We start from the raw sequence: 141,189 nt of genomic DNA, 5'->3' as shown, positions 1-141,189 counted from the left end.
TGTTGCCCACCTGCACTCCTCGCCTTCCAGCAGCTTCCTGTAGGTGGCGATCTCCACGTCCAGGGCCAGCTTGGTGTTCATCAGTTCCTGGTATTCGCGCAGCAGCCGGGCCATATCCTGCTTGGCCTTCTGCAGGGCGTCCTCCAGCTCGGCCAGCTTGTTCCTGGCGTCCTTCAGGGCTAACTCCCCACGCTGCTCAGCATCAGCAATGGCGTTCTGCAGGTTGGCGCACTACAGAGGGAAAGGAAGAAAAGTCAGGACAGTTTAGTAGTGAGCTGGGCCTGCAGTATCTCTTTCTGAGTTTCCAGAGAGAAGCTAGAACATTTGTTCTGGTCACTATGGATGGGAAAGCATTGAAATGCTGGTACTTGTTTCAGCTTTGTATGTGTGTGTGCCTGTTTAGAAGAAGTGAAACAAAGTAGGTCTCCCTTTCAGAGCTCAGCCCCCTCCTACTCAGCCCCCATCCCCTGCCGCCTTCTGATTTCTCCTTACCTGCTTCTTGACATTGTCGATCTCTGCTCTCAGCCTCTGGATCATCCGGTTCATCTCAGAGATCTCATGCTTGGTGTTGCGAAGATCATCACCATGCCGACCAGCTGTCTGTTGCAGCTCCTCGTACTGAGGCCAGCAGGAAAGAGGAAGGGTTCCATTTATATGATGGTGGAAACACTTTCCCAACATTCACAGGCCAGAGCTACCAAGAGGTGGCAAGTAGTATAGTTATCTGAGGCCTGGGGCTGGTTTAGACTTTATCAGTGTGGACCTGATCTTAGATAATTTCCTGTTTAGTACTTTTGCTGTCCTGGAGACACTGACATGATATTCAGGGTGAGATTCTTCTTAAGGTTCCTAAATTTATGTGGCAAAAGCACATGTGAATGTTCTCATAACTCAACCAAAGAGGCTTCCACAGGTTTCATTAGCCCCATCATTAGCATTTTGTTATGGCCTGGAATCCTAGACACGTGCCCAACCCCTTACTTGGGACACCGCAGCACCCACCTTGGTCTGGTACCAGGACTCGGCTTCCGTCCGGCTGCGGTTGGCAATGTCCTCATACTGGGCCTTGACCTCAGCGATGATGCTGTCCAGGTCCAGGCTGCGGTTGTTGTCCATAGAGAGGACCACAGAGGTGTCGGAGATGTGTGTGTGCATCTGGGACAGCTCCTGCAGGGAAACCGGAAGTCAGTCATCTGATTCTGTGCTATCCTATGTCAGGGCCACTCCAATATTCTGCTCATTGTGGTGTGTCAACTTGAGAAAAATAACAGCCACCTACATCAAATGGTTAATAAATAATCAAAACCATTATTAAATCTATTTTTAAAAACTTTAAAAACACTGAACCTCCATGAAATCTCTATTATGTAACCTCTCAGATGTGACTCTTGGGTCGTAACTTATTTCAAGAGAACCCAGTGGACTGCTCTGCCATGCTGGGATGAAACAGAGGGGTAGGGGGGGCGGTGTTCGGGAAAGGTGTACTGTGTCTCAGATAACTCACTCTAAACCTCACTCAGCAAAATGACCATTGAAGTCTTCTGCTTTAAATCTGACTTTGTTTTTTTAAGGATTGACTTTGTAAGTAATGAAGTGTGAGTAGTACTAAAGGGATAGGAAAGACAATGATGTATCCACAGCTTAGGAGCCAGTGGAAGTCACTTCATCCTGGATACCCTAATCCCTGGTGGTATCCCAGTGACCATCTCTCTGGGACCTGAACAGGGGGCATTTCTTACCGCCTCAAAGAACATCTTCAAGAAGTTGATCTCATCCATCAGTGCATCGACCTTGGCCTCTAACTCCACTTTGCTCATGTAGGCGGCGTCCACATCCTAGAGAAACAGGGATGGTTGGCTCTGTACCCAATTTCCATCCTGACGTAAATGAAGGACACCTTAAGAGAGCATAGCCATAGGCAACAGGCTCTCTTCTACCCACGCACCTTTTTCAGCATCACAAACTCATTCTCAGCAGTGGTACGCTTGTTGATTTCATCTTCATACCTGGGGTAAAAGGCATGGCAAGTGCATATTAGAAGATGAGGGACAGGTGAGGCCTGGGGTATTTATTGCATAAAATCAACTGCGAGCCTACTTTCTCACTGGGAAGGGGCTCCTCTTCTCACCCATGAAGGCAGAGAGAGGGAGGGGGCACTGGTGGTGTGAGCCCCTGGGCAAGGTCCTCACTCACTAGGATACTGTGTTCTCTTTAACTGCCCACCAGATAATCATTCTGTTATTGCTGTAATTCAGTTGCTTGAAGAATAGTCCTATAAAAAACCTGTGCTATTCCTTCCCAACTGCACATCTAGTCTATTTCTTCAATGCTCTTTTTTTTTTTTAGCTTTCACAGCCCTTAAAAAAGGAAAAAAGAAAAAGAAAAACCAGCAACCTAGCTGCTGGTTCTTAAGGACTAGCGGAATTATTTGAGCCACCGAGCTGAGTTAATGTCATCAGTTCCCACTTCAGAGGGAATCCATCAAAAAGCCCATGCTGTGTACTCAGTGCACTGGGGAGGAAAGTCCCAAAGAGCAGGGATTACACTGCTTAGCGATTTCCCCAGCTGGTACCAGAGGCATCAAGCTTGTTGCTCTGGCTGGTGGCTAAGCGCCTTGCACAGGGGCTGAGCTTGGGGATGGAACTTTCTAAATATAAACCTGGATTTTATTTTAGCACTTCAGGTGTCCATGGGAGGCATATGTGTCTAGCCCGTGGGGAAAGCATAAGTAGTAGTCTGGTTATAAAGTACATCTGGTGCCAAGAATATCGCCAGCCTCTTTCTCCACTCCACCCCAACTCACTTGTTCTTGAAGTCCTCCACCAGGTCCTGCATGTTCCTCAGCTCCGAGTCCAGGCGGCCTCTCTCCCCGAGGACGCTGTCCAGCTGTCTCCTGAGGTTGTTGATGTACTGCTCGAACAGGGGCTCTAGGTTCTGCCTCACGGTCTTGGTTCCCTGCTCCTGGAGCAGGGTCCACTTGGTGTCCAGGACCTTGTTCTGCTGTTCCAGGAAGCGCACCTGGAAGGGACAGAATTTAAAGATAGGGAAACCTAGATATCATGTTTTGATGATCCTCACCAGTTTTTCTCCCTTCTCATGCTGTCCCCCTAAAACTTTCCCATGTGCAGTGCCTGGCCCTGGGCCTGGAGGGGAGGTACAGAGTGAAACACCTAACCTCTCTCTTCTGGGGAGATGGCACTTATCCAGGGCACAGATGGCACTGGGCTCGGCTGGGTGGAGTGTGGCCCAGTGTAGTGGTGGCTGTGAAGCCACTCAGGCTACTGCCCGATGAACTCATCCACCTTTCTATGCTCTCGGCCCCAACACATGAAGCACAGAATTCATCTCTTTGCCCAACAGTAATCAAGGAGCCCTTATGGGGTAATCTCTGAATGGGAAGAACTAAGATCTTGTCTTCCAAGCTGCCATTCTAATTAGGAAAGCAACCACAAATCTGGGACAGAAACAAATAGAAAAACATTTATTGCAAACTATGATGGTATTTGCACAAAGTCAGGAAATGTTCCTCTTCCTACCTTTTTTGTTATTTGTTCCACACTCACTGTAGTTTTTCACAAAGGATCACGGCTCACCTTGTCGATGAAGGAGGCAAACTTGTTGTTGAGGCTCTTGATCTGCTCCCGCTCCTCAGTCCGCACTCGCTGGATGGCGGGGTCGATTTGCAGGTTGAGGGGAGTCAGGAGACTCTGGTTGACAGTAACCTCTTGGATGCCTCCAGGAGGACAGACGGGGAAGCCAGGGCCCCCAAAGCCACCTCCAAAGCCACCACCTCCACCACCAAGTCCAAATCCAGCACCTCCACTAAGCCCAAAGCCACCACCTCCACCGAGCCCAAAGCCACTACCAGCTCCACCACCTGAGCCAAATCCGTACCCGGCTACACCTCCAAAGCCATAGGAACCACCGGCACCACCGGCACCAAATCGGTTTCTGTAGCTGCCACCACCAGTGCTGATGGAGATCCTCTTGGAGCCCCCCAGGTTGTAGAGGCTCCGGCTGCCATAGCCGCCTCCTCCACCAGCACCCCCAAGGCTGATCCTGCCAAAGCCGCCACCACCACCCCCAGCTCGGGACACAGAGGTGAAACTGGTGCGAGAGACAGATGGGGTGATGGCAGAGGCAGCGCTGAAGCTACGGCCTCCCCCACTCCGGAAGGACACACTCGACTGGCGAGACATGATGGCTTGTTCCTGGTGGAGCAAGGCGATTGGGAGGTGCTGGAAAGAACAGAGCTCAGCAGGATGCAGAAGGTGGCTCTGTTACCCGGGGCCTGCAGTCCCCCCTTTTATCCTCTAGAACAGGGCTGGGCGGGATCGTTGCCGAACTGTGAAATGATTAAGTGGGCTGGGCATGCCTGGGGGGCAGCTGTGAGCTCACCCGTCACACCTGCACAGTAGTGTGGAGTGCAAACACTTTCTTCCTGGCAGGCTCTGATCAGTTAGGAATAACCTTGCCTTGCAGCACTGATGCCTTGGCAGCAATTTGCACTTCCCCATAGGGGCCCAGGGTTGTGAGCAGCCCAAGAAGGATGTCAGGGAGCAAGGGGGCATTTGGCCAATGTCCCGAGGGGTCCTTATAGGACCAGGGATGTTATCAACCATCCCATCACAGTGCACACTGTCCGTGAGTGGAAGACAAAGTGAGTCCCTGCAGGTGGTGATCTGCCCTTCTCACTCTTCTAGACAGGCGGTTGCTGCAAGGATTTTGAGTTCTTGGAAGGTAACTATGGCTTGATATCTCAGTTATGAACCAGAGGGGAAAATAGACCAATCCTTTACTGCAGAACTTCCTTTCTTGGGGGAGGCACAGTTATCCCCGAAACCAGGGGAAGATTCTCCTACGAGGTTTGGGCTGGAAAGGCTCTCTAATTCCCAAGCTCCAGAAACAGAGAAAATGAGCACACACAGCCCCTGATCTATACCACTCTGCTCTCTGCAGGGGCAGACCTATCCCTCCACAGCTTCTCCTCACTCGGCATTTTCTGTGATGTTTGACCTTTTCTCCTTGCACTGGGCCTGGGCAGGACACTGTAGGGATGAGCGAGTCCAGGGGTCCCCGCAATTCCTCACAAAAGTCCTGAGACTCAACCTGGCAGCCCTGTCCCTCTTCAGGGGGAGTTTCTCTGCCCATCCCCCGGCCCCCAGGTGTGTTCCAGCAAGCCCTTGGTTATTTCACTAGACAAGAAATGAGTCATTGTGTATCTGTTGATACAGGCTGAGGGCTGCCACAAACACATACCTGCAGGAGCTTCTAATCTCATCAGGAACGTGTTGAGAATCCACTGGCCTGTTATAACGGAGAACCGCCCGCTCCAAGCAGCGGGAACTGCTGTGTTTTCTCTGGGCTCTGGCCCAAAGTCTCCTTCAGGGCCAGGGGAATGGAAAACCGAATTCTAAGTCTATGGATTGTCCTGCCAGCAAGACTAGACAGAGCAGGTTAGGGAGACTGGGGAGCTGGTATAACAATCTGCCCCAGTTGTTTTAGGGAAGCCCCTTGTAAGATCCTCTGCAAAGCTTTCTTGGGTGGACTGTGTTACCAGGTGGAGGAGAGGGGAGTCTGGTCAGGCTTTGGCAAATGTCTGCTCTAAACCGCACCCCCTCTTTTTGGCTGCAGACTTGAGTAGAGCCACCTCTACTTCCCCCCAAAAGGAGCAGGACTCTCAGGGAGCACTTGAGCCATCAAGAGCTATGGGGGGCACCTCCGGGCTGGGGCTGGAGGTAGGGGTGGGGTAGGAATGGTTTTGAAGCCTCAGGGCTGAAGGGCTACATTTTCAAGAGTAAAGGAGTGAAGACCCAGCCTGAGCTCTGGGATCTCTAGTCAGGGCCTGTCCTTGGCCTCAAGGAAGCCACGGCTGTGGGAAAATGACTTGAAACTGCTGGGGATTTGATTGCTCACCAGAGGCTGTGCTGAGAAAGCAGTGGACAGGTAAATCCAGACAGACAGATTGATGGCCAGAGCTGGTCTTACAGCTTCTGGGCAATATGGTTTGGGAGGCTTCCCTGCCAGGAAAATTTCTGAGACTTTCGGAGATGAATTTTACTGAGTTCACCAATTTTACACTTTGATGCCTCTCAGGGAACAGATGTGTCTTGGGTGCCCTGAGGCATATTGGGGGGCCCTCAGCCTTTGTTAGAACAGATCCAAGCTTGAGGTAGGTGTCTGGGGATTCCTAGCATGAGTTTTCCCTCTCCACTAGAAGATTGCCACCAGGGTAAGTCCCCTCGCACACAGGCCCTGGGTATAGTCCCCGCGGCGTTTGGGGAAGCTCCACCCTTCTTGAGATACTGGGACATTGTCTTCTCTCCAGTCCCACTGTGTTGTGGAAGAGAAGGACTTGGTGGAACAGGAATGCATTCTGGCTGGTCTGAGAATCACTGGAGTGTGCCAAACTCAGATTCAGATGCCAGGGACCAGTGGTGTGTGGGTGGCAAGTAACTGTGGCAAGGAATGTTTGGGTGCCTTCTGAGGGGGAGCACTCTTCTTTCCAGCTTTGTAAGAACCCTCCCCCAGCAGGCAGGGCAACCCCTCCCACAGTGCTAGACCTGGACAGCTATGAACAATGGAAGTGCTTCCCCGGGGGAGCCAGGCACCAGCACACCGCAGTGTAGGAGAGTCCCACCCCAGCCTGGAATGTCACTGTGGCGGGAAGAAAGGAGATTACACAGAGCTCACTGAGCGTTTCTACCGAGTGCCCACAGAGGGAATTACCAAGACTTGGCAGGACACATTACTTAGCTTCATCAGGCATTGTTTTTCCCGTCCACAAAAATGAGTGCAAGGTTAAGTGAGCTGTAGTGGTCGGCCCTGCTGGTCTCCCTGGCAGAGGGGTGGCAGGGAGGACTGTTCTGGCCTCCCTCACAGAGGTGTACAGGGGTGGAGAATAGCAGCAGTGTTTCTAAACAGAGACGCACCTCCCATACCAGGCAGGGAGCAAGTGAGTCCAGGTGCCCATGGGGCAAGGATTAGGCAAAACCTGCAGCGAAGCCCAGGGCCCCCTCATAGGAGCCCCCACGATAATCTGCATGCCTTAATAGAAGAGCTATAGAACAGAACATATTCGGTAACACACCTATTTAATAGAAGATGTTTTGCACATGTCTTCTAGGTCTCACAGGAAAATACACTTCCCAGTGTGAGGAAACATACCCCACTCACCCTCACATCGCCGCACACGCAGCCCAGCCTTGCCCACTGGAGGTGCTCAGCACTCTTTGAATTAAACTGACAGACATAAGATCATTTCCCTCTACTCCTTCCCTACATCTTCGTGTGAGGCCCTCCCCAGTCCCATGCTGATTTCCAGTCTTGTACCCCTGCTTCTGTCCCTGAATCTATATCCTGAGGGCAAGTCTTCTGTCCCCTTCGGCCTGGGCACCCTCTGATGACAGAGTTCGTGACTCCTTATTCCTTGGACTTCCCTCCATTCCTCTCCCCCCAGCCCTACCCCCAACCCTGAGACCATGCTGCACCTGAGCCCACGAATAGCCCCCATGCCCTGTCCCAGCCACCATGTCTCCCTCCAGGAGAGAAAGAAAGCTGCAGTGCCCTCATCTTTGCAGACTTTTCATCCCATTCGTGTTTAGCACAAAAAGTGGGAGCCATAGCTGAGGCATGAGTCAACTGTTCCCTGGGAGATGGTTAGCTGTTCCCCCGTTGGAGTGTTGAGCCAGGTTCAGCGGATGGGGAAGGGAAGGTGGAGCAGCACGAGCCCGGCAGCTCTTTGCAAAGCCCTCGCCTCAGGGAGGAGTTGGGGGAAGAATTCTACCTACAACAAACCCAGCAGGAATTCTGCCCGCACCCAGCTTTGGGTCCCAGCTTTGATCTCAGCAGGATCCTTGGGGTGGCAGTGACATAGAGAAGACCAGCCCTTTGTGGGCTGGGGAGCTAGGTACCCCAGCCCTACCTCATGCACCATGTTTGGCCACAGTTGCCTTGTAGTGCTGGGAACCCCACCAGCCTCTCTAGGACTTTGAGACCCATGTGTGAAAACATAAATGTCCACAGTAAGGCAACCTGTGGAGGCCCCAGACACATAGCCCAGCCTCTCACTGCGGTTTCCCACCGTGGTGCTGAGAGAGAAGCAGTGTGCACATGCAGAAGGAAAGGGGCCTGGGCTCATTGGAGGAGGACACACAAGCTGGAATTTTTGTTTGGAGCTGGCTGGGGTTGGGCAGGAAGGGTGGGGTAAACATGCAGGGGGCTGTGTGGAGCAGCCTTGGCCCCCACCCCTCAGATTTAGCATGCGATTGGCACTTGTGGGGCGAGACTGCAGAACAGAGCTCTCAGCCTCCCTCCAACAGGTCCCTGCAAGTCTGGGGAATGTTCCTTTCTCATTTGAAGGTGTTTTGCCAATGGCATACCAAAGTCTTTGAAAATCCCCCTTGGTTGATTAAAACTATGGGCTGGAAATCAACAAATACTTAGAGAGACTTTAAAAAAGGATACACAGCAAATGTCTCAGATCTTTGCTTCCTCATGGAGGGTAGTATGATTCTTAATTTTCTAATTTAATCTTTATTGTATTTTTTCCCTTTACTGTTTAGTCCCCTTATACTCCCCTGCCCCAGCAATCACCACACTGTGGTTCATGCCCGTGAGTCCTTTTTCCTTTTTGCTCAGTCCCTCCATCCCCTAACCTCCTGCTCTCCATCTGAGTCTGTCTCTCTTTTGCTTATTAGTTCAGTTTGTTCACTCACTTCCACATATGAGTGAAATCATATGGTATTTGTCTTTTTCTGACTGGCTTATTTCACTTAGCATAATGGTCTCCAGGTCCATCCATAGTGTTGCAAAGGGTAAAATTTTCTTTCTTTTTTTTTTTATGGCTGAGTAGAATTCCAATGTGTAAATGTCCCATAGTTGTTTTATCTACTCATCTATTGATGGGCACTTGGGCTGCTTCCATACCTTGGAAATTGTAAGTTTGATTTTTTTAAAAAATAAACACTTATATAGGACTTACCACATGCTAGGTTATGTTCTACAGACTCTGCATCCATAAATCTAAAATGGTGAACAAGGGTTTTTACTATTTTCTCGGCATTTGCTTTGTTTCTTACACATGAGTGTGAGTGTGCCTGGTGCTGTGGAAATTTTCAGCCTTTCCCTACAATGAAGAGGCAGGGACATGATTCATGTATACCAAACTTCTATGCTTATGGTGTCGGAGGTAGACAAGGAAGCACACTTGCATTCTTAGCCTGCTCCTGTTCCTTTCCTCTCTGCCCCTTTCTACAGCCACAGGAGCCACAACTAAGGATGGGAAGATGGAGACAGAGACTGGAGCTGCCCTCTCGGAGTCTCTGCTTGGCACACCATGTCCTCGTCCTGAGTAGCTAAGACAAGATGCAGGGGATGGAGTCTGGTTTCCATCTGACTTTCTTTTCAGCTTTGGGTGAGCTCCAGTTCCATGGGGTGAGTCAGTGCAGGCAGTGATGAGACGATGAGGAAGGAAAGAGGCAACTGTGCTGAGGCGGGAAATGTTACCACTCCCAGGACCAGCCTCAGAACACCTGGAGGCAAACGAACAGCTTCCAGGGCTCAGCTGCACCTTCCTCTCCACATCTCATAGTCACATAGACCACTGGCCTTGATCACTGTCCACTGGGACCAGCAGTCACTGTCAAGGGCTTGTGAAAATAGGTTAACTGTTTCCAAGAGAGACACAACATCAAAGGCAACTGAAGTAAGAGGGAGGTGTGTTTTCAGCAACTGTGGAGTGCCATGCACTGAGCTGCCACAGTGGGGGTACAGTAGTGACAGGGACAGGCCCGTGGTGGGTGAGAAAGGGTCTGAGGACAGGGCTGGGTTTCCTCCTCCATCTCCTTTCCAGTCCCAGCACAGTAACCCACACCATTTGCCTGGTGACAGGGGTGGACATGCAAAGGTTTGTTCTGACTTGGTTTTAGGAAAAACTCAGTGCCCAAAGCCATCCAAGGCAAGCCTTGACCTCTTCCCTATGGGAATCTTCTGACTTTGATTCCTCCCCACCCTGTCCCAGCTATGTCCAGATGTCCCTCAGTGATTTGTTCATTAGGAGGAGGCTGAGTCCAGAGAGGTAAAGTCTTAACCCCAAATCCCTCAGCAGGGCAGGGTTAGAACCAGGACTAGATCTGGTCCTGTTCTGCACACCATCCATTACCCTGCAGTGCATGGCTGAAAAAAGCCCTTGCCTGGGCTCTTTAAAGCAAGAGCCATTCACGTCCCACTCCAAGGCTGCATGTCTCTGTCACCTCCGGAGAATCATTTCCTAATGTCTGCATGTGTCAGATGGCTGACCAGTAGCTGTCATGATGATGTGGTTTCACTGCTCCCCCCCACACACACACACACTCCCTGCCCAAAGCCCTGAGAATTTCTGGCATTGACCCTGGCCTTTCCAGGGTGGAGACTAGTGTCTGAGCCAAAGTCAGAACCAAGGCCTTTCCCCCCAAGACTCTTACCTGTGCCAGGCCACCAGGCCCCACCAGGTTGTGGGTGCTGAGACAAGTGGGAAGAGGAATGGGGTGATGGAAACCCTCTTCTGCCTTGCCCCTCTCCCCACTCCCTAATCCCACCAATTGATAAAAGGAGTGATAATTGACACGACTCCATTGGCTTGTTTCCAGAGACCCACCGTGAAACCCAAATCCTCTGAAACAGTTTTCAAGGGCTCCCATCATCCCTCCTTCCACTTACCGGTCCCTGGGTTTCCATGGCCGGTCAGCCTCAGCTCTGCACCTGTAGCCGGAGGGGTCCATTCGCACTGCCACCCCAGGGTCTACCCACTCCTTGCTATCACGCTGGGCAGGAGGGCAGTTACTCTGAGTGCTGGCTTTGTCACTCTCTGTCTCTGTTTCTCACTCTCCCTCTGTCTGGGCCCTCCTGCTACAAAACATGAGGCAAAGACCCAGAGTCCTTCTCAGGTACTCTCTTCCAAATGGGTGAGGAGATGTGCCTGACAATGGGTGGACAGGGCACCTCTCTGAAACTCTGAACTTCCCATAATCCCAAAGCAGCTTAAGACATGGTATGGGTCAGTGACCAGCACGTGCTTTGTGGCATGACAGAAGACAGTAACAACAGCCATTCTCACATAGTTCTGACAGTGTGCCAGGCATGGTTCTGGATATTAACTCATTTAATCTTTACAGCCTCATGAGATGGACCTATTATCATTCCTGTTTTACAGATGAGGAAACTGAGGACAGAAAGGTTAAGTAGCTGGTAAGTGACAGAGCCTAGACATGAACCCAGGCAAGTGTGGCTCCAAAAGCCCTTGTCTTCACCATTGTTGACAGTCTGGTTGTGGACCCATGACCCTGACTTGACCTTGAGGAGAAGGACTTCAGCAGTGGCTCTGGACTCCAGCCAGCCTGGGAGGGCAGCAAACACAGAGGGCTGTGGATGCCATTAAGCAGCCAGTGTGTCTCAGCATCTTCCAGCAACCCTGAGGGACAAGATACTTTACCTTGAGTAAAGATAGTGAGGTGGATCCTTGGGGAGACCTCTCCCCTTTCCAGACAGTCAGAACCCATGGGCTCTGGAGAAAACTCTAGTGGATTGTGGTCATTCTATACTACGTTTCTAGGGAGTGAACACTGAAGAACACCTACTGCCACTTCTCTCCCTTCTTCGCTGGCGCCACACACAGGGCAAAGGCCTAGGTGCCTCTTCCAGGTGGCCCAGAAGTGTCTGACAACTGCTCCCCCAACACTTCACCTGTGGTCCAGAATCTCAGTTAAGGCTTCAGCTTTTCTTTCTAGTTCTCATCTCCCCCTCCCCAAAACTCCCTATGGCCAAGACACCCAGACAGAGTCCCACAGCACCTTGCTCTGGATAAGCAGAGGCCACGAGCAGAAGATGATATGAGATGGCCCAGCCTGAGGGTTATTTGGAATTTTTGGTACTTTGGGATGGGCCAAGCTACCCAGTGGCCTCACGGGGATTAGACCAACTCCTCACCTGAGGCTACACCCACTCAGAAAAGAAATTAACTCCATTTCATTCATACAGGCAGCCTCATTTTGGGGGCAATATTGGGTCTGATTTTCTCCATCCCCTCTTTGACATAAGTGGCTATGGGAGTGCTTACTGTGTGCTTGACATTGTGCTGAGATTTAATATGCATTGCCTTATTTACTACTCATATCATCCAATGGTAATAATGCATTTTTATTATCCCTATTTTCTGAAGCTCAGAAAGGATGTGTCTTATCTAAAGTCACAGAGCTAATGTGTTGAACCTGATATTTGACCCCAAGTCTGGCTGTTCCTAGAGCCTATGTTCTCAACTAAAACATAAGTTGGTAGTTCCCAGGGCACCTTGAGGAGCCCAGCACCCTGATAATCTCCACCAGTGGCCCAGACACCAAAGTTTCATCAACCAAATAGACCACCTACATGAGAACAGTGCGCTCCTCTGCAAACCAGCTTTGAGACTGGTCTGCCACTCCATTGCCTCTTTCTAATTAGATCCTAACCTCTAAACCCCAGGCCCTACCCATGAAGAAATTCTAGAGGTACTGTTAGGGCCATCAATACCATGATGACCCCACAAGATGGAACTTCATACATCTCTGGATTTCTGAGGCCTGAGTGTTCTCCACTTAGCCATCAACCTTCCCAGGCTGGGTATGTACCAAGGAGTGAACAAAAGCTCCATTCACAGTGGCCTTTTTCCCACACCCCACCCCCACCTAGCCCTGCTTCCTTCCTTAGCAGCCCAGGGCTCCCAAACAATTTCTGAGTCTGTCCAAAGGCCTTGTCTTATCCATCAGCCTCCTCAACCTCCAGGCCTTCCCCACAAGGGGCAGCCTCACCATCCAGAGCTAGGAAAACCTTCAGTGTCTATCCATGCCTCACAACCAAAACATCATGACTTACACAGCCTCTTGGGCACTCTCCAGCCACCAGCTGACTGGGGCAACCCAGAGGACTGGTACTAGCAATGGCCTCCTGCAGGTTGGCACACTGCCCCCAGCAGAGAACAATAACATGTTATAGTCTGCAAGGCCTCAGACATAACATGGCTTCATTGTTCTGAGTCTGGAAAATGATCTCACATTAACCCTGAGAACTGAGGTTATCTCCAGGCCCTCAGTGAAGCACAGCCCTCCTTTGCTCAAGAACACATAGTAGCTACCTATTAGTTTTATACTTACCTCCTCATTCCTCTGGGTTCCCATTTCTCACTATATCCCTCCTACCATTTATAGTAGCAGAATAATGGCCCCCAAAGATGTCCAAACCTAATCCCTAGAACCTGTGGGTATGTTTTGCTACATGGCAAAAGGAAATTGAGGCTGCAGAAAGAATTAAGGTTGCTAATCAGTTCATCCTAATTAAAATAGGGGAATTATCCTAGATTATCTAAGTGGGTCCAATGCGATCCCAAGGATCATTAAACATGAAGAGAGGCAGAGGAGGGGGTCAGAGCGATGCTGTGTTTGAAGAACTTGACTGTTGTCAATTTTGAAGAAGGGAGAAAGAGACTATGAGTTAAGGAATGCAGGCAGGCAGCCTCTAAGAGCTGGAAAAAAAAAACAAAAAATAAAAAAACAACAAGAAAACGGCTTCTTCTATAGAGCTTCTAGAAGAAATACAGCCTTGTCAACACTTTGATTTTAGCCCAGTGATATTTGATTCAAATTCTGATCTCAAGATCTCTGAGATAATAAATTTGTGTTTTGGTCATTTGTTAGCACAACACCAGGCAATATACACATGGTCTCTATCCACAGTCTGCTTTGGCCAAGGGAATCTACTCTGTATCCTCCACACCCAGGTTACCCTCTCTCCACCTCTCTTCCCTGCTTCATCAACCCAGCCCTGCCTTCTGAATTCTGCTCCTCACAGCTACCTTCCAAAAGCTGCCCACTGTAGAGTCTCACCTTCCATCTCATTTATGTGCCCATTCCACATGTTGTGCCACCAGTCCCTGGACCAGGTCTATGGAACAACAGTGAAGAGGCTACATTGACCATCTACTGGGGACCCTCTGCTGGATGCATGTTTTCCTGCCCCAGGGTCTATATGCATTCTGGGGTTTTGTCCACTGGTCTCAGTGGGAGAGTGTTCACTTTGGACTGGGTCCCTGAGTCCATCTTCCTCAGTACTGACCTTGCCCTCCTGACCTTTTTGAATTTCCCCACCCCACGGCTCAGCAGGAACAGTGTCCATTATGAACTGACAGGTGCAGGTGTTCCCTTCTTTGGCTGAGGGTGGGAAGAACTCAGGCTGGAATCAGACCCATCCTTTGGTTACTACTTGATGAGAGTGAGCCATCAAACCCATGCCTGCTCCATCCTGGGGCATGGCCTCTTAGGGTGGACCCAGCCTGCTTAATGACTTTGCCAGGCTTCCTTCTGTTTGTTTAAGGGGACTGGCTTCTTGGTGGCTGAATTTTCTGGCCATTTGACTTTATCCATTGCCACTTTTGTCTACTTTGGGTTCTTCCCCTATTGCTTGTTATCAGCAATAGGTCTTCATGCTGGTGAGGCCACGAAAGGCAAGATGGTGAGGAATGCATCTTGAATGTGACACCATGGTTTGTGTCTCTCCAAGGACCTTGGCCTGGTGAACAAGCGATGACATTTCCCAGTGGTCTAGCTTCTCGTGAGCAAGGCAGTAGAAACCAGCCCCACCCTTTCCCCAGACAGTCCCCAGAGGGCTCACCCCAGACAGAATGGGCTCTGTCCATCTTCCCAAAGGCCCATAGCTTTCTTGGCTGGCAAGAACAGAGAGCATCTTTTGTGTTAGAATTTTGACAAGGTCTACCCTTGAAGAGAACAGATACATGCCTAATGGTTTCGTCTCATAATGACCTCAGCTGGGAGAACAAACGAAAGACAACCCTTCACCTGAAAATAGCTCTGGGCTGTTCAGGACTTCTGCCCTCTCCTTCACCCTACACCCTCATGAGGGTCCCCACAGCCTGTGACCTCTCCACATCCCTCCAGGGAAATAAGCATGTGCTACACTCTCCCACTGGTGGTGGACAGCCTCAGCAGGAAGTTGAAGGAGCAGAGTAAGTGATATTTTGGGTTTGCTCCCCAAGAAAACCAATTCAGCATGGATGTTCTAACACCCAAACATCAGGTTCAGATTAGCCAGTGGGGCCCCACTTGTGAGTCAGTTGGGCAGGTACCTCCTAAGGCCTCCAGTTCCATCAATTACTTGCCTCCATCCTGGTACCAGGATTTCAGATGGGCCTCAGGCTGGGTGGCAGGTTGGTCACATTCTCCATTCTTACATGCTCAGATCCAAGCTGTGGTTGCTTTCCATGGACAAGATTCCTGCCATGCTGGAGGCAAGGTTAGCATCCACAAATCTCCTGAGGGCTGAGGGAAGGAGCACCTTCTCTCACTGTTCAGCCTCTTTCACACTGCTCTCATTCAACCCACTCCCAGCAATCAGAACAGGCCTTCAGCTGGACTGTTAAGCATCTTGCCTGGGGCACATGGCTGGCTCTGGGAACACTGGCCAGAAGTCCCGTGGTCACAGATACTGCCCCCCCATCAACCAGCCTCTGAGAACACAATAGTTGTCTCTCTTCTGCCTTCCCTCAGTGGAAGGTCACACTGCACTTGCTGAGAGGAACTAGACAGAGCGCCCTTCCCCAGCCCTACTGGAGGTCAGTGAGGAGAGCTCTTCTCTCCTCAGACCCACCAGACCATTTTCAGACAGTTCTCATAAGGAGAAGGTTCTTCCTCATCGTGAGTTGAAATTGGCCCCCCTCCAGCATTTACTTCTGAGTTGTGGTTCTGCTCTATGGAGTTATGTGAAAAAGGATCAATTCCTCTTACCCTTTGGCAAAGTTTTCTATGTTTGGGGACATCTCTTAGTCCTGCCCCTTCTCTGACTCAGAGGACAGACCCTCAGGGAGAATAATGTGGATATGTTCCAAGCCATCCACTCCACAGCAGCTTGTCCCACTGGCCCTTCTCACAGCCTCCGGAGCTGGCTGCAGCCCTCAAAGCCAGCCCAGGCCCAGGCTGGGACTCTGGCCTTTCTACTCAGTGCCTCTTTGCCCCTGACTAATATGGATACAATTCCTTAACTGTTTCCCGAACTACAATCATTCAAGTGCCACCGTCATGATTTTGCCCAAATCTACAAATCACCTGTACTGTATTTTCTTTCACATTTTTAAAATTGGCTCATGTGTTTACCTAATGTATTTATTATTATAAGACAACTTTGTTAACTACTGAATGACATCACTTCGGATGCACATACATAAAGTGCCGGGACTATGAAACAGGCTGTGATAGGGCTGAAGTGATTTCCTGTGCCAGCAGTGCTGGTCGTGTCTGCTTTGGGAAGCACAGCTTTGACTCGTCTGCAGGAGTCAGTTGTGTTCCAGGCTCCCTCTCTGTTCACCTATTCCTCTCCTCAAGCCTCTGCCCCAGACTGCTTCCTCACATGCCTGGGGAATAGAAATAGAGACTGTTCCCTATCTCCCAGTGTCCATTCTCTAGCCGCAAGACCAGTCCTCGCTCTCTGCTCTCAGACCTCATTTCCCACCAAACAGAGCCCCCTCTGCCACACTTAGGAGGGGCAGAAGCAGGGGCAAGGGGCAATACCTGGGCTGTTTTTATCCACAGAATATACAGCTACACATCTGACCAACAAGTACACCTGACCCAGAGTCAAGGAGGTGGTGGCAAGTCCATTTCTGTAATTATATCATCAAGTGTCTGGAAACCACAAATAAGCACTTAGAAAGCCAAATTACAGTCCTTAGTGGGTGAGTGTAGCAAGCGGCAGCTTCTGACCGGGCAGTCAAAACAACTGGAGCTGTGGGCGGCTTGGCCGAGGTGTGTGTCAGGGAAGAGGCGGTGGCTGAGTCCCCGATCCCCACTCCACCTGTGGTAGGCAGCACCTACTTAGAGATGTTGAAAACCACTCTCCCTACCCTCAGGCAGGACTTTGGAGAAATTCCTGAAAAGTTTCTCACCTTGAGGTATTGCCCCCTACCCAGTGCACCAGGCCCATGGCCACACTGGCTACTCCCTAAGGATGGCCATGGCCACATGGACATTTGGACCTTTGAGTGGTCTTGACCTTGTCTGGAAGTCCTGTGCAGTCCACTCTTTGCCCTCCTAAACTCATATCATTGGTCCCACATAGTCTTCAACTTCTCTGGGACATCTCTGCTAATACTAGTGTCTCCAATCTGGCTCCTGAAGGCAGAGCCCAGCCTGGAGAAGACACAGGGGGTCACAGTGACATTTTCTCTCCCTCCCCAGTTGTCTGTACACCACCAGTGTAGGAGAGAATGTGGGTGGGTGACCATATGCACATCTCATAGTCTCTTTGGCCCTAAGTTTCCTTATTTATATAGAATGGTTACTAATAGAGTTGTTGACAAGAATTTAATAAGAAACATTAAATTGTCCTGGCCAGGTGGCTCAGCTGGTTGGAGCATCATCCTGTACACCAAAACGGTTTTGGCCATGCCCTAGTCAGGGTACACACCTAGGCTGTAAGATTAATTCCTGATCAGGGCAGGTATGGGAGGCAACCGATTGATATTTCCTTCTCACACCCATGTTGTTCTTCTCTCTCTTTCCCTTCCTCTCTCTCTAAAACCAACAAATATATACTTGAGTGAGGATTTTTTTAATTGTGAAGAAATATTAAATTGAAAATTAACAGCCCAAGTTCTGGCATATGTGATAACCTCAATGAATGTAAAATATATCACTAATAGTTTTTATTTTGATAACATGTTGAAATCATAACATTTTGTAAACACGTATATTGGGTTAAGTATGGTACATTATTAGAACTAATTCAGCTGATATTTTTTAAAATCCTCACCAGAGGATATGTTTATTGATTCTAGAGAGAAAAGAAAGAGAAGAGAAAGAGAGAGAGAGAGAGAGACATTGACATGAGAAAGAAACATCAATTGTTTGCCTCCCATACACACCTTGACCAGGGATTGAACCTGCAACCTAAGTATGTGCCCTAACTAGGAATTGAATCTACAACCTTTTGGTTTACAGGATGATATTTCAACAACCAAACCACTCAGCCAGGACTCAGATTTTTTTTTATATGGCTACTAGAATATTTAAAATTCTATATATGATTGCATTGCATTATACTTCTGTTGGACAGCCCTGGTCTAGATTTAATTAAGTGATGGAGAAAATGGTACACAGATTAAACTTAAAAGTATGTTGTGTCTGTAGCCAATATATTGTGAACAGGCCAAAAAAAAAAAACACTCTTCCAGTATTTGAAAACTATTACTGATTTAGCAAAGAAGCCACTCACATCACTGAGGAATGAGTGGAGTTCCAACATCCATCTTCACTGTTTCACTTTCATCTTAATTGTTAGGATGAAAACCTGAACCAGCATTCATGTTGGAGCTGCAGTGTACTTATTTGTCAGTTGCAACCACTATAAAACTTAGCTATGACTATAAAACTTAGCAAAAATCAGTTGAAAGCATTTGTGAGACTCAGTTGGTGTTATAGAGCTTACAATAAAGAGTAGCATATATTTTATTATTCTTTGTAAATTGTGAACTATGAATCTTATATTCAGTACAACTTATAACAAACTTATATACATACATATAAATATTTGCATATACATATTTACATCTATGCATCTGTATGTGTGTGTTTACACTGTATGCACCCATTTTTCAGAGAGCTGATTGCTAAGTTTTCACCAGCACACCACTGCCTCTGACCTTCCTGGTGCCCCAGCACACTCCCCAGGCCCTGGCTTTCGTGGCACCCACGGACTGTCCCTCCCCATCCTTCACTTTCCAAAGCTGCAAACCTCAGAGATGTGGAATAGAGGCCCCTTCACCTCCATCCCTCCCCACCCTTTGTTTCACTCAGAAAGGCTTACTTCAGTCCATTTCTCTTCTCACCCATCCTGGCCCAAATCCCAGTTTCTCCACAGCAGCCCTGAACAGACAGTGTTGGTGCCATGGAAAGTCTATTCCTGGGCTTGGCACTGAGCCAGAGCCCCACCTACCTGCTCTTGCCCCAAGACCCTCGCAGCTAGAAGCCAGCTTTGCTGGTGACTACTGGCACACCTTGCCCTCAGGGACATCAGGTGCCCATTCCCAGCCCCATCAAGGATAGATCTGAAATGAGACAGGGATGGCTGAGCCACAGAGAGGGGTGTGGTGCAGGCGAGTGGAGTTCAGAGCGTTGGGGACACAGCTCTGTAGGTTTCTTGTATCCACCGTCATCGAAAACACCAAGTCACATTGCATGTGGCAGTTCTGACCTGAACACCATGCACGAAAGCGCCATGCCTCCCCGGCTCTGCCTGCCTGGGACTCCTGGAGGAAACAGCATGTGGACTGAGACTACTCTAAGGGATGGGGACTTGGGGTCAAACTAGCAACCCTGTTTAAAGTAAGCCACAAACTTAGCAACATACACATGATCAGGAGCAAGACACGGATTCAGGAGGAGATTCCAGGGGTTTGGTTCAGGGAAAAGAGCAGGCACTAAAGCTCCACTGTGGTTGGGAGAGACCAAGAAGAAAGTTATGGTGGACTCTAAGGATCTGGGTGAGCTCCCTGGAGAAGGCAATTTTAGAAACCTGAACTCAAATATTTCCAGCGAGGGTACAAGGTGGAGAAAGGGGGTGACAAGCACTCTTGCTGCTGGGAAATCAAATCAGGATCTGAGTCTCCCAGGAACCCCTGAAAATCACTCATGGTTTCCTAGTAGTTCTCATTGTTTCTAATAACAGAAATAATTATAATACAGCAATAATAATAGCTAACATTTATTATGGGCCAGGCACGTCATGTCTCAACCACAACAATGCCAGGAAGTAATTGTTATTATTTTTATTATTCCCACTTTTGCAGAAGAGGAAACAGACACAGAGAGGATAATGAACTTGCTATAAGGCACAGCCCTTCCGGATGGAGCCTGGGACCAGGTCCTCACCCTTCAGCCCCCATGGCATTGCCCCTGCAGGATTGCCATCACTCCTTCATTCGTAGCTCATGCTGTTTTTCTTCAGGCTTCTCCTCCACTGTTCCTTTTGCTGGTTTTCTAAATGTTGAGTAGTTGACAGAGTGGTTTAATTCCCATTGTTTAGATGAGGACACAGAGATACAAAGAGGGTGCACACTAAATGTTGAGCTAGGAACCACACTAAATCAGTTTTCACTAATGTGGAGCTAATGGAGAAAAATAAGTGTGGCTAACTATATACTTTTAACTATATTTAATCTAGAGGACTGAGCTTATTCTGAATGGCCCTCCTGCTGTTAAATTGTCCCCTTCTTTTATAAAATGATGAAGGCAGTAGATGCTAATTGGTGTTTTTTAATGTCTCATTTTAAGAAAATAAAAGGCTGGCAGCTGTGGCATCTGATTTGAAATCCTAGCTTATCATGGATCACCCTATTGGCCTGGAGCATGGGGGCTTGCTCAGTGCCCACCTCACACCTCTCCCAGCTGAAGCATTTACCCTGGGACATCTGTGCTGCTAAGATAATATGAAGGATGCCCAAAGGGTTTTGCCAACCTGCTTTCAACCAAATTGGGAAGATGCCTTCCTTGGCATCTTCCCCCGGACGAAAGCTCCAGGTCAGAGAGCTCCGGGCCTGGGCTGACTTGCCAGCTGAGGACGTGCAGAGGGAATACCCCACCTTTCTGGCTTCAGAGGGTGGGGTGTCCTCACCAACCTTCTATTTCAAACCTGTCTCAACTTTCATGGGGCCCCTTTCCCTGACACTCTACTTGGAGTGTCACTCTACCTTTGGTTTGAGTCAACAGGAATCTTCCCACAACCCACCCTTGTCCCATCCATCCTCAGGCTGTCGACACCATGATTCAGCTACCTTTTATTTGTTTTGAAGATTTGCCATAGTAACCGTCTTGCTTTGGCTGAATTTCAGGACCTTCAAAAATCTATTCAAGCCAGAAAAAAATTAGGACCCAGTGAGGGGAGCTAGTTCCTAAAACATAAATATTTTCTACTTGTAAATGAATCCTTGGATCATCTAAGATTCCGAATGATGTGTTCTGTGTCCTCACCCTCATTTTTGGTTGGCTTTTTCTCCCTCTTTCACAAACACTGGCTATGGACAATGATGATATTCCAGACTAGAACAGGAGGAATAAGAAACTGCTAAGGCAGAGAAAGGAAGAGAATTGGATTTAAAAAATATCTTCTCTCATTGAGCTGGTGCTGTGATAAGGCCACAGTTGAATGAGGGAACATTAGAGAATTGGGGTCAGGCTACACGACCTGATAGCCTCCATCCCTGAGAAGGCCATGGGTGAGTAAGGCAGGTAAGAAACCATCTTTATTTCTGGGCAAGGTAACACATGTGTGACAGGGAGTCAAGGTCCTGTGTAGCTAGAGGCTGACAGTCAGACACGACACAGAATTTTTTCTAAGGCCAGGTTGTGAGACATGAGGACTCTGGAGTCTCCTCAGAAGGTGCTCATGAAAAGTGGAGACTGCTCTGTCAGGGGTGATTGCAGAGGTGGCTGGACTGGCCACCACACCAACATCTAGAGAAAGGACAGTGCCCAGAGGGCGCACTTGCATGCTCAAGGCCATCTCCTTTATGTTTCTCCAAATGCTTCTTGCTGGTCTGGGATTTCATTTTGATGTTTCTGCTCCAAGAGCCCAGCCAGCTTCTCAGGATAAACTGCTATCCTGGTCTGTTTCAGCCCAATTCCCTCCAAAAGTGTCCCTTGCCCCACACTAACTCCACTCCCCAGCCCACCTCCCTGCATCCTCTCTCCTCAATCCCTCTTGCTCCTAGGCTGGAGCCAACACCACCTGCTAGATTTATGTGCTGTCCTCATGCCCCCACCATTTAGGGGTTGGCTTCTATGACTGACAGGTGACAATGGGGCCACAGCCTATGCAGGTAACCTGCGGTAGGGAAAATGGAAATCAGTTACATGGCAACCAGGGGAAAAGGGAACTCAGCCCAGAGCCTAGGAATCAGAGACATCAAGCTTCAGATGATGGAATATGATGGATGGAAGTTCCAGCAGATACTAGGCAAGGAGCCCACAGGATGTCAGGGCAGGGTGGAAAGGCACAGCAGCTGAGTGGGCAGGGACAGATGGTTGCCAGACCAGAAGCAGGGTGGCAATGTGGAAAGAGTGTGGGTTTTGGAGAAAAAGACCTCATAGAATCCTGGCTTCATGTACTGGCTCATTGGTCCTGGGTTTAGCATGTTTCTGTCTTAGGAATAACAACATCCACCTCAGAGTGGTGACATGCCCAGCCCAAGGAGGTTCTGGTCCACAGTAGGCACTCCATAAACATCAGTTTCTGTTCCCTCCCCTCAGACACCCATAGGGTACTCTGGGCCTGGAGTGTAGGACAGGGTCATAGAGATGAAGCTTCACAGATGGGAAAAGGAGTAGAGCCTTGGTCAAAGCCAAGAGGCCTCAGCCTGCTCTAATGGATCCCCAGGTGCCTATATGGACCTACTGAAGCATAAGGTGCCTGATAATAAGATCCCTAAAAGAGTGATATGCAAATTAAAATTTGATTTTAATTTGATAGTCTAGTCAAACCATCTGTGCAACTCTTGAGTCCCCTATAATACCTGTCAAGTGTGTTCTCGAACACCTCCAGTAATGGTGGGCATCCTGTCTCTTAAAACAGTCCTGCAGTGCAAGGTCCTCTACTTCACCTTTGTGCTCAGCTTTCTCACTTTTCATCTCTTATTTTCACCCAACCATGGTTATAGGACTCAGTACCTATGGTCAGCACTCCATCCCTAAATTCCTGAGAAACTCACTCAGAAGGTCATGGGTCAATCCCATTCCTGTGAATTTTCCTCCCAGATATTGTTGATCTTCCTGCCTGGTGTCTTTTAAGCCTGGATTTCAGCACTATAGACTTTCATCCCAGGCTGTCAGAAAGCAGAGGGGGCCTAGCCCAGGAGCACTGCTCCCAGGACCTGGGTCTCCCAGGATCTGGGTCTGGGCCTGGGCCTGGGCCTGGGCCACCTCTGGACCATGCTCTCCTCCTGGGTGTGCAGCTCACGATGATGCAGCCAGATGCAGGAGTACTTGTCACCCATGGACAGGAACATGGACGTGTCTTAGGCCTAGGTTTGCCATTTGTCCCTTCCTGCAAGACAATGGGAAGCTCAGCCCCAGGCCAACAGGCGGCTTTCCCGACACAGCAGCGTGAGGAGCTCCCTGAGTTTAGGTGGCACTTCATGCTTCAGATGCACAGGAGCAAGACTTTGCCCTTTCAGTCCTGATGCTAGCTGGGTGTGGGAATCCAGCAGGAATTGTTATGACAAGTAGTAAAATGCAAAGAGCAATGGATTTGGAGTCAGAGGCCTGGGCCATGCTCCTTCACTGACCCTTTCTGAGGACTGGTTTCCGCACAGGTGAGTGGGAATTGGGCTCGAGATATCCAGCCTCTGCATATGTTCCCTAAATCATCCTCCAAGTCCTGCCTGGTCTGTAATCCACATCCAGCCCTGTCACTCTGGGACCTGCCAAGGTGACAACTCAGGTCCTCTCTCCTGCAGGAAGTTCTACTCTGTCTCCAGCACCTTGGTCCACTGCTCAAGAAAACAGGCTCAGAACTCAGGAAAACCCTGTCCACCTCAGAGACCTCTGTGATCTTCAAGCACAAAAGGACATGGGAGAGTTCTCCACTCCCTCCCCAGGTTTGGTGATGAACTAGCAGTCTCCAGAGAAGCAGTCTTCATCCCCACACATGAGAATCTAGCATTGCTTCTAAGCCTCTTGCCTGGAAAGTTTGTTCTGCTATCCCACCTTAGTCCTTACTGCTGCAAAGGCTGCAGGGCAACAGAAAGGCAGTAGGTGTGTGTGGATCCTTTGCTAAGGAAATGGCAATGTCTCTACTAGTTCTGAAAACACACACACACACACACACACACACACACACACACACACACAGACATCCCCTTGTCAACCAGGAAAACAAACTTGTTGCTGAGTCTTGATCTGCCCTCCTTTTCTACCCACACCTGCTAAAGGGTAGTGTTGACTTCCAGCTTGAGGGCAGCCAGGGGGTTCTGGTTGATGGTCACCTTCTGGCTGGTGGGGGTTGAAGCCTGGCTATGAGACGTTGTCTTAAGCCCTGGTCACTTACTCTGAAGTTCTATCCACCAAACCAACCCATCCATCCTTTCCTCCAGTCTCTCCCCCTCCATCTTTGGAAGACCCCTAGGGCCCCAAGGACTTCCTGGCTGAGGTTTGCAGGCTCATGCTGGTCACCAAGAATCATCCCACCTGTCCTGCTTACCTTCCTCCTCACCACAAGGCAGGACTGGCCACCACCACAGTGATTTCAGAGTGAACTACAGTCACTGAAATTCTCAGTGTGTTCTGACTCCCAACTCACTCCATTCCAGCTGAGCCATAGGTTTCAAAAATGTGTTCCCTGTCTTAGCTTTCCAGCAGAGAGGCTCAGAGTGTGGGGTCCCACTAGCTCTACTCCTCCTGTGCAACCCCCCCTCCAGGAGGCCAGGTCTCTGATCAGAGAGGAAAGAGTTGAACCAACACAGATACCTGTCTGCCAAGCCCCCATCTTCCCTCTAGGAAAGGCCCCATTCTCAGAAAGTTCCCTGCTGGGAGCAGGACCAGTGCTGACACTGGACACAAACCAGGCTGCACTCACACCCTTCTGGAGTTTCTCCCTTCTTCTCCCTCAGCCCTTCCCCCTTTCTCCTCCCAAACTCTGCTCCATACTCATCTCCCTGCCGCCCCAGTGGTGTTCTAAGCCCCTTTGCCATGTCTTCTCTGAGAGCTTCTTCTGTTTCTGCTCTGTAGGGAAAATTAACCTACAAATATGGGCCACCCTGGCAATATGCAGTGGTGTGCTCTACGTGACCGTGTGTGTCTGTGTAGTGTGTTGTGCCTGCTCTTGTGAGCATCTTAACGGAGTCTGTGTATATACCTTGACCACTCAGAGAGACCAAGCCATCAGATTTTGCTGTTTATTGAGGATGCAAGAAGAAAGGAGAAGTGAACAGGCCTCCTCTTCTCTGCTTCTGGGTGCAGAGAGTGAAAAAAGAGACCTTGAGTCATGCTTGGTTTCACTCAGAATAAGTGGTGAGTCTGAGCCAGGGTGGGGTGTGGACTAGGCCTCTCTTGGTTGTTTGTCTTTCAGTCCTTTACTTGGACAGAGAGCCAGCTCCTAGCATAGTCAGGAATCAGGACAAAGGCCTTATGTGAGAGGGGGCCTTGGTCCGAGATCCAGGGGCTAGATAGAGTAGTTAGCAGCTGAGCCAGGGGCTGGAGCCAGGGGCTGAGCTGGTGCCATAGCTGGCAGACCACAGCCAAGGAGGTGAATGCTGGGTGTGTGCAGGGAGGAATTTCACCAGGTTTAGTTGTCCACACCTGCCCAGGCTCAGGAAGACACAGGTTGGGAGAAGTGAGGTGGCCAAGGCCAGAGCCTGAGGTACAACATCAGGGCCTGCGGGATGGGGCTGACGGTCGACTGGGGAGAGCACATGTGGGAGCCAGAGCCCCTGCTGGGACACAGGGGTGGCAGGAGGGCACCAGGTCACCCTCTCTACCGACTAGCTTTCTTGGAGGGAGCACCCAGGCTGGAGCCCTTCCCCAAGGAATCCCTGTAGTCGCTGGCACTGCCTCGGCTCCGGCTTTCCCCGCCACGGACGCTGCACACTCCAGAGATGCAGCTGCTGCTGTTGGCCACATAGCCGCCACTGACCGAGCTGGGCCGGAAGCCATAGCCACTGCTGCCGCTGGTGCTACTGATGATGGCTGCAGAGGAAGGATGGGTCAGCACCCCTCAGCCAGAGCTGGGGAGCTTCTTGGAGCAGTAAGTTGAGTGGGGGCTCTAGTCACAGATGACCCTGCCCCCAGCGGGGGGGAAGTATTCCTGAGACAGTTTTGGGCACATCCTGCCCCTGGCTTGTTCAGCTTACACCCAATCTGGCTGATTCTTAACTCTCAAAGGCCCATTTTTTTGGTTCAGGCACCAATGTATCCACCTGTCATTCTTGACACCTACCCCTGCCCTTTCTATTAACTTATTTTGGTAAAAATTCCCATCCTTCAACCTCTCCCTCCTGTTATTAGCCCCACAGATAACATCTTTCAGAAGTTCTGGTTTAATGCTCTTAGCCCCACTGAGAAACACAAAGATCCATCATTGTCAGCTCTATGATCAAGGTCCCCTGTTCACTGACTCCAGCCCCCTCTAAGTCCAAAGGCCAGGACTGATCACAGCTTGTAGGCAGGATTCCTCAAGCCTCACATACACCCGTACTCACTTTCTTGCAACATGTCCTTTGTTTCCCCATCCCCACAGCTTGTCTCCCTGTTCCTAGCTGCCAGCCCTTGGGAACAGGGAGACAGAGTGGTAAGGAGTGAGGAACCCTGGGCTAGGAGTCAGGAGGCCTGCTTTCTGGCCTTGCTATCTGGCTCTGTGATCTCAGACAGAGTTTTTCCCTCTCTGCTTCTTAGATTGCTCATCAACACACACAGAGTGTGACAAAGACCCTTTCTGGTCTGCATATTCTACAGCTTTAGGTCTAAACATACAAATACTTACAGATGCTGACAGGGGAAGTATACTCTCCTGACATCCTGTTAGGGAGAGAAATAAAATAAGAGCAAGAAATCATGCAACCCACAATTTGTGAACCTCAGATCTAGTGCCACCTCTGGCCTGATGTGGGCTTCTAAACCCAACGGGAACTTTTGGAAATTCCAGCTCTTCTTTGGCACAGGCAGAACCTGAGAAGTTGGGGGGCTATCCCTGAAATTGTTGGTAATCAGGCAGCAACCTAAGTCAAAAAGCAGTTCACGTGAGGTGCACATTTGGGGGTGGTATAAACACTTCCCAAGGGTCAGGCCAGAGCATGAGCCTCTCTGTCTCCCAAGAACACTGGGGAAGCCAAAATGGAACATCTTCGACAAGCTCATCTTATACCCAGTCAGGTAAGGAAGATGAAATAAGAAGCCCTGACATGGTAATGGTTTTTTTGTGGGGTGGGGAGTGTGCCTAGGTATACCCAGGGAAGTTGTGAAGACAGGATGAGTTAGTCCACATAGCACAGTGCCCAGTATGAAGTAAGAACTCATGCCTATGTAGGAATTGTTCATAGCTATTATTATTCCTGTCATCACCACCTCTTCACTCCCCCAAAACTCATCTTTTCTGGATAAGGATGTGATAGGCTTTCTCCTGAGGTCCTCCCCAAACCCTTGGGACTTCTCTGCCAGAGCACATCCCCCCTTACCTGCACTCCTCGCTCTCCAGCAGCTTGCGGTAGGTGGCGATCTCCATGTCCAGGGCCAGCTTCAGGCTCATGAGCTCCTGGTACTCGCGCAGCATCCGGGCCAGCTCCTCCTTGGCCTGGTGCAGGGCGCCCTCCAGCTCGTCCAGCTTGGCCCGGGCATCCTTCAGGGCATTGTCTCCCCGCTGCTCAGCATCGGCGATGGCTGTCTCCAGGTTGGAAGCCTAAATGGGGAATTGGAGATATTGGAAAACTTGAAGGTGTCATTGGAGACCTTTATATCCAAATACCACTCAGTCTGAGGTTCTGAGAAGAGTAGCCCACCTCTGCCCTTCACACTCCTTGGTCCTCTTCTAGGCTGGGGCCCGTTCTGGCATTGCCAAGTCTTTCCTTAGCTCTATCTCCACTCCCTTGTGCTTAGACATTGGTGGTGAGAATAAATAGTGCATCCTGCCCTCCTGAGGTGATGGCCAATTTACCATCACTTCAGTTACCACAAAGACATTTACTCGGCCTTCCTGTGCCAAGGATACAAAATGAGTAAGTCAGATTGGCTTCCTGCTCTGGAGTTGTTTAAAGTCAGGAAAGAGAGATCACTGGAATATGGTGTTACAGGTACAACGACAGTGGCTGACCAGGTGCATGGACCACAGGAGCAACTCTTATTTCCCAGGTGCTTACTGCCCACCTGAGAGACACTTGGCCCTTTACCTGCCTTTTGCATACCTCAGCTTATCTAGTCCTGACAATACCCTGTATAGTGAGGACAAGTGACTTTCCCAACATCATAGAGCTACTAAGTGTAAAGCTTATGTGAGAGTAGAAAGAGCACTGGGCCAGGAGTCAGGAGACCCTGGATCAGATCGTAGCTCTGCTGCTCACCAGCTGTGCAGCCCACATAACCTCTCTGGGCCTCAGTTTCCCCATCTGTAACAATGGCTGACACTTGCCTCAGAGTCTTTGTGAGGATTTAATATGATATAATGATAGAAACCATGGCTATTGTATTATATACATACACCTTATCTTGCCACCTACTGAGGCTGAGGACTGACTCTGTATAAGTCTATAATAGTTTAACACAGAAAGCACTTTAATGGGTGCTCTCTGAGCCCACTTCTCAATCACTTAGTGAAGAAATGTTTGTTAAGCTGCCACCAGGTGCCAGGCATTATACTAGATGCTGGAAAAACAATGGGGCACCAAGCAGCCAGCTCCCCGCCTCCTTCCAGTCCAGTGGAAAAAGGGACAGGCAAACACAATTATAGAAGTGTGACAAGTACAGGAAAAGCACAGGTGCCCAGAAAACACACTGACTGGAACAGAGAGACAGAGGACTGTGGTCTGAGCCCAGCAGGGGAGGTTGAGAGAAGGCATGCTAGGGGAGGTGCCTCCAACCCAGAATTCTTTGTTCTGAGGAGGCTTCGGGGCACTCCAGGGAGGTCTAATCTAAATATTTGAGGCCCCTTTGCTCTCATGGGCAGAGATTGGGAGGTTGCCATCCTTGGCCAACTCATCTCCCCTTCAATTGTCCCCACATGCTCCAGGTCACAGGCAACCAGGCCCTTTACCTGCTTCTTCACATTTTCAATCTCTGAGCGGATTCTCTGGATGAGCCGGGTAAGCTCTGAGATTTCGTTCTTGGTGTTTTTGAGGTCGTCCCCATGGCGGCCAGCTGCCAGCTGCAGTTCCTGGAACTGGGGACCCCAGAGCACAGAGCCATGGATGAGTATGATGAACATGTCATGGGAATACATGATGTTTTGGGTTGGTGATGTCATGGGGGCAGGGCACATTGGACTCTTAAATGAACATTGTGTCTGTCCTGGGAACAATCAGGCCCAGCCCTCATACTGGCTGGGGTTCCCTCCTCTGGCCCAGCTCACCTTAGTCTGGTACAGGGCCTCAGCCTCAGCCTTGCTCTTCAGGGCAATCTCCTCATACTGGGCCCGGACCTCATCAATGATGCTGTCCAGGTTCAGGTCACGGTTGTTGTCCATGGACAGGATGACAGATGTGTCGCTGATGTGGGACTGAATCTGATTGATCTCCTTCAGGGAAACAAGGATAGTCTCAGGATTTGACTATCGAAGGCTAAAAACTTTCCCCAAGGAACGTGAACAGATCTTGGTGATGTCAATTTTGAGGCTTCAAACCAAGGTTGTTGCTCCCTGAGCATGGCAAATTCCCACTGGGCACAGGACAGATTCCTGCCACCATTGGGCCAGAGCCTGGTCCATTTCCTTCCCACCCAGAAGGTGGAGACTGAGGAGCCTCTTGGGACTGAGGTGGGAGATGAATGACTAATCTGGGGGGCCTCCTTGAGGGCGAGGCCCTCCATGCCCCTCCCAGCCCCCAGAATAGAGTTTTACCCACTGGCTGCCCTCAGAGGGGTGCAGTGGAAAGACAGACTTACGGCTTCAAAGAGACACTTGAAGAACTTGATCTCCTGGTCCATGGAGTCCACCTTGGCCTGAAGTTCCACCTTATTGGCATAAGCTGCATCCACATCCTGAAAGATTCCCCAGCCACACCTTGGTCACTGCCAGCGCAGCCAAGGAGACAATAGCTGCCCCAGCCTGGGTGCCCTGCACAGGTGTGTGGCCACCTTCTTCTTTTGAGGGGCCCATGGAAAAGGAGACAAAGGAGCATCCTGAGACTCTGCTCCATCAGCAGGGATGGTGGCCTCTCAAAGGAAGGGAACCCCACCCCGGCTATTGTCAGTCATCCCTATGATGTCTAAGCAGACCCTGAGGCTGCAGGGGATCCCCTGGCGTGTCATCCTCTGCTGTCCTTCACTATGGACACACCCATCCACATTGAACATCAGGAAGGCCATCATCCTCCCTGCCGTTGTATGCTCTTTTCTGAATAGTTTTTCATCATGGTTCCCTGCCTTTACCTCACTAGCTCTGAATCAGCTCACTAGCTCTGAATCAGCTCACTTTCTCTGAGAGCAGAGCACACTGCAGGCTCAGCATCTCCTGGTTCCCAGCTAGACCCAGAGTCAGGGCCTGCCTTCCCCTCACCTTCTTGAGCAGCACAAACTCATTCTCTGCAGCTGTCCGCCTGTTGATTTCTTCCTCATACCTGTGGGAAGGCCAGTGCTTGGTTGATTAATATGTCTCACTGAGAAGCCTCATGTGCCCAAGGAAGACTCTAAGTGAAGGGTAGTGTGCCCATCAGAGGGCACAGGTGATGAGAGGCTGTGGAGTACTGGGCGGGTGAGACCAGCCAGGCAAAGAAGGCTTCCTGAGGGAAGGGACATGCTAACCAAGTTTGGAAGGAGATTATTGAAGATCCAGCTTCAAAAGTGAGGAGAGAGCAAGTAGAGTGAATGTACTATGGTAAAATTCAGAGGAAGCAAGAAGCAATCTCCTCCCTCAAAAATTGAAATAAGCCTTAAATGGGGGCATTTCTTGAGTTACTCCTCATAGCAGTTCTGGGAGGCAGATGGATTTAAGCCCCTCTTTACCAATGAGGACACAGAAGCTTGGAAAAACCTGGTGGTTACCCAAGGTTTCCCCCACCCCAAAGCTGGAGTTAATCCTCTGACCACAGTCCAACTAACTGAACTGGACATTTGTCCTAAGTGCCAGGCCAGAGGCTAGAAAGGCAGAGAGCAAGTTCCAGAATTTTGCTGGGGTAATTCTGCTTCATATCATGAGAAACACTGCCCCCCAAAAACTTTAAGCTGGGGTAGCTGCCAGGGCCCCAAGGGAAGGAGGAATCCAAAGGTACGGAGAAGTGGTCAAGCTATAGGAGTCCCCGTCTCACTCACCTCTTCTTGTAGTCCTCCACCACATCCCGCACATTCCTCAGCTCCGAGTCCAGCCTCACCCTGTCCCCGGACAGCGTCTCCAGCTGCTTCCGCAGGGTGCTGATGTAGCCCTCGTACACAGGCTCCAGGTTGTTCTTGCAGTTGTTCAGGTCCAGCTGCTGCAGCAGCTCCCACTTGGTCTCCAGCACCTGGTTCTGCTGCTCCAGGAACCGCACCTGAAACCAGAATCCCAGAAACTGTAGAACCCCCACAGAAATGGTCACACCTGTCACTCACAGGGCACTGTGCAAAGCTCTCTACCCCTCACAAGAGGTACATTAGGTGGGCAAGTCCTTAACCTTATTTAATGGAGAAGAAACTGAGGTATAGAGTTTAGCTTTTCTCCAAGATATGATGGTTTAGTAAGTGGTGGAGCCCAGGACTGAACCCAGACATGGGTCTGCATCAGTCATGTGTCCAATCATTCAGCACCCACCATGACCAAACCAGCACAGTGCCTGAAGGTGCCAGGACAGAGTCAAGCTGGGTCCATCTTTGGGAAGGCTGACCTCTCCAAAGAATGGGCATGCTGTTCATTTTACAGCACGTCCAGCTCAACGAGGCTCAGTGGGCCAAGAGCTTCGGCTATTCTAAATATCTGTAAGGCCCCAACTCCACTTTGCTAATGACCTCTTCCTCCTCCCCTCATCCTGCTCCCCAAAACTGTCTTTACTGGGGACAGATGGAGCCCCCCATGTCACTGTGGCCTCACAGGGGCCAGGAAACTGACCCCTGGGCGGGGGGATCTGTATATACCTCTCTTGTTTAGTTTGGGTGGGGCACTACTGTTTAAACGTGGTTGATTCCCTAAAGTCAGGAACACAGGATATTGGAAAACTGTCTGGGATAGTTTTGGAAATTATTGGCATGGGTTAGACACCAAATAGCTTACCTCCAGCAGATTAGCCAGCATTTGATTTGGTGTAACCTGTCCTGACTTTTTTCATGTATATCTGCAAGGCTGAGCATGAACCACAGAGTAAATCCTGCACCCAGAACACCACAATACGTATCTGGACTACACCACTAGACATATCTAGATTGCTGATAGGATGTGCTCATCACACAACCTTCTCTGGCTGCCTAGTGTATGGGACTTTAGTCTTCTAGAGTCTAAAATTGTTTGGGAACTCTGCACGCCTTTGAGCCTGCATCCCCCTCACCCCAGTCAGACCACCCTACTTCATAGAAGTAACTGCCTTGTGTTCATCTTTCTTTCCACGTCTCCAGACTTCATCCTTTAATGGGGTTTGGCCAGCTCAGTCAAAGGGCAGTCCACTCTTATCCCCCAGCCCCAAACCTCAAAACACCTTGATCTTCACATCTTCCAGATGTGAAATGACTTAGAGAAGTAAAAATCCACAGAGATGTTGTTTGCCCCTGAGGTGAGCAGGGGTAGGAGGGAATTCTCCTCTGAACAAGAGTTGAGAATTGCAGGGAGTTGGGGTGGGGGGTGCAGCCTCTCTGATGGCTGCTGACTATCTCAAACATCAGCTTTGTCTTGGGTTGACCTGTCCTTGATGTCTCACCATCATGTAGCCAACATAGCCCTCCAGTCCCCAGTACTGGGTTTGGAAGCAGGAGGCTGAACATCCAACCTCACCTTCTCTTCCCCAGATGACCTTGGGCATGGTCTTCACCTCCATGCTTTTGCTGACTCATAAAATGGGAGCAATAATTTCTTATCTACTGAGAGTCAACGGCCTGTCTGGACTGGATGATCCCTTGAGGTCTGTTCCAGACCTTTGATGCTCTCCTTCTCACACTCTTCCCTTAGCTCTCTGGAGATTAACATGATAGTAACAATAACCACCTTTGGAGAGTATTTAGTATATGTCTGGCATTGTGACAAGATCTTCACTGGCATTTTCTTTTAAAAGCCTGACAACAATCCCAAGAGGGAGGTTATTATCTCCATTGTGGAGATGAGAAAACAGAGGCACAGACAAGATAAATAACTCCCTGCAAGTGCACAGATGGTACATGATGGGCCAGGGTGGAAGTCAGGTCTAACTTCCCACTGCACTATTCTGCCTCCCAAGACAGCCCTTAGCGTACCAAAACCAATGCCTTTAGCAGAGCCACCCGGGAATGATCATGCACTGACGCCCCGAGCCATCAGTCAAGTGACCAGTGGACAAGATTGGCTGGCCATGGATGGGAGGACAGCTTCCCTGGTCACCCTGGGGAAGATTCCCTCTCACTGGCTTTTCTGCACACAGTCTGCATGGGCCCAGGCTTAGCAATGGTACCAATATGGCCCTTGAAAGTAAGAATCAGGGCTCTTTCTTAGGTGCTCCTGCCACTCACTAACCCTCCTGATAATCCTCTACCAATAGAGGCTGACCTGCCTCTGTCTTTTCTGGGGAAAGGCTACACAAAGACTCTTACACAAGTTATCCTAATGATAGAAAATGCCTGTCTTATCCACAGTACATGCTTCTCCATATCTAATCTCCATCCCTCATGCTATAATAAAGGCTCACATTCCAAGAAATCATGCTCTTCACAGGTTCCCCAGGTCCTAACAGACCCACCTTGTCAATGAAGGAGGCGAACTTGTTGTTCAGTGCCTTGATCTGCTCCCGCTCCTGGGCACGCACTTTCTGGATCTCGGGGTCCAGCTCCACATTGAGGGGAGCCAGGAGGCTCTCATTGACGGTGACCTGGTGGATGCCTCCAGGTGGGCACACGGTTGGGCACACAGGTCCCAGGGTCACACTGCCAAACATGCTGCCAGCAAAACCGCTGGCCCGGCCCCGGCCAAATCCATAACCTCCGCTCTTTCCGCTGCCACTGGCCACATTGAAAGAGATGCTCCGGGCACCCCCCAGGCTGTAAAGGCTCCGACTGCTGAAGCCCCCACTGAGCCCTTTGCCCCCTGCCCGGTAGGAGGACGTGCTGCTCCCAGAGAGCACAGCCGAGCAGCCGCTGAAGCCCCCTTTGGTGGCAGCTCCTGACTTGCAGGTGAATTGGCGGCTCATGCTGCAGTGCAGGTGGAACTCAGTCACGGGAGAAGCAAAGGCAAAATCCCACACGGGTTCCACAGGTTGCTGTGAGAACTGACAGGTGCCCTTCCTTATATCTGCTTGGAACTGGGGTTTGTGGATGGGTAGTCGAGAGCTTAATTCATGGGTTTGGCTTGCCTGGGAGCAAGAAGTCATTTTCTCTATGCTGAGCTAAAGACTGAGCCCTCCCCACCTCTGAAACAACATGAAACCTTCAAAGTGCTGGGCTTGCAAGCCTTGCTCATCTAATTTGGGTCTTATCTAATTAGCCTGCTGTTATAGGGTAATTTGCCCCAGGCCCAGCCTCTCCAGGGGGGTGTCATTGGCCCTTCACCATCCCTATCCTGATTCATCTTCTCTGGGCTGTGGACTTCTTCCTGGGGGCTCAGGAGGGTGGGAGGAGGTGGACTGCTCTCAACAGAATGAACCAAAGGGTAGAGTATCTGGGGACTCCAACCATAGCTGTGTCCTCCTTCGTCCCAGTAAGGGGCAGATTATTCAGGCATTCACCCCTACCCCTCTCCTCCTGGAGGCATAATCCAACAGTGGCCTTTTCTCCTAACCCACGGAAGACAGTAGCTCTGTCTGCTTGGCTATAAGGGGTGGAGTGACCCTCCCCCTGGCATGGGACATGAGCGACTTTGGCCAGAGTCAACCATGGACACCATGGTTGGGAGTGCCATGGGCTTCTGCAAGTTCCCCAGGGAAAGGGGTCTCCACATTTCACTTCTCTCCAACTCCCGTAATAAGGCAAGGGACAAGTGATGTCCAGTCCTTCAAGCACTGGACAGAAAGAGGAAGAGAAAAGGAGGATGGAGTTGGGGCAGGTGACTGAGAAATTCAGAGAGTCAACAGGGAGGAGTGATGGGATGACAAAGAGAGGCTTGCTCAGGGCCTAGCGGTTTCAAGGAAAGACTCTGGAGAGGGGATCCCATTTCATCATTTCTGTCTTTCTTCCAGTGTATGAGGACATCTTCCAGTAAAACTAGGGGCAACTTGAGGACAGGAGCCATCTGTTTAGAGTTCAAATAAAAGAAGCTGCTGTCAAGGTGAGACCGAATTTCTGTTGCACCAGGAGTGCGGGCCTCTCCAAGAAGGTGGCTCAGTGAGCATGGTGCCGTCCTGCTCCAAACAGTCCTGTGGTCCCTGCAATCCCTGCCCCAGATTCAGCCTGCTGTCCCCTCCATCCTGTGTCCCTGGCTCTGGGGATGGGTCCTGGTCCTCCCACATGACAGCCATTGCTGCTGTGGCCCCCTTTTCTCCCATGGCTAAAGCTATCCCTGGGGATCGCCCCTGCCCCAAAACCCCCGCTGGGGCCCTATGGTGTGCTGTGACTCTGGGCTGGCTATGGCCACAGGAGGGAGGAGAATTTGGAGCCAGGCTTGGGTAGGGCCTTCTGTCACTTCATTTAGGGGTTGACCCAGAATCCATTCCCTCCCTGTCCCAGCTGCCCTCCTCTCCTTTTTCCCTGCCATTTTGTCTTCATGGTTCTTATTGAAACCACCAGAATTTCTCTTTCCTACCTTCTCTCTCCATCCCTTCTCATCCCTCCTCTCCATCTTCCATCAATCCTTCCCCTTTTCTTTTGCCACTTCTTTACCTATTGCTCCACCACCTGCTCTCTTCCCAGGAGTCTTCCTGGGTCAGCACAGCCCAAGTCTGAGCTCCTCTCATCTCCCTCAGCCCTTAGCATGTTATCAGAATGTGCTGGAAGGGCAGTGACTCTGTGGCCAGCTCCCACGAGGTTCCTCTGAAGGCTGTGTCACATGTCATTTTAGTTTTTCTTTGTAAACAAAATAAAAAGTTCTCAAGATCAGAGACCACCTGGTATACTCCCTGCTCCCTCTCTTGGTTCTCCCTTTAGCAAACCTCTGTTGAGCATCAACTATGTGCCAGGCATGGTGCCCCATGCTGTCCACAAGGAGCATGTGGTATAACACTAAAGGTGTTCCACAGCTCCCGAAACCCAGTCCTCACACAGGATCCCCCTGCTAGCTGTACGTCTCCTTGACCTGCATGACAGCTCCCCAGCCCAACCTTGAATGTCTACAGCTGCTGCCCCGCCCTTGCCCCTGCTCCTGCCAAGGATATCTCACCCACAGGCCTCCTCTTCAAATACCTCCAAAATTTTACCCAACTATTCCTACCCAACCTGGAACACCTTCTCCCCCCATCTCTTCCGATCCAATCCTTCTGCTCTTTGAAAATCTTGTTTAAAACCCTGATTTAGCCCCATCTCCTCTCCTCCATGCCCTAGACTTCTCTGTCCATTGACACCTGTGTGTAGGCTGCATGTTCTGTAGGGCCTGGGCCTGAGTGAGCATTTTGTGTCCCCCAGAAGACTCCTCCCTCTCCGCATCTACTCAGATCCCAGGACCAGTCTCTGGACACCCACTCCCCAGGTGTGGGATGTCCAACAAACAAACAGCAGAGAGAGTGCATCTTCGAGGAACTACTGGGCCAGCACCCACCTAGAATGGCACCAGGTAGGTGCCCAGGCTCCAGGAACTGCCCCTGGAGTTTGAATTCCACTCCACCACCCAACAGTGTTACTTTGCTTAACCTCTCTACGCCTCACCTTCTCCAACCATAAATGGGATAATAAAGTCCTCGTAGGGTAGTTGTGATGATCACATGTGTTAATCCATGTAAAGTATTTGGTAAGTGCCTGGTACATATTCAGTGTTCAATAAATATTATCAATGACTAAAAGTGGAGAGGAAAGCAGAATTTAGGAATCAGCCTGTCTTCTCCTCCTCTCTGCTTTCTCTCCCCGGGGGAGGGTGTCTGGATCAGCCCATTCCCATGAAGTGCCATCTGCTGATAGAGGACAAAGAACAGTGTTCTTCCCAGAGGTCCCAAACTCAAGGAATCTCTCCATTCAGACCATTACTGATCATGAAAAATTCTCTGTTAAGAATAACAATAGTAAAGCCACTGTCTAACAAATGCTTGCCAAGTACAAAACTCAGTAGGAAGAACTTTTCAAGCATTAAGTCTCTTGGTTTGATCCATTCATCAAATATTTACTGGGCACTTACCAAGTGCTGAGAGGGGGGCAATGCAAAGTGTCCTGCCCTCAGAGTTTCTGGATCCCTCCAAATACAGTGTCCCTGGGAAAAAAAACACCTCATCAAGTTATTAACAAGTCATTAATGCCTTAACATGAATTAGTTCATCAGATACTGGCCATTAGGTATGAAACACCCAATGTTGTTGATGAGGATGATGATAGAGCAGAAAGGAGGAGAGTTCTAGGCCACCCACAGGAAGGGTGGGCCAGGTGGGGCTCCTGGGGTGGTTGTGTTTTTTGCTGGAGGGCAAGAGGGAGAGACTGAAGGAAACCAGGGCAGGGCCACAGTTCACCAAGGTTGTGAAGACCTTTCCCCGGCCTTAACTGAGATTTGGGGAGACTGAGGGCAGAAAGAGGCAGAGCCGCTTGCTTTGAGAGGGCTCGCGTGCTGGTTGGGGAGACAGGATGTGCTCTACCAAATCTCAGCTTCATTTTCCCTTCATGCCTTTCCATGGATCTCCCAGCTCTCTAGCAGGAATGAGAGTCTAAGCGATGCTTGGCCAGGCATGGAAATCTGAGCCGCAGTTTTACCCATTTGTGAAACAGTGGAAGGAAGTGCGTCAGATCAGAGTGTCAAACCCCCAAGCTCCCAGGAACATCTAGCTTGGACGTTCAAGAAAAAATTTAAATTGTATATTAAATAAATAAACATTTTGGTTTTATAGCCAAAAGTTTTTATTTGGTTCACATGAATTTGTGGATTTCTTTGTGTTTTTTTGTCCCTATGTTTATGATGATGATCACTTTGACATGTTTGTTTCGACCCCTTGGCCCCATTTGGAACCCCCTTGACCCCAGCTCAGTGTTCTGGGGTCTGATAAGCCCCCAGAGAAGGTCTCAGAAAAAAAAGAGTGAGAAAATCTAGTACAATCCAAGATGGTACTTGCTAAGTGGGAAGAATAGGGAATGCCCAGTGGAGAGGTAAGACCTAGGGACACTAGCACCACAGGGCCGCCTAAAGGAGGGGGTTTGAATTCGGGTATGGTACAAGAAGAAGGCTTGGGTGGACTGGCAGTGAGGAAATGTGAGAACAGCCCAGGCTGGCAGGAGGAAGCACATTGAGGAAAGGGTCCTCCAGGCCGGAGCAATCATGAGAGTAAAGGGTAACCATGGGGGAGGGACCCCAGGTCCCAAGCAGAACAAGGGATAAGGCAAGTGGCAGGGCTCATGAGCCAGGCAGAGTCTGGGCCATACATGCTCTGGGAAGCAGAACCTAGCTACTGTGGTGGGGAGGAGTAGTGGGGGTCAGGAGAGGCTGGAGGTGCTGAGAGAGGCAGGTGGCTCTCTAAGCAAATAATTGTCTCCAGAATTAGAGAGAATAAGCTGAGCTATTTGGATGACATCAGCTCAGGTCCCGCCAGCCCTCCTCAGCAGACCCAGGAAATGAGCATGTTGTCTGTGAACCCCCACAAGTCCCCCTCCCCCTCACACTCCCGCATCCTCCTGTAGTTTCAGGCAGGCAAGGGTGCTCAGCCCCACACCAGATGGATGGAGCACAGTCCCTGGGGGACTTGGCCACAATCAGAACCACTCATCTGGAGGCAGTACGACTGTTCAGCTGGTTTATAGCTGACAAGACCAAAGGTGAGCTCACCCCAGAGGAGCTGGATATAAAGGTCGGAAGAGGGGTGTCCTGCCAGGCACTCAGCTCCGCTCCCCTCCTACAGTTGACTGCCAGAGAGGTGCCTTCCAAGGCAGCCCCACCCCCTTGTTCAGCTCTGTGGCCAGAAGCACCTCCTTTGAGTTTTGCTGGCCAACTCCTTCCTCCAGGCTCACCCCAAGCCTCTGCCAAGCCTGTGGCAGAGCCTTGGGGCTCTGATGACCCAGGTCCTGGTCCTGCCATGTGACCATGGGCAGGTCTCCTAGCTTTCTAAACCTCTGTTTCCACATCTCTTAAAAGCAGGATACTAATACCTACTCCCCAAGTTGGATGGCAGACAACTTGTAAATAATGATAATGATGATGATGATGATGATAACTAACACACAGTATGAGCTCTGCCAGGCACTGCTCTGAGCACTTCACCTACATTAACTCATTTAATTCTCACAACAGCCCTGTGAGGCAGGTACCATTATTATCCCCATTTTAAAGATGAAGACACTGAGGCACAGGAAGTTAAGTACTTGACTCAAGGTCACACAGCTAGTGTGTGAGCCAGGATTTGAGCCAGGATTGGCTGTAGTATGCACTCTCAACCTCTACACCATCCTGGCTTTCTCATGCACAAATGCCCAGTGCGGATGCACAAATGCCCAGTGCGGATGCACATGCCCAACTCTAGCCTCCCACAAGCTTGGGGTCCTGTTTCCTGCTGTTCCTCCTATAGCTGCACCACTGTGTGAAAAACTGAACTCACACTTCCTATCTCACATGGGCTCTGCCGTGCAATGAGTGCCCATGGTTCAATCCTCCCAGGTGCTCCTCGCCCTCAGGAAGTCACCTGCCCTCTCTTGCCCCAGCTCCTCTGTATCTATTATGACCATTGCCATGGCCCAGGCTATACCCTATCCTCTCTCCCTCTGGATTTCCCACAGTAGCCTCTTGGGCAGTCCTCCCTTGTCTGCCCATCTGACCCCTTCAACCTATCCTGCAAGTCCACTTCTGATTTCTGATTTCTCCCACACCCTGGCCAGCCAGATCTGTCCCCTCACTCCCCTTCTCAAACTTCTTCACTCTTCTGAAGAAAATTCATGTAATTTTAGTACTTGGGTGAAGTTGGAGTAGGGGGTGCTTATGAGACAATTACATGTTTCTCATACCCATCATGCTTTTCTCTGATGTCATGCTCTGGGCTACTCTCTCAGCCTCCCACCCACCAAGGCAGGCTTGTCCTATCCTTGAAGACAAACCAAGACACACCTCCAGGAAACCCCCCAAGCCCTCCTCAACTTTCTTAGATTTCCACACCCTCCCTCATAGGGCCCACTGCACCTTTCTGCACACAACTCTGTTGCTTATGTGTTATGTGCATTTCTCCAGCCTAAAATGATCTAATGGGTCTCTCCATGGCTGGGCAATACTGTTGGCTCCTGCAGCCACAGGCTCCAGTGCTTGTGGTATGAACTGTGAGTGCTTCTTGCCAGCTGACAGGTGTGTTCCAACATGTCAGAGGACTCGTGTGGGTGCACATCTGTATGTGGATGGACATGAACATGGACATGAGCAGAATGTGTGTCCAGCCACTAAGGACTGGCATGGCTGCTCTGGTTGTCTGTAGCTGACATTAAATGTGATGGATCAGTGCCTGATTGTACCAACTGTTAAATATTTTCCATATCTTCCATAGACATGAACCTGTGTGCAAACGAGCACATGTCTACACATGTGTACATGGGTTTTTGATGACCAGCTGCCTGACAATGGGCCCCATCTTGAATTAGTTATTGCTTGTCAACCTCCTTTCTTCCATTCTTTTCCACTAGTGGCACACAAGCAAGAGTTGATTGTCTCATTTTCACTATATTCTTTTTTAATAATAGCCATGAGGGGATGTGGTGACACACAGCTGATGACTAAGTAAGGGAATCAAATTCATTCATTCATTCATTCAGCATCCTTGAGACCATAAAAGCAGGAGAGGTTCTGACTAGTTAGTTGGCTTGTAAGAACATCCTTGCAAGGGGCTGGAAGATGGGCAAGGTGGCTTCTCAAGGTCACAGAGTATCCATTTCAATGACACTTCCTCTACCAATGAACATGGATGAATCAGTTAAAGTCTCAAGCTACACCAAGTCTGAAACCTAGGGAGAACATTTGTAAAGATCAGGAAATGAGAAGGACAGAGGCAGAGGGAAAGGCACAGGCAGGAGAGGCAAGAAAGAGTGGATGAGGTTCCAGGGGAGAGGGCACACGCATCATGACTGCCATCTTCTTTTACAACCAGTAATTCATTTACCAGTTACTGAGCTACCTCTCTGTGCTCTCCTATGGGGGTGAAGGAACAGAGAGGTCCCCAAATCCTCCAGGCTTGCCCTTGATCAATCAAATGGAGGTTAAGTTATCTCCATCCTCCTACTGGCCTCCACTACTCTCCCTTTTTTAAGGTTGCTATTTATTTATTTAAAGTTGCTATTTCCCAAATGGTAGAAAAGGCAAAGAGCAGGGTCCAGGAACACAGTTTCTCTGGCCTCTTCTCTGCTAACCCTCTCCCCCAAAGAGGAATTTTATTTCTTATTTGGGCAAGATTCACATAACATGAAATTAACCATTTTAAAGTGAAAACTTCAGTAGCATACAGTATATTCACAATGTTGTGCAGCCACCACCTCTACCTAGTTCCAAACTTATTCACCCCAAAAAGAAACCCAGTATCCAGCAGGCACTTCCCGTTCCTTCTACCCTGATCCCTGAAACTACCAAATCTCTCTGGAATTACTTATTCCAGACATTTCAGATGAATGGAATCATATAATATGTGACCTTTTGTGGTCGGTTTCTTTCATTTAGCTTAATGTTCTCAAGGTTTATCTATACTGTGGCGTGTATCAGTATGTTAGTCCTTTTTATGGCTGAATAATATTCTATAGTATTAATGTGCCACAACTTTTTTATCTATTCATTCACTGATGTACATTTGGGCTATGTCTTAGTCCTTTCAGGGTCCTATAACAAATCCCATAGACTGGTGGCTTATGAACAACAGAAATTTATTTCTTATAGTTCTGGAGTCTTGGAAGTCCAAAGTCAAGGTGCCAGCATAGTCGAATTCTGGAGAGAGCCCTCTTCCTGGTTCACAACCAGTGGCTTCTTGCTATGTCCTCGCTGGTGGAAAAGGCTAGGGAGCTCTGTGGGTCTCTTTTATTAGAGCACTAATCTCATTAACAGGGGTTCCACTCTCATAACCCAAGCACCTCCCAAAGGCCCCGCCTCCTAATACCATCATCTTTAGGGGTTAGAATTTCAACATACTAATTCAGGGGAGACATAAACATTCAGACCATAGCAGGCTGCTTACACCTTTGGCTGTTGTGAACAGTGCTGCTATGAACATGCATGTACATGTATTGGTTTAAGCACTTGTTTTCAGTTCTTTTGGATATGTATGCTTAGGAGTGGAATTGCTCAGTCATATGACAATCCAGTGTTTAATTTTATGAGGAAATGCCCAAGTGTTTTCCACAGTGGCTAAACCATTTTATATTCCCACAAGCAACATATAAAAGTTCTAATTTCTCCATATCCTCATGAACACTTTATTTTCCATTATTTTTTATTACAGCTATTCTAGTGGGTGTGAAATGGTACCTCACTGTGGTTTGGATTTGCATTACCTCGATGACTAATCATGTTGAACACTTTTTCATGTGCTTGTTGGCCATTTGTATGTTTTCTCTGAACAAAGACCTTTAAAGTCTTTTGCTCATTTTTTAGTTGGGTTGTTTGTCCTTTTGTTGTTGAGTCATAAAAGTTCTTTATGTATTTTAGGTAATAGACCTCTATCAGAGATGTGATTGGCAAATATTTTCTCATTCTGTAGGTTGTCTTTAAACTTTCTTAATAATGTCCTTTGAGGTACAGAAGTTTTTATTTTTGATGATGCCGAATTTATCTATTTTCTCTTTTGTTGCTTGTGCTTTTGGTGTCATATCTAAGAATTCTTTACCAATCCAAGGTCATGAAGACTTATCCTCATGTTTTATTTTAAGTTTATTACGGTTTTGGCTCTTATATTTAGGTTGTTGATCCATTTCTTAGTTAATTTTTATATATGGTCTGAAGTAGGGGTCCAGCTTCATTCTTTTGCATGAGAGCATCTAACTGTCCCAGCATCATTTGTTGAAGAGACTATTCTTTCCTTCATCGAATGGTCTTGGCACCCTTATCAAAATGGTCCTAGATGTATTGGTTTTACCCCACAAAATCTTTTATACACACTGTGCTGGATAGAAAGATCTTAAGAAAATTATTCTCTTGGTGTCTCTGTTGGGGCGAAGCTCCCTTAAGTGTCTACTAATTACTAAGCCTAACAAAGAATAATGTCAGTCCTTGTCCTTAGAGACCCCAGGAGACCCCAGGTCTGGTGGTGATGGATTCAGCCACAGAGAGAGATCGTCTCAATCTCATGTGGAGATATCACAGTGAAAGTGAACATTGGACACTGTAACATCCTAGACAGTGGGCTCTCAGCCCAGCCAGGGGTCCAGGAAGACTTCCAGGAGGGGTGGGTGCTTGAGCAGAATCTCAAAAGAGCAGTAAATGTTGTCCTGCATACTGAAGTCTGACCTTCAGAACTGAAGTCAGTCACCACTGGTCCTGACTCTGTGCTTTCCCCTTTTGGACTTCAGAGAAATCTCCAAACGGAGTCCTAAAGAAAGGACAGTCACCCCAGGGCACTTCTCAGAAAGCCCCCCAGGCTCCTGGGATCTTGTCCTTCCTGAGGTTTATTGCATTTTGGCACACACAGAAGAGTACCTCCTTACTACAGGAAAGGCACAGTGAGGTCAATGGAGGTGGGAGCTTGGGACCAGAGGCCCTGACCTCACTAGGCACCAACCCTGTTGTCCTGAGGTCTACAGCGGGAACATCTTCATGCACACTTGTAACAAAACCAATCAGAAAGATGACTAAAGGACTGAATTCTCCCAGCCAAAGCTGAAGGAAGTCCATTACTGATTTCAGAAAATCTGAGACCTCCCATCCATCGCCAAAACAGACACACAACACCTGCACCCAAACCTACTGTGATAGTGTGATTTAAGTTCTCTCCCCAGTATTCTATGCCACTCATCTTTGTGGTTATTTGACAAAACTCCCTTCCTCTTCCAGGAAGTCTTCCTTGCCTAGTTTCTCCATTCGGGTCACTTCTCAGCATTGCTGCACTGGGCTGTGCTTCCCTAATTTGCATGAGTGTGTGGCTTTGCAGTTGTGTCCATCTCTTCCATCAGCCTGATATCACCCCCAGAGCAGGCTGCTCTGGTCTGCCTCTAGCCTCCCAAAAGGCTTGTGCATATGTGTGAGGTGGGGCACGTTATCGTTAGGGGCAATTTGGAGAGATTGACACACTGGCAGGAGGGAACCTCTGAGATTACTCAAAGGCAGTTTATTGAATATACAGCAGAAATTCAAAGTCGTTGGCTCAAGCAAAGGAGGAAGTGGGTGTTGCCATTCATAGAAATATTTACATTAAGAGCCATGACTTCTGGGCTGGGAGTTACCACCAGGAACAGATCAACTTCCTCTCACTGAACACAGCTCATGGCAACAGGGATTGAGTCAGAAACCACTGCAAGACACAGCCCCAGAGAGAAAAACTCAAGATACATAACACACATACCCATAGTCCTTGACAAAAAGGCAGAGTAACTATGCTGCCTTCATCAAAAGAATCATGAATTTGATATTCTCTTTGTTAGAGAGGCAGTGTCACACCATGGAAAGAACACAGACCCTGGGATCAGCTAAACTTGGCTCATCTGCTGACCCTGGCACTTAGTGGGCAACAGGAACAAGTTCTACAGCCTCTCAGAGGATGGAGCTTCTCATCTGTCCCAGGGATGCTGACTGTACCTTGCAGGATGGATGAGAATTAAAGGCCATGCAGGTAGGGAGCTTGGCACATAGTAGGTTCTTCTCACTTGGTAGTAGCTATTGCTGATAAGGAAGGTAGTGGGTGGGTGGCACAGGTGGCAGAAGGCTCCCAGTTCTCATTCACTTGGCCTGTGAACATGGGCACAGATGATGTCTGAGAGTATACACATTTTCTCCTGAATGATGGAGTGGTTCTGTAAAGACCTTTCCCTCTTCCCTCCCCACTCTCCCTCCTTCACTCCCCAGTCCTCCTCTTCTCTCTGTAGGGATAACCATAGCTCCCCAGGGTTTAGAAGATAATTATAGCTTGTTCTCCTAAGACCTCTGTCAGTTGAAGACAACAGGGACAACAAGAAGTCACAAAGTCCACATGGGACCTGCTGAAACAGGGAGATGACAGTTCTAATCAGAATTGACAGTAAGATAAGGCATGGCATGGATGGCTGGGGGCTTTAGGACTCAGGGTGGGAGATCAGGGTGTGGAGGTATCTGTGTGCAGGGAATCAGCCAGGGCTTCTCTTCTCTGCTGTGCTGAAGTGAGTGGGGTCATGTGACTTATCGGGTGGCTTTCCTGGCTGGGGCATTGACTGGGACACTCTTTCCTTGGGAGTCCTTGGGGTCTCCCCCTCGTGCCCCTTTGGTCCTGGTCTCCTCACTCCGAGTGCTGCTGGAGCTTCCCTCTGCACTGCTGGCACCGAGGTTGCTGCTGGTAGAGAAGCTGGGGTGGTAGCTGCTTGCATTGCTAATAACAGCTGAGGAGAAAGAGCCAAGAGGAAGGAGGGCAGTGGGGTCAGTCAGCGAGTGAGCCAACCCCCTAAATCCCACAGCAGCCCTCAGCATCAAGAAACAGCACAAAGATGAACTGAGACCCTATTGTGAGCCTGGCTTTGTGTGAGGTAAGGACCACACAGGACAGGACCAACATGCTCCCTTCTGGAGATTCTAGGATCATTTGGTTCCCAAGGCCATAATCTCAATCCTTTTTCTCAATGATGATGTCCCAGGAAAAAGCTAGAAAGGACTTGGTATGGGCTTCAGTCACTGTTTCCATGGGACAAAAGGGAACTAGGTTTCCTGCGAAACCTGAGAACCTTCACAACAGTACCAGAAACTCCCAGCTCTGGGGAGGCATTGAGTGGAGGTGGCATCACCTTATCCTGGGGTCCCCAGCTTTCCCATCCTGCCAGAATCCCCACCTAACCTATCTCTCAGGGATACTCACAGATGCTCACAGAGGATGTATTCTCACCAGACATCCTGAAAAACAGAAAGTTAGAGGAGAAAACCTCAGGAATGTGTCCAGATTCAGCTAAGCTTTGATGGGCTCCTGCTTTTATGTGTATATAGTTTTAATTCATCCTTATAAACCCATGAGATGGAGCTTATGAACCTAATTTTGTAGATGAGAAAATAGAGACACAGGGACATTAAATAATTTACCAAAACCAAACAGCTAGTACGTGGCAAAGCCAGTATTAAACCCAGGTTTGTCTGGCCTCATTGGCTCTTTCCACAGCACCACCAATCATCTGTGCTTCATGGCTCACATCTGACTTCCTCTTGCAGGAAGCTCCCAAATAGCTCCTCATCCCAGTGGGGAGCCATCCACAACCCCTTTTCCCTTGACACCACGGCATTCCCCCACCCTCACCCCCTTACCTGCACTCCTCACTCTCCAGCAGCTTGCGGTAGGTGGCGATCTCCATGTCCAGGGCCAGCTTCAGGCTCATGAGCTCCTGGTACTCGCGCAGCATCCGAGCCAGCTCCTCCTTGGCCTGGTGCAGGGCGGCCTCCATCTCATCCAGCTTGGCCTGGGCATCCTTCAGGGCATTGTCTCCCCGCTGCTCAGCATCCCCAATGGCCGTCTCCAGGTTGATACACTAAAAGGCAAAGCACAGGAAGATCATCAAAACACAAAATAATTTTTAGATCTTAAAGGTTAGGTAGCATAACCCCCACCCTTTACAGATAAGACCCAAGGTGATAGCAGGTAATAGCCACAGGGCCAGCACCGGAACCTGGGTCTCCTCTATTTTCTGTATGGATACTTAAAAGCTGCTGTGAAAAGCTGTCAGACCAGTTGCATTTCAGGAGTGCAAGGAGAGACTTTGATGTTTGAAAGCTGTCTGGAAGCCATCAATGGCTGTAGGTTCCAAGTATGTCAGGTCCAAAAGAATCATGCTGAGACCCCAGCCCCTAAAGATCAGATAGCATGCCAGATAGCATGCCAGGGATTTCTGCCTGTAGGACATCTCCCAGCAGGAACTCTTCCTACCCAACAGCACCAAGAGTGAGTGCTTCTGGACTATTCCAGCACTCTGTGAGGATGGTCTATCTATATGGTCTCCAAGTCTGGCATGAATGGGTCAAGTCTTTCCTTAGAGCAGGGGGTTATGGGCCAGAAATTAGACCAATGGCTTCAGAAACTGGGCTCTGATAAACATCTAGCAGCCCTGTGATGACAGGCACTGACAGAGGATGAGCAGTCTGCATGCAGAGTCAGGAAGCTGTCCCCATGTTCCCAACATTGGCTGTGTGGAAGCTTGTGAGGTGCAAGGAGGAGAGTGGGCTCAGATCTTTCAGTTTGGCAGTGCTGTCACTGGCTGAATTGACCTGGTTCTTTGGGGAGAACTAAGGAAGGATTCTCCACCCCTTAAAATCATCTCTCTACTGACACAGTGTTTAAGGTTTGCTGTGTCCAGGTAAGACAGGACCCCTCACGTGAAATAGAAATGGTACTGCAACACATGGCAGGGTGCCCGGAGGGCTTTGCCTGCTGTCATGCTCACTCGATCACCCTGAGGAGCCCTAGATGCACACACACTGCACATGTACTGAGTGCCCAGTGGGAGAAGGAGACATGGGGCCTGCTCTCAGAGGGTCACACCTGAAGAGGACATGGGGCTGGTTCATTGTATACAGAAAAAGTCCGAGAAAGAAGGAAAAAGGAAAAGGAATCCTGGGCTTTAATCCTGGTTCTGTTAATAACCAGCTAGGGACACTGGGCAAGTCACTTCCCTTCCCCAGCCCACTTTCCTTATCTAGACTGTGGAGTCTGGTGAAATAAGCTCCAGGCCTCTCCCAATTCCAAGCAGGGTGAGGGGCACTGAGGCAAGGTGGGAAGGAGGAACTGTAGATGGCTGAGGGGCTCCCAAACCCAGGTGGGAGAGATTTGCTTTTTACTAAAGAGTGGGCTCCAATTTCTCCATCACAGAGGGTGAAATTGATCCTGGTGCTGTCTGTGGAGTCGCTGCTCACCTGCTTCTTCACACTGGCAGTCTCACACTGGATCCTCTGAATGAGCCGATTCAGCTCTGACATCTCACTCTTGGTCTTCTTAAGGTCATCACCATGCCGGCCGGCTGCCAGCTGCAGCTCCTGGATCTGGTTTCCCAGAGATAGGAAGTCGGTGATGAGATAGGACTGTCCAATCCCTTTCAAGGTAGGGGAAGTGTCCTGAACAAGCACTTCTCCCACCTCTGAAATGGGGAGGTGGCTCTGGAGCAGAAGTTGATGGAGTCAGGACCTGGGCATACTTCCAGCTGTTTGGTGGTTGTTCTGACCAAGAAATCTACCTGCTTGTCTAAGCAGAACCTGTTGGCTGGGCCTATCCTCTTTTCTCACCACTCTGCTAGTCTTTCCTGGGTTGCATAAAGGAAAGAGGCAGTTTACATTTATGAAGCACTTCCAAAATAGAGGAAGAGCTCTGACCCTTTCCATTTATTTAGTACTTCTTTGTAGGGGCTTCCTTTAAAGGCCAGATTCTGTTCAGTCCTGGGGACACAGCTGTGAACAGGATAGGTGAGGTCCCTGCCCCATTTCATGGTCAATGTCCATGAAATGTACATTGTCTTGCAGCCCTTTTGTATGAACAGGCAGAGGGCAGAGGAAGCTGAGGGCAGCACATATCCTCAGGGTAGTGGAATTTTGGGCTCAGGACTTGTAGCTCAAATCTTCCCCTCTCCCCTTTGCCAGTCCTCCAGAGAAGAGGGGCTCACGTGGCTGTAGATGGAGACAAGGAACCTGTGCCCTTGCTCTTCTTGGGCTTTAGTGACTATGAAAAGAAGTGCTAGAACTGGCAGGGGTGGAGTCCTGAGAGCCCAGGTAAAGGGCCTTCTCAATGACAGCCCGAAAGACTTTTACTCCAAAGCATAACTCGTCTTACCCAGAAGGCCCCTAGAATTCTCCTTTCTCCTCTTGGAAGTCCTCCCACACTAATTACAAAAGAGGTCCTGGCCTTTTGGCTCTCTGAGCAGCACCATGGTGATGGGCAAGGACAAGTGCCTTACAAAACGCGGCAAAAAGGAAGCCAAGAAAAAAGTGTTTGATCCATTTTCTAAGAAAGATGGGTGTAATGTGAAAGTACTAGCCACGTTCAATGTAAGAAATATCAGAAAAACATTAGTCACAAGAACTCAAGGAATAAAAATTACATCTGATGGTCTCAAGGGTCATGGTTTTGAAGTAAAGAAGTCACATTTAGAAAATTCAAGCTAATTATTGAGGACATGCATGGCAAAAACTGCCTGACTAATTTCCATGGCATGGATCTTACCTGTGACAAACTGTGCTCCATGGTCAAAAATGGCAGCCCATGATTGAGGCACATGTTGATGTCAAGACTACTGAGGGTTATTTGCTTTATCTATTCTGTATTGGTTTTACTAAAAAGTGCAGCAATCAGATTAGGAAGACCTCTTATGCTCAGCCTCAACAGGTGAGCCAAACCTGGAAGAAGATGATGGAAATCATGACCTGAGAGGTGCAGACAAAAGTCTTGAAAGAAGTGGTCAATAAATTGATTCCAGATAGCATTGGAAAAAACACAGAAAAGCTTGCCAGTCTATTTTTCTGCTCCATGATGTCTTTGTTAGAAGCCCAGGTTTGAATTGGGAAAACTCAAGGAGCTTTGTGGTAAAGGTAGTGGTTATGGAAAAGCTATTGGGGAAGAGAGGAAGAGACAGGGGCTAAAACTGAATGAGCTGATAGGTATGAGCCCCCAGTCCAAAAATCTATTTCAACATACTTTTAATGATGACAAATAAAAATCCTATTTGTGATTTTAAAAAGAAAAGAAAAAAGTTCTTGGCTTCCTCTTCTTCACCCTTGGTCTGCACCAGCTCACCCATCGCCACTGTCCTTCATGTCTGTTCCTCTCCTTCAGCCCCATGGCAATGGCTCCAACCCCTGGAAATACTTTTGTTTTATAACAAGAACACCTAATGTTTTTTGACCCCACCAGAGGCTTGCCTGTCCTTTTCTGTTGGATATGCCCATTCACACCAGTTTTATGATTTATCTTTGATAACGGTCTCTGCTGAGGATTCTTTTTGGGCAAAATATCATTAAACCATTGATTATAACCACTTTTTCATTCAGCACATCTACAAAAGTATCTCTCCCATTCACTAGTGGAGGTGTCCCTTCCCAAAAGAGGAAGGACTGGTGGAGGAGGGGGACCCCCCACCCCCACCCCAGTGCCCACCTTGCTCTGGTACAGGGCCTCAGCTTCAGCCTTGCTCTTCAGGGCAATCTTTTCATACTGGGCACGGACCTCAGCGATGATGCTGTCCAAATTCAGGTCCCGGTTGTTGTCCATGGATAGGATGACGGAGGTCTCACTGGTGTGAGTCTGGATCTGGGCCATCTCCTGAAATGGAAAGTGAGAACTGAGTCAGGGTCTCCCAGCTTCCCTCCTGTTCCCATCAATCTTCTGGGCCTGCAGCCCCAGACAGAATGAATGAAAGTGGAGGCAGGAAGTGCTTGCTGGAGTTCTGTCCGTTGGAGCCCAGGGAGAAGGCTCACAGCAGCAAGACACACCCCACACAGGCGATAGGCAGTGGAAGGCATTTCCTACAATTTACAGCATCAAGAATTTTGTGCTTTAGTAGGACTTCATGGGGTCATTTTTTTCCTGCCTGTGAGCAAGGTCGCTGGCGTGGCTCAGATGAGATTGTCTCCTGTGTCTATGGTCTCTGGAGACCAGGATCCTACACTTCCATGGTCTCCCAGTGCAGGGTTTTGCACCTTTATGTCAAAACGGCCTTTGTACTTTTTATCCCAAGTCTCTCCTATCAGCATCTCCCTGGAAGAGGCAGGTGAAGTTCTCAGCTGGAAAGAGGTGGGATAGGGAGGGGGAGGAGTGTCCTCACCGCATCATACAGACACTTGAGGAACTTGATGTCTTTCTCCAGAGAGTCCACTTTGGCCTGGAGCTCCACCTTGACCTCATAGGCTGCATCAGCATCCTGCCACGAGACACCCAAAGCCGTTGGTCCATACAACCCTCACTCTGTCAGCTGTCCTGTCATTGCCCCAAAGCCATCTGACTTTTCTGTTTTGCCCACAAAGGGAAGCATATTGCTGAACAAAATTATTCAACATTGCATTTCTCTCAGACCCACTGAACCTTTGGGAATAGGGAAAGAAGAATGTGGACTGCTCTTTGTCTGTTACACCTAAAGAAAACAAAGCTTAGAGAGGCAGAGTGAGTTTCCTCAAGTCACACAGGAAGGCTGAGCTGAACCAGAGTTCCCCAATTGCCAGATCAGAATTCCCTCCTATTTTCCTGCCAGTTTCCTGGGTGTACACCCTGCCTCTTCTACTTGCTGGAGGCCAGAACTATGACTCCATCCCCATTCAGGCAGCAGTCTTTCCTCAGGAGGCCTGAGTAGAAGTCCTGAGCAGAGCTGGTTAGGATGGGGTACACAAGAGACCAGAGTCCTTAGACTTTTCTCTCCCTTACCTTCTTGAGCACCACAAACTCGTTCTCAGCCGCTGTACGTTGATTAATCTCCATCTCATACCTGTGGACCAGGAAAGAAGACAGCAGAGGCCTCAGTCCCAATAGCCAAGTAACCTTGTCTTCCCTCTGATCAGACAAGTGCTCAGGATACAGAGTCCCCACAAGATCTCCTAGAGGCGAGCACTGCAGATACTTGGGGTAGCATTACTATGTCCCTGAGTTACATCATTTACATTCTACTTGCTGGATCATAGGAAAATATTCAAGTGTCTATTATGCTCCCCAAATTGGCCAGTGAAGCAGTCAGTGGATTAATTAGCATAGGAACTTCTTCCTATCAACCAGATAAGAAGTTATCAAACAAAGTAGGTTTTTTCCCCCCAACCAGAAAAGAAGCGTGAGCCCCTGATCCTGGTGTTTGCTCCCACCCCTTTTAAAGTGGCTCATAAATTGGGTGAGCTCAGGAGCCTCTGGGAACATGACCCATGAAGTTTGGTGGTCCCTGCTCACCTTTTCTTGTAGTCTTCCACCAGGTCCCGCATGCCCTTCAGCTCCGAGTCCAGCCTCACCCTGTCCCCAGACAGCGTCTCCAGCTGCTTCCGCAGGGTGGTGATGTAGCCCTCATATACAGGCTCCAGGCTGTTCTTGCAGTTGTTCAGGTCCAGCTGCTGCAGCAGCTCCCACTTGGTCTCCAGCACCTGGTTCTGCTGCTCCAGGAACCGCACCTGGAACCACAATGGATGCTGTCATGTCTACTAGACATGTACCATTAACTCCCCAGGTTATATAGATTTGTCCTAAACTTATTTGACTCAAGTCTTGACTCTCCTCATGGAATTCCATATAAACTAGATCCTTTGCAAGTGCTCATTCCAAAGCCTTCTAGGCAAAATCCATCACTGATAAAAAAGAGTCCACAGCTTTCCTCTGACACCTGACTCAGCACCCAGGAGATGTTCTGCCTTATGTCTGTGCATGTTTCTTCTGTACCACAAGCCTGTCCCTGTAAATAGTGTGAATTCTATTAACCCCTCATCTCATTTAAAGGGCTGAATGTTCATCCAACCATCCTCTAGAAACCCATCACTTCTTTCTCAAAGTTTCTGAATAGCTAATCTTTGCCCAATTTCCCACCTTTCCCTGTTACCCAGAGTGAGCAACACATTCATTTATTTCTTATTGCTGCCCAGCTTACAGTTCTGTTCTTCTCTGCATTATGATCAGAGAGACCTTCTTGAGGTCCAACAGCCTTTCCATTCACAATGCCCTGTGCACTCCCAGGCAGCCAACATCACTCACATCTCACTAGACTGTCTTATCCTCCTCCTGTGAGACTCACCTTGTCAATGAAGGAGGCAAATTTGTTGTTCAGCGCCTTGATCTGCTCCCTCTCCTGGGTGCGTACTTGCTGGATCCTGGGGTCCAACTCCATGTTGAGGGGGGCCAGGAGGTTCTTGTTGACAGTGACCTGATGGATGCCCCCAGGTAGAGACATGGATGGGCACACAGGCCCCCGGGCAATACCGCCAAACACGCTGCCAGCAAAGCCAGGGGCCCAGCTTCTTCCATACCCAGAACCAGGCCAGAAGCCATAACCCCCTGTCCGAACACCACCAGCAGCCACATTGAGGGAAACACACCGATTCCCTCCGAGACTGTAGAGGCTCCGACTGCTGAAGCTAGCCCCAGCTCCTTTGCCAACCCCACGGTGAGAAGCTACACTGCCCATGGCCTTCCTCAGCACCACTGCTGAACAGCCACTGTAGCCACCCTTGTCACCACCAGACTTGATGTTCAGTTGCCGACTCATGGTAGGAAAGAGGGAGTTGACAGAGCTGGAGAAAAGCAGTCACCAACAAAGAGAGCACTGATGGGACATCCACCACACTGGCTCCTTTTATCCAGTTGAGCCCTAGACACCGGAAAAGGGCGTCTCTCCACTCTGTCTTCTCCTCCTGCTAAAGGGCCAGGGGCCAAAGGCAATTTTCGGAACAGATATCTCCAAGCCCTTTGCAGCAACAAAGCACCTCTGATAGCGAGCAGAATATGCTGTCCTTGCAGACTAGAGGGGTCTAATCGGGTGTTTCTCTGTGCTTCTAATTAGGGACCTGGGAAGTTATCCCCTTCAGAGATCTTCTACCTTTGTTTTTCCAGAGCTGACTCCTTCTAGCTTATCTACCACAAAGGAGCAGGGGAAATGCCTGACTTTATCCAAGAGGGCTCCAAAAAACCCCAGGTTCCTCCCAGAGGCCCCATCTCCCTATTACCTGGTCTTATTGAGGAGCTGGGGTGTTCATGCTGGAGAAGAGGAGACTTGAAAATGACATGATGGGTGTCTTTAAAGATCTGGACTCAAGAAAGAAGTTCCAGGGGCCACTCTCTGGGTCACCCTAAGAACCACAGCTGTCCAGCAATGGAACTGACTCCAGGAAGACAGTGGAAGGGTCTGCATGGCCTCCCAGGAGTGGCACTGTCTGGGACTTTCTGTACCGAGCAGTGCCTGCCGAAAGGTGACCTTGACTTTGCCTTTTCAACAGTGTGAACCTTTTCAGGAGCTGGCAGTTCTTGCAGCTGAATTTTTTCTCCTGGACAAGGTGATCTGATCCATCCTAGGAGGTCATGCCATGGAACAGCCTCAGGGGCTGGGACATTAGCTCCTCTATCCCTGGGGAAACACTCCATGCCCAGTGACCAAGGTACAGAAGACCCTGAGGCTCGCCCCCAGGTTCAAGGTGGGCTGTTCTGCATTTCTTGATCACTTCAGGAAGCCACTCATTCTTGGAACAGAAGAGACCAGCCCTTTATAGCTCATGTAGTACTGGGAAGGGGGTGGGGGATTGTTTAAAAAATATTTCAAAAACAGGCACCTGATAGCTGCCCTAATGCAGGACTCTGACCACTCCTGTAACTAAATTGGGGTGCCTTGACCCATTTGGATCAGCCAGAGGATAGTAGACAACTGCTCTGGCTGCTGGAGAAGGAAAAGGGAGAGACAGTGAGCTAAGCAGCAGGTGAGTGTGGGCCGGGCATGCTGTCTCTGAGGGTTCTCCCTTCGGTGTTCTCCTCAGAGCCTAGAGGCAGCAGTGGAAGCTCCTTCTGCAAGGACCCTGCCTCCCAACCTTCCTAGCAGAGTTTAGCCCTAGGGCAGGAGAGAGCATAACTGGAGTGAGTTCTTGTGTATGAGTGCTGACATCTGACCATGACTGGGAATGACTAATGTATGGATGTAGCCCCCAGGGAGCCTGAAGACCAAGGAGAGGAATCCACACAAAGACCTTAATCAGGGCCAATGCTCTGGAATAACAGAAGACCAGTAGGAACAGGGATCAGAGGTGCACTGGGGAGGAGGGGCTTATTGTGATTTGGGTTTTAGGGGTATCCAGAAGGCCAGATGTAGGCTCCCAATAGCACTCGTCACAGGGACTGTCTCAGAGTAGGCACTCCCAGGCAGCAGGTTTGAAGTATGACTTACAATAGTAGGAGCAATGGTAGCAGCAATAAAATCAGTTCGTGGCCATAGCGACAGTAGTAACAACAAGAGTTAACACAGACTGTTCACTTTGCATGGGCCAGACATGGCACCAGGTACTACAAGGGTTTCTTTTTTTTTTAATATATGTTATTGATTAGGTTATTACAGTTGTCCCATTACCCCACCCCTGTAGTCTGCTCCACCCTGCACACCCTCTCCCACCCACATCCCCCCCTTTAGTTCATGTCCATGTGTCATAAGTTCTTTAGCTTCTACCTTTCCCATACTATTCTTGCTCTCCCCCTTTTTTCTACCTACCATCTATGCTACTTATTCTCTGTACCTTTTCCCCTTCTCTCCTCCTCCCACTCCCCTGTTGCTAACCCTCCATGTAATCTCCATTTCTGTGGTTCTGTTCCTGTTCTAGTTGTTTGCTTAGTGTGTTTTTGTTTTTGTTTTAGGTGTGGTTGTTAATAATTGTGAGTTTGCTGTCATTTTACTATACATGTTTTTTATCTTTTTTTTCTTAGATAAGTCCCTTTAACATTTCATACAATAAGGGCTTGGTAATGATGAACTCCTTGAACTTGACCTTATCTGAGAAGCACTTTATCTGCCCTTCTATTCTAAATGAAAGCTTTGCTGAATACAGCAATCTTGGATGTAGGTCCTTGCCATTCATGATTTGGAATACTTCTTTCCAGTCCTTTCTTGCCTGCAAGGTCTCTTTTGAGAAATCAGCTGACAGTCTGATGGGAACTCCTTTGTAGATTACTGTCTCCTTATCTCTTGCTGTTTCTAGGATTCTCTCCTTCATTTTTACCTTGGCTAATGTAATTATGATGTGCCTTGGTGTGTTCCTCTTTGGGTCCAACTTCTTTGGGACTCTCTGAGCTTCCTGAACTTAGAAAAGTCTGTATTTTTTTGCCAGATTGGGGACGTTCTCCTTTATTATTTGTTCAAATAACTTTTCCACTTTTTGCTCTTTCTATTCCCCTTTTGGTACCCCTATAATTTGGACGTTGGAATGTTTCAAGATGTCCCGGAGGTTCCTAAACCTCTCATTTTTTTGAATTCTTGTTTCTTCATTCTTTTCTGTTTGGTTGTTTCTTTCTTCCTTCTGGTCCACACCATTGATCTGAGTCCCAGTTTCCTTCCTGTCACTGTTGGTTCCCTGTACATTTTCCTTTATTTCACTTAGCATAGCCTTAAATTTTTCATCTAATTTGCGACCAAATTCAGCCAATTCTGTGAGCATCCTGATCACCAGTGCTTTGAACTGTGCATCTGATAGTTTGGCTATCTCTTGGTCACTTAGTTGTATTTGCTGTGGAGCTTTGAGCTGTTCTTCTCTTTAGGCCTTTTTTTTTATTTGTCTTGTCACACCTGTTACATATGAGGGGCAGAGCCTTAGGTGTTCACCAGGAGCTGGCAACCTAGTCGCTGGGTTGTGATGCTGTATGTGGGGGCAGGGTCCGATAAGGAACAATAGGCACTTGGCTGGTTCTCCCTCTGACTTCAGTCCCTTCTGCTGCTTCCCTCAAGCAAACTGGGCCTTTCTGGTGCTAATTCCCATGTGGGTGGGCTTGTACACTTTCTAGGACCCTGTGGGTCTCTCCAATGAACTCTCCTGTGAGGCTGGAAGTATCTCTCTGTGCCTCAACCCCCACAGGTGTTTTCAATCAGTGCCCCGAGGCTCTATTTCCCAGCGCTGAGATGCTGGGTTGCACACAGTGCCTTGCTTCACAATCGCTGCCTTGCTGGATCTGCCCCTTGCCACCCTGCACCCGGGGTCTGCCAGCCGCCGCCTGGAAGACTGGGGTCTGCCCACTGCAGTCTTGCATGCCCAGGATGCCTTATGCGCCCGTTCCTACCGCTCTTTGTGCGGAAACCCCTCTCCGGCCCCGCTGCCCGACTCCTCCCCTCCTACCAGTCTGGCTGAACATGTCTATTTTAATTCCTTGGTTGTCCAACTTCCATACAGTTCAATTTTCTGTCAGTTCTGGTTGTTATTCTGTTTCTAAACTATTGTTGTCCCTATCTTGGTTGTGCAAGGAGGCACAGTGTGTCTACCTACACCTCCATCTTGGCCGGAAGTCCCCCAGGATTTCTTATCTAACCCTCCTGTTACTGACTTCACTTTGCAGTTGAAGAAACTGAAGCTTAGAGATATTCATGAACTTGCCCCAGGTCACTCAGCTAGGAAGCCAGAGCTGGGACTGGAATTCAAGTGTGCCTGGTTTCAAAGTCCCTGCTCCTAACCATCATCACCACATAATGTCATAGAGATGAGTCAGAGCCAAAGATGCAAAGACTTTCTGACACATGAGACAGGCATGACAGCCATGACCTTCTGAATTCCTCATGTTGATGGATTTTTGTTTTGTTTTGTTTTGTTTTATGGTGAGATGAGTTGATGACAGGAGAAGGGGAGGTTTCCCCTGAACTGGGGCAACTGGCTTATGTTAGGCGGTTGCTACAGATTAGACATCACTCTAGGGTTCAGAGACAGGGTCAGTGAAAATGAGAATGGGCAGAGGGAGGAGAAGACTCACTTTCATGTAGGGCTATTTCACTCTAGACCCCTCTTCCAGTAGCCTTACCTGAGGGGCTCTCAATGGGAAACACACATGGTTTGGGTGAGCTGAGGCTCCTGAACTTTCTGGGTCCACTTTGCCCCACTGCTGTCTGGCCAAATGTGAGCCCTGTCTCCTAGGGAAGCTGGGCCTCTTACCAGGGACCTTAACAAAATAAAACATAGAACGTAGGAAAGGTACAAAGCTAGATCTTCAAGGCTGGAGAAGATTTAGGGTGAAGAAAAGGCAGAGTTTCAGGTGCCTGGGAAAATGCCAGAGAATGAACTAAGCCCATCCACATTCCAAAGTGATTGGTTGGGGAGAGTCAGGACTAGGGCTGGGGTCCCAGCACCTTTTTGTGTACATTCTACACACACTCAACAAGTGCCTCTCTGTGCCAGGCCCTATGCCAGGGGCTGGTGAGTAAGGGTCTAGTTGTGGTGATGGTGGTGATGATGATGGTGGCAGTAGTAGCTGTGAAGAAGGAAGAGGAGGAGGCAGAGTAGGATTCCCAGACAACAGTGCTATGACTGTGACCACCCGCAGGTGCCCGTCGGCCCCTCTCCGCTGATTCCTGGGGATTGTAATTGTAGGGAATTGTCTTTGACCTACACAGTAAGGTCTCTGACAGTCCCAATTTTCACTGTATTGGCTTTAATTAGTCATACACTCCACTCCCCAGTCTTGTGTTCACTGGACTAATAAGTGTCCCAAGGCCTGAACAGGTTGGTTTATTCAGTAAGTATAAAATCAAGGGCCTCCTGTGTGGACCACTCAGTGCTGGACACTGAGAAAGAGAAATATTCTAAGACTTTCTCCTTCCCCTCTAAGAAATTGACACTGACCTGGAGCAAACAAAAATATAAGCCCATGAACATTGTATTGCTGTCATTATTGCTGTCATTAATTGCACGTGCCTGTTTTCAATTATGTGCTTAAATGAGTGGCTCAGGTAAGTTATTATTGAAATTCTGATTCTTTGAAAAAAATAAGAATACAATACATTGGGCTCTGTGAGGTGAGAGTCGAACTGGAAGGTGGGCCAGACTGGACCGGTGCACAGTGCAGTGAGCAGCCCTGGTGAACTGGAGGGGAAGGCCTGACTTGGGAAGCAGAGGTTAATGGGAGAAAGATGGTGGCTAAGACAGTTTCCTTCTCCCTGCAGACAGTGTGGAATCATACGAGGGTCATGAGGGCAAGAAACATCACTGAGCCTGTCGCTTTAGGTTAAAGAACAGGCTCCCATGTTACACAAAGAGAATTATGGGAGAGACCAGGACCCCAGAGAGCCCTGAAGGAGCTGAGTCCAATTCCACCATAATCTCCTACCACCTAGGTCAAGGATATTCCTGAAGGATAAAAGTCCCACTCCACCGAGCATACCACACTGGATGTAAATAGAAAGCAGTGCCATGAATAGTCCCAAATGGATGTATCCCAAGTCATCTGCTTGTTTGGAGAATGGATCCTGAAGGTCATTTTTTTCTAGTCCATGGGTTTCTTGACTACCCTTGGGCATAGTCGAGAAAACCAGCATTCTGTAGATAACGTCATTAGTGAGAAGAGGAAGAAAGTTGAAGGGTTTTTAACCTAACTTTGGGGGCACAAGATCTGGGACAAACCATAGCATCTTAGAATTGAAAAGGACTTCAGTTCTCTGATTTTCTGAAAATGAGCCCAGTGCAGAAACCTGATGCTTTTTGCCTGCCTGAACCAGTTTGAAAGGAGCCTGTTTTTCCGTCCTCGTCCAAAGTTGGCTGGCTCAAACAATAGACTCATCTGCTTCTCTCCCCTTCCTCTCCCTCCCCTCCCAACACCCTTTACCTTCCTGACACAGAATTCTCTGGGTGCTGGCGTACCGAGTCCCACGGCAAATGAGACATGCACGCAGCCCATGGGGCAGTCTGGACTCCAGACTGAACAACTGTCCCAGTTTCCCAGGACTGGTGGTTTGTCCAGTGCTACAACCTGGTCAGTTCTGGAAAACCTGGATGGTCAGTCACCCTACTATCACCCATTTTATTGAAGGATTCCGAACACCAGATCCCCCAGTAGTTTGTAGGGATCACTGAAGTTATATCTCTCCAAGTGTGTAAAACTTAAATATTCAAGCAATTCACTGGTCTCTCTCCATGCCTCCTAGTCCCTCTTCCCTCTGCCCTACCCCTACACACGTGTATTAACACGTATCCTCCTGATCATTAAGAGCACAGGCAGCTGAATCACATCAATCTCAATTCAGTTTCACCTTTATCAAATGCAGGCGCTGCACTCAGTGAAAGCCCAGACAGGCAGTCGGTGTGCTCCAGATCCCCACTGGTGCCACATCAGTGTAGAAGACGTGGTGCAGAGAGCCTCTGTCTAGTGAAACTTATCAGAGGGTGTTCAGTGATGTGACGCCTGGCGGTGGTTCCCTCAGCACAGCCAGCTGTAGGGCTTTGTAGGGGCACTCCTTGGCATCTCTGCCAAACACCCCTCTCTGAGCCTAGGGCCTTCCCCATCCCCTCCTCAGCATTGGCATCTCCTTCCTTCTGTCTGGGGTAGCCCAGCTCAGGGGGGGCATGTCCCTGTCCTTCCTGCCTCAGGAAAGAAATGTCACAGCACTTTAACCAAGTGGCTGCCGGGCCCTTCGGGCGCCTTTGTGCTGTTAGAAGGACGCAGCCCGTCACCTAGTGCACAGCTGAATTTCGGGCCCCACTGCCCCTCACCAGGCCCTAGTGCCTGGTACAACCCACTAGGCCCTCAGGGCTGCCCAGGGTGGCTTTTCTGAATCTCAAGGATAAGCTCAAGTTATACAGGTGAGCTGAAGCGTTTGGCTGAAATTCTTGTGCCCCCCAGGGGATGACGATCATCAGAGTCCTCTGGTTTCCCCCTGCATTCTCCCCAGCTCCTCCAGGCTGGCTGAGCTCTGTCTTCCAGTCCCCTGGGTCTTTTCCTCTCTGAGCCCTCAGGAAACATGGTGGCCCCCCAGTTCCCCTCTCTGTCCGCTCTGGGCTCTGTCCACTGTTAACTGCCTGCCCTGCTTCCCTCTGGCTTAGGGACCTGCAGACTCTTCCGTTTTCCCCAGCCTCAGTGTCCTGTTGCCCACCGCACATCCTGGCCTGGGCCTCACTAAGCTCCTCCATACTCCTTTCTCTCTCTCCTCCCTCCACCCCTGGATCCTCAGGCTTTATGGCTGAACAGACCCCTAGTCCTTTAGTGCCCATCAAACAGTCTTTAGTTCTCTCCTTTCCTCTTTTTTAAAAGACAAACTCTCTGGACTCTTTCCAATCCCCACCCCCAGCACCTGCCTGGTCATCACAGGGAGCTTTCCACTGAGCTTGAATGCACAGAGGAATATAGGACAAGTGCAGTCTTGTTCTAGGAAGGACATGTTTTCTTCCATCTGCGGGTTTCAAAATACCACCAGGTCCCCATTTCTGTATTATTTCATCCAGCTCCTTACTTTGACCCCTCCACCCCCAACCACTTCTGGAAGAAGTTGGTAACTATTTTTTGACCCCCAAGTCCCTTTGTTGCATGATTCTTTTCTTCCTTCCTTCCTTCCTTTCTTTCTTTTCTTTTTTTTTTTTTTTTTGAAAGAGAACAGAGAGGCTGGGGGAAGTGCCTTAATCTTTTGATTGTGCCTGTGAAGTCTGAAGCTTGATCCACCTCTTCCTTTACCCATTTCCAAAGCAAACAAGCGGGCCACGCAGCGGGTGGTAATTAAGCCAGTCATCGCTAATGACACGTTCTCTATCTCCCATCGCTGCACCATGCACAGCCGTGTCCAAACAGGAGGGAGGTCATTCCCACCCACACCTGTCCCCTAGGAAGAAGCTGCTGCAGAGGTGGGCTGGGCCTAGGATGGGGTGGGGAGCACCTGCCTCAGGTATGAGGGAACAGCCATCACTCTTGCCTGTGCCCACATTATAACTGAGCCTTCTAGACCCTGGGGACAGAGTAGGGAGGGGAACTTACACATCCAGGCAGGGCAGAAACACTAAAGGGCCTGGATCACCACAGGCAAGGCAAAAACTGTAAATGTAAACAGGAAATGTAAAAAGGGAGGAAAAATGTAAAGTAGGACATGGAGAAAGATATATTTTAAAAATAAGTATTTTAGGAAAAAGGAACTAGAAAAGACTGGGTCAGTGAGGAGGGATGGGTTTGTCCCCAGGGGAAGGGCTAAAATGCAGAAAGGGTGGAGGATGAGCCCACCCAGGGGCTGGAGGGAGGGGCTCTGGGTGGAGCCCTGACTCTGCCTGTGTGGAGGGAAGGAATGAGCTACCTACTGACTTCAAGGAACCTCCTCGCTGCTGTGCCGAGGGGCCCTGAGCACCACCCTCGGGGCGCAAGCCTGCCATGGATGAAGGGGCTTGGGCCGTTGGGGCTTCGGTGATGCTCAGTGCTGGCACCTGAGGCTGGGGTCAGAGTGAAAGCTCCTCCACCCGGAGCAGAGACCATAGTCCAGCCCCTTTGAAAAGTCCTGTCCACCTTCCCTGCAGAGAAGGAGGCCTGCAGACCAAGTCCCAATCTCCAGTGTCACGGGCCCCCACTGAGGCCAGTGGGACTTTGTGGCCAGGCTATAAGGTGAGACATGCAGCTGTCAGTTCAGAAGACTGGCTGTGAATCAGAGAGTGGGGGAGAGTGACGCACACTGGGACACAAGCAGTCTGTAGTTGTGAGCCCATGGACACAGGGGACTGGGCACACTGGTGAACAAGGAAGGAAAAGAGACAGTGGGGCGGCGTGGAGCAAGGGCAGGCGCTGCATGTGATAACAGAGAGCCGAAGGAGAGGGCTGCGAGGGACCAGCAGACGTGGGGGAGAACTTCCGGAAATGGACATGGGCTGCGAGGGCCAAGGAGAATGCCACGGGGGAAGAGCTGCTTGCCTGAGGTTGGAATCGAGTAGGAGTCGAGCCCGAAGTCAAGCCTCAGGTGTAGACGTGAAGTGATCATTTGTTGAGAGCTTGCTTTGTACATTTTAACTCATTGCGTTCTCACACCAATTGATCGAGGAAAATACTCTTATTTTTCCACTTTACAAGTGAGGAAACGCAGGAACAATGAGACTGGGTGCCCAAGTCATGGCTATAATGTACAAAAGAAACAAACCAACAATGGGATTCAGACTCTTCACTGGCCGAGTGCCAAGTGTGTTTCCTTAAACAGGGTTACTTCATGTCCCTTTCACCTCCTCCAGGAAGTCTTCCCAGATTGCAAGTGTTCAGTTCTGATCTCTTCCTTTCTCTGTAACCCCTTGGCTGTGCCTTGTCAGCATCTCCAGTCCTGGATTATCTGGAGAGAAAGAGAGGGAGAGGGAGAGGAAGAGAGAGAGAGAGAGAGAGAGAGAGAGAGAGAGAGAGAGACAGAGAGAGAGAGAGAGAGAGAGAGAGAGAGAGAGAGAGAGAGAGAGGTGTGCTAGAGCCCTCCTACCCCATTACAGCCAGGGCAGGGTTTTCTACATGGTGCAGGTGGGGCTGGGGGGTTAGGTATTAAAGAAGGATGGAGGTTCTCATTCCCAGGACCTCCAGATCAACACCAAGAGCAACGTTCTTGGGTGCCCATTAAGGAAGAGCTTTCTGAAGTCCCTGAGTTCTCTAACTAGAGGCGAGGAGGTTCAGATAGCAGCAGCACCAGCACCCCCACCCCTACCCGCCTCCTGGGAGAGGAGGGGTCAGAGAGGAGAGGGAGAGGAGATGGGAGCCAGGTCCTGGGCAACAGGAAGGCTGGGACTAGCCTGGGCATGCTAGGAAGCGAAACAGCTTCTCCTCTACCTGGCAGCTCTGTGGTGGGCACAGAGCCTGTCCAAGATCATCCCACACTTTATTTTGGGCAAGTCTCCCGGGTCACACAGACAGAAGGTGCAGTACCTGGATCTGATGGCAGAGGGCAGTGTATGCACAAAATACACACACCTCGAAGTTATTTTACCTGCTTATAAGCTGTTGGTGACTGGATGGGAATGTGCCTCAAGGAACAGACCCAGTGCCCTCTGCCCTGCACTTGGCCCACCTCAGCGGGGTCTCTCGGCACAGTCCTGCTGTGGATCCACTGGTCGTGACCCAGCGCATGGCCAGCAAGCACAGAAGGCTTCACAAACAAGCATTAATAACAAGTATTATAATAGCAACTAACATCTATTGGCTGCAAACTGTATTCCAGGCACTGTATTTTTTCTATTATCCCTTTTCACATTCTCAACTCTCCTCTAAGGTGAGAACTTTGATAGGTAATGAGGTATAGTGACTGGAAGTGTGCACTGTGGATTTGGACAGGGATTCAACTCCTAGTTCTGCCATTCACTAGCCACATAACATTGAGTGGGTCACTTAAGCCCTCTGAGCCCAGTATCCTCATTAGTGAGATGTGCATTATTATAATAGCAAAAATCCCTATCAGGTTACTGGGCGCATTGATTGGGTTGTCAGGCACAAAGAAGAATGAGTGCTGAGAACAGTATGTGGCACACAGGAAGCACTCAGTAAGGACCAGCTTGTATCAGTCGTATTTTACAAGGGCAGAATCCTGCACTAGGCCACATCTAGCCGTTAGAAGAGCCGGGATTCGAAGCCAGGCGAAGACTGCTCAGCCGGCATGCTAGGCCCAGGGCACCCGCCTGAGGTGGTCCTGGCTTTGCCTGTTGTCTGGGATCCAGTGCAGTGTGTGTCCAGAACAAAAGCACTCCAGCTTGGTCGATAAATTACATAAACTCCCTACATGCGAATGCATAGAAAACACAAATTTTTTAACCCAAATGTGTTTTGTCTTGCCTGCCAAATCATCAGGACATGCGTGTACCTTGAGCTCTCTCTCCCCAGTGAAGGTGAGCTAGACTAGGCCACGAATTACTGAGTGCTGACTGTGCACCAGGCTTGAGGACCCCAGAACAAGGGGCTAAGATGGGGTAAGAGGGGACAGACGTGTGTGCAGCTCACATGACACCAGGAGAATAAAGCATCAATCGTGATGCAGTTGAGAACGGTGCTGTGGGTAGGAAGGGCTGTGAATGTGGGCAGAGCACTTATCCACTCCATTTGCTCCCCAAAACGTGAAGGGCCGGGGAGAGCTGCTGGGCCAGCAGCTCTAACGCTCCTTCTCGTTTAATGCCTGATGACTTAATAGAGCCCACCTGGAGGGACCAGAAAAATGCATGAAAGTGGGAGGTGGCACTTCAGCTGGGCCACAAAGGGGTTGTCAATCAATGGGGCATGATTCACAAACAAGCATTAATAACAAGTATTATAATAGCAACTAACATCTATTGGCTGCAAACTGTATTCCAGGCACTGTATTTTTTCTATTATCCCTTTTCACATTCTCAACTCTCCTCTAAGGTGAGAACTTTGATAGGTAATGAGGTATAGTGACTGGAAGTGTGCACTGTGGGTTTGGACAGGGATTCAACTCCTAGTTCTGCCATTCACTAGCCACATAACATTGAGTGGGTCACTTAAGCCCTCTGAGCCCAGTATCCTCATTAGTGAGGATACTGGTTGTCAATCAATGGGGCATGATTCCTGCAATTGAAAAATCACATTTTCAAAGTTCCGTGAGTGTGAAAAGTCCTGACCTGCTTGGAGAAAGACTGGAGAATAATGACAGGGGATGACAAGGAAAGAGAAGGGGTCCTGGGCACCTTGAATGCCACCTCATCCTTAGAAGGTATCTCACCCTTGGGGACTCTGCTCCTTAGCACCTTAGTCAAGTAAACTGCGCTGATTCTGAGAAAACAAACACCGTTGTAGAAACATACACACTAAAAGAGCACCCTTCTTATCTCACTTAGCTTTCTTTCCTTCGTAGCAGTTACCACTACTGCCAGCATATCACTTATTCCTTTGTTGGCTGCTTATTTTTACATTCCCCACCAGACTGTACACTCCCTGAGGACAGGGTCTGCACCCGTTTGTATACTGCGGTATCCCGGTGCCTGAGCAATGCCCAGCTCGCTGAGGATTTGTTCAGTGGGCTACTACTGTATGTACATAACAGATACATAGCATGTGTCCATAGCATATTTACCTGCAGGCCTCAAACTTTAGGGTGGAAAGGAATTGGCAGAAAGAAGAAAGCAGGGCCATTGTGGGGGAGCAGGACTGATTGGCAGGTGGGTTGGCAGGAGAGTGAAGGAGTGAAGAAGAAGACGGACTGACCACTCTAGCCATGAGAGGCAGTTACTGGGGGACACTGGGCACTTCTGAGAACTGGACTGAGAAGCCAGGCCAAAGCTGGGACGTCTGACAGTCCTGCCATGACTGGGTTCCTTGCTCCTGGGGGTGTGATCCTCTCTGTTGCAGGGCTGATGCCACCCCTCTCACGGGGCCAGTGTGGGGAATAAGGGCCCAGGACACGGGAGCCCTGAGTCTGCCCAGGTGCGTGTCAGTAACAAATCCCAGCCATTTCCAGGAGCAGCTGTCACCCTGTGTGTATCCGGCCAGAAGCAGGCAGTGAAGATCTGTGTCAGGCCAGGGACTCACAGGAAAGCAAGAGTGAGACCAGTAGAAGTTAGACGGGGCAGATATTGACATTTTGGGCAACAGACTGACACTGAGAAACAAATAGTATTGAGTGTTTATTGTGGGGGAAGCAGAGAACTGACCAAGACCCCAGCCAGAGGACAAGGAGAGCCCCTTGGCGGCGAAGGCCCAAGAAAGACATGTGGGGACAGAGGGGCTGGCACCTGGCCGCAGGGAACCACGCTGAGCGTGAGGTTTATCTCTGCATTTGGGGCAGTGGCCCAGTGACAGGTGGTCCAGGAGGAGGTCGCCAAGCACGCCCTTGCCCAGACTTCCTGCACAGGACTGTCACCCAGCTGAGGACAACAGCGAGAGGGGAGGGGACTGGGAGTGCGGTTACAGGGGCAGCACCTCCTGACTCAGGAAGGGGCCCTGGGGAGGAGAGGAGATGGGTGCGTCTGCAGCCTTCCGCCCTTCATCTAGAGGCCTTCTTTTTGGTCGCACAGCAGCTGCCCGAGGATTTGGTAAGGGGGTCCTTGAACTCGCTGCCACAGCTGCCTTTGGTTTTGAGGTCTGCCACCGCGGGTTTGTAGCTGTAACTGCTGGAGGCTCCAAAGCCAACACTGAAACCAGCCCCTCCTGCCCCAGCTCCGGTGTTGCTGATGACAGCTGGAATGGGTGAGAGAAGACCCCAGCCCCGTCACTCCTGCCACTCCCTTAGTTCTCTCCCCTGCGGTGGCTTCACATCCAGACAGATTCTCTCTGCTGGGCACCGCTCATTTCTGATGGGCTTGGCCCCATGTGTTCGACCTTTTCCAATTAGTCTGTGCCAATCTCTCACTATCTGACTTCAAGCTTCTGCAGGCTCTATTAGTGACTCCCCACGGGTAGGGCCGCGTGAAGAAAGGCATCATGGGGCCTTCAGGTGCCGCTGCCACTGAAGACAGGGGCTGCCAGAGCGTCCCTGCCTCTCGTAAGACAGCACCTCCCTGAACACTATTTAGCCTTTAGGTCTGGAGAAGGGAATTTCAGCCATCGTGTGTATCGCTTCCCTTTCAGGTTTCCCTCAATAACCTCTTATTGTGATTCAGGGCCTTTATTTGGCTGTGGCCTCAGTAGAAATAGAATGTAGCCATTAAGTGTTATTCAATACAATAGACTCTTTAGATGATACACTGTTGAATATCATTTGATTTTCTACAGATTATACTTTGTATTTCATGATATTATTATTTTTCTCCAGCCACTGCTTCCCCCTGGTGACTAAAGCCAGCTCCCTTTTTGTGCCCCGAAGTCTGCCCTGAACCCACTCTAGTATTCTGACATCTTTCGGTGTCATGGAATTAAAGGAACTTAGACTCGTGGTAGGTGACCAAAGGCAGAGCTGGTCCTGACAGGTACTTACAGATGCTCACGGAATTCGGATATTCACCAGACATCCTGAAGAGGGAGAGGAAAAAGAGGTGAACCTTCAGTAAACCATCACCCTGTCTATCCAGGGAGTCTCCTGTGAATGGGCCTCTTCTCTCAGAACACCCCACCTTCCACCCCATCCCGGCCTCTGTTCCTCCCATACACCCCAGCAGCACCTCTTGAGAAAAGGAGAACCAAGATGAAAACCCTGCTACAAGGAGTCAGCTCTCCATCAAAGGGGCTTTGGGATTATCTGACGTGTGAGCTGATTGTGCCTCCGCTTCCCTCTAGTTATGCCCTTGGTCTTAGGGTATTCAGAGGAATGAGCTCACACCCTCAGCGGGCCTCAGCGTTGCCAGAGCGACCTTGAAAGTGCATGACTCTCAGAGGCCATCCTGCCCGTCCTCCTGAAGAAAGCCTCACAAAGGGCCACGTGATGCTCTGATTCTCAGACGTTTCTGGTGGCAATACTTCCTCTCCTGCCACCTCTTTGGAATGTTTTTTATAACTCAGTCCTTTTTGCTGTCTAACTTTGGTCTCTCCCACTGCACCATGTCAAGCCTTTTACTATAAGGTTTTACCTCGGTAAGACTTGAACTAAACCACACTGTTTGCTTTCAGTCTTCCTACTAACTCGGAGAGATAACTGCTCCAGACAGAAGGTGTCTGGCCCTCACCGGCACTCCTCGCCCTCCAGCAGCTTGCGGTAGGTGGCGATCTCCACGTCCAGGGACAGCTTCAGGCTCATGAGCTCCTGGTACTCCCTCAGCATCCGGCCCAGCTCCTCCTTGGCCTGGTGCAGGGCGCCCTCCAGCTCGTCCAGCTTGGCCCGGGCATCCTTCAGGGCACAGTCACCCCGCTGCTCGGCATCAGCGATGGCCGTCTCCAGGTTGGAGCACTGAGGGCCAGACAAATTGAGCATTTTGAGTCAGAGCCCAGTTCTGAGATCCCTTTTGGATGACCTCCCCTCACTTGGTTCTGACTGATAATAAATGCTTCGAGGTCCTCCTGGTTTCTCCACCTTTGGATGTCACTAGAGGAGAACCTGTCCTTCCCCAGGGTTCAGGCACGGTTCACCCTAACCAGTGCTGTGGCATGTGAAGGTGGAGCATTCTCACCACGGGAAAGAGGAGGGGAAGGGCACGGAGAAGGTGGGCACCTGGGCACCTGGCCCTGCCGTCTCCCTCCTGGTCTATATCATGGGCTATAAGATTCTAATGCCCACCCTGAAAAGTCTCTGAGTAGCTGATCCTAATTTTGCCTCACAATGTAAAGGTCATCTTGGGAGATCCTGTAAATCATGGGGAAAAAATTGAGGACTACTAAAGTTCCTATTAATAAAATGTCTGTCCAATAAATCTGCCACACTAAGAGTCTAACCTCCAAAATTTCACAATCTTGCTACACAGCAACAGCCTCGAAAGATAACAGACAGGTTTCACAAGCTGACAAACACCTGCTGTGGAGCAGGAACATCATGTGCAGGAAGGAACTGCAGGTGGCGTCCGTCCGTGTGAATGCTGGGGGCAGGTGGAGGCGGCGGCAGGGGCTGTGTGTGTTCTGGTCACCTGGCTGAGGTTTTGGTGGGACCTATGAATCTGGCTTCTCTTTCTGGTGTGACCCTTTCCCCTTCCTCTGGAGTCACATTTGCTTCACCCCAAGGAGAGCAACTGATCTTGAGGCCACATGGAATTCTGGACTGTTGTCCAGCTGGTGTCACTCCGTCAAGCAGATCCCCAGCCATGCAAACACCCACAGCTTTTTGGGTGAGTGGCTCTCAGTCTCAGCAGAGACACCTAGGACCCAGCTGCCCAACCAGAAAAAAAACAATGTCCCATCCTTGGAACTGGGACCGGCAAACACAGAGCAGAGCCCTGGACCAAGACTGGAGTGGGAGGCTCTTCCCTGTTCTCTAAAACCCACTGCCTGACCCTGCTTCCTCCAGTACAGAGTCATCACGTGAAACATCCCAGTATCTCCATTTTACCTACTGCATTGGGTCGAAACCCACTGCCTGGATTGAAGCATCTGTAATCCACCTCTTCCTGCTCAGGGCTGTCCTGATCCCCACCACCACACCCATACAAACCTTCTGCTCAGGGTCCAGGCCTCTCCTCCCTGCACACATGCTGTGCACGTGCCCACTGCTCCTGCTGGCTCCCTCACCGGGCCCCTCTCCCTCTCCTTTCTGCCTCCCATCCCAGTACAATCCCAACTCCAGCAGGCAGCTCCAGCCCCTCGGGACTCCCACAGCAATTAGGGGGCATGCTGCACACTGGGTGGATGATTCACCCTTCCACACCAGCTCAGACAGTTCTCTGCTGATGAATTATAAACACCCAAAGCAGGGACCCTTTTCCATAGTTGGTCCTATGCAGGTTAGTGCTCAATAAACCCTGCTGGCTGACTGATTGCATAGAACCCACCTGCTTCTTCACACTCCCTATCTCTGAGCGGATCCTCTGGATCAGCCGGTTGATCTCTGAAATCTCAGCCTTGGTGAGTTTGAGGTCGTCCCCATGCTGGCCCGCTGTGACCTGCAGCTCCTGGATCTGGGGTTGAGGGATAAGAGAAGGGGAGCACAGGACAGCTGAGCATTCACGTCTCAGGGGTATTTGATGTGGAGTGGGGGGCACATGCTGTTCTCATTTTCAAAGTAGCATAGACATCGAAGGAGAGAGGAGGGGAAAGAGGTGGCAGGAGGGAAGGAGAGGAAAAAGGAGGAAAATTACTCTTTCCTTCTGGATAGAAAAGCCCTGACCTAGTTCAGCAGAATCCTTGCATTCTCAAATGTGAGAGCCTTGGTGGAGCTCAAATTCCTTGTCCTTATTTTGACAAAATTAGGAGCCAAAAGAAAAGGCAACACATCTGGATTAACCATAGAAATGGTGTCGGAGCTGTGGCTAGTATGGCTTCTGCTGTCAGCAAGGGCCCTGGCAGGGGAGGCCTAAGCTCCATACATGTCCCTGATGCAGGCCAAGACTGTGGTCGGTCTCCCTGGTCCACAGGGAGGCATCTCCACAAGGCCCAACTCCAGAACGAAGGAGGTCTCTGGCCCCCCATATACACACACATGCAAATACATGCACACATGCCCACGTGACAGGAGGGCAGCAGCTAGGGTCACTGGGCCTCAGCTCACCTGGCATGCAGCTCACCTTGCTCTGGTAGAGGGCCTCAGCCTCAGCCTTGCTCTTCAGGGCGATCTCCTCGTACTGGGCACGGACCTCATCGATGATGCCGTCCAGGTCCAGGTTCCGGTTGTTGTCCATGGACAGGATGACAGATGTGTCACTGATGTGGGACTGGATCTGAGCAATCTCCTGGGGGACAGTTCAGGGGGTGGAGCCAGTGAGAGATGCCCCATGAGGGGAGACCATCTCCTGATCCTCCCTGGTAAAACCTTCTCTGTCCCTTTCTACCCTTCCTTAGCAGGGCCCAACAGGGCCAGTGCCTGCTGAGTGTGAGATACACACACTGGGCTTTCGGTCCATGTGGGACCACTCTCTCCACTATGCACTCAGGACTGTTCCCACCCCTACTCCACACTCTGCAGCAACGGCCACCCTTCACCCATACAATCAAGTCTAAACTTATGTGGCACACAGAGCCCTCTAGGGAGTTGCCAACAACCTTCCCCTTCCCTGGGCCCCTCACACTTTAACACAACTCAGATCTCTGAGACTGTGAATTCCAGGTGGGTAGGAATCATTTTTTCTCCATCGTGGTTTCCTCAAAGCCCACCTCATCACTCAGCACATAGTAGGGCCTCAGATGCACTAAGGTTAAAAGGCTTCTCTGCCAGCCTTTGGTCCATACAACCATCTGGGCCAAGGGTCAGAAGCCACTTGTAAGAGGGGCAGACCATACAAGGAGGTCAGTGAGGTTCTTACCCCTTCATAGAGACACTTGAAGAATTTGATCTCATCTGTCAAGGAGTCTACCTTGGCCTGGAGCTCAACCTTGTTCATGTAGGCAGTATCCACATCCTGGAAAACAGAGAGTGGCCAGCTGCCCTCCCTTCCTCTGCACCCCACCCCCACCACAAGGAGCCTCAAGTTCCCTATTATCTCCACTCCCCTTGCCCCATGCTCCACAAGAAGGCCCCATCCCTGAGAGCAAACCAATGAGTGTGCAGTGCGGTGGTGCACCAGAAGTGTGGCAAATGCCTGGGTTTTAAATTGACAGATTCTGGGAGCATCATGCAAGGAACTTGGAGAGACGAGCTGGAAAATTAGAATCCCAGACACCCCTATCCAAGGGACTGAGCATCCATTTCCTCAGCCAAGTACTCAGGGAGCCTCCAGGATTCCTCCAGCCCTTCCTGCTTCCCTTACCTTCTTGAGCACCACAAACTCATTCTCAGCAGCTGTGCGTCTGTTAATCTCCACCTCGTACCTGGTGGGGCAAGAGAAAGCAGAGAACACGGCCATTGGGGTCATTCGGTTCTGCAGATGCTCACCAAGCAGTTAGTGATCTCCTCTGTGCCAAAAGCAGGGGTCTACAAACTGGGACGTACCCCCGGGGCATTCATAGCCTTCCTCAAGGGAACGTGACAAGGACAGATTTAAAGTGATCCATTTCCAGCTCTTTAGGTCATATGCAGACTGCCCTGAAATGGACCAGCCTGGGAATTCATCTGCGAGGGAGACACCACACGGGTTCCACTCTCCCACCTCCCTTTGACAACGTCCCGGTCCCTGAGACAGCAGAGAGACGCACCCCTCCTCCATCGGTCATCTCAGTACTGTGCATTAGCCCAGTGTGCAAAACCTCACAGCCACCAGGCAGAACACTATCCCAGCTTTGAGCTGTATATACCTGTTTCCTATACACATGTATGAGCAAGGTCTTGGACACAGGTGTTTGGGTAGGGTGTGATGCTCTAAACAAAGACATGTTGTGAACTGGGGAGGTAAGAGTATTGATCAGTTCACTGACAGATCTCGCTATCTCATCCCTACTATTGTCAAAGAATGTATCACCGGACATTTGTGAAAACAAACAAAACAGAACATTGGAAAGAAATGAAAGCCAGAAAATGGCCTTTTCCCCACACACTTTAACATGAGCAAGTCTTTTGGCTTCGACTCCTTCCTAATGCATGTATGTCACTGACTGCCAAGTGAGCAAAAAGCCTTGTTGGATGGCCGAAGTAGCACCTGTTATTGAATGAGACCGAAACATTTCCTGAAAACTACCAGATTTCTCTAGTTAACACTGGATAAAATACAGAAAACAGATTATATGATTGATCTCAGCTTCCATGTGTGTTATTCAAAAGGTAATTGAAAACTTCTTTTTATCAAATTATATTAAGAAACAGTTGTTTCTACTACAATCAATCTTTATCTCATCTTTAAAAACATTCCATCTTATCTTCCTCCTATTAATAGAAATAAAAGCATATGAATTTAGTGGTAGGCCACTTAGTTCTCAGGAGTTACACCTTCCTAGCTCATAAAATGCATAGAAAAATTTTGGTCATCACGGCTACCAAAATTAAAGGCATTCATTTGTTATAAATAATTTTTCATTATTTACTTGTAGAAACCAAACACTAGAGTTCAATGCACACATACACACAAAGAAAAACAATGCATTTTGTAGTACTATTGACTTTATAAAATAACTTACAATTTAAAAAATACATTATAATGCATAATTAAAAGTTCAACCATGAGAAAGTACCTATTGACTTATTTTAGAACATAGATGATTATTTAATAAAATAACAATAAAACATTAATTACATTAAATCTACATCATTTTAATTGTGAATGTTCTCAATAATCTACTTACAAGATGTATTTCTTAGCTGTTTGCCAAGTGGATTTTATAATAGTTCCCAAAATGTGTACTTACATTTTTATTTGAATTTGGAAATTAAATCAGATGTTTTCTGACAGAAAGCAACTCTCAGGTTTGACAAGGAAATCCGGTTTTCCCATTAAGCTAGATGGTAGATGTTTTCTGTAAACTGAACAAGCTGAATCTGCAGCTCTGAAGTTTGCGGAATGTGTGTATGTGTGTGTACACATATATAAAAAGTGGATTAAAACACTATTTTTAATTTAAAAAATTGGCCAAGGTGTATGAACACTAACAATGTTTTTATGTTCCCAGTCCTTTCTGATCTATTGGATTAGAAGTGATGCCCTAAGGGACAGAATGTGTTGTATTATAAACAGCAGTCATTGGACCTGTCTCAGAGAAACTGTGATGTTGAAAAACTTCCCAGAAATTTGGAAGGTAGCTTACTTTATTGACTAGGAAACAAACTGTTTTTGCAAGCCAGGTGTTTTTCAATCTTTGTACTCAGCGAAGATCAGGAAGGAACTGAGTCGCCGTCTGACAGCGTGTTAAAGAGGCACTCTCTAGTAAGGAGTCGTGGTGGGATTCTAACACACAGTCACTGAACGTGGGCTGCTCTTCAGGCTCCGAGGACAACTCAGAGAACAAAACCAATACCCTGACTTCATGGGAAACAGAGAAACAATAAATATAACAAAGAAGTAAATTACACAGTATGTTAGAAAATGTTAAGTACAACGGAAGGGGGGAAAAGTAGAAAAACTGCAAAGGTACTCGAAGAACTGAGTAACACTGCTCTTGCAAAACTCCTTCCATTAAAATCTACTTGAGTGAACAAAGTTTCTTAGTACTTAGATAAGAATTTAAAAAATATAGGACTAGAATCCTGTCCAATTCAATATTCATACATAAATAGGTAAACCACTTGGGGAAAAAATCTCCCCCATTCAACTCATATAACAATTATGTTTTACATTTTGATGTTTAGTGTTTATTTAAGAAAATTAGTAATACATTGTGTTGTTTGGATAACTCAACCCAGAATGATCTGGAAACAGCCCAAGTGCCCATCACTAGTTAGAAAAAGGCTTTCGTATATTTCCCTTGCCCTAGGAGATATATTGGCAAAAATGTTGCCATGTGGAGTGTCTGAAATTTCACTATGTTTTCCATTAGAACTTTTATGGTATCATGACTTGTATATATGTAAGTCCTTTATCCATTTTGAGTTTGTCCAGCTCTTGGGTTCTTTTGAGGACTGTTAATACCATACTATCTGGCTGTTCCTTCTCAACTGCTCTTGTAGGTGGTAAGGCATGTATCTGCATCTGATTTGTATAAGTATTAAAACTGAAGTTCACAGAGGATCAAGGGACCCACTCATGGTCACTCAACTAGTGAGTGGTAATTCTGGAACCCTGGCCTTTCCACTCAGAAAGGCTCACAGAGAGCAGTCCCTGGAGGCCTCTGACCTACCTGGACATCTGGGCTGTGCCAGGCAACACTCTTCTTCCCAGAATCCTGCTCAAACCTCCATGGGGCTCCAATATTCCCATCTTACTTTCACTCAATCTCAACTCACACTGAATTCATTTCCACTGACTGGGAGCCACCTGAAGTTGTTCTTTAAGCCTGTCCTCACAATCTGTATGCTTTCGGAGGTGAGGGACCATGTCACCTCCTCTGTCAGGATCTCCATGCAGGGCTCAGGCCAGAGTTCCGCCCTGTGCCTTCAGAATAGGGATGAGCAGGCCAATCAAACTGGAACAAGAGACCATCTCCACCCTTTGGATTGTGGCAGAGTCATCTATCCCCAGAAATCCTGGCACCTGGGAGCAAACTGCCCAAATATAAGTTCACACTGAGCCCAGATGTGTCACTCTCTCCTCATTGTCTCAACTTGGACAGGAGGAGGGTGGTAGGAATGATCTCTGGTTCCAAGTACATTACCAATTATTCTCTTTAATGGTGGCATTCAGCAGCACAGGTACACCTCATCATGAAAAATGTTTTAAAAACTCATTTGTGCTTAGCTTTAAGATTTATTTTAAGATTGGTGGGGTGTCTCATGTTCTCCCACGGAAAACCTCACTCAGGAGGAGCTATAAATCCACTTGAGTTGTCCATCTGGTTTTGAGACAATTCTCTTCCTTCCATCCCTCCATTTCCAATGTTAAGAATTGAGCATAACGCCCTGGCTGGGTGGCTCAGTTGGTTGGAGTATTGTCTCATACACCAAAAGGTTCGATCCCTAGTCAGGGCACATACCTAGGTTGTTCAGGAGGTAACTGATCAATGCTTTTCTCACATTGATGTTTCTCCCTCTCTCTCCCCAACCCCCCTTCCTCTCTCTCTCAAATCAATCAACATATCCTGGAGTAAGAATTTTAAAAATCTTTTTAAATTGTGCACACCATTTCCTAGGCAATTTGAAGCACCATTCTTGGGTAGCTTTTTTCTCATCCTAAGCCTCAACCTATCTGAATCTTTCTCCCTCCATTCTGGGAAAGGAAATTTTCAACGGGACCAGCAAAAGATCAAAGACGGCAAAAACGCTGGCTCCAAATCAAAACCTTACCTGTAATCAAGACCTTCCAGGGGCATATTCTCTGTCCCTCCACTCACCTCTTCTTGTAGTCCTCCACCAAATCCTGCATGTTCCTCAGCTCCGAGTCCAGCCTCACCCTGTCCCCCGACAGCGTCTCCAGCTGCTTCCGCAGGGTGCTGATGTAGCCCTCGTACATGGGCTCCAGGTTGTTCTTGCAGTTGTTCACATCCAACTGCTGCAGGAGGCTCCACTTGGTCTCCAGCACCTGGTTCTGCTGCTCCAGGAACCGCACCTGGAACCCAAAGGCAGTCATAACCCAGAATTCCCATGCTGTTGCCTCTAAAGAGTGGGGAGAGGGCCCCAGAAATCAGATGCAGTTGTCCTGAGGTGGGTGGTGGGGCAGGAAAGAGCAAGACATTAGAGAGTAGATTCAGCCAAAGGAACATGCCTATCTGGGTCTCCAGGAAAAGAAATAAGATCCAGTCTAAAGGAAATCAGGAAGTGGGCTTAAGCAATGCTATAACTGTCACCAGGAGTTATCATGTGATTGAGGGAGCTTCTTGTGCTATGAATGATGGTGTTTTCAGAGTGAAGGGAAATGGGAAGCAGGGGAGAAACAATGATGGGGGGATGGCATTGGAAAGTCACTCTGGTGGTAGCATGTTCTTTCTCACGGTAGTCTAAATCTAAATGGCTCTTGGTTGGTTGGTTTCTTTGATTTTCAAAGTGAGTTATCACATCTTTACAAGGTTCCTTCCTACTTGACCAAAGGTTTCACATTTTTGAACTAAATAAACCCAGACTACTACTCACAGCATTCCCCTTCTCACTTACCTCTGTAGCTTGAGGGCGAGAAGGAAATATGCTAGGGAAGAACAGACTTAAGTAGAGGAAGAAAATGATGCCTGTCCTTTGGGACAGTGGCCCTGTTTCTTCTACTCTTGTCTTCTCCCCTCCAACCCCTCCTTTCTTCTTCCTGAGCATAGCAGTGAGGGACCCAGAGGTAGGTAGGTTCTGAACTATTCTTTCAATTGGGGCACATTTCTTAGCCTCCCTCTGTCTTAGTTTCCTCATCTGTATGGCAGAATGATAACAGAATCATGGGTTGCACATTGATAAATGAGGAGCACTTGGGACAGCACCAGCCACTGAGGAATGTCAGCTATTGTTAGTATTACGTCCCCTATCACTCATGATCTAGACCTTATGCTCCAGGTGGAGAAAAGAGAAGCCCATTTCTTATTTCCTCCCCATTCATTGGAGTCACTATCTCAAAATCTCCAGAGATATCTTCCTTGCTACCCCAATTTGTAGGTACTCTCCACACATATACACAACAACACATACACACATGTAACTTGACATGTCCTCCTTCTGAATCTTCTCCCTTCAGGCTCACCTTCCAATTTTCTGGGCCTTTTTGAATGCCTTCTCTAGAAACCATCTTGGCTTACAATTTTATCCTACTTCTTTCCTTCCAAGTTCTTCCCTATTCACCAAGCATCATGTCCTGTGACACCCACTGGCCTGGGTCCCACTGGTTCCCCTGCCCTGCATGTGTGTCCCTACCTCCTAGTCTGACATTGAGAGCCCTCAGAGGGGCCATCACATGCATATCCTGCCCCAGACACCAACCCCTTCCCAAGGCTTCTCTTGCAAAGAAGGAATGAAGCTTTGGTTCATGGGGAGTGTATGCCTGGCACTGTTCTAAACACCTTATACACATCCAACTCATCCTCATTACAAGCCTACAGGGTAAGAGCCACTCTTGTGCCCATTTCACAGACAAAGAAAGAGAGGCTCAGAGGGATAACTAACTCTCCCAAATTCCCACGCAGCTGTTAGCAGCAGAGCAAGAGTCCCTGTGTACAGTGGTTACCAATGCAGGGACATGCTGCATACCCACCTTGTCAATGAAGGAGGCGAACTTGTTGTTCAGCGCCTTGATCTGCTCCCGCTCCTGGGCACGCACTTTCTGGATCTCGGGGTCCAGCTCCACATTGAGGGGGGCCAGGAGGCTCTTGTTGACGGTGACCTGAGGGATGCCACCTGGTGGGCACACAGATGGACATACAGGCCCCAGCCCAGTGTTGCCAAAGACAGTGCCCACGAAGCCCCCCATACGGCCACCAGTGCCCGTGTAGTGGCCCAGAGCAAAGGCACCTCCTCTCCCGGCTGAGGCACTCAGAGCCAGGCGTCGGCCACCACCTAAGCTCAAGAGGCTTCTGCTCCCAAAGGCGGCCGTGCCCTTGATGCCAGCCCTGAACGAGGTGGAACTGCTGCTGACCCGGCCTGAGATGACTGCTGAGCAGCCACTGAAGCCCAGGCGTTCCCCACCAGGGAAAGGGTGCAGCTGGCGGCTCATGGTGGCAAGGATGCACGCTGTTGCAGGAGATAGAGAAGGAGCAGAGGGCAGCTGGACCTTCTGCTCTTGCTCACCCCTTAAATAGTGTGGGCCTGGTGGGCTGGAGTCAGTCTAATTTGTAGTTCTGAAACTTCATTTAGGCCACATGGGGCCTCTTAGGTTCTTCATTTAGGAAATTACCATCCTCTCTCTGAGATTTTTGTCTCTTCCTCCCGGAACTCCCCATAAGTCTCCTATAAACTGGCCCAGAACCCTGAATTTGTTTTGCTTACCTCCTGCATTATAATAATTTGGTTGCCTTATCTCTGCTTGCTGCCCTCCAATTACTGGGGTTATCACTGCCGAGATCTCACGTGGACGCTTCCAGTGGGTCTGGTCTCTCTGGGTGTGTGGGGGAAGAGAGAGGTACAGAGAAGCAAATGTCCAGGCTGGTTCAGCTTCAGGAGCATGAATATTCCAGAGTCTTCAGTAGCCTATCCCCTGCTGCTTCCTTAGGCTTCTGGATGAGGATAGCTCTCTCCTGAGTACTGGAAGGAAGATGAGAGAGTTGAGCCTTCTGGCCTATCCACGAGGAACTCTCAGCCTGTTGGAGGAAGCAGGACACAGTGACAGAGCTAAGGTCACTGAGAGCCCTGGTCCCAATGCTAGGGGGTGACTTTGGGCTAGGACTGAAATGTTTCTTTAGAAAAGCATTTCTGGAATAAGAGTAAGGGGGTTACTTGCTGGGAAGGCTAAAAGAAGATGGCCTGGGGTGATGGCAAGGGAAAGCTTAGGAAAATGGTCTTTCCTAAGGTGTGGTTTTTTTTTGGGGGGGGGCGGTTTCTTTAATAACAGAAGAAGAATATTTATCCAATCCAAGGAACCTCTGATCAGGATATTTACTGGTGTCTCTGATTCTGGACCAATGTGTGACCACCTATTAGAAACAAAGCCAAGAAGGGCTGAGGAAGACTCTTCTGATCTGAGATTAAAAAACGTATTCTAGAACTTCATTCCACATAACCCCAGGAGTATTTTTCTTTGATCTAATCCAGTCTCTTTTTCTCCAATTTATCAGTAGGTTGCCTTCCATTCTTTTCTTAGAAACACCCCGGGTGGGGTTCTACTTCATCATTCTACTTTTCCGTCTGAGTCCTACGTGTGTCCCACTTCCCACATCAGATCAACAGGTCCCTCTAGATTCATCCTTCCCTCGCCTGCTCCTCCTGTGCTCAGCCCAGGCGTTGGCACCAGGGACATGCAGGATGAATGTGAAACAGACTGCTGCTTAGGACAAGGCTCATTGCTCTGCCTTCTGTTGTATCCTAGAGCCGGGGCTTCCTGTGAGGTCCTCTTGGCAGGGGGAGGGGGGGCAGGGGGGACAGAGGTAGAATGTGCCTGGGGGTAAGTGGCTGACACAGCCTCCACTGAACCATCACAAAGCATAATAACAACCAAGGTGTTTACCCCACGGGGGATAAGGCTTTGGGTCATTGGTGAGTGATGGAGATGACACTAGCCACAGATGAGCAGATAAGGGAGTCTGGGTGTCCTTTGTGGAGAAAAGGATGGGCTCTCTCTGCTGCCTAAGAAGAGATGCTATAGTCCATTCCCTCTGAAGGGGGGAGGGACAGTGTCAATAAGCCCAGGTGACCAGTAGGGCTTTCAGGAAGCTCAGGGTTATGCTTTCCATTATTTCATGAGATTTTTTTTCCTTTGACCCATCATTTTGGCCAGGTTTTTATTTTTATTTTTTTGCTACAAGCACAAGAAAGAGTTCATTAACTCTGGTCATTGATAACAGAAAAGTAAGAAGAGGATTAAAACTGAAACAAGAAAAACTTACACGTACATAGGATTGGTTGTCTACAGGAGCCTCTGAAGTCCCTTTTTTTCTGAAAACTTCCTAAGAAGCTGAGACACCCACCCATCTGGGACCACACCACTTCTGCCTAGCGTTAGGGAACAGGTAAGATGACCTTTTCTTATCTTCCCATGAGGGGTTGACTAGCTGGATGAATCAGGAATTCCTCACAACCCTCGACCTTGGCTCACCTCTCTTTCAGGTTATGAGGAGACAGAAGTGACACATCCAGGTTTCAGAGGCAACGGATGTGTGGGCAGATCAAAAGGTGTCTACAGCCTTGGAGGAGGCCTTCTCATTTCGCATTGCACCTGCCTCCAACATCAGCTTACTGTGTGACCACGGGCCCTGGCGACCCCCTTGGCCAGTAAGTCTAGGTGAAACAGCCCTCTGACACCAGGGCTCAGCCACGTAAGACGGAGAAAAGCACCCTACTCAAGGATTTGCAAATGTGTTACCTGTTACGTTGGGTCTCTTTTGCCCTGCAACATTGATTTTGGGGAAATTATTACCTATCATGTAGGCGAAATGTGTAAGAGTGGGTTTCATGATGGGTTAAACAGTTAAGCAAGTGAGTTATTGCAAGACTTTTTAGATCCATTACTGCGCTTGGTGCTTTCTACTGCATGCAGGGTGTGGCCAGATTCAGTGTTCTCCACACACAGTGACTGGGAAACAGAATCGTGAATAAGGTTTTTTTTCCTAGTTTTTAATATTTTTGAACTTTCTAGTATAAGCATGTAATATATTTATAAATCAGTTATCTTTTAAAAAAACTAGAGAAGAAAAGGAGGAAGGCTGTTCTAGTATCAAAAACAAAATAATTTATTTAAGAAATACTAAGCAAATTATCTTCATTTCACCATTAAATCAACTTAAATTCCCAAAGTCAAATGTACTTACAACACAATGGAGATCTAAGTATAACAAATATTCTGAGCAGTCTGGTCCAGTTTATGGCAAGATGCCCAGGGCTCCATTGCCAAAACCAAAGGGAGGAAGTGTGCCTGGACTTGAGGGCATGTGCCAGCATCACCCTAGCATGGCTCAAGGGAGAAAGAATTCTCCGGCTGGTGACCAATGTCAGTATCTACCCTGAGGAAGGTGGGGCCGAAAACTGTCAGTGCTCACCAAGTGTCCTTGCTCTCTTCCTCACTTCCCAGCCTACTTTGGGGTTCAGTGGGGGGTTGGGGTCAGTTCAATGTGAGGGGCATTGACATGTGTTACGTCTAGGATGAGGTAATTACCAGACCATGTGCCTCTTCTGTCTTTCCCCCTGTTCCAGTAGCCTTGCAGGCCATGTGGGCCATGTGGTGAGACTACAAGACAGAAGAACCCAGGTCTCTGAGACCCCCAGTGAGAGAACCATGTAAGAGAGCCATTCCAACCTGCCTTGGACTATAAATGAGAAAGAAACCTCTTTTTTATAAAGTTAAGTCACTGAGATTTTAGGGTTTGTTTGTTAGGGCAGTCAATGTTAACTATCTGAATCCAAGCACAGAAGTGGGCTGGCAAAAATACCTCTTAGTAGCCAGTGCTCTTTATCCTTAGTTCATGTACACACATAATCTTCCAATCACTCTTAGGCCTTCTCTACTTCCCTTCTCACTTAGCTTCTTGAAAGAATAGTCTATCCTAGTAATATTAAGAGTGATGATAGTAACAATGGTTTAATAACATACTATGTGCCATTGACTGAATTAATAATTCTCATACATTCACTAAATTTAATTCTCATGACAATTTTATGAGGAACTACTATTATCTTTTCTTTCTTAATTGAATGGATTGGGGTGACATTTGTTAATAAAACCATACAGGCTTCAAGTGTACGGTTCAATAAAACATCATCTGCAGTGTACTTACCACCCAAAGTCAAGTCTTCTTTCCATCTCCATTGACGCATCCTTTGCCCACTTCCACCTCCCCCAACCCCTTTCCCCTGACTATCACCATACTGTGTGTCATATATACATATTTTTTGCTTAAACCCTTCACCTTTTTTCACCCAGCTCCCAACCCCCTCCCCTCTGACAGTTATCTGTTTGTTCTATGTATCTGTGCTTCTGTTTCTATTTTGTTTGTTAGATTATTTTGTTGATTAAATCCACATATAAGTGAGATCATATAGTGTCTTTCTCTGGCTTATTTTTCTGAGCATAATAGTGTACAGGTACATTCATGCTGTCACGAAAGGTAAGATTTTCTTCTTTTTTTTTTAGAGGAGCTCAGTATTCCATTGTGTAAATGTACCACAGCATATTTATCCACTCATCTACTATTGGCACTTGGACTGTTTCCAGGCGTGGCTATTGTGAATAACACTGCCATGGACATAGGGATGCATGCATTCTTTTGAGTTAGTGTTTCAGGTTTCTTCAGATATACTCCCAGAAGTAGGATCACTGGGTCAAAAGGCAAGGAACTACTACTCTTAACCCCCTTTTCACAGTTGAGGAAAGTGAGACTTATGAAGCAGAAGGATCTTGCCTAAATTACACAGTAAGTGGCAGAGGAGGACTCAAACCTGGGTCCATCTGATACCCAAGTGTAAGCTTCTCCCACAAGCTCTACAGAATCCCAGCTCCTCAGCAGACTTGAAAGGGCCTCTCTGATGTGGCTGCTTCCTGCCTCCCCAGCTCCTGGCACTGCTGCACCCTTCCCTCCCCCACCTGCTGACCCTCCTCACCTTCCACCTCTCACCCCAGCAATCATGACTGTTGTCACCATTCCAGTGCCTCTGGCCACTAAAAAAGTTAACTTTGTCCACTGAAAACTCTGCACATGTTGACTCTCCTGTCCACCTTCTAGGACCTTGCTGAAGATAACCACTCTCCTCTGTGCTGCTTCAGGATCTTCTTTTGCTGCCGGTATCTCACCATGTGGCAGCTACATTTCTGGTAGTTATGTCTCCATTAAGGACATGGACCAAGCTTATGTATCACTGTATGCCCAGCACTAACTCATGCCAGGTATGTGATAAATGATGATAGATTTCTGTTTTGTTTTGTTTATTCATTGTTTTATTTTTTAGGTTCCTCATATAAGTGAGATCATAATTGTATTTGTCTTTCTCTGACTTACTTCATTCAGTATAATACCCTCTAGGTCCATCCATGTTGTCACAAATGGTGAAATTTTATTTTTTTTTATTGCTGAATAATATTTCACTGTGTGTGTATATATGCATATATATACAATATCTTCTTTATCAGTTCTTCTATTGGTGGGCATCTAGGTTGCTTTTATATCTTGGCTATTGCTAGCACTGCTGCAATGAACAAAGAGGTGAATATATCTTTCTGAATTAGTGTTTTGTTTTCTTCAGATAAATACCCACAGTGTAACTGCTGGATCATATGGCAACTCTATGGCAAGATTTTAAATTTTTGAGGAATCACATACTGTTTTCCATAGTGGCTGCATCATTTTATAATCCCACCAATAGTGTCTGAGGTTCCCTTTTCTGAAGTCAAGTTTTTGAACCACAAATATGGAGGACAAGATTCTGTTTCCACTAACCTTTATCAAGCATGAGCTTTGTACTGGGCATTGCACAAGACATCCTCACACTGCCTCACTTTAGCCTAATGACAACCTGGGGTATTATTCTTCCTATTTTATAGATAAAGAAATGAGGCTGCAAAGGGTTGCAAGCTATGTTCATGACCCACAGTTACTTGCAGAATCTGAATCTGAATTCCAAGCTATTGACTTAAGTCTGGGACTCTCTCTGGACTCATTGCGATCCTGTTCAGATGCCCCTGTGAGACTCAGCCTGAATATGTGCCAGCCTCTCACTCGCTCTTTGTATCCTGTTGCATCCTGACAGTAGCATCATGGCCTATGGACCTTTGAGAAATCTCTGAGCACAGAACGTTTTGGAAGCTGAGTGGTATGTACAACAGAAGTGGGCCCATGTTTAAATACAACTCAGACAAACATACATTCACATCCATACTCAAATGAATGAAACTTCACCAAGGACCAAAAGAACATTGGTCATATGTTAAAGAGAATTTACCTTTGGCTTTTTCTTCTTTTGGAAGAAAAGCCATAACTTGAGACCCAGGCTTCTGGAATTGGCCTTCTGCTAACTCTTGACCAGTTTAAAATCTTGCCACAAATATTGGCTCCCTATCCTGTCTAGTATTCTGAACGTTCTTAAAGATTGCCCATTCATTGGAGTGCTGGCCCGAGAAAAACGTGACTTAGAAGGTGTATCTGTGGGTGTTGGGGAATAGCGATGAATTCTGAGTATCTCAACACTCATTGGAGGGGAAGGTGGGATCTGGCAGTCGTGCAAGGATCACTCAGATGTAAAGATACTGTGGGACTCTGTGGAACACACTGGACCTCAGATGCCCCAGGTTCCACATCGCTGGCCTTCACATATAGAAGAGATGTGGCCTGAGATGAGGATTCCCTTAGGAGAGAGAACCGTCCTGTTCCTGTATGAGTTTTATAAATTTATTGGTGAAATGAGGGGAGGTGAGGTCTGAACCAGGACAAGAACCCACATATTGACAGCATGAGTCCCTTCACTGATGGGACAGCCTGCAGGGGTACTCCCAGCTGTAAAATCTCTGCAGGGGCCATGCAAGGTACAACCTATAACCAGGTGTCTCCCTTGAGCTGGTGTTGCTCTCACAGGAGACACTTCTTACAGGTCTCTCAGTGGGCCTGTGATCTTATGCACCCATGGAACACATGGCCAAATAACTCCCTAAACCAGGGCATGGAAGGGGCAGCAGGAGGATTGGGGTTATTCTTGAAGGGGAAAAAAAAACCTTCCTCTGTAAGGACTAGTATTCAGGACGGGGAGGCTGAGTTAGGAGGTTTCTTGGTGTAGAGGCAAAAGGATGGGCTAGAATCCTGATTCTACTTTAAGAAGGACTAAGTCAGTGAAATGAAAGAGAGGAGATGGCAATGGTAAGGAAAACCGAGAAGAAATGTAACAAGAACTGCCTAGAGAAAGGAGTCCAGAAGAAGCCAGGGCAAGGTGTCAGCTGTCTTTATCTTGTGGTGTTCCTGGTGGGTGAGCTCAGAGTTGAGGTCTTGCCGGGGGAGTCCTTGAACTCACTTGCACTCCCCAGCCTGGTTTTGGCCTCCCCGCGAGGGCTGCAGTTTCCACTGCCAGTGACACAGCCTCCAGAGAGCATGCCGCCGCCGCCGCCATAGCCCACAGAGCCGGGCCGGTAGCCATAGGTACCCACACTGCTGAACCCAAAGCTGGCCCCTGCACCTGCAGTCCCGGCCGTGGAGCTGCTGATGACCGCTAAGGAGGATAGAGGGAGGAATGATTAGTGTGTGCCCGAGGACAGGGGTGACCCAAAGTCCCCTCCGACCTTCCAGTCCCAGCTAATTTAAATGTCTCCTCCATAAGCAAACACTTCACATCAACTCTGGAGTTTAGTGACACACTCAATTCCTGAGCAGCTCAGGCACCAGAAACAGCCCGGGTCCCACAGGACCTCCAAATCAGGAAGCTTCTCCTTTGAACAAACGAGAGTAGCAAGGACTTGCCCTGAAGAAAAAATGATGCCCAAGCAAGGATTACATTTAACTTTAGAATACAGTCTTACTTTTTCTTTCAAAGAACTTCCTCATTGGTTGATTTAGGGGAGTTTTTTGCTGGCCTCTCTTGGAAGGAGACCAAGCAGAACCCTGTAGGACCAGCATTAAAACTGGTTGCACACAGCATGTCTCTGCCTGGTCTCCACTCTCAACGAGAGTTCTTCCTGCCCATGGCTCCTGGGCTCCCATCATGTGTGAAAGCTGAGTTTCATCCCAGCATGGGGGAGACTTCTGTGGGAAGGGGCCAGTGTGAAAGGTCGGAAAGGGATGGCGTGCTGACTCCACAAGAAGAAGCAGCAGGCAAGGGAGGTGGTTATGGCAATGGAGCTATTTCATGAGGGTCCTGGTGGCAGGTACCCATTTACTTTGTGTTTGTTAATGGACTAAAAATATTCCTCAGAGGCATGAAATACTCACAAATGCTCACAGAGTTGGTGTATTCTCCAGACATCCTGCACAAAGAGAAAAGCACAGGTGAATCTCCATCACGTGGAGCCCGAGCTACCCTCACCACAGCCTGAAATCCTCAGCCAGACGAGCTCATGTCCAGGCATAAACTGCCCTTGCAAGTTTCTAAGCACCTCCCTCTCCATCCTCAGTCTGCTGTGCCCACCTCAGAGACACATGAACTTGCAAGCTTGGAGCCCCCAGCAGCAACACCACCTCCAGGGTCCCTTCTGCCAAGCTTCCCTTTAGCCCACTTTTTCATTCTCGAGAGGCTACGGCATGAATAAGTACATGTGGAAATATGAGCGTCAGGAATTGCCACCAGTGGACTCTCTGTATGATTTCAGGGCCAGTAGCTTGTCTTCTCTGGCTCTTACATGTAAAACAGTGCTAAGTTAGAGCAGAATTTTAGAATGTCAGGGTTTCATGTACCATTCTCCCATGTGTTGCTACGACCATCTACAACTCATACTAGTAGTTTTCATTGACTCTGCCTTTTATAACAAAAAATGCATTTCCCTTAAAAGGAAATTTTATATCACCAGGATAAATAGACAGCCAGAACCCATTACCTGACCAAAAAAGAACAAAACAGTAGCAGTAAAAATAAATATACTGACAATTAAACAATTAAAATTTTTCTTTATCAAGGTGGTGTTGTCTGCCTAGAGACTGAACCTGGGTCTATTGTTTTTCATTCATGGGGGTGTTTGCAGGTGCCAGGGCAGTGTTAAAGACATAATAGCATCACACTGAGACTTTCTCCAGTCTGAAAAACTAGGAGAACTATAAAGGAAATCTGTCTCATCTGATTGATGCTCTTTAAAGTTATGTTTGTGGGTGACATGAAAATCATCTCCAGGCCCTCCAGCAGCCTGCCCCCCAATACTCTCAGAAATTGAGTCAGGGGATTCCAAAAGGTCTTCCAGCTCTAACATTCTAAGACCCCTCCTTATCACCCACCTGCACTCCTCGCCTTCCAGCAGCTTGCGGTAGGTAGCGATCTCGATGTCCAAGGCCAGCTTTGTGCTCATGAGCTCCTGGTACTCCCTTAGCATCCGGGCCAGCTCCTCCTTGGCCTGATGCAGGGCAGCCTCCAGCTCGTCCAGCTTGGCCCGAGCATCCTTCAGGGCACAGTCACCCCGCTGCTCGGCATCGGCGATGGCCATCTCCAGGTTGGAGCACTGAAGGTCAGGAGGTAACATCCCCCTGAGTTCTAAGGCACCCTGAGCTTCACTTTACCCCCTGCCCCCGTATGCTCACAGTGGTTGGGCAGAGCAAAGTTACAGCCATTGTGATGGAGTCCTGTCAACCTGGGACTGGGAGGGGTGCTATCCTCAGCCCCTTGACTTTCTGAAAAGACCCTCCCAATTGTTCCCAGACTTCAGATGAGGGCTAAATGAGGAAGATGAAATGAGAGACTCCATTTGAGGAAATGGGTTCTGAGATGGGGAACCAAGAAAAGAAAGAATATAGGTGAGTGTGTGTGGTGGGCAGTTTACCCCTCCCTTGGACATGAGCCAAGAACCCCTAAATCCCATTCACCTGCTTCTTCACACTCTCAATCTCTGAGCGCAGCCTTTGGATGAGCCGGGTCAGCTCTGAGATCTCATTCTTGGTGTGCTTAAGGTCATCTCCATGCCGACCAGCTGCCAGCTGGAGCTCCTGGAACTAGAGGGAGATGAGCCAAAGCAAGGACCTTGACTCAGGGCCTGGTAGACTGTCTTTGCTGGGGGAGTGTGGTAGAGGTGGGTAGGAGTCCCAGACTTCACCAGGTCTAACAGAAGCCTCCCACTCAATCATTGTATTGATTGATTGATTGGCTGGTTGATTTTCCTTAAGCACAGTTGATCTCACTGATGATTAGATTTGACCATAAGACTGTTGAAAGTCCCATACCCTCCACACTGCAACTTTGTAACACACAACTCCAGTTATGGTAGTCCTCTGCCTATAGCCCTTCAAAGTCTAGGTCAAATTCAAACTCCTGGTATGGTATCAAGGTGCCATACCAGGCACCTTGATACCTTTGAAATCTGGTACCCACCAGCCTTTCCAGACTCATTCCTCATAGCCCCTGTCCATCAGCTCCAAGTTCCGTCAGTGTCCCACATGCTCTCAAGTCTCTGAGTCTTTGTCCTCTATCTGGCTCCAACTCAGTCAGTACAAAGTCACTTCCTACAGGATGTTTTCCTTGATCCCCTGGTTGGGTGCCTTCTCCCTAGAGCCCCTGCCACACCGGTCCATAGATCTTAGCACACTGTACTGTGATCACAGGTTTCTATGTCTTTTCATCAGACTCAGAATGACTAGAGGCCAGAGAACTTTTTTAAAAAAAAATTTCTGAATTCCTAGTACGTAGCTCAGTGTCTGGCTGGTACTCAAAAGAGGTGTGATTAATGAATGAATGAACCAAAGAGGGAGCTGATGAGCTGCCCATCTGCATTTTCTGTGACTTCTTTCCCTTCACAGTTCAGCCGGGACCCAGGTTACCGGCAGTCCTGCTGGGCGTGGAACAACATTTGTGCATGTGTAGTGGGGTTGGATTTGTCTATACCCCAACACCACTAGTTATGAATTTTGGGTCATCTACTAGTTAGGGATTATTCCTGCCTTTGATGTCATCCACTGGATAGTTAATAGAGAGTATTCCATTTCTACTCCAGAATTTGGTTTCAGGGGAACACAAAAACATATGGCATTCAGACCTCGGGTGGCTGTGCTCTGCCCTTCTCTGTCCTTGGGTGCTTGGCCTTGCCAGTTGTCTCATATCTGACTCCAACACGGCACTAGATTCAGGGTTCCTCTTAAAGGTAGGGGTCTTCTCTCTGTTCTCCCGTGTTTTATCTTTGGGAATAATCCAGGGACAAAAAACACTAGGGCAGTACAGATGGCCTTCTCTTGCTTCTCCGAAAGGCTATGTGAACACAATGGTCCTCCCCACACTCCGACCAGGACAGAGGCACTAACTGTCCCAATTCTGACACCAAGCACTCCCCTGAGTGTTGAGTCACACAGCCATCCCTGACTCTGGTTTGCAGCAGTAATGTAGAGGGATTTGAGGACTGGGGACTTGAGTTGGAACCTTTATCAAGAATCCCAAGTCTGTGGTGTCTCCCAGGCTTTGAAAGCTTCTCTTCTTCCCACCTCTGCAGGATAAATTTTTCTGTCCCTTGGGTAGCAAGGTAGCAGGGAGATGGACAAGATAAGATCTCAAGAGTGTGAATTTCCCTTGAGAAGAGGTCTGATAAACAACAAGGAACAATAAGGAAGTTGCCACTTAGATCTGAGAAACCATATTATCTAAAAAATTATCTCCCCACCCAGAACTCATTAGAGAAGGTAAGATCTAAATGACTCAAACACCCTCTTTACTCTTGGAGCTGGACTTGAATGAAAAGGTAAATTACCTAATCTCAGAGCACAGTGAAGAGATCCCCTAATTTATTATAATTAAGAAGAGAGCTGAGATGCCAACTGCCCATGTTTCCTCCTTCCCAGACCCAGTTCACAACTCTGCCTCCAGAAGTTGCTCCTGATCTGCCCCATCTGATCCTCGTTTCCTAACCTCTGTCTCCCCTGCACTCAAGACTCTGTGCCACGTTCATTTGCACTCAGCTGTGCGTGTCCTCTGGTGGCTGTCATGATCTAAGTGGATCCTAAGGACAGAGCTTTGTCTTCTCCTCCCTTTGGGCTTCCTTCAGTGCCAGGGAGACTATCATGACCCAGACAGTGTGTGGGCCATGGTGGGTCATGGGCCTGGGCCAGTGGTCTTGGAACATGTGACTCAGGGTAGGTGTGCTGCCTCACCTTGCTCTGGTACAGGGCCTCAGCTTCAGCCTTGCTCTTCAGGGCAATCTCCTCATATTGGGCACGGACCTCATCGATGATGCTGTCCAGGTCCAGGTTCCGGTTGTTGTCCATGGACAGGATGACAGATGTGTCACTGATGTGAGACTGGATCTGAGCAATCTCCTGCATGGGAAACAAGGAAGCATGAAATGTCTTTTGTGAGCAGAAGAAAGAGACAAGGTAATGGCCCTATCCCAGCAGGGGAGCCCCCAAACCCTCCCAAACAGAGGCAGCTGCATTCTCCAAAGCTTATAAAAATGGAGGTCACCAGCCCAGAGGTTTCAACACTACACCTAAAAGCTGCTGAGTGTGTTTGAAGCAGCCCAAGAAGGAAACAGCCTATGTGTCTGTCCCCTGAGGCTGGTCAGAAGTAGAGAAGGTAGAGAGGAAACAGCATGGACACCACACAAGAGACACTAAGGACACAGGAGCTTCACAGATACTTGGCTAACAGGCTGAGGGTTAAAGTAGTGGAAAGGGTTTAAGGACTCCCCATCTCCATCCCTGGGGATTTCTGACCAAGACCCAAGGAAGTTTCCCAAGTGGCAGAGAGAAGATAGGTAAAAATGAGAATGTGCTCCACTAAAGGTCAGTGGGAACCCCTTAAGGACCCATGGCCTCCTGAAGGATGTGAGAGCAGAACACTGGAGGTCAGGCTGGGACTGATGACACACCTTATCTGGAGGTATGGGGAGAGATGTCACCCTCATCTTTGATCTACAAACACTCTCCCAGCATCCAAATATTGGAGATCTCCTGTGCTCTTCAAGTTGCTGATGAGTAAGTAACTGCCCATTCACATCTGTCCTTCCAGAAGACAGAACTGGGGTGGGTGTGAGGGAGCCTTACCCCCTCATACAGACATTTGAAGAACTTGATCTCTCCATCCAGGGCATCCACCTTGGCCTGCAGCTCCACCTTGCTCATGTAAGCTGCATCCACATCCTAAGGGAATTCAGAGACGCCCGAATTTGCATTTCTTCAAGCCCAGACAGCATTTCCCTGGGAATAGGCACCCCAGCACCAACTCTGTGACTAGCTGCTGCAAGGACTGGAGTCACAACCCAGGGGGCAAGAACCTGACTTTCACCCAGGAATCACCGTAACACCTTGAAGAAGTCCCTGGTGCCTCTGGAACTCCTTCTGGGGTTGGATCCCATCCAACAATGGGCTCATTTTACTGCCTCTATTTCTCAAAGAGAGGTTATAGGAGAGAGCCCTATCCCCCCGCCACACCCTCCACAAGCCATCATTCATTAGTCAGAGCCGAAGGCAACCACAGAGATTCACCAGAGACAGAGAGATATGTCACCTGAGACGGGCAAAGTAGAGAAGGTGGAGGGGAAACAGGAAGGTAAAGCTGGAGCCTTTCTCAAAGCATGTCCTATTCCTAAAGCGAAAGCAAGCATGACCTAGAGATTGACTATCCATATTTGGGCTCCTACCCATTTACACAAAACATAGGGACTGACGAAGTGATGTGTTCTCAATAAACATCAAGGTGTCCCAACATGTCCCAAGCAGTGAATCCCTCCATCTGCGCTGGCACTTCAGCTCCAGACCCTTGCAGGGAGCACAGACTTCAGTCTCCTCTCTGATGTCACCCCCCAGCCTCTACACTCCACTCCCTGGGTGACCAAGGGATAGGCATCCCCTCCTCACCTTCTTAAGTACCACAAACTCATTCTCAGCAGTTGTGCGTTTGTTTATTTCCTCTTCATACCTGCAAGAAAAGCCACCCAGTGAGCAGGATGTGTGTATGTACCTTTTAATAGGTGTTATTCTACATCTTTGCAAATCTGTCCAACTCTCTAAGACTCTTTGTTCAGTATTGTGGGCAGAGTTTGAAGCAAATCTCCCAGGCCAGGTGACCGGATGGTTTGGGGTTTGGATTTCCTTCACTGTCTGGAGAATGAGTAGGTTCTTCCTCCTCCCACTCAGTTTCCAAATCACAGGAACATATTGCTGCCCCTTTCAGCCATGATGCTTGTGTCACCCAGCTGTCTGACACCCCTACCCATAACTTCACTTCATCCCAAAGCATGAGTCCCAAGGAAGCCAGAACTGTCCCCTGAAAGAGAAAGAAGCATGGCCCAAATGTCCAAAACCAGAGGGAAATAAGAAAGGAAGCCCAACAGAAATTCCAGATCCCTGCCATGCTAGGGAATTTTCCTTGGAACTTAGAGGGAAACAGTGAGCTGGGGAGCCAAGAGCCTGTGGGGTATGCACACTTGGGCCCTCAAGAGTGGGGAGAGAAGAGGACATGCCCAAGAGGGGGTCATCTGTCAGGACAGTCCTGCCACCTTCTAAGAGGCTAGCTGTCCCCTGTCCAGCTTGCCCAGCTGTCCAGAGAAGGCCCTCATCTTCCCCAAGCAGAGGAGGTTAGGATGGGTCACTCCCACATGAGCTCAGTGCTCCTGAGGCCAGAAGCAAATGTCCCAGTGCCAGCTGGGAAAGCCCAAACCAAGAGGTGATCAACATGGGTGCAGGACCCCTGCTCACCTCTTCTTGTAGTCCTCTACTATGTCCCGCATGTTCCTCAGCTCCGCGTCCAGCCTCACCCTGTCCCCGGACAGCGTCTCCAGCTGCTTCCGCAGGGTGGTGATATAGCCCTCGTACACAGGCTCCAGGTTGTTCTTGCAGTTGTTCAGGTCCAGCTGCTGCAGCAGCTCCCACTTGGTCTCCAGCACCTGGTTCTGCTGTTCCAGGAACCGCACCTGGAACCCAGATCAACAGGAACTCTGTCATGGAGAGAGGCTGTGGGGTTTCCTTTCCTAGATGGTAGCTGTGTTCTCTTACACTGCATAAGCTTAAGGGGTAAGCCTCAGCCCTTAGAAAAGTCACTCATGCCCCTCCCCACCCAGGCCCTTTGTCTGACTGAGGGCTCTCTTTCTGGGAGCAGCCAGTAAAATCATTACCCTCTAGTCAAGATCTGTCTCCTCTGCACCTGTCAAAACCTGCCTGGACCAATGTTGGTTGTCACCCTGAGCCTGCTCTCCAAGGCAAGTTCTTAGACATGTAAACAGGCCTATAGTGGCCTTCATGCTCTTGAGTGGCTCTGTTTGGACCCAGTGGCCTGACCTGCGCTCTGCCTACTCTCTGTCTCTTCGGTCATGGCCTTTCCCAGCCCAACCAGAGGTCGGTGCTCAGCTGACCTTGGGTCTCAGCCCCTCTTATGTTCATGTCCAACTCTCTATGATCTCAGAGCATTTCCCAGAATTCTCAAGTGGCGGCCTATAAATATTGTACCATTCCCTTGCAGAAAACCCTCTGGTGGTTCCACATCACCTATAGAGCCAAGTTGAAATTCCTCTTATGCTCTTCACAAGATGCCCAGCCCCTCTTCCACCATTCACCTAGCACCCATACAAACCCAAGGTGTCCCCGCTCTCTGGGCAAGTCCTTCATGCTGCATGTGATGGCCCCCTCTCCCTAAGTTGCCTTTTCCCACCTCTGTCTGGCAAACTCCTACTCAGACTTGACCACCCCACGTCATTGTCACCTTTGGTAAACTTCCTCTACCCCCTGAAAATCAGGAAGCCTATTTCCCAAGATGTTCCTACTCCTTTGTTCCTCAATGGTTCTCAAACTGGAATGTGTCTCAGCATCACCATTGGGGTGTGTTAGAATGCACATTCTCAGGCCCCACTCCCAGAGTTTGTGGTTCAGTAGGCATGAGGTGGGGCCTGAGAATGTGCATTTTCAATGAGTGCCCACGTTATGCTGATGCTGACAGTTCAGGGACCACTTTGGGGAACCCCTACTCCAGTGTACCACTGATCCCCATGTGTCTTGCCCTATAGTTTGGATGTATGACAGACAATGAGTCTGTCTTCTGGCCAGAATCTGAGCTGCCTGAGTCCCATATGAGAAGGAGGTGGGCCTTATGGCATTCTACACATCTGAGGCTGCCACAGGCCTCTCCATAGTCTGGCTTCTAAGTTTCACATGCCATCACTCCCCTTCTTCTCAACTCATGCCACTTTCCCTGCCTCCAGGAGACCTGCCCAGACTAAGTTGTCTAGTTCCTCCCACCATGGCCACCCTGATCTCTCAGCACTGATGTCCAGGGTTTGTCCAGTTCCTCTCTGCCCTGTCCTCAGCTGCGTCTGCATCCTGGGGAGATGTTCTGCCTTCCTCTGCCTCAGACAAGGGGCTCCCAAAGGCAGTGAAGGTAGAAAAAGGAAGGAGCTCTACACGGCTTTCTCCAGAAGTCTCACCTTGTCGATGAAGGAGGCAAACTTGTCATTGAGAGTCTTGATCTGCTCCCGCTCTTGAGCACGCACTTTCTGGATCTTGGGGTCCAGCTCCACATTAAGGGGAGCCAGGAGGCTCTTATTGATGGTGACCTGAGGGATGCCTCCTGGAGGACACATAGACGGACACATGGGCCCCAGGGCCACACTGCCAAACATGCTGCCAGCAAAACCGCTGGCCCGGCTTCGGCCAAACCCATAGCTCCCCATCCACCCACTGCCACTGGTCACGTTGAAGGAGATGCTCCGGGTGACCCCAGGCTGTAAAGGCTCCGACTGCTGAAGCCCCCACTGAGCCCTTTGCCCCCTGCCCGGTAGGAGGATGAGCTGCTCCCCAAGAGCACAGCTGAGCAGCCGCTGAAGCCCCCCTTGGCAGTTCCTGACTTATAATTGAATTGGCGGCTCATGCTGGAAAGGCCAGAGATAAAAAAGGCCTGGAATAAAAAGCTAATCCTCAGGTGAGATGCAACTCACCAGCCTGTGATCTTGGTCTCTCCCTTTATAGGATTTGAGAGGCAGCCACTGCACTAATTTGTGGGCTTAGTTTGCCTGGGGGCAAGAAATCATTTTCTCCCAGCAAACTCAGAGATACCAGCTAAATCATGTGAAACCCCCCAAAGTGATAGGCTTGCAAGCCTTGCTCATGTAATTTGAGTCTTATCTAATTAATGTGGGGCAGTTAGCCTGGCCAAATTATCCTTAGAAAGATCTTGGCCAGGAGGTTTGTCACAGCCTCAATTGCCTTTCTCCAGGGAGTGGTAAGGGGTGTGGGTGGATTGCGGGGGTACAGAGGGAAGACCTTTAATTGACAGTGTCATCTGTGAGAGATCTCATGACTGTACCAGCATCAGATGGGCTGCTTCAGGGACCACTTTTATGTGGTTAGGAAGAGACTCCACAGCCTAGCTTCCCAGGGTTCCTGAAGATAGTTCTTATGGTGACCAGACCCATGGGCAGTGAACTGGAACTAGAAATCCAACCCAGCCCTCTGGCTGCCAGCCTGTGTCCCAGGAGGGTCTCCTGCTCCTCTGTGCTGGCCAGCTGCTCTGCACACACTGACTTTGCTCCAGCCTCTTTCTACCACCTTCATCCTTGACCTTGCAATAATAATATTGTTACTATTCATGATGGCTCACACTGGTGAAATGTGAAACAGCATTAAAAAAGCTCCTGGCACACAAAAGCTCATTTAATCCACTTGACCTGGGGAGGAGTTGTGATGATCCACATTTAACAAATGGGAAAACCAAGGCTCAGATAGTTGAGGCCAGCAAACACTTCATGAGCCCTTTCTTTGTATGAATCCCAAAGGATGCTAATGCCCAACAAAACCTAGGCCCAAGCCCAGAGGACTCCCTTAGCTGGTTTCTGTCCCCACATTCAGAGGGGCCTTACCTGTGCAGGCCTTATTCATCTGTCAGACCAGCCAGACAGACAGCCATTCACTTGCTCATTAATTCAGCCATCCATCCACTCATTTAACAAGCCTCTGTGGAGAGGTGACTTTGTCTTGGGTACTGTGCTAGGCTCCAGGGTCATAAATTAGTAAGACAGAAACCTAGTTTTCAATTCTAGGGGAAGAGCAGACACTTGAATTTCATTAGACCCTTGCTTGACATTACCAAAGTATTCACAATTCTCAAATCCCAAATATATTCACAGTACATTATCTCCTCCAAAAAAAATGCAATTATTTCACTAGCCGAAGTGCTTGAATGGCAAGTTTGCCAATCCCTCTTTGCTATTTCTGCACTGATATTATGTCACTATTCTGTGTTATATAACACAATAACATTATATTTCTAATGCTGTTGTACCAAACAATTGCCAAATTTAACCTTCCCATCTTTTTTTATACAAAAGAGCTATTTTCTAGTTAAGAACAATCATTTTCTTAGGTGATCTCAATTTCTCTACCAGAAATGGCACTTGGTGATTTTTACAGTCTTTTCCCATTAGACCCACAGGATTCATCTCTTTACAACTTTTCTGTAAGGCACGAGTGCAAACCACAAAGCTGTGCCCTGGTGATGATGTTGAGTGTTCCAGTAAGAATCACCCCTTAACTGACTCTTCCCAGCACGCAAGAGTCACGGTAGACAGTAGACATGACTCAACACCGCTCTCTGCAGAACTACAAACTGCTGTCAGAGGTCTTAAGATCGCTCCCTAAGGGCTGAAAGCAAGCGTTCACGGTGTGAACGCCAGCTCTGCAGTATGGTGTGTGAGTGTCGACGTGCAGCTAGTCCCTCATACTGAGTGGTCTTCACTTCCCGTCTCCTACCCTGGCCTTCTCTCTCTGTGAACCTGCCACAAGCTACCCTGGGAAAACTTCTCTGGTCATAGCTCAATCCAGCCCCTTCTCTGCTCTAGTTCAGAGTCTCTGCTTGTGTTCCAGGTGTGTGCCAGTCTTCCCCAATGGCCAGAAGGTGTCTCGAGGACAAGTCCCATCCTCCCTCTAGTCCTCTTTACCCACTGCCCAGAACCACAGGAGCAAGGGATTCTCAGAAAGTCTTGGAGTGTGTAAAAAGACTTTATGGGTCCCCTAAAATCATTTGTCCTAAGAACAGTCTCCTCAGCACTTGTCTTTAAAACCTTCTTAAATTACTTTTTAAATAGTGGACACTTACATTTCACATCCTGCCACTGCTCTCCATGGGGGGAACTCAATGTCAGCCTTGACTGACCCCTTGTTAGCCTTCACCCAATTCCTAAGTCAGCCCCACTCCCCACAGAGGGGCAGTGCCACCATGGGCCTTCATCCAGGCCTTTAGGGGAGGTGGCTCTGATGGGTTTAGCACAAAGGAAACAGGAAATTTACTCCCATCATCCCAGGTGCAATAAAATCTTGTCATGAACGAATATTTAGTATATCTCATCCTGATAGAAGGAACAATAGTACTTAATCTTACACTGCCCTAGTGAAGGAAATGGTAGAAACACCATTCTTCCACCCACTGCAGTTAAAAACCTGGATATTAATCTGAGACATATGTAAGAAGACTCTGGAAGACAAAGGGAAGAAGCATACCTGCTAGGGACCTCAGGGGTCAGGGAACCACATGGTGGTGAGCTCCCTAGTTTTCTGCTTGTTTCATGTATTCCAGACTTGGAGTGAAAGAAGGCAGCACCTGGGGAGGGCACTGGTGTTTAAAAGCCCCGACAAAAGCCTTATCTATCAGCCAAACCTGTGGAAATGGGGCAGCCCAGCAAGACCGAAACTTAATGGACAGAAACCACTCTGCTCCAGCCAGCACCACAGAAAACACTGCAGCACCACCCCATCCACTAAAGCAGAGTGGGAGTCGTAGACTATAGCTCAGCAGTGTTTGAAAGCATTCTTAGATGAAGAAAAACTAAGACAGTCTGTTGCCAGCAGGACTGCCTTATGAAAGTGGCTAAAGGGAATTCTCTGAACACAAAGAAAATGATAATAGAAGAAACCTTGGAACACTAAGAAGAAGGAAAGCATGTGGTAATAAAAAAAATAAGGGTTGCATGACGGTGTGGCTCAGTGGATCGAGTGCTGGCCTGAGAACCAAAGGGTCACTAGTTCAATTCCCAGTCAGGGCACACGCCTGGGTTGCGGGCCAGGTCCCCAGTAGGGGGCATGTGAGAGGCAACCACACATTGATATTTCTCTCCCTCTCTTTCTCCTTCCCTTCCTCTCTCTCTAAAAATGAATAAATAAAATCCTTAAAAAAAATAAAGGTAAATGCAATAGACTTTCCTTCTCCTCTTGAATTTTCTAAATGTTTGAACCTTGAGGCAAAAATTATGATACTGTCTGATGTGATTCTAAAGATATTTAGAAGAAATATTTAAGAAATTACATTATAAATGAGAGTGGATAAGGGATGTAAGATTTAAGATTTCTTCACTTCACTTGAACTGGGAAAAGGATGGCCATCCAGTGTGAATGAACCAAAATTATATCTATTTTTTGTTAGCTCAGCAAAAAATACATTTTGGTGTGCCACAGAATTTTAGTGAATCGTTTCTGTGTGCCACGATATGAAAAAGGCAGAAAATCACTAGGCCAGACAGAGAGCTTTCTGACTTCATGTCAAAAGCATGATCCATAAAAAGAAAATTCCATAAACTGGACTCCTCAAAATTAAAAACTTCCCTCTGCAAAAAAGCCCTGTTAACAGGATAAAAAGACAAAGCTACAGACTAAGAGAAATTTTTTGCAAATCACATATGCACCAAAAGACTTGTATCTAGAGTACATAATGAACTCAACAATAAATAAACAAGCAATTTGGAAAGTGTGCAAAACACCTGAAGAGACATTTCACTGAACAGGAGGTACAGATGGTAACTAAGCACAGGAAAAAAAAAACTCATTATCATCAGCCATTAAGGAAATGCAAGTGTAAACTACAATGAGAATCACTGCCACTGCGCATCTATCGGAATGGCTAAAATAAAACTTAGAGACAACACTAAACACTGGCAAGGACTCTGAGAAACTGGGTCACTCTATGCTGCCACTAGGAATGCAAAATGAGACAGCCACTGTAGAAAACCACTTAGCAATTTCTAAAAAAACTAAATATACAACTGCCGTGTATCCTAGCAATGACACACCTGGGCATTTATCCGAGAGAAGTGAAACCTCATGTTCACACAAAAACCTGGTCACAGATGTTTATAGCAGCTTTATGTGTAATAGCCAAAAAATGTCAACACCCCTTATGCCTTTCAGTGGGTGGCAAACTGCAGTACACCCACACCAGGGAGTACCCTCAGCAGCGAAAAGGAACAAACGAGTGATGCCTGCATCAACCTGGGTGAATCTCCACAGAATCATGCTGAGTGAGAAAAGCCAATCACCGAAGGTTCCACACTGTATGGCTCTATTTACATAACATTCCTGAAATATGACAATGAGACCACTTGATGAGACAATGGAAAACAGATCAGTGGTTACCAGAGGTAAGGAAGGAGTGTCTCGGGAGGAAAGTGAGTATGTCAAAGACAACAGGAGGGATCTTTGTTGTGATGGAACTGTTCTGTATCTTAACTGTACCTACATCAACATCCTGGTTGTGATGTTGTACTGTAGTCCTGTAAGGTGCTATCATCTTGAAACATTTATTGCACACTTACTATGTGCCATGTGCAGTTCTGAGCACATTAATCCTGAAGATAACCCTATCCAGGAGAAACAATTAATGTACATTTTTATGGGTAAAGGAACTGAGGCACAGAGAGGTTCAGTTACTTGAATGAGGTCACACAGTTGGGCACCAGAAATGGAAACCAGGTAGTCCACTATAGGGCACATGCACTTAAGCATTATGACCTGAAGTCTTTTTAAAGTAATCCATTTCCCCAACTCTGAGATTGTTATTCAAAAGGTGTAAGGTAGAGCCTGAGCTTGTAGTTTTTTTGTCTTTCCTTACAGTTCTTTCTTTGGAGCTTCTACACATTCTTAGGGGCTCTGCCTTTTAAGGTTACAGTCAGAAGCATTAAATAACGTCAGCTCACATTCCATGGTTTAGAACTTAGTTTCATGGCCAGAATTATTTGCAAGAGAGGCTTGGAAATTTAGTCTTTGGGTGGGTAGCCAAGTCTCACCTACAATTTCTATTTCTGTAGCAAAGAGGAGTAAGAACCCTGGGGAGCCAACGGCGGGCTCGGGCACACGGTCTGCTAAATCAGCATCCTGGTTCCTATATGACTCCACTGTTTAAAATGGTGATGTGAGGCCCAAACCTCTTCAGGCAATGCAACAGCAAGATGACCAACCATTCCAGTTTGCCTGGGACTTTCAGTTTTAAAACCAAGAGTGTTCCAGGAAAACAGAACAAGTTAGCCAATATACCTAGAAAGGCTCTCATCTCATGATCTGGCCCACCCCACCTCTCCTACCACTTATCTCTCCAAGTTCTGCCAGGCCTCACCTCCTTGAAAGAACCCAAAATCCATGCTCTTGTCAACCTCATTTTCATTTATTCAGCCTATGTGTGTTGACCACCTACTGTGGGCTTGGCTTCCTCACAGGAGATAGAGCACCTCTTCCTAAAACACTCCCCACATAGGGCTAACTCCTCCTTTGTCCAGTCTCAGGTGTGGGCTGTGGGCTCCTCATCACAGAAGTCTCCCCATGGCCGTGGCCTGGCCCCTGGCTCCTGATCCACACTTCCCCACCACAGCTCTCTATCACTGCACTCTGAAGCACATCCCCTGGCCTGTCTTCCCAATAGACAAAGACCTCAGTCCCCTTTTCCGTACCCATGTTGAGAACAGACTATGGCACATAGTAGGAGCTCAATTAATGGTTGTTGAATAAATGCTGCCACTCCAAGAGCCTAGGACTTGCTCAGACAAGGAGTTACGCCCATCCTCTCCCTGGCTACCTTCCCTCCTGTAAGTGCTTGTGACAGGGAACTGGTGAGACCCCCTCCCAGTCCAACACCACAGGACTCCATCGCATGCTGGGCTGGGAATGGCTTTCTGAGAGAAGCAGAGGACAAGGCAACAGAGCTGCCCTCCCAACCTGTGCCCCCAGGCTGCTGCTCCCCACTAAACACCCTCTGGTGACTTACCCAATAATAACCCTTATAACAATGATTACCCCTTAATTAGGCAATAATAATACCAGCTTGACTGCCAAGCAGGGCTCAAGGACCTAAGGTTAATGATTTTAAAAATGGAGCTTTCCCAATAAAGAGGGAACATAAGGAGCATTTTTACTCACCTTGTAAAACTAATAGAAATGACATACCCTCTGTCAACAGAGATAACTGAGTAGGGAGAATAGCAAGTGAGCATGTGGGCATGTGTGTGTGTGTGTGTGTGTGTGTGTGTGTGTGTGTGTGTTGCAGAAGGGAGAATGGAGGCAAACAATATTCAGCGTCCATTTGGTCAGTGCACAAAAGTTACCAAATGGATTAACTTCCCATGAAGTTTATTGGAAAGTGTGGTGGAGAAGGGAGAGGGCTGAGGCGGGGGTAGTGGCAGAAGCAGACAACTCTTTGAAAAGAAGCACAACTGTAATTGAACAACAATAAGACAATTTTTTAAAAATTAAAGTCTTCAAAAAGAAAAGAAAAGAAACACAAGACACAAGATCTTCTCCACAGAGAGAAGGGGCCCAGGGCTGACCTGATGCCCTTCATAGCCCAGCAGGTCATGGTGGACATTGATTTCAAACTGGACTCAGTGTGACGAGTGGCCCTGACACATCTTTGTTTCTCTTGCATTCTATCCTCATCCCTGGGGAAGGGGAGACACCTGAACTCAGCCCCCTTTCACGTTGTCTTCCACACTGGCTTTCTCAGGCGCAGGGATGGGGCCGGGCTGGCACACCTGCACCCACCAGGTCCCTGTAGGTCTTTCTCTCCCCTCGTCTTTTTGGTGGGAACCTGAGGCCCAGCCTCAGTCTGTGGGCATTGGCTGAGTGTTCTTGAACAAGTTGCTTCTTGCCTCATGGCCCCATGGAGCAGATTTGAGTAGAAAGTTCCAAGGTTTCCTTTGCATTTAAGATCCTACAGTCGCCTCCAGGTTGTCAGGACCCCCAGAGAGATGCCTTCACCCAGGTCTGTGAATCACTGGGAGGTGGAGTCCTGGTGCCCCAGACCGGATCACACGGAGCTTTAGAGAATCAAATTGAAACAAGTTCTTGATAAACCATGGAGGCAGATTATCAGAATGATGACTGACACCGTGAAGGTGGATCACTGAGAATGGACAGTGATCATCAAAAAGATGTGCATGCCTGTCCCCCAGGACCAAGAGAGAGGAGAGCTTTTCATTCTGCACCATAGAAGGGGACGGCATGGAACAAGAGCTACAGGGGTGCAGGACACTCAAGGGAAAGGTGGCTGACAGACCTCTCAGCCCACAGAGACTGCACATGAAGGGTTCCCATGGACCCCAACCTTTGTATGTATGAAAAAAAAAAAAGAACTTGTTTGGACCCTGGAGCTTGTCTCCAAATTGCCAAAGAAAATAAAAGGTGAGGTTAGGGCCAGAGGGGGTATGTTCCCTGTGAAACACTCGAGTTGACAGATGTCACAAGATCCGAGGCAAAGACTCAACTTTGCCCCTGGGGGAAATCCACAGGTTTCTGTGCCCTGGTTTCTTGTTGAACTTGACTCTTTATTTCCCTCACCAGAACGGGTGTCTCCAGAATTCCCAACCTGAGGTCTGGATCCTCGGGAGCCCCTGCTGGCCCTTAAAGACCTCATGGCCCTGGAAGCAGGCCACAGGACAAGGAGTGGCTGTCTGACACCAAACAGCCAGTGTCTGCAGAGGGAGGCCAGGGCCCCAGGCTCCCAGCCTCCTAGAAGAGGGCTCCTCTCTCCTCATCTCAGGCAAGGAGAAGGGTGACTCCTGACAGGCCAGCAAAGGAGAGTTCCCCATTACTCACCGTAGTTCACATTGTTGGTGACTTCTCCAGACAGCCTGTTGGCATGAAAACAATCATAAAAATCAATAAATCCTCTGACCAAGACTCAGAGGAGGATAATTTCCAGAAGAAGGGTATTCTAGGTCTTGATCCATAATTTGTAACTCAGTTTCACTCTGGAAAATACCTGGGTCCCAGAATTGCATCAGTTCCTGCCTAGAGTAACAAGGACCCAAGCTCCCAGCACAGTGAACTTGACACCCTTGTCTCCAGTCTCCCACCTTGCTCCTCACTCCCTGGTGCCCTTGGCCCTCAAGTGCCTCTGCACCCTTTCCGCAGCCAGGGCTCAGTGCAGTCATGCTGGATTGGACAAAGCTAAGGAAAGTGATACCTTTTTCCTCTGCCTTTCCCAATGGAAGGGAAATCGCTCCACTTTTCCCTTCAGTCCAGAAGTCTAGAAAGATATTTGGAGAAGTTAAGGACTCCAGCATACAGGGCTAGGATCTATGCTAATTATGTATACTCTGGACAAAGGCCCTGACTGGACACAGACACAGCCACCACTGACAAAACTCAGGTGTCATTTCAAGAATAATGAGACATTAATTAATTGTTCCGTCACACAGGTGGGAATGCTGGCTGATGTAGCCCTCCCAGGTGGGCTGCAGGCTGTTGGCATGGATGCTGACATCCAGCAGCTTCCACTTGGTCTCCAACAGCTGGTTCTGCTGCTCCAGGAACTGCACCTAAAACCGGAATTCCAAGGGTTCAACCCCAGGGGACAGCGTAGTGGGCTTGAGAAGTCCTTGCTCACCTCGCAAGAGGGACAAGTAATTCCAGTCTGGCACTGATTTCCCACATGCTATGATAGTGGCTGGTTTAGCCCCACCACTCAGAGAAATTGCAGTTATGTGTATATGACCAGTTGCTTAGAAGAGTGGTGCTCAAACTCAAGAGGGCATTCAAATAGATCACTTGGAAGATCAGAAAGGGCATGGAGGTCCAGGTTTCTCAGTGCAGGACGGGGTCTAGGCCTCGGTATGTTTGCCAACTTCCCTACTTGATTCTGATTCCCATCGAAGCTTGAGAACCACTGGCCCAGATCATTTGGGAAGAAGGAATGTCAGGAAGAAACTCATCAGTGAGTCAGCAAAATAACTCACTCTCAGGACATTTTTTTTTACAAATAGTCAAAACTATTTGGTGTGGACAAAATATTCCCTGTCCTCACTCTCCTCACTGTCTTCATGGTGTTGCAAGAGACAGCAGCAATAGGAGCAAATTAACTGAGAATGTGCACCTTGAATTTGTTGAGCACCTTCCTGAAAAAGATCAGGAGCCATTTCTTCCTACAGCCAATCTCCCCCATATGCCTCCCCACCACACCCACCCCTTCTCACAGCACAGCAGACTCTGACACCTGAGAAGGAAACACACAGTTTAATTTTTTTTCCTAAGCCAGAGCTTTAATCAAGCAGGAATCCCATATAATTCCCACCTTTTTTTTTCAGTTTTATTGAGGTATAATGGATAGATAAAGTTATAATATATTTAAAGAGTACAATACTATGAAAGAGTCCTCACCATCAAGTTCATTAACACATCCATCATCTCATATATTTGCCCTTTTTGTGTGTATGAGAGGACATTTAATTATACTCTCTTAGCACATTGTAATTATATGATACAGTGTTATCAACTGTAGCCACCATGAAAGAACATAGTTCCTCAGTACACATCTACACTGGTAAGTTTGCCCAAACCCAGAGCTCTGGGCACGTTCATTAATTCTACTTTACTTCTTACTGGCTTCTCCTAATTTTTTCTGAGCTCCAAGTCCTTACAATAGTGCTAATTCATAGCCGCTCTTCCCTAAGGAAGAGTGCCCTGAAGAAGGTGGGGATAGGCAGAGCTAGAGCATTCCTTCCAGACAATCCTGAGCATCCCATTGATGCAAACTCAAGATGCAGCCTTCCTGGCCCCTCTTTTTCCCAGGGCTATTCAGGGTAAACCTTCATCTAAGGCTAGTCCAAAAACAGATTCTTTGGCATAGGTAGTACAAGAAGTCTGGTCTCCTTTTGGTAGTAGGACTAGATCAGACCTGAAAGTCAGAATTTCCCAAGGCTATGAGCACAGCTCACTCCTCACAGCCTGACCTACAGAATTTGAAAATCGCCTGGCCAAATCATTTGCATTGATTCCATGCTCCTTTTCCAGAGCCCATTACCTGGGCTCTATTTCTGATTCTGGCGGCCTTCATTGGCTGGTTTGGGGAGCAGAAATGCCAGTTTGCTCAGAAGGAAACTCTTAGACTCAAGTCACATGAGGAATAAATCTTTGCCAATGTCTTAATGTGTCCGCTTACAAGACACCCACTGACCATTCTAACTTTTTAAAAACTGGACCTCTCATCCCGTTCCAGTTTACTGTTCATGCAGGAGGGATCACCTTTATTTCAGGGCAAGACTGGATGGACCCAAGTTTGACATGCAGTGACAAGTCACTGAGGTTCAGCTCCAGTTTCCTAGGGAGGATGGAGAGCGTGAAAACAAAGTGGGCGCCTTCCAGCAGGACCGGCTTTAAGGGGCAGGAACTGAACTAGTTGGCCTGCACTAACCAACACGGTATCCACTCACCACATTTCTATCATGGCAGAAAGGCCTTGTCTGCAGGTCCCTGGGGTTATCCAGGCCTGGCTTTCTTGTCTCCAGGCATCAGCACTCGCCTTATCAATGGAGGAGGCAAAAATGTTGTTCAGTTTCTTAATCTGCCCCTGCTCCTGTTGCTTCACCTTCTGGACTTCAGGGTCGATCTTTGCATCCAAGGGTCCAACAAGCTTGAGTTGACTACAACTTCCTGGATGCCCACAGGCCAGACTGCTGGGCCTACTGACCCCAGCCCCTCACAACCACTGCCAAGGCCAAAGCCCACCCTACTGAGACTGCCCCCCCAAAACGTCCATGCCCATGGCTCACCAGACTGCTGCAATGAGCCAGACCAGCTACACTGGTGGCGATGCTCCTGCTCTCACCAGGACTAATGAGACTCCAGCTACTGTAACCTCCCCACCTAGCATAACCTTAGCAGGGTCTGCTGCTCTTCCAGGCCAACAGAGGGCTTCCTGCCCATCCACCAACCTCTCAGGGAGGCTGAGCCACTGCTGGAGATTCCACTCTAGACCTTCAGGGCATAGACCTGCCTGCTCATGGTGACTCAAGGGGAGTGAGTGACTCTGGGAAGGTGGGAAAGGGTGTCTCAGTGTTCCCTGCTGGAGCATGGAAGGCTCCCCTGAATATTTCTGGGAGATGGCAGCAGGCCAAGGATAGGTTCATGGGTTTCACTCTGCAAAGCTGAGACAAGAAAATATATAACATCATCTACTTGGGAACAGTATGACAAACAATTGTTACTTTGTTAGCAGGGTTTGGTTATTATTTTTTATCCATCAGCTATCAGCTGACCTCAGCAATGTGAGGTGTAGATGTTTATACCCAAAAAGCTCTCAGATAGGGTATTTTTTAAGATTGTTCATTTTTCAACACTTTTAGTTTCTACCAGATTGGTATTGAAACTCAAGATACATCCCCTAGAAGCTTTAGCACACTGACGCTAATGAATTAGAAACTGATATCTAGAAAGAATGGTGATTCAGAGAGACCCACTCAATGGGGTTTTCTCTAGTTGGTGGGAATTGTTTCTGCTTCTCTACCAAAAAGCTTTTTCCCAGAATAAATTTCAAAAAAAGAATAAAGAATTGTCGAATAAACTATGCCCATCAGTGAACTATCATATAGATAATAAAAATTATGGTTACAGGATTTGTTTGTGCAAACATAAAAAATTCAGTTTTAGCCCTGCCTGGTGTAGCTCAGTGGATTGAGTGTGGGCTATGAACCAAAGAGTCCCAGTTCTATTCCCAGTCAGGGCACATGCCTGGGTTGTGGACCAGGTCCCTGGTGGGGGGTTCATGAGAGGTAACCACACATTGATGTTTCTTTCCCTCTCTTTCTCCTTCCCTTCCCTTCTCTCTAAAACAAATTAAAAAATAAAATCTTTTTTAAAAATTCAGTTTTAACATTAAGTGAGAAAAGGAGAAATCAAAATTGAATAATGGGTACCACTAAATCTAAGGCACAGAATAGAAGGCTTGCAGTAAGACTGGAGATACAGTGTGAGCATAACTATATTACTTTTAAAAACTGACTAAAGCTAAATATTTTAGGAAAATATGTTCAAAATACATATCAAAATGTTAACAGTAGTTGTTTCATGTAATAGTTGACTTTTTAATTTTTTATCTTTCTATTTTTCCAAGTCTAAAATAATCAGCAGCTATTACTTTCATAATAGAAGTCACGCCCTGTCAGGCTACAATCCCCTCTGCATGGAAGTGAGAGCAGCCCTTCTCTTAAAAAACTCAGACAGGCCAAGGACCCTCATTCTTTCTTTTGCTCACTCCCTAACTGCAGGGACAGCTTCCTGAGGGAATATTCTGGACTCAAGCTCCCCTTACTACCTTTCACCTAGGCCAGGAAAATGCAGGTTATCCCACTGACTAGCAGTCTCATCGGGGGCCCTTAATTCACCTCTTCCCCCTGACACGGCAGGCCTGGCCCAAGTCACTTGGCACAGCCGTGCATACACACGTGCACTGGCCGGGCTCGGCGACTCTCTCAGTTGGTCCTCTTCTCTAGACCCAGAACAGAAGCTGGGATGTCCGCTCCACCTGTAATCCTGCACATGCTCTGCTCAGCCAGGCCTTGGTAGCAGCCCCCACCTATTGTATGAACACCTCAAACCCTTCGCTGGGAGGAAATCCAGGAAGAGGAGGAAAGTAGAGTGAGATAGAGCAGAAATAGTTTGGGACGTAAGAGCATAGCCTTGATTTTCCATTCCAGCTTCAGTACTTCCTACTTGTGTGTCCATGGACTTTTCAGCCTCAGTTTGTCATCTTTCAAAACAGGGCGATAACGACACCTGTCCTGGCTGCATAGCCAGGGTGTTGTAGAATCCATTCAAGAGAACGAAGGTAAATGTTGGTTTTTACCGTTGGTAAAAATGTTTCAGCCCTTGTCTTCATCTGGCAGTAATTTCATTTAATCCTCACAACAGTTCTATGATTATTTTCATATTTTAGAAGTGAAAACTAAGGTTCAAAAGATCGACTGCTTTTCCCAAAAGACGCAATTTGTTTAGTAGTAGAGGTGGGATTTGAATCAATGCTGACCAATTCTAGAATTTAATACATAAATGTTGAACTGAATCAGATATCGAATTCATAAATATTGTGTAAACATAGATTGAGAGCTTTGAGGTTCAGGAGGAAGTGGCGAGCATGGACAGAGGGTGCTCTTTACAGACATTGGGGGAGCCCCACTAGATGTGAGGGCTGGGAAAGAGGGGTTCTAAGATGGGTCACAGAAAACTGGAAGGGTGAAAGTGAGACAAAGGTGGGAAGACAAACCAAGTCACAGTTGAAGAGATTAACAATGACAAAATCGAAGGGGGTGGGGGAGGGGGGACTGTGGGTTCCCTGGCAAAGGCAGAATATAATTGTACAACACTCTCTACTTTTTTTTTCCCTTTTCCTTCATAGGTTTTTATTTTAGGAGAAACTTTTTTGATCACTAGGCGGATGAAGTATCTTAACTAGGACACCAAAAGCCCAAACCATTTTAAGTATTGATAAACTGGAATTCATCAACATTAAAATGTTTCACTCTTTGTAAGATGCCATTAAGAAAAATAAAAAAGACAAGTCACACACTGGGAGAAAATATTCCCAATACATGTATTCGACAAAGGACTGTTATCTAGAATGTGCAAAGAACTCCTGCAATTCAATAAGTCAAGCCACCCAATTAAAATCCATGCAAGGTTTGAGCAGACTTTCCCCAAACGATGCACAAATGGCCAGTAAGAACAAGAAACAGTGTTGAACATCACTAGAAATCAGAAGAAACGTTACTAAACCACAATGAAATAACATACGCATCCGTTAGATGACAACAACTGACAATGCCCATTGTTGCAGAGGAGGTGGAGCAACCAGAGCTCTCCTACGTTGCTGCTGGACACAGAAAGCTATGTATTCACCCCACCCGGGCGTGAGTGTTCTGGATAGCCTGGTAGGTGTATATTGAACTTCATAACAAAATGCCAAATTGCTTTCCAAAGTATCTGTACAATTTTGCATTTCCAACAGCAATGCGTGACAGTTCCATTTGTTCCACATTCTCTCTAGCCCTTGATGTGGTTTGTTTGTCTTAGACATTCTAACAGGTTGTAGTGGTATCTCACTGTGGCTTCGATTTGCATTTCCCTAATGACTAATGCCGTTGCGCATCTTTTCATGTGTTTACTTGCCGTCTCTGTCGCTCCTCTGAAGAAATGTCTGTTCAAATCTTTTGCACCTTTTTGATTAACATGTCTGTTTCCTTAGTAGCAAGTTTTGAGAATTTTTATATATTCTAGATATAAGTCCTTTATCAAATATGTGTTTTGCAAACATTTTGTCCCAGGCTATGACTTGTTTTTTCATTCACTTCACAGTGTCTTTCACAGAGAAGTTTTCAATCTTGATAATGATTCATTTTCTAATCTTTTTCTCTTATTGCTCAAATTTTGGGTGTTGTATCTAAGCAAACTTTGTCTAACCCAACACCACAAAGAATTTCTACTATTGTTTCTTCCAGAATGTTTATAGTCTATTTCTGACTTTCTACTCCATTTCACTGACCTATGTATATGTCCTTTAACCAATACCATGCTATCTTGATTACTATAATAAGTCTCAAAATCAAGTAGTGTGAGCCCTGTAACTTTTTTTAAATATTATTTTGGTTAATCCAGGCACTTTGCATTTCCATGTACATTTGAAAAATTTTTTATTGATTAACTGGTTTTAGAGAGAGAGAGGAAGGGAGAGAGAAAAAATAAACATTGATCTATTATTCTACTTATTTATGCATTCATTGGCTGCTTCCTGTATGTGCCCTGACCAGAGGCTGAACCTGCAGCTTGGGTGTGTTGAGTCCACACTCTCACAAACTGAACTGCCCGGCCATCCATGTACATTTTGAATAATCTTACCAATTTCTACAAAAAATTGTGCTGTAATTTTGATTGAAGGTTCATCAAACATATAGATTAATTCAGGAAGAATTGACATCTTAACAATATGAGTCTTCCAATCCATGAACATGGTATATCTCTCCATCCACTTAGGGGTTTTAAATTTCTTTCATCATTGTTTTTTTTTAGTTTTGTGCACATAGATGATACACAAATTTTCACCTGTATATTTAAATATGCTGTGCTTTCTTGGTGCTATTGTAAATGATACTGCTTTTTAATTTTAATTTACAACTTTTGTTGCTAGTTTGTAACCTGTAACCTTGCTAAGCTCATGTTAGTTTTAGTAGCTTTTGTGTAGAATCTTTGGGATCTCTTACATAGATAATCATACCCTATATGAATAAAATCAGTTTTATTTTCTCCTTCCAATCTATACGTTTTTATGCCTTTTTCTTGCACTATTGCACTCTTCAGGAATTCTAGCATGATGCAAATAGAGGTAGTAACAGGAGGTGTCCTAGCCTATTCCCACTCTTACGGGAAAAACATTAAGGCTATTGGAAAGAAGAATGTGAATTTTGAATGAGGCCCCCAGGTGATTTAATGTACCACTTCTACTCCCAGAGTAGCTCTTATATTAATAGCTATTCATAAATTTCTCATCCATCCCCTAACTGGAGTATAAGCTCCCTGTGGGATGCAGTGTCTTGTGAGCAGCCTGGTGCAGTGCCTTGCCCACGGTCATTGTCCAACAATCACCGAACCAAAATGAAATGGAAGGAGGGGCTCCTCTCTGCTTGCCAGGTGGGGTGCTGCCCTACTCATGAATCATTTAATAAAACCAGTAAGATCTTCAAATTTAAAAATTGAAAGGAAATGAATGAGTAGGATGAAAACAACACAGACCTTCAGGTGTTCACACTACCCATACCCTGTGTCTCTAAGCCTCTTTCCTGACTCTGTGTCCCAAATCCCCCATTTGGCTGGGAGGCTTAACAAACAAGCCCACCCAACAGCACAGATAGGGCTTTTTTTTTTCATCAGAGCTGGGGGCATACATAGAGACATCTCATTACATCTCCTTTAACTGATGCAGAAATCGGGCTTGGGAGAAGAAATGACTAGTATAAAGTCACACGATAATTCCCCCCAAGATGAAGATCAGCATTCAAGTCTCCCAACTCCCACAGCAAGGCTTCGCCACTTCACAGCAAGCAGAGGAAGCGTGAGTGCTCCATTCAACCAGGCTTCCTGGAGGAGGTCAGCTGTCTCAGGACTCTCATTTAAGTTGATAGGGAAGATTTTGGTGAAGGGAAGCAAAGAGACTCATTTGAATTCATCCTTAGACTCCCAGGCAGAGGAAGGGAGGGAACTATGAAAGGGAGCATGTTCCAAATATTCTGCAATATTATCAGAACATAAATATTTAGTCCAGTTCCCTGTGGAAATAGAGCTCGTAAAGCCCTTCTGCTTGTGTCCATCTGTTCTTTTTGAAGCCCAGGACCTGACAAGTCAATTAACAGATTCGGTGGAAGGGGCATGGTCCAGATAGTGGACTAGTCTCCTGGGACTCCTAGGAGGGAAAGGAGAATCTCTTCCTCAAGCTGGCCCCTCACTCCATTATCTGCTTACAGCCAGATTTCTTTCAGGCCTCAGGCCTGTATTCCTGAATTAACTTAAAAAGCTAATTTTGCTTAGAGTCCAACATGAAAGTAACATGTGACCCCAGCTGGTGTGGCTCAGTGGACTGAGTACAGCCTGTGAACCAAAGGGTCACTAGTTTGATTCCCACTTGGGGCACATGCCTGGGTTGTGGACCAGGTCCCCAGTGGAGGCCATGTGAGAGACAATCACACATTGATGTTTCTCTCCCTCTCTTTCTCCCTCCCTTCCCCTCTGTATAAAAATAAATAAATAAAATCCTTTTTAAAAACAGTAACATGTGTCTGAGTAGATCTGAAAAGAAGGGTTGTGTTCCAGGTGGGGTACAAGTGAGAAGCTATGAGCCTTAGAAGACTCACACCACTGACAGTCTCAGGAATTAAGGTAGTTGGGAGTAAAAACTTCCACCTTACCTGCCTTACCTTCTTTCCCTTCCAAACGTTACCAAATGGCTCACCATTCCTGAAGCCTTTAAACAGTGCATGAATAAGGGATGGAGGCCTGGTTCTGTGCCTTACCTGATTTCTAACCTAAATCAGAAGTTCAAATTCACTGACAGCGAAATCTCCCTTCCAGCCCTAAGTTTCTGGGGCACTAGTCTCTGTTTAAGGTCATGTCCATGCTTGCATGGTGTATGCATCCTAAAACAGCTAGGACCTTTGCACTTCTCCTTCCCAGTGTATACCCTCCCTACTGCCCAGACTTCTCCCACCTGATCAAAGGCCCTTTTCTGAGCAACAGATCATCCTAGAACAGTCAGTTTCATGTACCGTCACCTTGCAGCCTGCAGCTTTCAGAGCTCTTCCTGTTTGTCACCCTCAGACCTGGGGCTGGCTGGTCTGGGGACAGGTAAAACAACCTATTGTCTATTACTGCTTCCCCCTGCATTTCTCAAAACCATCTCTACAACCTTTAAGAACAGGAAGAGGCTCTCAGACTCAACAGAGATCTCACCAAGGTTTGAAGCTAGAGTATAATGAAAGAGAAAAGAACCCCTCAGTACTTTTTAAGATTTTACTTATTCATTTTATAGAGAGAGGGGAAGGGAAGGAGAAAGAGAGGGAGAGAAACATCAATGTGTGGTTACCTCTCATGAACCCCCCACCAGGGACCTGGCCCGCAACCCAGGCATGTGCCCCGACTGGGAATCAAACCTACAACCTTTCGGTTTACAAACCCACACTTAATTCACTGAGCTACACCAGCCAGGAGGGACCCCTCAGTATTTTTTTTCTGAGTTGTTTTAAACCATACCTGCTGTATCTGAACACCACATACATGAAGCTTCACCTGACCCAACCTAAGCAACCAACTGCAATTTGTTCAACTCTGGCCAGTCCGATATCAAACCCAAGAGCTCATTCTGCCTGCCCAGCCATTCCTGAGCTCCCAGGAGGTCCAAGTCAGGTGACAAGGCCTTTCGGTGGAAAGGGACTGAAATCATCTTCACACTTACAAGAGAAGGCCACCTGCCCGGGATGTCCAGGGGTGGGAGTTTACAGAGGGTTGCTGGAGGAGGGGAGAAAAGAATGGTCCATTATCTGCTGAATGTGTTCTCTGATGGAAGGGGAAATGTTCCGTGAAAATAGCATTCTCTTATTTTGGAGGTCATTTTATAGTCCGGGAGGCTTCCCCAGATACTCTCCTTCAGCTTTCTTGAGAGCTCCACATGGGGACTTAGGTCAGACTGAGGGAATTCTGCCCTAGAAGCTCAGAACTGCAGGCAGTCTGGATGGGAGCTCAGGGGGCTCAGCTCGTTTGCTCTGAGGAGAAGGCGCCTCAGATCAGAGCTTTTCTCAGCTAGGGCAGGAGTGGGGTGGAGCCTGTGGGAAATGCTTGTTAAGAAGACTGGCCTTTTTTTCTGGAAAAGAGAATTTTCCACTAATCCCCCTGTCAACTTCATGGAAATATTACAGTCCCCATGTCTGGCAAGTACTTTTTGAGAACATCACACTGGAGAACAGGAGCAATAAAGTGACATTTGTCCAGTCAACATAGCATAAAGATTATAAAACAAAATGGAGTCAGTCATGTCAACCAAGGTGGCTACCAGTCAGCCATGACACTTTGGTTCAAGAGGGAATCTACCTAAGTCATGTTAGACACATCTGGCAAGGAGACACACCTAAGATATCTGTACACATGACCAGAACAGCCATGTCTGCAAAGTAAGACACCCATAAATAGGCTCCTGGGGAAATTTCCCACTTGCCATCAAGGGTACCAAGACACTTATCAAGAGACCCAATAGGGTGGAATATGCCACTCTAAGGGTATAACTGAGGCAGGTTCCAATCCACTGCTGAGACAGCTGAGCTCCACACACCGGAGTGCTGCTCCACACCACGCTGGTCTTCCTTGGCATCAGCTGCCAGAGGCTCTGTCCTGCTGGACTGAGGAATTCATTTGCACTGCTGCCCACCTGGCTCTGGAGATTCTTCCTTGCAAGACACTCATGGCTCTCTTGCTCACTGTGCTGTCTCCCACACCCGCAAACTAAGACTCTGGGACTCAGGTTCCTTATCCCCCAATTCTTTTGTGTAATGTTATTACTAATAGTTTCTGAGTGGTTAGTATTGTTATTAGGTTAGTATAAATTTGAATTAAGTATGCATCAATGAAGGTTAAATAAACCTGCATTAATAAAATCCTGGTGAATAGCATGGTCACCTGTGTTGGCTCCCTGTTTTTCTCAGTGCCAGTGTCACCTGTAGAATTGGTGGTCATGCAGACTACTTGGTGTTTTTGGTTCTTCAAGCCCAGATCAGACGATCTGAGCAGAGACTGAAGGCTGGCTTGTAGGAAAGGCTATAATTCAAACACATGCTCACGACACACGTGCATCCCCTGACTCAGGGCCAGCCCTGCTTCATTACTGTTCTTAAAGAACTTCAGAGGGAGGAGGGGACATTGGCTCCTCCCAGTTATACTGCCCCCAGGGCAACATGTTTCTCCTTCAGGAATCTTCTCTTACCCTTTCCAAATCTCTCCATTTTCTGGTGTCTTAAGTTAGAAGGCAATGAGTAATAGCCCCTGGGTACCCACTTCTGCCAAGGCTTGACATGAAACACACATCACATGCTATGAATTGCAAATGAAGTTTATTGTGCAGACACCAAGACCACAGCACTTTAGATTCAGAGCCAGCAAAACAGGCTATATACACAGAAACTTGTTTCTCTGGGGACACTGTCAGGGGAAAGGCACAGGCTTTGAAACTGGGTCCTCAACAGAATACCTGTGGGGGGGGGAGGACCACCAAATGGGCAATGCAAGGAGTGACCAGGAATGGGGGCATGGCTGGAAGCACAAACCTAGGCAATGCAGATTCTTCCCCAGGGGACAGAGGGTGTCAGTGGTTTCAACTAATTTGTTTGGAGAGGAGATATTTGAAAAATTTAATGTAGGCATCCCTTTCCTCCAAAATGCTATCAGAGGTGGATGACAAGGTTTGATTTGCTGTCTGTCAATTAGATGTACAAAGACAGGCCTCTACATTCTGGAGTGGGAGAATCAGGAGCAGAACTCCATCTTTATCTAAAAGAGAAGCTTACATTGGAACTGTAACTTTCACTGGAGCCACCCTTCTCAGAGCTAAAACCTCCCCCTCCTGATTTAGTACCACCTCCAGAGCCATACCCCCCTCCAGAGCTTCCTCTAGAGCCTCCTCTAGAGCTTCCTCTAGAGCCTCCTCCAGAGCCATATCCTCCTCCAGAACCATAGCCTCCTCCAGAACCGGAGCCTCCTCTGGAACTGCCGCCTCCACCGCCTCCTCCACCGCCACTTCTGGAGCTTGACCCTCTGCCTCCAGAGCCGAAACTGCCGCTTCCAGAGCCATATCCTCCTCCTCCTCCTCCTCCTCCTCCAGAACCAGATCCTCTACCTCCAGAACCGAAGCCTCCAGAGCCAGACTTGGATGTCCCACTTGTAGAAATAGTGCTGCTTGTCACAGCTGCAGAGAGAGATGGTGATACCATAGAAAGTTCTGACTGTCTCAGCCTGCCTCCACCCAACACACCATGCAGAGGACAGGACCATACCCCCACTTACACACAGTCACGTTGCTGCTGAGGTCTCCAGACATCCTGTAGAGGAGAGGGAGAAAAGACAGAGCACTTAAGTTCTACATACATGTTGTTTTACAAGTGCCACCTACAAGTGTACAGGTTAGCCTCTGACATCAGCCACCAGAGCCCTAGAGAGCCCACTCTCCTCTGCACTGCCAGATCACAGAGATGGGACCAGCCCCCTGTTTCCACACTGTTTCCAGCCCCCTGTTTCCACACCCATGCCTGGCATCCCCATTCATCTACATTGTTTGCTCTCATAAAAATAATCAGAAGTCAAATTCACTTTTGACTTGGCACCCCATTTTTGTATTTAAATCCATCTTGGGGAATCTAATATTCAGAATCCAAGCCACACCAGAAATTTTGAAATGAGGCTGTATTGCGTGAACATTTAGTTCAGAAAGAACTTCAGCTCTGTGCAGCCTCCCTGCCCCACCCTCCTGCCCCACCGTCCTCGGCTTCGTCTGAACTCTTTCCCAATGCTTCTTGCAAGCTGGGGGATATGAAGCTTGGCTTCGCAGACAGGCACAGAGCAGCAGCCTGAGCCAGCAGCTCCCTGTCTGTCATACTGGCTTGCTGGTGGCCCAGGGCAGTTTTGCTCCTCCAGTTGCCTATAGCCAGATTAAATCACTGGGGGTGTTAATGACACTAACAAAGTTTTCTGACCCCTTTGGACAGAAAGGTTCTCTTTGGGGGCATTAGCAAATGGTTCTGTTTATACCTCCAGAAACCTGCAAAAAATTAGGTCTGGCTCCTGTTCTGGGTGAGCACACCACAGCCAGTCAGCACACCCCAACCCATCTCCCTATTCTAGGTCACAACATGGAGGCAGAAGAGACCATGTGCCCCACAGACCCAGAAAGCAAGGTTTCAAAGTGTCTAGGACTAACCTGCTTTCATAGCATTTCGGGGTTTTTTTGGGGGGAGGGGGTTGTTTGTTTGTTCGTTTGCTTGTTTCAGAAAAAAACACAATTAACTTACTGCTTAATTTAACTGACTCTGCCTTGTTAGTCATTCCATATGAATAAATCTACCACTGTACAATAATGCTTTATGTCCTGACTTTCTGCTCAGAGGACATAGAGACCTCAGCTCTCAGCCATCAGAAGGCCCCAGCTCCACCACTGCTTACCCTGACTTTGCCTCCAGCCATGGTTCTAAGAGATAAGGGAGGGTGAACCCGGGTCCCTTCTGCCCTCCCAGTACCCCTCACCTGTACTCCTCGCCCTCCAGCAGCTTCCTGTAGGTGGCAATCTCCACATCCAGGGCCAGCTTGGTGTTCATGAGGTCCTGGTAGTCCTTCAGGAGCCGGGCCAGATCCTCCCGGGCCTGCTGTAGGGCCTCCTCCAGCTCATTGAGCTTGTTCTTGGCATCTTTGATGGCATGCTCTCCCCTCTGCTCAGCATCTGCAATGGAGTCTTGCACATTCTTACACTACAAGGGAAGGAGAAACGCTTTCTGTTTATACAGAGACTGGAGTCTGCCTGGCAGAGAGAGAACAGAGGTGTTTAGGGTGTGGCAAGCCAGAATCACTGGCCCTGGAAGTGTTGGGTTCCCCTGGAGTTAACACAAGCTGCAAACAACTGTGCTAAGACTTGTTGCTGTCTCTGTGGCATCGTCTTCCCAAGTCGCCTTGGACTGGACTCATAAGTTCCCCACACAGAACTTTGACCCTCACAAAACAGGTCCAGAATCATTATCCCATTTTGTAGCTGCAAATGGAAACATCCGAGGTGGACTGCCTCACAAATTCTGTTGTTTCTGGAGCAGATTCTGTGCCCACATCCTCTCTTTCAAAACTAATGCCCAGCCCTATGCCAACTCCCTGCAGCACTCACTGCCGCTCCATCATGCAGCCGGCGGTGCTCAGGGCTGTGCCACAGTGGATGCTAGGGTTGCAGTCCATGACAAGTCCAACGACCCCTGCTTCATTTGTTATTCTTCTCTTTCACTGGTGTGAGCAATCAAACAGCGGACACAATTCTTTCCCCATACTACTCCTTGCTTTAGAATGTCTCTTAGGCCACTCTAAAAATTGTTATGAGCTTAAATTATGTTAAGCTCAAGGTATTTGGGATCAATATACACTAGATTAGAACATCTCAGTTTCTCTCTCTCCCTGTCTTGCGCACACACACACACACACACACACACACACATTTGACCACACCTATACACAGCCTCCCACCCCACCCCAAGCCCTGCACAACCAGTGGAGCTGCACCAGTTCTCAGGGCCATGTCCCACCTGCTTCTTCACGTGGTCAATCTCCCCTTTCAGCCTCTGGATCATGCGGTTCAGCTCATGGATCTCCATCTTGATCTCTTTCATGCTGTCTCCATGTTTCCCAGCAGTGATCTGGAGCTCCTCATACTGTATGGGAAGAGAAAAACAGTTGCAGCTGGGGAGAAGCTTGGCTTGAAGCAGGGAAGTCTGGCACTGGTCCAGGGAGCATCAGCCAAGCGGGATATCATGGCTGCACTCATGGGGGGTGGGAACCATCTGATACCCCCAGAAAGACTCAGTGCCAGACTTGACTGAGGACACTTGATTGGGTACTTTGGACACTCTTTCTGGGGAACGATGCCTAACTTCCACTAAATAAAAACAATAACAACCTTATTGTACAGTTTCTGGCTGGCTATAAGCAGCTGTGGCTCTCCCTGGGCTCCTAGTACTTACCTTGCTCTGGTAGAGGGCCTCGGCCTCAGCCTTGCTCCTAAAAGCAATCTCCTCATACTGGGCCTGGACCTCGGCGATGATGCTGTCCAGGTCCACATTGCGGTTGTTGTCCATGGACAGGATGACATTGGTGTCGGTGATAGTCTGGTGTGCCTGGGACAGCTCCTGCAACACATGGGAGTTCCGGCCATGGCTTCCCTGTCCAGTGAGAAGGTAGCCCCTCCCTGGTGTTCAGGAGCCACACAGAGCCTCAGACTCAGCATGCACTGCATGGAATTTAAAGTTCTATCACCATGATTCCTAGGCCCCTGCTGAGGTTGTCCTGAGAATTGTGGGAGAGGGGTCTGTATTTCTGAGCCTCCTAGTTAACAGCCTTCATCATTTATGCAGTTTTGATTAGTGCCCCCAGAAAGAAGCTGGTTAATGGCAAGTGCCTTAAAATATACTTCCTGTTGCAGAAGTCATGTATGTGCATTTAGGCAGGGAGCAGATAGGAATATTACATTTGACCTCCAAAGTATATTGGACATAGGGATGGGAACAGGACAGATCTCTTCTTAAAAGGAGTAGGACATTTGGCAACTGGAGTAAGGGGAAGCTGTCCTAGTGTTTCCTGACCCTTGCTTCCTGTGATGTCAGAGGAGAAAGTTGCTCTCCTCCAAGACCTGTTCCATAGAAGCCCTCTAGCAGCCTGGAATGATGGCAATTTGAAGTCAGCCTGTCCATACACCCCACCTATACCACTTTTTCACCAATTGGTAAGGGCTTTCCTTTGGTGGGAAGGGTGGGAAGAAAGGTTCTCTCCGGGAACAGCCTCCTTACCGCGTCAAAGAGGGCTTTCATGAACTCAAGCTCCTGGCTCAGCACTTCTACTTTGGATTGCAGCTCCACCTTGGCCATGTAGGTATTGTCCACATCCTGTAAGAAAGGTAAGCAGCCTCTGGTAAAACTCATGACCTCCACTTATTCACCCCCTTTCTGGGTACGTGTCCCATCCTCTCTCTACACTCCATTCCACCCAGTCCCTGTTAGCTGCTGTCCAATATCCCAGGCACCTTCAGATGAGCCATGTCCTCATGGGACCTCATCGGGCATGGAGTCCACTCTGTGCTTTCCCTGGGGGTTCCATGACCACATTCACTGCTCATGCACCTCAACACCAACAGAGCTCTGAATAGATCAAGCTCTGTCAACCATTCTCACCCTCTTGCTTGATACATTATGAGTCATAGTGGCCTCTGTGGTTTTTAATAGTCCTCCACTCTCCCATCCTGTCTGTCCATCCCAATCTCTCCTGAGTTTCTTCGGATTTTATATCAAAGCCTCTGTAGAAACCAGCTGAACACCTACACTTTTGCCTTCCAGCTCAAACCTTCATCAGCACAACCAACAGGCAATAGCAGGCATTCTTAGAGAAGTCCCATTCCTTTCTCAACTTCTTAGAAGAATTAAGTGCTCTCTTTGTTTTTATCTTTCATAATCCAATATAGGTTTCAATAGGTTATTGATGGGAAAGGCTCTACCAAATTGCACAACATCTTCGAAAATTGTCTCCAAAAACTTGAACTACAAAAACACTTTGGTTCCCAAGAGAATCAGTGATAGACATGCCTCACCCCTTTCCCTTGCCACTGGTCTTTTCGCTCAGAGTTGTTCTCCAGCCTGTCTGTTCAGATACCACAGGCTTCTGAAGCACTCTCATCCCCAGCCCAGCCATGACATTCTCTTGCTCACCTTTTTAAGTGTCACAAAATCATTCTCAGCAGCTGTGCGCTTGTTGATTTCATCCTCATACCTGTTGGGACCCAAAAGACATAGTGTTAGATTAGTTCTACTTTGTTTACTTTTTTCTTTTCCTTTTCCTGGTAGATTCATCAAAATTACCCTATTCTCATGGAATATTAAACACTCTTTAATAGTCTAAAATGAAACTATGATATCCTAAATGAGGGTGATTTTCAATAAATTAACTCTCAAACAAGTAAAACAGGTGATTTCTAAAGCCCTGAATGTCTTCCTTGCAAATTATCAGCCAAGATCCCAATGCCTCTTTCCTTTATCGCCACAAATGCAAGTGAGAGATGAGTGACTTGCTGGGAAGTCTCCCATCTCATGCTGGGGGAATAATCAGGTGGCTTAGATCAATGTCTCCACTCAATGTTTTCTCTGCCACCTACTTCTTCTTATATTCCTCAACGAGATCCTGCATGTTGCTCAGCTCTGAATCTTGTGTTGTCCTTTCTGCAGAGAGCGAATCCACATATTTCTTCAGTTGGCCAATGTACGCTTGAAAGATGGGTTCCAGGTTAGTGGAACGGCTGCTGACATTGATTTGCTGCAGCAGCTCCCATTTGGTCTGCAACACCTGGTTCTGCTGCTCCAGGAACCGCACCTGCCATGACCAGAAGAATAGGACATGAGCTCTGGACTGCCCTGCTTCGGGACCTAGAGGAGTCTACATGGCTTCATCCTCCTGAGCTGGATGACAGATCATGCCAGATTGTGCCGGACAGAGCTTGAGCTCCCTGCCTCCACACTGGGAAGGTTCTATAGGCTCCTCATATTACACCCAGCATTCTCCATGCACAGAACACTTTTCCTACTTTCCCATCCACTAGTTTGTTTGCAGCTACTCCCAAGACTCCAGGCCATTTCCCTCCCTATCCCAGGTGAATTCTCGGCAAAGGTCCCATAAATGCTGGGGAAAACCAAAGGCAGGCCTCCACTGGCACTGCTCCCAAGGGTGATGAATGTGAGAGCACTGGAAAGCAGGGCTCCTCGGTCTGGTTTTTAGGAGCCTTGTAAATTCCCTAGACAGGTTCAACGGCCTTGAAATAGAAGAAAACCCTGTAACACACCAAAGTGACACCAATAAAGACTTTATGGGTCACAAAACTGAGAATGTTTCTCTTCAAGGCAGGAACTTCATTCATCCCTCAGTAGATATTTCAGATTCGGCTTCCCAGAATTTAATAAAGTAAAAACTTCTAGGGAAGGAAAGAGGATTTCAGAAGAAAATGTCTCAGCAATTCCTTCCAAAACCTGCTGTCACATGGCCTGACCCAATCAGTCCATCATTTATCTATATCACTTTTTCTATGATTTTTTCAGAGTTTTCCATAAATACTATTTATTTAGCAAAAACAGTAAAGCCAAGGGCACAAATAACTCCTAACTGCGACTGTTGTGGAAGATGTAGCCCACAAAGCCAGCACCTTTCCCATTTGGATATTGCTAATAATCCAGGCTCATGTGACTGCACTCATGGCTCGACAACAGACAAATCTGAGATTTGCTTTTCAGTTAGCACTGGAAGTAGGGCATCCTAAAGCATCAGATGGAGCCAGCTTCTCATGACTCACCTTGTCGATGAAGGAAGCAAATTTGTTGTTGAGAGTTTTGATCTGCTCCCGCTCCTGGGCTTTCACGTTCTGGATCTCAGGGTCAACTTTCACATTGAGAGGCTGCAGGAGGCTCTGGTTGATGGAGACTTCATGGATGCCTCCACCAGGGAATCCTCCAGGCCCGAAGCCACCAGGACCCCCAGGACCTCCAAAGCCACCACCACCTCCCATGCGGCCTCCACCAAAGCCGCCTCCTCCAAAACCACCGCCTCCGAAGCCACCGCCTCCGAAGCCACTGCCACCTCCGAAGCCACCACCTCCGAAGCCACTGCCACCTCCGAAGCCACCTCCAAAGCCACCTCCTCTGCCACCAAATCCACCACCGGAGCCAAAGCTTCCACCTCCTCCGGCCACACTAATGGAGATGCTCTTGGTTCCTCCAAGGCCAACAAGACTCCGACTGCCAAAGCCGCCTCCGCCACCGCCACCGCCATGGCGGCTCAAACAGGAGAAGCTGGTGCCTGATCTCCGGCTCCCACCAGAGACGACAGCCGAGCCACTGCTGAAGCTCCGGAATCCTCCTCCACCTCCTCCTGCTCTTCGAGGTTTGCACGTAATCTGACAACTCATGATGGCTTTGCCCAGCAAGGAAAGTTGAAGGTTCCTGAGAAGGGTTGAAGGCTGGAGATTCAACTCTGCTCTTGGGAGACTGTCAGGGTCCCCTTTTATACTCCACCTAGGTGTTGGTGTGCATGGGTGTGGGCCCACTTATGCATGGGTTTGGTCTGCCTGGAAGCTATTCCTGGTGTATGATTATCAAGCTAATAGCCATTAAAAATCTATAACCTGCCCTATCCCAGAACTTGCTTTGATTGCAAACTTCTCCTGCTTATCTAGGCATCTGTCATGCAATTTGATTTTTGTAAAATCATCAAAAGAGGAGATCAGAATGTGTGTTTCTCAATCTGAAAAGGACCTCCTGCAAAATGCTGCTCCCTGTCCTGGACTAACCCAAAGGAGGCCAGTGGAGGCTCGCCGCCACAGCTCAGTTGACACCAGATGACGGGGTAGAGACTGCGGGAGCCTCTCAATACCAGCCTTAGAGTTCCCCTCGCTTTTTCTTCTGCCCCAGGAAGAGTTTTAACAAGTGCCTTTGCATGTGCTGTGAGGAAACAGGCGTCCTCTTACAGAAAGAAGCTGACTTAGGGTACTGCAAAAGAGTTGTCATTCTTCAGAATATCTTGACTCTTTCCCTCCTGTGATATAGAAGGAATGCACAATAGCCAGGCATTGATAAGAGAACTTTCTTTCCTGTAACCAGAAGTTTTTATAACCATTAACTCTGTCATTTTCTACATGAAAACCAGAAATGAGGGGCTGAAGGAAAGTTCCTCCTCTGGGTCTATCTCACTCTGTGCACCCAATAAAAGTTTGCAATCAAAGGCTTTCCGCAACTCCAAGATCCAAGTGTACTTTGGTTTAGTCAGTCAGGAGTCACGCTTGGCAGTGATTCTGGTGAGCAATTAGGAAGCTGTGCTCTTCGATGATACCCAGGGTTGGATGAAGATCAGAAGACCCACCAACTCACCAAAGGCACAGAGCTCCCACATCTAAATCCAAGCACAGTCCTTCCTTTGTCCATGTGGCCAAATACATAGGAGAGGCACTATGGACTATTTGAATTAAATTTAAAGTCAGAAATTCTGGGTTTGAGTCCCAATTTTGCATTTTACTCTCTGTGATGTTGAATTAAACTCAATCCTGTATTGTTAGCTATAGAATGGGAAAATGATCTGGAATGTTTTTGAAAACAATGATACACATATCAATGTTAGGTATTGTTATTTGGGGTGAAGCAAAGATATCTCCTTTTCTTTTCATGTGTTATGGTCATGAACTCCACATAATCACCTAAGTTACCGAACCAAGATTTCTCAGATCCTAGTTCAGAGTTACCATACATTCAAGTAAAAAACATAAGCTTCAAATTTAAGTCTCAGTTTCATTGTATTTTAGTTAAATGACCTTAGATAATTCACAATGCTTTCTGGGCTTCAGTTCCCTCATCTATGGAAAGTGACTAACAAGAAGAATATAGCTATTGTAAAAACAGAACAAGATGATAAATACATGTGCTAAGCTCAGTTCCTGGTTAATCACAGAAATTCAGTAAGTACTATTTACCTTTGCACCACCTCCCCGTAGTCTCCAGCCCTATGTCTTAACTAAGCGGCAATGAAGATAAAGAACAGGGCGCTAGTTATTCAAGAGGTTTGATTTGCAATAAAAGAATGCTGAAAGAAGCAAATCTGTGTGTCTCCTTTATTTATTTTCCCTAGCTGGGCTTATATAATTGTAAGTATGCAAATACATCGTAAAGCTAAAGGCTTTGGAGAGAACCTCAATCCAAAGTTAAACGTGTCATTATCTATGGCTATCTGAACTACGCCCTAATTGTCCATTACTCCATCATGACTGTGCTGAGGCCATGCCAGCTTTGGTGGGGGTGGGGGTGGGGGGGTCTTAGTCTGTCTGTGACAGAAAGGAACAGACATTTATTAAGCATCTGCTGTATACCAGGCTTGTGCCAGGCATACAGTCTGCATGCTTTATTATTCTGCTCTCACACTGGGTCTCCCTTTCCAGTCTCTTTGCCGGGCACCTTCCCTTTCTAGATCTATTTACCAGTTCTTGAAAGTCAAGTTGAAGAGGTAGAGTCCTCTTCTCTTAAAATGTGGATGGTGGAAGAATGCAATGTGAATATTATATAACATTTTACTCCTTTTTTAAACTTTACCTCTTACATAATGTCAGTGTGCTTATGTAGATAACAAGTTCTTTAAGAAAGTGAGATGGGTATTAAGACGCTCGATTCCGACTGTGTTTTGTAGCTGACCTCCACTATGGTCCTTGCTTTCTTCATCTGTGAAATGGGGACATTTATCCTAAATCCACACTGTCCCACAAGGACATTGACCTGTTGGTGGAATGAGTTTTCACTTTGCTATCTCTGAGAGCAGAACAGCGATACTGTAGGACAAAATCCTTCTTTTTTTTTTAAGTTTTTATTTATTTATTTTGAGAGAGGGGGCAAGGAAGGAGAAAGTGAGGGAGAGAAACATCAATGTGTGGTTGCCTCTCACGTGTCCCCCACTGGAGACCTGGCCATAACCCAACCAGCAACCCAGCCAGCAACCCAGGTATGTGCCCTGGCCTGGAATCAAACCAGTGACCCTTTGGTTCACAGGCCGACACTCAATCCACTGAGCCACACCAGTCAAAATCCTTCTTTTAACAAGCTGCTGGCAAGCCCAGGCTCCTGAATGCTTCCCCTCACAGGTTTTCAAAAGCACATCCCTTGGCCAGAGGAGCAGAAAAGCAAGCTCCCAGTGTGAAGCAGAGAGGGGGTGAAGTATTTAAACAGTGGGAAATAAATGCGGATGCCAACACCAGATTCTTCGGGTAGGAATTACTTTCCCCCTCCCATCTACTCCTTTAGCAGCATTCGTACCTCGCTTACAACCTCCTCACAACCTTCCTTGTGGTACAATGAGTCATGTCTCTAGACTTCTGCTGGGCAGAGCTAGTGTCATATTTCTCTTTGCCCTAAACCTCTCTGTTCATGCAGCACAGAGCAGTCAATCAGGGAATAAGCCTACGATGCAAAAATCATTTCTAAGATTTGGGGTTCAGAATTGCAGCTTTTTCATGACATGGAAATGTGATGTTAACAAATCTTCACAGTCTGCCATGTACCTCTTCCCTACAGATCTCACCAGCACATAGTCTCAGGGTTCTGCCCCCCGCCCAAGCCCCCATCGGGGCTTCTCTCCACAGACTAGTGAAGTGAACCTCCCCTTTACAAAGAACTCAGGCTCCACAGAACAGAGCTGCTGTGCCCTCAAGGTACCTGTTCACACAGCCCCAGAATGGAAACCAAGTGTTTAGATTTCAAATACAAAACAAAACAAACCACAAACCCTTCTCCTCCAGCTCCTGCTGCTGAGTTCAGGCTGCTCAAGGGACCAACACCCATAGCATCCAATGACACCAAGAAAGAAGTTCAGTAAGCAGAGAGATGACAAGCAGTGGGCTGGAAATCAGCTGTCTGCAGGCTGACCTGCAGCAGAAAATTCTCAAGATAGCTGTACCTTATCCCCACGCTGCCTGCTAAGCCCAGCGCTTTCCATCAGAACTGCTCCCGCAGCTCTAAAGGAAGGTGGGACAGAAGACTTCCAGGCTCCCAGCAGGAGTCACTTGCTCAATATCTCCTCCAGGGCATTTCTTTGTAAGTAATATGTTAAAACTGCTCACTCATCTATAGTCCCAGCCCCTGACCCAGTTCTCCATTGCAGCCCTGGGCCTCCCTTCCTTTCTTACCTAACATGTTCTTTTTAGTTTGTTTGTTTTTTCACACTACCTCTTTATTTACCATCAACCCCATGGCTACCGACTTTATGGTGCCCTGGGCAAACTGGTTTTAACTGAGAAGCCAGGCTTATGGGCAGCCAGGCCCACCTACCCTGCTCTGCAGAAGCCCATTTTGGAATGCAGAGACTCCCAGGCTCATCAGGAAAGCAGGATGTGCCCACTGCTCAAAGCAAGGCAGACCCCAGATTCAGAGGAGGAATGAGGGCAGGGGCTCTGCCCAGGACATAGTAGGGGATCGTTACATCTTTGTTGAACTAATGAAGCCATCATGCAACCAACAAAGGAAGCCTTCAGCATTGTGCCTGGCACACAATAGGTGCTTAACAGGTGTCTCTTTCCCACTGCAGTGACCAAAACATCATATGCAACTCTAATTTTCTAATGGGGTTCCAAAAGCTCCGACCCAGGCAATGGGAAGTTACACATCCTAGCTGGGTTTTCCAAGGGACCAATCCACAGCTGAATGAATTCAGTTCCTGTCACAGCTGCAGACTTGCACTGGGGCACGTGCCTTATTTGGTACAATGCTATCTTGCTACTGAAACTCTAACATAGGTGAGTGTATGTTCTACCTGCATGTCTACGTTCACATACAGAGCCAAAAAGGGGTCTCCTGTGAAGTTCTTGCCATTCCCAGCCCCAACTGTTGTTCCAAGCACTGATATTCTTACTCCTGCCTGTTACCATATAGCCACCCCAACATGGAAAGACAAGACAGCCATCAAATATTCCATCCTGTCCTGGTGCTTTCAGAAAAATGGGGTGTTCATAGTTATACCACTTATGCCTTCCTCTCAGTTCAGAGATTCCTCCAAGTCTCCCCAGACTAATGCTGCCCCCGTCTTACCCAACCTCACACTCTTAGGGAACCTTTCTGCTAAATTTATATTGCACTGCTGCATTCACAGCAATTATTCACAGTCAGTGCCTCCATCTGGACACCTGATGTTTCTTTAGCAGCGTCCTCAGGCCAGCTGCCCACTGGGTGTTCCATCAGATGATGTCAGTCCACACTTTTCTTCCCACCCTCAGCTCCCACCTCACCTTGCCCCGTCACTTAAAGCTGCCCCCCTCAGTAGGACCTCTTTTTTTGTTTTCAAGGTTTCCTGTGTTGGGTTGGCTGGGTTGGAATGGTAGAAAGAAGCAGGTGGAGAAATATTACCCCCCACAAAAAAAATAATGAGAGAGAGAAAAGGATGGAAACAAATGGAATTTTTAAAGACCAAATACTTTCTTATTTCAAGAGACTCATCCTTTAGTGTAGCAACAAAGTTCTTTGAGATGTCTTTGGGCCTGTGGGTACCAAAATGCCTTGCTTTGGAAGGAAGAAGAAGGAGGGGAAGATGGAGAAGAAAAAGAAGGAGGAGGAGAAGAGGAAGAAGGAAGAGGAGGAAATTGTTCAAAACTCTCGGGACAGCTTTTTTTTTTAACATCAGAAACCATGGGTCTTCCAAACTCTTCTTTGAAAGTCTTTTAAATTCTAAAAAAAAAAAAAAAAAGTGAAATCATTGCTAATTAAGCAGTGAATGTTTAATAGTGCTAATACAGTCGTTCATTTGGGATGTGTCAAATTTATGACACTCAGTTAAATTTTTATGAGCCATAGACACACTTCATAGCCCATCAGGTATTCAAAGCAGTGTATTTGTCTCTATTTAGCTGTACAGTCTTTTACAAGGGGAGTCATATGACAGACTGGGAAAAACATATTTAATGTGAAGGTTGGATCTCTCTTTCAGAAACTAAGCATGTGACCATGGCAGGTTACCCCTCTTGCCAGGCCTACCTTTTCTTGCCTGTGGACTGAGGAGTTCGGGAACCAACAGGAATAGGAAGACATTAAATGAGGGGTCAGAGAACCTACATTCTGTTAGCAGCCCTGTGACCAACTGACCAGAACCTAGGGGTAGCCCACAGCCTTCCTAAGCTTTGGTTTTTCTCACCTGCAAAGTGGAGACATTGAACTACAGTTCAGACCCAGACCCTGCTTTCATTTATTTTCTCACTGAAGGACCAAGGAACAAATGGCAGCCACAATTTGTTGCCAGAAGGCCCAGGTCTATCACTTCTCCTTTTACTCTTTCTCTCTCCTTGGCATCAGAGTTCACCAGTACACCTGGGAGCAGGCAGGGAACTCCCCCTCTTCTTCTCAGGCTCCACATTAGCCACTGAAAAAAATTTAACAAAAGTTTGCCTGTCTGGGATTTGGGGTCTCTAGGATGTAAAGTCTCCAGGCTCCCTCTCCTCCCTTGCACAGAAGTGCCTTTGCTGTTTCTGGCATTTGTCTCAACAGCCTGACTTGTTTGGTGTTGCACGCTTCACAGCTGTCTCTCCTACATAGAGCAAGATCCAAAGATGGGAAGGTCATGGAGCCTCTGGACAAAGATCTTAGGGAGCAGAGGCAGAGGTGTAGAGTCTGTGTGGACCCCACCTTCCCTGCCAGCCCCCCAGATCAGCATTTCAGCTTGCACCTAAACACTAGAGCACATATGCCTGAGGCTTCCCTGGCCTCCATTCTTCAGCTCAGGCCCCGCAGTGCCTCACCATCTGATCAGGGCCCATCCTCTGGAGGCTCATTACCACATCATGGAGTTGACTCACATCTATACTTTGGAAGTCCCCAGAGGGTGAGGTTGGTGCCTGCACTTCTCTCTGTAGGTTTAACTCCACGATATCCACTACCAAGCAGGAGTAATGCTTCTCTGATAAGAGAGGCAATAATGAGAGAATTTATAATGGGGATGTGTGGTAGGGCTGTGAAGGCAGAGCCGTGACAGGTGGCTGACGTTTTCATTGCCCTACTCTGTGTAGACACTAACCAAGCACAAATCCTGACCTCCACAGCCAGCAGAAAGGAGTGTCAGGTTTGACCAAGCAGGTCACCCTCGGGACCCTCTCCCACTTGTGCAGTGGACACAGCACCTGGAGCTACTGACCCTGGGAAGGGACAGTTCAAACTTGCTGGGCCTTCTTGGCAGGACCTCAGACATCTCCCATTTGCACAGCACTTCATCCTTCACTAGGTATTTGCTTTTACAATCTCGCTCTCGTTTATAATTTTGCTGACAATCCCACAAGGTAAGAATTATTACAGATTGGGAAACAGAAACATCGAAGGGTTTGCTATGACAACACTGGGCTTGTGCTCAGGACACTTGTTGTTTTGTTGGTCACAGGGATTCCCAGCGTCTCTCCAGACACCAGAGGCCAGTGGTTTGGAACTGCCACCCTCTCCAGCTCCTCTCCACATATCCTCCCTCTTTTCTATCTCCCCAAGCCTCTCCTGCTCAGAACCCCCTCTTCTAGAAAGCTTTTGCTTATCACGCACATGGGGTGCCCATTACCCCTTGACTCTGTGCTTCTTCGCTCTATCACACGCATGCCTCTGTTTCCCCTTATTTAGCTGATATATTGGTCCACTTTCTCAAGTGGCCAACCCACCTTTGTGGGTATCGGCTCACACATTCCCAAGGTGGCTTGGAGTCCATGAGAGTCACTGGCTGGGCTCTGGGCAGCCCTTGCAAAGTAGGATGCTTACTTGGGAGTGTATGGTTTTGCTGAGGAAAAGGAGTAAAGCTCTTCACACAGCACTGTCCTGAATTGATCTCACTTCCTGGTGTTTCTTGCCACTTGTCCCAAGCCCTGACTACCAGAATGGTTTGCCATGTTGCCACAAATTTGTTGACTGACGCTGTCTCTCTGGACACTGCTTTTTGGTCACACACAGCAGCCACAGGAAGAGGACTTTATGGTGTCAGGATGCTCCGGGTTTCTACTCACACCCAAGAGGGTGGAGATGGTGGGCAGGGAGACTGCTGTGGGTGTGGGCCCAGGAGGACTGGGAGGAGAAAGTATGATAAATTATCAGATTGAGTGTGAGAAAGAGGGGTGGTCACCTCCCTCCTCCTGTGTCCTAGGATATCTGTATGTCACAAACTAGAAAGGATGGAATGAATTTTGGCATCCTTCCCTGCCATGCTCGCAGCCTTGGTATGTCATTGCAGGAGACAGCAGGGAGTTTCCATGGGCCTCTGTAAGAACCAGTTTCAGAGGCCCTCCTCCTGGTCCCTTTGGGCATGGAGGCATTGGCACTGCAGTGCTCGGGCCTAAGCCCAGGTGTGCTGTGACAAGACAAGTATTAAGACATGCAGCTACCCTGTCCCATACTAGGAGGCCTGCTCCAGGGTCAGTGGGAAGTAAGGAGTAAATCCAGGATGCTAGTTAAGAAGTAGCCACCCACATTGAACAGGAGTCACCAACCCCCCTGGGGAGGGTGTCTCAGCAGTTGAGGGAAGGCTGGGAGCTCGACAGTGCCCTGGAGGCTAAAGGACCACCCACAGGCAGACACTGGGCTGGATGAGTGCCCCTGGCAGGACAGAGCAGGGTGGAGAAGAAGCAGAAAGAGTGAGGAGCTTGTGCTGCTGCTAATCTCAGTGCTGGTGAAAGAAGTGCCAGGTAGTGTGCACAGTATTTTCACTGATCCACACCCTTGAGGTCTGATCTCTTACTCATCAGCCACCTTCCTCCTGCTACTTTCCACCTCTACTTCCCTTCTTCCCAGATTAGCAGCTGGCAGACTGAGCTCATCTGGATCCTCAGGATTACACTCCCTCTTCCTAGTCCATGTTTCTGCAGAAGGTCCTACACTCCCAGCCCCGGTTCGGGCCCTGGTGAGACTCTGGTGTCCTGGCCCTTCTAGGGACAACTGCTTCCCAGGCAGAAAGTTGAGAAAATCAGACCTGAGCAGAATGGTTGCTTAGATGATCTTGGAAAAGCACACTTTACCTTTGCCCTAAAACTTGGACAACCATCTGCCAAGGGGTGAGCAGTCTCTACCTGCTTCCCCTAGAAGCCAGGAGGGAACAATGCTGCCAGTGGAGGGGAGGATTTAGGTAGCCTTTATGATGAGGCTGGGAGATGCCAGGTCAGGTTTCCTCACTGGCGTCTTAGCAACCGTACTCGGCTCTCTGCCTGGCTTTGGGTGCAGCAGCCTCCCTTGAGCCAAGTCAGACAGGGGTCCTTCTAAGGACTGAAAGGGCATGGGTCCTCATTCCCCCTGAGAGGATCCTGGCAGGGAAGGGGGTGAAAAAAGCTTCTGAGGTTGGGATCCAGGGCTGAGTTGTCCGGCTCTGCCTGGGTGACAGAAACATTTGGGACTTTGGGACTTCTTCCTTTCCCTTAGATCTCTTCCTTGCCCTCTGTCCCAGTGTAAAAAGTGACCCAAAAGAAAGATTCTGAGGGATTCTCTGTTTAGAGGGAGAAAAACTATAATGATAAAATTTCCTTGTGGGGTGACTTGTCTTAAACAAAGGCCATATTGTGTGCTGGTTAAAAGAAGGACAAGGATTTGTATCACATACCCGGATTGAATCCTGTCCTCACCATTTATTAGTTTCTTGACCTTAAAAGTGTTACTTACCTTTTTGTGGCCTCTATTTTCTTATCTATAAAGTGGGCAATATAGCAGTATTCACTTCAGAGAGTTAGTAGAAAAATAAATTAAATCAAACATGTAGCACTTAGCACAACTTCCAGCGGAAAGCAAAGATTTCTACTTTCCAATAATCCCAGTTACAGAAAATGTCTAGAAATCCCAATGGTGTGGCAATAAAATAAAAACAACATCAGTTCCTAAGCTGCATCTTGCCACCTGACCGTGTACACCAGCTCTGGTCCCTTCCCCATGCCAGGTCCCAGCAGGCAGGCAGCTCAGCCCTGCTCAGCTATTAACCAGCCACTCATTACAAAGCTCATGGTAGTGGTTCTAGGATATGAGCTTTCCCTCCATGACTGAGTATTTCTTTTAAAAGGAGGACTCTTGAATGCTTCAGGACCCATGAAGCCATAAGGAAGAATGAGGGACAGGGTTTCACCTTGGTCCCCAAGAAAGCAGCCTCTCCTGAGTGCCCTAGCTGTGCCTCTGTTCATTGACCACCCCCGACACTCCAGCACATTTTCAAGGAAGAACAACAGTGGAAACAATAACTGCCTTCCTGTAACACTTCAGATCATGCTCACAGATATGATTTCATTTTGACAATCTTCTGAAATAAGTTGGACAAATATTATTTTGCCCATTTCACACATGAGCAAAGAGAATGAAGAGACATGCAATGAAGAGACCTGCTTGAGATCAACAGATGAGTACATGGCAGACCTAAGACCAACATCTTCAGGATCCACATTCCTCTGTGAGCTCCACTGCTAACTTCTTCACCCTTGTCTGCCCCATCCATGCTCTCAACATGGAGATTTGATCAGAGCAATCTGCCCCTCTGAAAGGCTCTCCACCCCAGTCTAGTATCTGTACTAACAGCTTAGAAATGTGTTAGAGGCCACTCTGACTGATACTTTCATTCTTAAGACAAAGAGACTGAGTTCAGTGACTGGTCAAGGTCTTGCGACTAAAGGGTAATAAGTAGGAACCCAGCCCAGAAGCTCTGCCACCAAACCACATCACCCTGACAGTGTGGAATTTCAGAGGAGAAAAGGCTTCAGGTAAACTAACAGCGGGCCCTTAATAAATATCAGAGTCAACACCCAGTTACCCATGATGATAGACAAGAGGAAGTGAACAGGGGCTGTGCCTTTTCCAGGCTTCTAAATCTTTCATTGCAACACTGCCCCTAGGATGTTATGGTATCAAACCGACTGCTGCTTCCTATTCACATGCTTATGAGTAGACAGGAAAGGGGCTAATAAGTTGGGTCCAGAAACAAGATAAGCCAACCCTTGTTCCATCATGTCCTTAATAGCCAGATGTTGATGATTTTCTCACCAGGGGAGGGACTGTGTTTCTTCCCCCTAGTCTTGGAAGATGCACACCTCTTCATGGTGGCACGTGGCAGGTCACAAGTGCCAATCAGGTGGCATGAGACTCCTGCCACATAACCTTGCCTTTCAGCCTGATGTCCTCACTATAGAAACCTTGTTTATATATTATCAAAACAAGAGAGAAAATTACTGAAGAGAAGGCCGCCAAAAATGAGGCACTCCCTATGATCTCAAATGTTACCCTGTGAATGTTGATAAGGTATGGTTTAAATGGAAGTACCATCTAACGCTTCCTTCAAGGACACAGAGATACTGCATTATGTTCTCCACTTGCCTAGAATGTTCTTCCAGCTCCACCAGCTGTAGGACAAAAAGAAATAAACTGTGCTAACAACAGGAGAAACTTAAAGCTGATAATGAAAGAGACAAATCAATTGTCCCATTGTTTACAGAGTAAAAGTGTATGGATTGTTGGATCCAGAAAGCTGAGCCAAGGACTTGCCTCTCTCTTCACACCCCTTCTCATCATCCATATCGCTGAAGGTTAATTAAGGACCTAAAACTGAAGGAGGGGCAAGATGGGCTCACCTCAGTCTTGGTCTCATGCACAACTTGCCATGAACAACCCAAGCTCAAGAACTGAATTCTGGCATTTTCTTAACTGAACAAATGAAAATATTCTCCAAATCACCTGTCAGATCAGTTCAAACCAAGACCAAACTTTTATGTCTTTTAAAAATAACTGGTCAAAATATTCTGGAAGATGAATCTGAGACTTGAGAGAGGAAAAGAGAAGATTATGAAGTATTTGGGAAGGCTATGGAGAAGGAGGCAGCCAGGTTGGAAGTGGCCCCATCCAGGGTTTTACTCTCCTCTGAAGCCCCTTCCTGCAAAAGAGGAGTCTACCTGTGTGCCTCCAGTGGAGACTCACCCGTCGTCTCACAGGGCAGCCTTTACCCCTGTCAGACACTGGACCTGGCTGGCAGCTCTTCTTTAGGGTGACCTCTCTCACATCCAAGCAAAAGCAGTCCTGACCATCTTCCATACTACAATTCTGTGGCCCGTCTTCAATGACCAGGACTGTCACACCCACCCTCAATCATGTTTGATTCCTTCCAAGTCCCTTCTCTGCCCTGGCTTTTGCCCCTGAGCTCACACTAGCTTTTCGATGGGTCACTAGGCTCCTTTCCAATGCTCAGGACCAAATTCAACATCCAGGGGGAGAGCTTTCTCTGTACCAAGAGGGATGCAGCTGCTTCCTTATGTTTCTGTGAACAGAACAAAGGAAAACATATTTTTTGAAAAAATTATTCCCAAGAAGTTTTCTGAAATATCCATATTATATCATCTTCACTCTCACCACCTCTGGGAGCTGCTGCTTTGCCATGACCAATACAGGCCCCATTGTTGTGTGTAAAGAAGCCTTTGTACCAGCAGAGGACACTCCATCCTGTCTAGACAGAACCAACAGGGCCTACTGACAGATCAGAAACTGGGTGTGGGCACCAGGGAGGGGTGGGAATAACCATACGTGAACCTGGGAAGGTCACAAGTTGACTAAGATGGTGCCATTTTTCTGATAATGGATTGACAAGAAGTGCCACATTCCTTCCAGTAGATATGGGAGGAGCAAGCACAGTGACACAGAGCATCCGAAGGCATCTTGGGTATCCATACTTCCAATAAACAACCCAGAATTGCTGGCCCCACCCAAATGTCTCATGGGCATCTTTACCCTCACTTTTTGGGCACAAGACTCCGTCCAACTGTAGCTCCAGGAAGCAACTTTATAGACCACATCTCCAGCCTCAAACTATAGTTAGTCCATTTGCCACTCCCTGTTGACAAGGACAGAAGCCTGTAAGGCCCACTTCATCCCTTCCACCTGACCAAATCCTGCCCATATTTCTAGGCTCCTCAATGTGTAGCTCCTCCAAGAAACTTCCACTCAGATTTGACCTCTTTTCCTAGCTGCTTTTGAAATGTGCTTCCTTCTTGGTTGCCATGACACCAGGTTCTCTCAGTGGCCCTGGACCACTCTGTTCTTGATTCTTCCGTTTTTGATTCTTGATTCTGTTCTTGATCTCGATCTCTCTCTCTCTCTCTCTTCTTTAATGTCAAATGAAGCAGAAAACAATTCTACCTTTCAGTGCAAACATCTAATGCTTGATTATGTCTTCTAATATAGTCCTGCATAAGAACTTTCAAACTAAAATGTATATGATATTATTACCGGTATTTTCCCTATTGTATCTCCTTGATATTTCAGTAAAGGCATTGTGCTGATATTCTTAAATCATATGTGATTGTAAGGTATACTATCTATGTTTTCTTTTTCTTGGCAGTAAAAGGGTGTTCCTTTAATTTTTGTTAAAAAGAAGGCCAATAAGACTGATATGTTTAGACTTCCTAACCTAAAGAAAGAGTATTCTTTTTCAAAAGAAGCATTCATCAAAGTCCTAGTTAAAATTTCCACACATGATTTTGATGGAACTGGGCAGTCACATGAGACTTCCTCATAGTTCCTCCAAGGGACCAATAGAAGGTTCCTACTCCAGTGAAATCTGTCCTGGGAATTTGGTTCCTAAGATTCCATGTGAAACTGTAAGCTCTGGTTCAAGATCATCTTCTAGAATTCTCTCTCCAATGAGCTAGTGAACAACCCCTGAGCCTAGTGAAGACCTCCCCTCAAGAGAAGAAGTAGAATGATGGATTTGAGCTAAACTCATCTAGGATCTGGAAAGCCAAGGTTACAGGAGGAGTTATTGCATTCTGCTCTTTTCCCACGAGCACTAGGTTGTTGTCTTGGACCTGGAATTTTGTGAGAGGAGACACTGTGTGAGGAGGGAAGAAGGTGGGAAGTTTGTTCTTCTCCGGAGTTAGGTGGATCCCAGAGCTCTATTAGAGAGGCTTTGTAAGAGCCACATTGCTAGAGAAAGAAACTTTGGTAGGTTATGGAAGACTGGCCACCAAACTGATGGCTACAACATTGTGGCTATTCAAGGAAGAAGAATGGCCCAAAGAGAGCCCCACATCTCTATTGGCCAGTGGGCAGAGTAAAAGATTCTGTCCTTCCAGCTGAGACTCTAGGAGGGAGACACGTGTGTCTAGAGTGGGATGTCCAAACTTTTGGCATCTCTGGGCCACACTGGAAGAAGAGTTGTCTTGGGCCACACACTAAATACACAAACACTAGTAAAAACTGATGAACAAAAAAAAGATTTTGAATAAATTTATGATTTTGTGTTAGGGCACATTCATAGCCATCTTAGGCCAAGTGCAGCCCACAGGCCATGGATTGGACACCCTTGGAGGAGAAGAGGTGTGTTCAGATATCTTAAAGTTAGGGCAAAATGCTGAGATTGGGTCACAGGCTGTGCCATATGACAGAGGCCACAGCCAGATTCCAAAGGCTTACAGGCTGGAGAATACACAATTCAAATGCCAGTGGAGTGGAAATAGTCATGTCTGTCAGGGTAGGAGAACATCTACCATAAGGAGAATAAATACACATGTACATTTTTCTTGCATGTGTATTGATACATTTGGAAAGATATCCAAGAAACTGTGGTTGCCACGGAGAAAGGGAACATGATGGAGGGGGGTAGAATTTTTATTGGCACTTGTACTTGTGGATTTCCCTCCTTCTGAATATTATTACTTTGATAACACCAACTTCAAACACTGGGAAGCCAAGGATGAAATATTGGAGTCTAATATTTTGTGAGGTCATCACCAGATCTGGAGGACTTCCGTGTCTTGGCTGGGTGGTCCCATGGCCTTTAAATTTTCTCCACTTGATCAAGTTTCTCCCACGCATTTCTGGCTTTCTTACTGGGAGTTCTCTACAATCCCCCCGCCCCATCCTTTCTTCTTGAGCTATCCAATGGTATACTCTAAATTTAAGATTTTGATGACTCTTTAGTTTACATGTCTAGCCCCAGTAATTACAAAGATAGAACAGAGGCACCTCAAATGAACTGACTCATTTCTCCCCATTTGCCCTCTTGCTATATTCTCTGTTATTACCCACCCAGGCACATGGAGCCACCCTCAATTCTTCCCTTGCTTCACCCTACCCACCTAGCATTCAATCCATCACCAAGTCCTAATGATTTGACTCCTAACTATCTCTAGAATGCATATTTCATCCTCACTTCTGGCCACTCTACCACCTCTAAGGACTTGAACCAAAGTGCAAATTTTGATTGTCTTTTGCCTGCACTTTTGCAATAATCTCCTGACAAGTCTTCCAATATGGGCCCCTCCAATCTGACCTGAGAGATCCCTCTACAACACCAATGTGACCAACTCACTCTCCCATTAAATTCCTTTACTGGCTCTTCCTCGCCTATCTCAGCTGTTTCAGCCATAACATGCCTGAAAAATGACACTTACCTGGGCAGATGTCCCATAAGCAGATCAAATTTCTTAAGGGATCCTCAAGTACAAGCCGAACTGTGATTTATGCTTGATTCTTATCCTACTATCAGTGAAGCAACCCCCTTCCTTCTCATTGGCCCAGCAGTAGGTTGTAATAAACCAGTAAGTCCCAAAACCCCATCAGAGAAATTCTGACCCACAACTATACTCCAGACTCCAGTGAATGCCTTACATGTTCTTCTTGATTGATATAACTAACTCTTCACCCTCATATCTTGTCACTCACTTCATGTTCCTGCAGATAAATTTCAGAAATTGTGCAATGTTTTCCTTTTGTATCTTCACCCATATTATTCCTTCTGCCTGAAATGTCTTTCTCCAACTTAAATGTCCTTGTCTGCCTGACAAACTCCTATTTATCCTCTAAAACCTGCCAGGCATCATTTTTAATCACCCTCACATCCATATGTACCATTTCTATGCCTTGTATGTTTCTATCATAACATGGGTCATGTGTATTGTAATAACATGTTTACATACTCTCTATCACCCAAGTTGCTAAGCTCTTGGAGAACAAGACCATGCCACACTCATAATACCCCAATGTTTGGCCTCATCCCTGACACCTGGTGTGTGTGCAGGAACTATGCGTTGAACTGAACGGAATCCAGATTTTTCCTTTACTGTCTTTCTAATACTAAGGTATTTGGGCATTTGACATTACTCAGTTGAGTTCTACATGATATACTGATTTACACAGGGTTTTCATTGTGTCCTTGTGATCTTACAAGTTTTGAAACGTTTCACTGTAAATTGCACTTTTCTCTCTTTCATGCCTGACCTTACCAGAAAACCCAAGTCCAAGTAAGATGAACAGGGGGAATTCCCAATACTAAAATGTGACTAAAGAAAGTTGTAACCTTAGAAAACCTCTAGAAAATGAGTATGTAAGAGCACTGGAATACATCCCTATTCATTCAGCAGTGTCCCAGGTGCTGTATCTGGTGGCCCCAGAAGTCCACTCTCCCATGGAGAAGGTAAACCATCTCCCTCCCTCAAGGCCACCCAACTTCCCCTGTTCTAAATTTGCCTTTTGTGACTAATTCAGTTTCCCAGGTACCTTGATAACAGGATGCGGAGGCACTGGTATTTTAGTCACTGAAAAGGTAGGTTCCCCCACAAATTAATACATGGACATTTGGATTCACACACCCCTCTCTTATGTGTTTGGTTCACAAATAACTGTCCTCTAGAGCAGATTCAACTTAAGCCCATTAAGAAAATCAATTTTATGTCCCTATAGAGCTGTCACTGGGCCACAGTAACCAGATCGAGTTACCTTCCTTCTTGGTGACCTTGACAGCCAGCTAATGCCCTCTACTTCTTTGTCATTCCTTTTAAATTTCACTTAACTACTTCTATATAACACACTCACAGTTCACAAAGCCTTTTCACATTGTGTATTTTTACCAACTTGATGTCTAGAGGCAAATATTCTCATCCTCATTTCAGCTACAAGAAACTGAGGCTCAAAATGGTCACACAGCTTGTCCAACGATCCACACATCCTGTAAGCTGTGGATTGTTTCCTTTGCCTGCCCCTTAAATATCGCAGTAAATGAACTTCTGAATCAAAGTTCCTTGTTATTTCCAACTGCCATCATGCTGTCCAGACTGCCACATCAGCCCCTACAGAAAGCAGCTCCGGTGGAGGGCTGACTGGAGAGGAAGGATAGAGCTCAACAAATTGTACTTACGAAACACTCCTGTTGATCTATACCCGCTATTCCCCCTGGGTGGACACTGGAGGTACGATTTTTTTTTTCTAATTGAAAGCTAAGAAAACTGATCCTCAAAGAACGGGACTGACATTTTCAAGGTCATAAAACCTCTGAGAAGCTGACATTCATTTGTTCCTTAGAACAAGCATCTACTGAGTGGCCTGAAGACCAAGCTACAATGTTACAACAGCCAGGTCATCATCATCCTCATCACCATTACCATTAAAATTGACACTCACTGAGCGTTTACTATGTGCTAATCAGCTTATTCAATCTGCACAATAATTCCCACAAGAGAGGCTTATTATCCCCATTTTAGAGATAATAAGACTGAGGTGCAGAGAAGTCTGTCACTTGTACATTATCCCTGAGCTAGTAAATGATGGTGGTAAGACCTAAACTCAAGCACACCTGAATCCAAACATCCATGCTTCTGGCCACTATGATAACCCATTGTATTACTTCACCAGTATGGGTTTTGTGTCCATGAACTTCGATTAAGCAGAGCTTTGGGTAGTGGCCTGAAAGAGAGGAGAAATGGCTGTCCAGGTCTCCATTACCGATCCTGGTTCCTAAACTCCCCATGCCAAAGTATTGTGGCTATAGCAGCTGCTGAGCCCTCATTACCCACACCCTTCTCATCACTGGCGGTTCCATATGAACAATTACTTTTCCATGCAATACTTTCTCCTCTTCACAATGCCAAACTCCTCCTTCCCAACCTGCTTGCTCACTGCCCTTTTCAAGAAAACCTTCTCAGATGAGTGAGAGCCACTACACCAGTTCCTTCATTCCTCCATGACATATCTACCCTATGGATAAGAGCTTGTTAGTTAAATGTTAAATGTTTAAAGTTAAATGTTGTCTGGCTAGCTTCCCAACATTGTTCGTGTTCATATGCCCCAAATTCCCCATATGCCAGGCAGCTCTAGGGTCTTCTTTCCCTCCAACAAAGTACCGATCCAAGGTAGACAGTGTCATGAACAAAGGAGCTTGAGACTCATAGAGAATTTCAAATGCAGTTTATTGCAGCAACACAGGGAAGCAGGAGTTTAAGACCTCTCCACAAAGTCAATCAAATTTGTTTACACCGTATGTACAAACCAAAGCAGCACAGTTTGCTGCAAGAGGCAGGATAGTGATGAACTGTCCAGAGCACGCGGCTCCGTGCATGACAAAGAAGCCGCGGGTCTACCCAGCCCGCCTCTGGCTGACTTAGGAAGTGCTCTGAAATGTGATGTGTGTAGTTGTGATGGTTGAACTGTTTCTGAGGCAAAGCACAAAGCAGGGTCATAGCAAGGGACTGAGCTAGACACTGATTTAAACACTTCTTTGGGAAGCAGAACAGAAAGGAAAGAGCTGGGGAAATAAGATGAGCTATGTAACTAACCAGCAGCCTTTTTCTTCAATAAGGATGGGGCATGCCCTGACTTATTGAATGCCCAGTGAATGCAACTGACTTTGGTCTTCCCAAGCGTATTTGGTAGTGATGGAGAGGGAGAGCTAGCTAACAGGGTAGAGAACGCCTCTTTATCTGGTTCCTCGGGAATAGCTGGAAGAAACAAACTTCACGCTGGAACTGCCACTGGAGGTCTTTGTGCCCCCAGAGCTGGATCCCCGGCCTCCCGAGGAGCCGAAGCTGCCGCCAGTGGCGGAGCCCCTGCCTCCTGAACTGCCGCCGCCCCCTCCAGAACTGCCTCTGTGTCCCCCACTGCTGCCGCCGGCGCCGCCGCCGCCGTAGCTGCCTCCACCGCCGCCTCCGGAGCCGTAGCTACCACCTCCGGAGCCGCCGTAGCTGCCACCTCCGCCAGAGCCGCCTCCATAGCTGCCACCTCCAGAGGAGCCGTAGCCGAAGCTACCACCGCCTCCTCGGCCACCACTTCCGCTGATGCTGGTGTGGCTCGTGCTCACAGCTGCAATGGGACATCAGTTACCTTCAACCTCAGTTCCTTTCCAATCCCCCCCACCACCACCATCACCAAACCTGCACACGCCCCTGTGCTGTACTTACACACACTCACGTTGGGGGCACACTCTCCAGACATCCTGGAGGAGAAAGAAAAGCAAACCGCTCATCACTCTCCAGCTTCACAAAGCACATCCCAGGCCCCTCAGCCGTCCCAAAGCTCCCTAGATGGGGCTCCTCTTTGATCTGAAACCTAATCCAGTCTTCCCTGGCCTCCCAAGACTGTCATTTTTCTCACAAACAGGAAATATCACCATGTAAATTAGACAAGAGTCTTGCCGTTAATGCAGGTTACCTTTAAAGGCACTGACTTTAGGCCAATAACATCTGAGCCAGCCCAGATAAAGAATAAATAGCTCCATCTCAAAGCACTTCATAGAGATGCTCTAGCACTCAAAAAAGAAGTGTGAGTGCCCTGGCCAGTATCTTATTTGGTTACAGCATCATCCTGATAGGCCAAGGTGGTGGGTTCCATCCCCAGTGAGGGCACAAACAAGAAGGAATCAATGAATGCCTAAAGAAGTAGAACCACAAATTGATGTTTTTCTCTCTCTCCTTCTTCCTCTCTCTAGAATCAATCAATCAATAAAATGTACATAAGTAACAAGAATGAAAAGGAAAAGAAAAGTATGGGGCTGTGGCT

The 141,189-nt window shown here is 47.9% G+C and overlaps 7 protein-coding genes across 9 annotated transcripts in view; all 7 read right to left on the bottom strand.

Moving 5' to 3' along the window:
• KRT5 (keratin 5) overlaps window positions 1-4,304 on the bottom strand; it is a 6,253-nt gene extending 1,949 nt beyond the window's left edge. Inside the window, exons 1-7 of the mRNA XM_045829171.1 lie at window positions 3,594-4,304; window positions 2,804-3,018; window positions 1,946-2,006; window positions 1,740-1,835; window positions 1,003-1,167; window positions 493-618; window positions 11-231 (exon numbers count right to left, since the gene is read on the bottom strand). Of these exons, the coding sequence (XP_045685127.1) occupies window positions 11-231; window positions 493-618; window positions 1,003-1,167; window positions 1,740-1,835; window positions 1,946-2,006; window positions 2,804-3,018; window positions 3,594-4,199 (1,490 nt within the window). The 5' untranslated portion in view covers window positions 4,200-4,304. The remainder of the gene's footprint in view (window positions 1-10; window positions 232-492; window positions 619-1,002; window positions 1,168-1,739; window positions 1,836-1,945; window positions 2,007-2,803; window positions 3,019-3,593) is intronic.
• A 21,235-nt stretch (window positions 4,305-25,539) lies between these two features.
• On the bottom strand, window positions 25,540-34,036 carry LOC123812505 (keratin, type II cytoskeletal 71). The gene is made up of 9 exons (XM_045829301.1): window positions 33,590-34,036; window positions 31,014-31,228; window positions 30,262-30,322; window positions 29,649-29,744; window positions 29,119-29,283; window positions 28,804-28,929; window positions 27,236-27,456; window positions 26,545-26,579; window positions 25,540-25,751 (listed from the first exon to the last, which is right to left on the bottom strand). Exons 1-9 carry the CDS (start codon window positions 34,034-34,036, stop codon window positions 25,540-25,542), a joined length of 1,578 nt encoding a protein of 525 aa, XP_045685257.1.
• Window positions 34,037-45,219: 11,183 nt separating this feature from the next.
• Window positions 45,220-53,219, bottom strand: LOC123812621 (keratin, type II cytoskeletal 74-like). Of its 2 annotated transcripts, XM_045829397.1 has the most exons (9): window positions 52,749-53,219; window positions 51,920-52,134; window positions 51,410-51,470; window positions 50,817-50,912; window positions 50,150-50,314; window positions 47,923-48,048; window positions 46,324-46,544; window positions 45,887-45,921; window positions 45,220-45,416 (listed from the first exon to the last, which is right to left on the bottom strand). In XM_045829397.1, exons 1-9 carry the CDS (start codon window positions 53,217-53,219, stop codon window positions 45,220-45,222), a joined length of 1,587 nt encoding a protein of 528 aa, XP_045685353.1. The 2 variants fall into 2 exon arrangements, with proteins under 2 accessions (XP_045685353.1, XP_045685354.1); XM_045829398.1 differs by lacking the exon at window positions 47,923-48,048.
• A 13,155-nt stretch (window positions 53,220-66,374) lies between these two features.
• Window positions 66,375-78,039, bottom strand: KRT72 (keratin 72). 2 transcript variants are annotated; one of them, XM_045829273.1, is made up of 9 exons: window positions 77,581-78,039; window positions 75,752-75,966; window positions 71,650-71,710; window positions 71,206-71,301; window positions 70,471-70,635; window positions 69,739-69,864; window positions 67,990-68,210; window positions 67,305-67,339; window positions 66,375-66,568 (listed from the first exon to the last, which is right to left on the bottom strand). In XM_045829273.1, the coding sequence occupies exons 1-9, from the start codon at window positions 78,037-78,039 to the stop codon at window positions 66,375-66,377; spliced, it is 1,572 nt and encodes a 523-aa protein (XP_045685229.1). The 2 variants fall into 2 exon arrangements, with proteins under 2 accessions (XP_045685229.1, XP_045685230.1); XM_045829274.1 differs by lacking the exon at window positions 69,739-69,864.
• Window positions 78,040-84,897: 6,858 nt separating this feature from the next.
• Window positions 84,898-94,421, bottom strand: LOC123812658 (keratin, type II cytoskeletal 73-like). Its single transcript, XM_045829437.1, is given in 10 exon segments — window positions 84,898-85,160; window positions 85,877-85,911; window positions 86,870-87,090; window positions 87,452-87,577; window positions 89,717-89,881; window positions 90,608-90,703; window positions 91,421-91,481; window positions 92,261-92,475; window positions 93,979-94,268; window positions 94,271-94,421. Coding segments are annotated over 10 exon segments (1,623 nt in total).
• A 20,227-nt stretch (window positions 94,422-114,648) lies between these two features.
• KRT2 (keratin 2) lies at window positions 114,649-121,841 on the bottom strand. The gene is made up of 9 exons (XM_045829451.1): window positions 121,230-121,841; window positions 120,045-120,259; window positions 119,602-119,662; window positions 118,690-118,785; window positions 117,868-118,032; window positions 117,433-117,558; window positions 116,399-116,619; window positions 115,166-115,200; window positions 114,649-115,067 (listed from the first exon to the last, which is right to left on the bottom strand). Exons 1-9 carry the CDS (start codon window positions 121,839-121,841, stop codon window positions 114,649-114,651), a joined length of 1,950 nt encoding a protein of 649 aa, XP_045685407.1.
• Window positions 121,842-139,602: 17,761 nt separating this feature from the next.
• The window catches only part of KRT1 (keratin 1), a 5,715-nt gene continuing 4,128 nt past the window's right edge, over window positions 139,603-141,189 (bottom strand). Inside the window, exons 8-9 of the mRNA XM_045829920.1 lie at window positions 140,592-140,626; window positions 139,603-140,493 (exon numbers count right to left, since the gene is read on the bottom strand). Coding sequence (XP_045685876.1) covers window positions 140,111-140,493; window positions 140,592-140,626 — 418 coding nt within the window. The 3' untranslated portion in view covers window positions 139,603-140,110. The remainder of the gene's footprint in view (window positions 140,494-140,591; window positions 140,627-141,189) is intronic.

This window comes from Phyllostomus hastatus, unplaced genomic scaffold, assembly GCF_019186645.2.
Source record: "Phyllostomus hastatus isolate PE091 unplaced genomic scaffold, TTU_PhHast_1.1 phas_scaffold_93, whole genome shotgun sequence".
Classification (NCBI taxonomy): domain Eukaryota; kingdom Metazoa; phylum Chordata; class Mammalia; order Chiroptera; family Phyllostomidae; genus Phyllostomus; species Phyllostomus hastatus.
The sequence above is the reverse complement of the archived record's forward strand: the minus strand, read 5'-3'. Positions and strand labels throughout refer to the sequence as shown.

Bases quoted from the DNA above. Each gene is read 5' to 3' on its own strand.
- LOC123812505 (XM_045829301.1), bottom strand. From the start codon at position 34,036: ATGAGCCGCCAATTCACCTGCAAGTCAGGAGCTGCCACCAAAGGGGGC. The intron at 26,580-27,235 runs GTAAGGGGGGAT...TCTCCCTAACAG, and splicing joins CTGGAGAGCGAGGAGTGCAG to GATGTCAGGAGAGTATACTT. The intron at 25,752-26,544 runs GTAAGTATTTGT...CTTCCTCTGCAG, and splicing joins TACTTCCCCTGTCAGCATCT to CCATCATCAGTAGCACCAGC.
- LOC123812621 (XM_045829397.1), bottom strand. From the start codon at position 53,219: ATGAGTCGGCAACTGAACATCAAGTCTGGTGGTGACAAGGGTGGCTAC. The intron at 50,315-50,816 runs GTGAGGACACTC...TTTCCATTTCAG, and splicing joins TCAAGTGTCTGTATGATGCG to GAGATGGCCCAGATCCAGAC. The intron at 45,922-46,323 runs GTAAGGGGGTGA...TCTGTTTTTCAG, and splicing joins CTGGAGAGTGAGGAGTGCAG to GATGTCTGGTGAGAATACAT.
- KRT72 (XM_045829273.1), bottom strand. From the start codon at position 78,039: ATGAGCCGCCAGCTGCACCCTTTCCCTGGTGGGGAACGCCTGGGCTTC. The intron at 71,711-75,751 runs GTGAGTGGAGGG...TTGCCCCACCAG, and splicing joins GTGGAGGACTACAAGAAGAG to GTACGAGGTGGAGATTAACA. The intron at 69,865-70,470 runs GTGAGCTGCATG...CCTCAACCCCAG, and splicing joins AGGCCCTCTACCAGAGCAAG to ATCCAGGAGCTGCAGGTCAC.
- KRT2 (XM_045829451.1), bottom strand. From the start codon at position 121,841: ATGAGTTGTCAGATTACGTGCAAACCTCGAAGAGCAGGAGGAGGTGGA. The intron at 120,260-121,229 runs GTGAGTCATGAG...TGGTCATGGCAG, and splicing joins TTGCTTCCTTCATCGACAAG to GTGCGGTTCCTGGAGCAGCA. The intron at 119,663-120,044 runs GTAGGTGGCAGA...GGGTCCCAACAG, and splicing joins GTTGAGGAATATAAGAAGAA to GTATGAGGATGAAATCAACA.